The sequence below is a fragment of the Cupressus sempervirens genome, chromosome 5 (genome assembly GCF_028749045.1).
Source record: "Cupressus sempervirens isolate cs-2001-9-10 chromosome 5, ASM2874904v1, whole genome shotgun sequence".
NCBI classification, from domain to species: domain Eukaryota; kingdom Viridiplantae; phylum Streptophyta; class Pinopsida; order Cupressales; family Cupressaceae; genus Cupressus; species Cupressus sempervirens.
This window is the reverse complement of record NC_143122.1, coordinates 29,652,747-29,796,925: the sequence shown is the minus strand read 5'-3', so window position 1 is coordinate 29,796,925 and position 144,179 is coordinate 29,652,747. Positions and strand designations below refer to the sequence as shown.

General features: G+C 35.7%; 1 protein-coding gene and 1 pseudogene across 1 annotated transcript; both read left to right on the top strand.

Moving 5' to 3' along the window:
* Positions 1 to 26,132: 26,132 nt before the first annotated feature.
* Positions 26,133 to 92,755, top strand: LOC149554435 (neutral ceramidase 2-like). The gene is made up of 9 exons (XM_089828488.1): positions 26,133 to 26,696; positions 54,707 to 54,915; positions 88,643 to 89,005; positions 89,126 to 89,390; positions 89,494 to 89,767; positions 89,865 to 89,990; positions 91,043 to 91,106; positions 91,756 to 91,925; positions 92,012 to 92,755. Exons 1-9 carry the CDS (start codon positions 26,368 to 26,370, stop codon positions 92,558 to 92,560), a joined length of 2,349 nt encoding a protein of 782 aa, XP_089684614.1. The 5' UTR covers positions 26,133 to 26,367; the 3' UTR covers positions 92,561 to 92,755.
* Positions 92,756 to 134,184: 41,429 nt separating this feature from the next.
* The window catches only part of LOC149554434 (CBL-interacting protein kinase 2-like), an 18,016-nt pseudogene continuing 8,021 nt past the window's right edge, over positions 134,185 to 144,179 (top strand).

The window sequence follows — 144,179 nt, the reverse complement described above, 5'->3', positions numbered from 1 at the left end:
CTACCACCATCCACAATCACCTTGCAAACTTTACCACCAGACTTACAACAAGTCTTGAACAAACTAGTTCTCTGACAAGAATCCAATGTCCTCTCATCAATTAGTACTCGCTGAGCCAACAAACTTTCTCCTTGCTTAGGCTGACTATCCTGGACTACAACCTCATTCACAATAGCATTTTTCCTCCCAATCGGACATTCAAAAGATCTATGCCCTTCTTGACCACACTTGAAACAATTACCTCTAAACCCACCTCCATTTGTCCTTTTTTGTTCAATAGGTTTTGGTTCACCTTTTGCTTTTGGTTTAGCTTGTGCTGAACTATCTTGCTTCTCCTTCCTTCGGGAACTACCTTGATCCTTCCTCTTTAGCTTCTCCTTTGCTCTCAAAGCATACTAATAAGCATCCTCAGCTGAAGAAATATTCAGCATACCAACCTCATCTTGAATATTGAATCTCAAACCATTAATATATCGAGCTACCTTGTCTTTTAACAATTCTCTATGCCCAAACCGAATAGTCAAGTTGTAGAACTCCTCTTTATAATCTTTCACAGTCATATCCTTCTGCTTCAGATTCTGCAACCTTTTAAACAACTCAAGTTCATAATCAACAAGAATGAACTTAGCCTTAAACTTAGTCACCATCAATTTCCATCTAGAAATTTTCATTTCACCTTCCTCTTCTCTATCTCTTTGTAGTTCTTTCCACCAAAGAGTAGCATGTCCCTTCAATTTAGTTTGTGTCAACCTTACTCTGAGTAGATCCTCAATATCCTCAAGCTCAAAGCATTCTTCCAATTCACCAATCCAATCAATCAGATCTTCAGGATTCAAAGTACTTGAAAAATTAGAAACCTCAATCTTATGCTTCAGCTTCAACTACAATCCAAGCCTAGCAAACTGACTAGCCCTAGTTCCAATAGGTCTCTCCACACGATCATTTATGTCCTCACTACTAGATCTAGTAGCTTCAAAGTCTTTAGCAACTTCCTCATAACTTCCCTTTGTACCCACATGTCTAGGTACACCACCTAAAGCACTTACAATTTTAGCAATCATGTCACTCTTCATCAATGCAATCTCAAATCTGAATTCTGCTCTCATCTTCTCTAAGATTCATTCTTCTACAGCATCACTAAGATCACTAATTTCACTAGGGTCCAATCTTCTTGGAGACATCTTCCAAAATTTTAGCAAACCCTAAGCAACAAATCCACCAACAAATCAAGATCAACTCAAATCTACTTCTTCAACCCAAATCCTAGTGCAAACTGCCTCAACTTTGGTGATTTGTCTACACACTCAAGAACAGCCTTCGCCCTGATACCACCTGATGCAGTGCAAGATAGGAGAATACTCAAAGGAGATGCTATACAACCACATAGTGGAAACACAACACCAAGAAACAACAGTGTAAGATCTAATACCAAATTACAATTCTTGATTCATAGATATATAACAGATTACATGCAATATGCCCGGCTGTAAGGCCTTCCGGGTTAGGGCCAAATACAAATAGAAATTACAAAATACAATTAGTTCTACCAGATCCAACAAGATCCAACTTATAACTAATCTCAGCTAGTCTAGATACTCAACTGGATAAGAACACCAAGAAGAATCCAAACTTGTACCTGTAGGCCCACCAAGAGATCCTTTAGTTCCTAAGCTACATCTCTAGCTCCTCAAATTTGCATCTATCCTTCATTCCATCTCAACTCAATAATGAATAAAAGACTCCAAAAGACCCCTAATTATACCAATCTAAGCCACAAGTCATCCCATAACACAAATTAAATACAAATACATATATTAAATGCCACAATCAACTTGCAACAATAATTAAATGTCTAGAAATCGATATCCGAGTAAAATCACAATATCTCCTGGTTCTGATTGAATTAGAACTCATGATTCAAACCATAGGTAGAAATATAGGTCCTCTAAAACCCATTAAATGAAAAAAGGTTTATTCCCCAAGGAAAAGTGTGCATCCATCGTAAAAGTCACATATAACAGACTGTCGTGCAAAACTACTAGAAATCGATACTTTGGGAGAATTGTCATATCTTCCAACCTATAATGAATTAGGAATTGCGCTCTTGATAGAAGGAATTATTATAGGCCCTCTTCAATCCCTAAAGTGTGCAGCCTCTCATTCATTAAGAAAAATTAGTTATAAAGCTTGCAACAAGAACCTAGAAACCAAAAAAAACATAGCTTTAGCAACAAGGTTCAAACAACTCAAACTTCAACTTAATCCATCCAATCTCTATGAAATCAAGAGGAAAGGTTCCCTAATGTATCTCCAACACATTCCTAACCATGCAAACATAACTCCACCAAATCCAAGCTCAATGCTCCTCAACACTTGACCAAAATCCCTCCAAACATGTAGGATTGCAGGAAAGCCTAGGATGCTTCTACATCAAGAATGGTGTACTAGGTATAAGTTCTTTCTAAATTATTATTTCTGATTGTTTAATTATTATTTTTGTTAAGTAATTATATATATATATATATATATATATATATATATATATATATATATATATATATATATATATATATATATATATATATATATATATATATATATATATAGATATATATGATTACAAAGTAAAAGGCCTCATTAGAAAACTATTTAGGCCACACAATTTACGCCTAAAAACATTGCAAACTACTTTTATACAAAAGCCCATCACATATCATCCTCAAATTTACAAAATATAATTTGCAACTTCTTCAATACACTTCATTCGATCACCATAGCATAAACCTTCATCCTTCTGCAACAAAATTTTACCAAAAACTACCATGTGCTTTCATAGAGACTTTGACTTCCCAGCATTTTCTTCCACTTTCTTTCTACTCTGCCTCTAGCTTGTCATTCATTATCTATGCTCTTTTTATCCTTAACCATTTATTGTTTGTTTTTCAATGCCAAAAATTATCCATTTTATCCTCATCTCAAACCCATTTGCATTAGGGATTCCAAAACTTCCTTTTTACTCCAAAAACTTCTCGCAAAACATAGATTTCCAACATCATTCACACCCCCGGAGAAAATTCCACCCTCACAACCATTTGATGACATCAGTTTCATCTAGAGCGACGATGATGACATGATGTTATAGTACACCCCGTCACTCTTCTTCCCTACCTTTCTTGGAATGACTAAATCTCCTACACCAACTTCTTCCATTCACCCATAATTTTTTCCCTATAGGGTGCTATATCCACTCTAGTAGGCCACCATAAAAACCCAAACTTTCCAATCTCCTCTCCTTCAACTTCATCTTCAAAGCATTCACTATAATCAAAACCATGCCTTGGCCAAGCCCATTCTAGAAGCAAATCCAAATCCACAGTAAAGTCCTTTAAAAATAGAGATTCCATAACCCACTTTACCTCTTCTTCAGTTGAATTAAACTCTAGCCCCTAGGTCATTATCATCGAGCTACAATATCCACATTGATCTTCTAGTGATGATTGGCATTTTGAGAAACTCTCCTAGGGTTCTTTTAACTGCCTGTATCACCTTTGACATTAGGCATTGAAGCAACAACCTAAGGCACTAATCCTACACCAGGCCAAAGAGAGCCTTTTGTTGCCTTTTTGTTCTAAAAGTGAAGGTAGCCTCCATCTCTTCCTCTTTTATCTTACACTTTACCAGTCTTTCCTAATTTGCTTGCTTTTATTATGTTTATCAATCAACTACATTCATATTAAAGACTTCATTCACACTTACCATCATGAGATCACACACTCGACATTACTTCATCACCTTACAAAATCCTATCATGTGTTTTTTAATGCATCACCTTTTCTACTATCAAAAAACATATTTGCACTTTACCCACTCCATCCCATCATTACCCCCACCATCCTTTCCATTTCATCATAAACCTGCCACCTCATTTCTTACTTTTAAAAAAAAAGCTTGAAAGTTTCCATATTAAAATAAAAAAATCTTCCCTCCAATGGTTACACATTTCAAATTTTCACTTCCCTTCCTCTTGAAATTTCGTAGCCCATTCAAAGAGCATATATGCCTCCCCACTCCCTTCCCTGAATACATGACTTATTTTAAAGTTTTTCAAGTCCTCCAATTCCTTCCTAATTGTTATTACATAATTTTGCAAATGTCAGGTTGGGATCTTATTTCTCTTTATTGCCTCTATCACTAAAAGAGAGTCGCCTTCCAATGCACTTTTCCACCACCCACTCTCTTTGCACATTGAATTGCCAAAATGGCTACTTGAAACTCGACTTCAATATTTGGCCCAACTGATAACCACTTTCTACATAATCCATAGTATCCCCCTTCTAATTTATAACAATAAACCCTACCCTTAACTTCCTAGGATTACCTTCTACTGTTCCATCAAAATTTCCCTTTACCCATCATCCTTCATTTGGAGCTTTCCATTGAGTTTTTCTTTTTTCCTCTGCATGTGTTTTATCCTTTGCTAAACATCCAAATTTTCTAATCTTAATCCCTAGCCACAACTTTTGAATAGCTTTATCATCTTTTATGAATACACACAACTTTACCTCTTTCCTAAAAATTGTTGCACTTATAACTTCCTCTATAGTGTGATCAATTCTCCATATTAACCTCTGTAAAGATTCAACTTTCTCCTAAAATATTCTCCTATTTCTCTCTTTTCATATCTCCCAAATTACTATTGATGGGCTAACAATCCAAACATAAGCCAACATATTCCTTATCCTCATCTTAGGCCAAGAAACAAAAAAATCCTTTAAAGTATGTACCCATGGCCCTTGCCACCCCAATTTCTTCTACAATTTTCTCTAGCAAGTAGAGGCCATCTTATAGTTCAGCAATAGGTGATCCACTGATTCTTCCTCCTTGTTACATATCACACACTTTGAGGGTCCCTGAAACCCCAACCTTTTCTTTCTCTCTTATGCAAGAATTCTTCCATGCACTATCAGTCACATAAATGACACCGCTTTCAATAAAACATCCTTATGCCAGCATAAAAACCCTATCTCAAATGTAGTTTCATCTCTTTGGGCCAATAAGGCATAGCCTAACTTCACTAAGTACTCTCCCAATGTAGAAGCACACCATCTAACTTTATCCTCTTCTTTAGTTACAACAACTTTCCTAGCATAAAATACAGCTTTCAGAGCAAGTTTATGTTGATGGGATAAACCCTCCACTCTCCAATCCTTCCAAATCCATTCTTTTCCCAATGTTCCATGAGATTCTTGCATATAATCTTTGACCTTTGAGCTCCATTTTTCACACAAAACCCTCTTTATCTCTCCATCATGACATTCCTCATTCAAAACCTTATACCCATTCCAAGAATCATCCAAAAAGTTAGTCATTCTTCCATCTCCAATCCTCCAAGAAACATGATCTAAAATCATTTTCCTACAAGAGACAATAAAATTCCATATTGTGTTATGAATTGTTGAAATTCTCTCCTAGTTGTTTTGAATCCAAATATTTTGCCCTTACAATCTTTATCCATAACTACTCCAAGTTATTATAAATTTTCCACACTAACTTTGTAGCTAAAGCAATGTTCGTAATATTCCAATCCCTTAAATCCACTCCCCAAAACTTTTTAGGAAGATAAATTTTTTCCTAGCCTAGCAAAGGGATTTTGTCATTATCCCCAAACCCACTCTAGAAAAACTTCTCCATTTGTTACTCAATAATTTTTATTACCTTCTTTGGGATATTTAAACACATCATTGAAAAATAGGGATAGAAGACAAAACAAACTTTAACATCAAAATTCTTCCTACATTAGTTAACCACATTCCATTCCACCCTTCCATCTTCTTCATACACTTGTCTACTAAGTCTTTCCATACATCCACCTTATTTTTCTCTTGAACTAGAGGAATCCCTAGAAACCTACTTGGAAAAGTCCCCTGTTTAATATTTAGGATCCTACAAATTGCTCTTTGTTTACTAGAGGGAGTACTAAAGAAGAAAATTTTAGATTTACTCCAATTTATCTTTTGTCCTCACACCTTTCCATAAACATCCAAAGTCTTTCTCATAACTCATGCCTCCCTTTTTGAGGCTTCCCCAGCCAAAATGGTGTCATCGAAAAACTGTAGATGTGACACTACATCAACCCCATTAGTAACTTTAACCCCTTTCCATTGCCCCTCCCTTCTTCTCTCTCTAATCATTCTACCTAATGCCTCTGCCAGGATAATTAAGATAAAAGGAGAAAGGGGATCTCCCTTTCTTAAACCTTTCTCCAACTCAAAAAAACCTTGGGGGCTCCCATTCACTAATATTGAGAAACATGCTAAAGAGATGCATCCCTACACCCATTTTATCCATTTTGACTCAAATCCAAATTTTCCCAAGAATTTCAACAAAAACTCCCTATCCACTTCATCATAAGCCCTCTTAATATCCAATTTCACCATCATTTTATTCATCTTTTTCAACCTTATAAAGTATATCATTTCATGAGCACTAATGACACCTTCATAAATAGATCTTCCCAGGGAAAAGCAACTTTGTTCTATAGAGATCACCGAATTTAAAGCCCTCTTCAATCTATTTGCAATAAATTTTGAAATGATCTTATATATCGTATTACATAAAGATATAGGCCTAAAATCCTTGAAATTTTTACAAGCCACCTTTTTTGGCACTAACACAATAAAGGTGTTAATATAAATCTTACAAAACAAACCGACCTTTCCTTGACTCTTCCACTACCTCCCAAATCCCATTTTCTAGAAAATCCCAAAAGGATCTTAAAAACTTGGTTGGAAAACCATCTAGCCCTGAACTTTTATCCCTACCCAGTCCTTTAATTGCTTGAAGCACTTCCTCTTTTGACACCTCTGCATAAAGCATATTATTATGTTCATCTATGACACATTTTAGGATGTAAGTTGAAACCGAAGTCAGGTCAACTACTTCACTTCAATCTACCAAACTTTTCCTTTGAAAAAAGGATATTGTTGCCTCATTAATCTACCCCATATATTTCAATAAAACTCCCTCACTATTTTCAATAGAGAATATTTTATTATGAGCTCGTCTCACTTTGATAGAATTGTGAATTTTTTTTGTATTTCTATCCCCCTCATTTAACTAGGTTCCCCTTGATTTTTGGCACCAAAACACCTCTTCTCTAGCCAAAACTTCATCATATTCTCTACTTAACTGCTTCTCCTCTCTAAAGTCATCTTCCATCATCCCCTGTTGTATAAATTTATCATTTAGCTTTTTAAAAGATTTGTCTAAGTCTAATTTCTTCTTTAAAATGTTCTAAAAAGACTCTCTATTCCAAATTTTCATCTGCTCTTTTAGGAATTGCAATTTTTTAAAGAACACAAAGGCTTTATTTCCTTTAAAACATTTACATCTTTCCACCATTGCTCCACCAAATCCATAAAACCATCATCCCTAAGCCATATTGACTCAAATTTAAAGGGACATCTGTTCGAAGAGGATTCCTCTTGAAGCCAAAGCCCAATTGGGAAGTGATTTGACCCATAAATAGGTAAGATTTCAGCTTCGACCATCCCATTTACACTAGACTAGTCCCCCCCCCTTCCCCCCCCGCCCAAATCAAAATTCTATTCAATTTCTGTACAATATTAACAAAACTTGGTCTCTTGTTTGTCGAAGTAAACTCTCCTTTTTAAAAAGGAATGTCCATAAGGCCATTTTAAATTACAAAGGAAGAGAAGTCTTCCTGATTAATAGATCTCCATCCTCTCCCCCCTCTTTTTCCTTTAGGATAAAGAATAATATTAAAGTCTCCCCCTAACACAACCATTTCATCTTGGATAACCTCCATCACTTCTGTTAAAGTTTGCCACAACAATTTCTTTCCCCTAATTTTTGTCAATCCATAAACTTTTATTACATTGAATTCTACCTCCAATTGCTTTGATCTTACTTTTAACCATTATCAATTTCCCCCTTTTTGCATAACCACAACTGCCACTAACTCCTCCTTCCACATCACCCCAAGCCCCCTAGACACTCCTATTGCCTCAACCCATTCACTCTTCCATCTACCGAACCTTCTTTAACACTTCCTAAATCCTATATTTTGATCTTTGTTTCCCGAAACAATACAAAATTTGGTCTCACTTGATCAATACCTCGCTTGATCAAGAAAAAATTGTCAATGGCATTGTAGCCCCTAACATTCCCCGAAAGGAACCTCATCTTCTTTGGGAAGATGCACACCCTCTTCCCGATTTTAGCTTATTTTGGCCCTCCTACTATCTAGATCAAAGCATTTATAGTCCTTCTTCCTCTCTTTTGGCTTTCCCCCACCTTTATGATTTTTTTTCCCTTTCTAACTGAGATAGAGTTATCTTTTCCTTCAAGACAATATTATCAAACAAGCCAAAAAAATCCTCCTCATCCTTTGCGAATCCATCCTTTTCACTTTCCTCCTCCTCAGTATCCTCCCTAGAGCTACCTTCTTCATTAAAGGATCCTTCTAAGTTCCTAATAGGGGATATCTCTATATCCTTTATTCTTTTATCATTCATCTCACAAGTAGTTTCTTCTTGAACCAAGTTAGGGCTTAATTCCTCTTAACAGGACCAAGCACCCAAATCTAGTTTCTCCATTATGTCCTTCAGACACATCTCCTTACCCTACTCTATTGTTGATGCTTTTTCCTTTTGAGGAGAACCTTTCATCATAGAGGCTTCTGCTCCAAAACTTTCAGGATCCCCTATATATTTTTTTGGGCATCCTCTTCCCTTTCATTCCTTTGAAAGATTTTAGGGTTACCCATGCCCTCATTTTTTCTAAATTGATCCCCAAGCAACAAAGTACTCAAAGCTCACATCCCTTCCACTATTTCCTATCACTACTTTTTCATTACAATCCTCATTTGCCTCTTGGATATTGTTCATCCTTGCACTTGGGAACAATTCTTTTTCTTTTTCAACTGACATAACTGATTTCTCCTCCCCACTTTTTCCCTGCTGGGAAGAAGTGAAATCTAACAACTCAATAGCCCTATTTAACAACCTTTCATCTTCCTTTTCCTTCAAGCATCCCTACATCAAATATTCCTTTGAATCACGGTCTTCACTTAGATAAGATTCACAAATCAATAGCTCTTCTTCTACGTCAAACAAAGCTTGTCTCCAAACTCCTTCATTGAAGTATAACTCAATCATCTCTAGAAGCAAGTGACAATCATTCCATATTATGCAAATTTGGTGAAATATTTGAAATGTTACCTTATCAACCATTTCTATAGCTTTAACAAACATTCCAAGCTTATTTCCTATCATCTGATAACACTCAACCGTCCAATATTCCCGGGGAAGATTTCTCAATCCTATCCATATAGGAAAAGCTTTTATAACCTCCTTTGTTGGGTCAAAGTTTGGGACTCATGGCTTCATATAGAAACCTATCTTCTCCATAAAATAAGGCCTCCCATTCAATATCCAATCCCTATCATGGGCATTATCCACCGTTATCATACAAAAACCATTTTCTAAAGTTTTGAGATCTTTTAGTTGACCTCATTTTTTATCACACCGCCTCTTAAGCTTCCCAATAGATGTCCAAGAACCCCTACCCCCATTTAAAAAAAGAAAGTATTTCCTTTTAAGAAACTTATCGACTCCTTCTAGGAGTTCAACTCAACCCTTACTTTTTCCACGGTGCACCTTTCCATCTCTGGATACTCAATCCTTTACTTCTCTTGATTTTCTACCACCTTAGGTCTCCTCAGTCTTTGAGCTATAGAGCTAAAATCCGCATTGCCTCTTAAATTTGTTGAAATAAACCTTTGTACTGGATGGGGTGAACTGGGATAGTTTTTGATCCTCCCATTCCCAGTTTGGATCCTCTTCAGTTTCATAGGACTTGACACATTCCCCTCCTTCAGATTTCTTTCTATTGTCCTTTTGGTCCTCCATTCCTCCTAGCAAAAGGGCAATGTTTTTATCTACTGAGTTGTGTAAGTAAAATCCTCATGCCTTCAAAACCGTTCATTTCTTCTCTGTTGCAAACCCCATCGTCCCTTAGCTCTGAACTAGTTGTCATTTCCTATGTAAAACCATAAGCCCTTACACTCCATGACCGTTAAGTTCAACAATTATTTAAAAATATTGTAAACCACTAAAAATAATGGATTTTTTTTGTAAATTTTATTTCATGGTTGATAAGATGTATTTTACCTATCGATACGATGTCATCTCAAACTAAAGGTTCAATATCACAACTATCCTCTTCATGTAAAAATGATACGTGTAACTTGATGTGAATCATTATAAATATAAAATTTTAGGTTGAACATGTTATAATTTTCAATGTACACAAACTTAATTCAGTGAGTTTTACCTTTTTTTCTCATTTGATTTTATCTCAAATTAAATGGTCAATGTCACTACCATCCTCTTTTCAAGAAAGAAGTTTGTCCACTTTTAAGAGTGTGTGTGTGTGTGCGCGCATGCGCATTTAAATAATGAATTGAATGTATGATAATTTATGTATAGGAAGAAATAAGAGGCATGACATTGATAGTATGTGATAGGCTCATGGATAATAATATTAGAGGACAATGGAGTGATATATAGGATATCTTGTAAGAGGAGAAATGACAAAGAAGGTGCTCAATTAATGAGTGTCATATGAGTAGTATGATGTCTTAAATAATAATATTCCTTAATAGTAGAGAATCATATAAAGTGGTACCTTCAAAGAAATGGATTTAAATAGGATGTGGTCCTTGTAAACAAATGCTCAAAATCCAAAGGTAGGTCATCAATACAAACTTTTATAAATTAACCTTAAAAGTAAATGTCTTGGAAGAATTATTATCAAGTGGAGAAAAATATCTTCCTTGATAACTAGTCAACTTTCTTTATTATCAATATACAAAATTGGTATAGATGATGATGCAATGCTAATGAGACAAGTATTGTCATATAATATTAAGTGACAGTGTAAATATGTCTTTCTTAATGACTAAATATGACCATTAACAATCAAAATTATCCTTAAATCTAAAAAAAATTCATAATTCAAAACTAAAGATCATAAACAATGATAGAAATAGATTTTAATTCAGAAAATCATAAACCAAACCTATCTTAAAGATAAATATAAACTTTAAAGAAAAATGCATTCTAAATATTTAAAATCTCATAACAATAATAAATCACAGAAAACAATAAAAACATTATATTTTACACTAAAACTACAAACCAGTTTTTCCAAATTTGAATCCATAATACAGCTCACACCGATCCATATGCAGCTTTCCCATTTTTGACAATTTCAAATGGATGTTTGTGCAAGACACATATATACACACAATTCTGAAAAGTTGTTGACGATGATGAGATTTTATGTACAAAAATGGAAAATATATCTTCCAGCCATTTTATATATGTTGAACAATAGAGTATGGGTAGCAGCTAACCCAAAAATAGAGATTATAAAACATCTCTGCGTACAAGAAACAAAACAATCCAATCCGCAGATGCAGGAAACAAGCTAAGCTTTGACGTCCCTTTTAAAATAAGCAGCTTTATATAAACCAAGGGCCCAATTCTTTTTTAGAAGTCCTAAAACATCATTTTTTTTCCTTATTTACTTGGTTACAATGGCTGCCTTACATAGAACACCTCCTTCTGTTCTTCTCTGGTTTTCTCTTAACTTTGTGTTCATGCTGATAATAATTAATGGGTCTCTAGCAGAGTCCAGCACCTTTATAATAGGCACAGGGTCACATGACATCACGGGACCGGCCGCGGACGTGAACATGATGGGCTACTCCAACCTGGACCAGGATGCCTCTGGCATTCACTTCAGACTGCGGGCTCGAGCCTTCATTGTTGGGGAACCCAATGGGAAAAGATTTGTCTTCGTTAACCTGGATGCATGTATGGCCTCTCAGATTGTTACCATCAAGGTCCTCGAGCGTCTCAAGTTCAGGTAGGTCCCCAAACTGCACGTTCGTTATGCCTAAATTTATTATTAGTTGTGGCCTCTAATCAACAGTCACAGTGTTGAATTAGCTAGTTAACAATCTTTCAGAAAACTATTGGCCAACTTTGGTCTATAAGTAGTATGGATATTCCATTGCAAACAATTTTTTTTTTTTTCATCTATATCTAAAGAGTGTTAAGGATGTAGTGTTATCTTGTGCATTTAAAAAGTTAAAAAATCAATTTTCCTTTTAAAATGATCTTTTAATAAAAATCTGAAATTAAAATGTTTAGGAAAATGGCAAAAATAAATTTTACGTTGGTGGGACAATTTCTATAATCATGTAGCAAAATAAAAATTTGTTCATAAAACCACCCTCTTCCTTGAAAATAGAGCTTAAGCCCCCTCATGAGATCTTGAGTGTTTCATTATTCTTATGAAATATAGTTTTTGAAATAGGGGTCAATGAGTTCAACCCACAAATTACAAAGTTAAATTCTAATAGGAAGATCACTAATTGACTTGCTATGGAAAATATATCTACTCAAGAATTGATGAGCTAAAGGATCTCTATAATGAACAATTCCTAAGACACAAAACTTGGTAAAGGTTTTGCAAATGGAATAGCAAACTAAGTGGGTTAACCTTGATGTTTGAGTTGGAGCAATATAAGGATAGGCAATCTTTATAAAATGAGTGATGCTTCACCCTTGTAAACATGACCTAGATGTAATGAAAAATGGATTTTTATGAACCACGGAAACATAGATCAACAAATTTGATCCTAAAATTACATGACTAAATTCTGTTTTTATTTATTTTAATTACTTAAAATAAACACATTTAGTATCCTGTGTTGAATTGTTCTTCAAGGATTGAATGTAAAAGAAATTGAATGAACATGAACAAGAGTTAAATTAGTGTTTCTCTAAGTTTTAGATACAATGGGGCAAAGGTGATGGGGTTGGGATGACCTTAATTTTTTTTTTTCAGATTTTGGTGATAAAGTGTGAGGATGACTATTAATATGGTATACAAAAATACTAATATTTCAATAAAATTGTTTAAAAATAGCCTGACCAAATCAGAGGATAAGGAGATCAACACATGAAATAATGATAGGAAGAGTTGTACAAAAGAAAGGATATAATGGATACCCTAGAAACAGCTTTGATACCACTATAATAGACACCCAGGAATGCCCAAAAGTTGAACCAAGGCTGAAATTATATTAATGCTAAGAATGTTGCAATCAATTACAAAGAGATGTATTCCAAACGCCAAACCCTAAGGGAATGACGTCTAGAATGTTACAACAGAGAATGAACGTCCTCTATTGCCAAAAGAAGGGAGTGTGATTCACACATCCAAGCTCTTGTCAAATGCAAGTTATAATCATCCGATAATCAGCAATGAGACTTTCAGCTCTATTTATCCTTTTCTTCATCCTTCTGGAAGGAACTAAAACATTAATTAATTGCAAGAGCTAGAAGCTTTTCCAATAATTAATGCATACCCCATAAATTTCTCCCTGGCAATAATTAATTAAATCATGAGAGGCTTCTGTCCTTCCAATAATTAATGCATACCCTAGAAGCTATTCCCTTGTAATTAATAATTTAATTAATTAAATACAAAGTCACCTTTTAATCTTTAATTGAATAACTTTATAAGAAATTAATTTAATTTCTTCTTATCCTCTACTTAGACTTTGGAGAACGTGAGAGCTAAAAGATGGGATCATTACAAATTTGCCCTCCTTGAAATTGCTTGTCCTCAAGCAATTAAGTAACATAATGAACTCCAACCTCCACCTCGATCCCAATTGAAGTAATATGTGATATCCATATGGACATTAAACAAACTGCAAATGAACATCATTAAGACCAACCACATGTCTTGCTAGTTAGCTCCCAAAACTTGTGCTGATGAAGTATAAGTTTGGATGTCACCAGAAGGCGGCTCCATAGAAGATCTATGAAACCTCTTCCTCCCAATTGCTGCGACACAAAACCGAATCTTTGTAGATGGTGAAAACTGAGCCCAACTCCACTCAGGCGAATGATTAGCCTCAAACATCAGATTGTCATAAGACAATGTTGTATCCATGTTGAACATAGTACTATCCCAAGAGTGAACATTAACACTTTGTTGATTGATAGTATAATATGACTCTATCACTATATTGCTCACCTCATTAGCAATAACAAGTGTACTATCATTAGAGCACACATCTACAACCGCATGCTTACTGCCAAACTCCTCGTTGGATGGTTCAACTGACATAGAAGTGGTTGTTGATATTTCTCCTAATTCCACTATTGCTACATCATCATCCCCTAACAAGGCTTCATATGTGGTCTCTTGACTTTGCACACATGTCTCTACTGACTCTGCCAAAATGCCCACATCACCAACATCATAGCTGGCTGGCTCTATACGTGTCTTGATCCCACTTGAGGAATCAACTACCTTATGCTCTAGAGCAACATACAAATCGTCAATGTTGATGCCCATCTGTCTAGCCATAAGCTGCAACATCATATCCATTCGCCTATTCTGCTCCTGTTGCATACGTTGCCCCTTCTCTAATGTACCCAATAACTGTCTGAACATCACATTTTGATTTGGACTAATATACATTTTTTCAAACACTTTTCCCTTTATCCGGCTATCTATATGATCTCCACAGGATGGCAAGACTTATAGCTTTGATACCACTGTAATGGATACCCTAGAAACAGCTTTGATACCACTGTAATAGACACCTAGGAATGCCCAAAAGCTAAACCAAGGCTGAAATTATATTAATGCTAAGAATGTTGCAATCAATTACAAAGAGATGTATTCCAAAGGCCAAACCCTAAGGGAATGACGTCTAGAATGTTACAACAGAGAATGAACGTCCTCTATTGCCAAAAGAAGGGAGTGTGATTCACACATCCAAGCTCTTGTCAAATGCAAGTTATAATTATTCGATGATCAACAATGAGACTTTCAGCCCTATTTATCCTTTTCTTCATCCTTCTAGAAGGAACTAAAACATTAATTAATTGCAAGAGCTAGAAATTCCTCCCTGGCAATAATTAATTAAATCACGAGAGGCTTTTGTCCTTCCAATAATTAATACATACCCTAAAAGCTACTCCCTTGTAATTAATAATTAAATTAATTAAATACAAAGTCACCTTTTAATTTTAATTGAATGACTTTATAAGAAATTAATTTAATTTCTTCTTATCCTCCACTTAGACTTTGGAGAACGTGAGAGCTAAAAGATGGGATCATTACAAAGGAGGAGGTGTGTAGAAGGTAAGAACAAGTTTTTGGAAGATGTGCAAAGCACCCGTGCGTAAAATTTTCAACATAGATCTAGTTAGGAATTGAAACAAAACTTGCAGGAAAAAATACTAAAGAAACAAGAGATCCCAATTTGACCTCTTTCTATATTTGCTAGTTTTCACTAGATGCCAATTTTTGGAATAAGATTGGGACTTTTTTGGGGCTCCATGATTTGGATGTAGTTGCTTGCCTTGCTAGCAACTACCTCAATGGTTTTGTTTTATTGTCCTATCAAACATCTCTGCTAGATTCATGTGGGTCCAATTATGTTGCACTTTCACTCATGTCATAAACATCTACTTTGGGGTTTTTTACACATTCCTTTGCATCCCCCCCCCCTATCTTACCCATAGTGGCCTTGATGGGGACCCCTTCTTTGACCTTTATGACAATATCACCAAGTCCTATGTGATTGGGGAAGTTCTCTTCCTTGGGGATTTCAACGTGAGGACTTAGATTATGCAAACTTTCATTCAAAATAGTGTTGTTGACTCCCTATGCATTAAGGATTTAGATTGGACTCCTATAGAGGTCTACGAGTTTTTTGAGGATGTAGATGGTACTCTAGCCAAATATGGAAGACCTCTCCTATTTAACTTAGTGGATCTTTGCTTCTAGTGGTACTTGATTAGTTGTATTTCTTTCTTGGATCATGCACTTATTCACATGTGAGACTCGTGTTGTGGTGCTTTCACCAAGCACTTCTCCATTTCACCCTCGCTCTAGTTGACCATTCTCTACTTTGTTTCTTTGTCACTCATATCCCTTTACTCCTGTTACTCCCTTCCATGGCCCTCTCCCCACACCACTTTTCACTTTGAAATAGAAATCATGACACCTTTACCCATCATCTTAGACAATTTATCCCTCTTGATCTTCTTCTTTCCACTTAGGGTTACATCCCACAAAGTTCTCCCATCCATCCATGACCATTTGAGAAGTCAACATGTCTTCCTTCCCTCATTTTTCTAGTGTTCATCTCTGTTAGGATAAACCACAGACAAATAAAAAACTACATGCAAATATAACCAATAACTAAAAAAAATAATAGATCACACAGAAATGAAGACAAGGCACCAAGATTTAACGTGGTTCACCCAATCCCTCGGCTACGTCCACCAAACAACAAGTCCGATCTTATTACAATCCAGTGATTACAACCTGATTACAATCCGTAATCCCTTACAGCTCAATACCACCGCAAGAACCAATTTCGCATCACAACATAATGAAAAATACCCAACCCTAAGCCCTTTTATACAAGTATCAAACCGCTTTAGGGTTATAACATGTCGGCCATATGTCGGCTACCATGTCGGCCACGACCCAAAAATTTTTTTTAGGTACAATACTTTCCTGATCAGTCACCACAATCTAACAATCTCCCCTCATCTAAACCCAAGAATGCATGCCCTATGAACAAATTCTATGAGGATTGTAAGGCCTCTTCATATGAAATGTCTTTACATTCTCTAGTATGGATGTGCCCTCCATGGTCCCCTGCAAGTCCTTTTTGCATACCATCCCCATTCCACCCCCCACCACCCCATGATACCCACCTCCCCTCTAAGCTTGACCATAATTTACTAGTTTTCCATACCTCTTCCCTCTATGAAGTTCCTAATTGACACTCTTTCTAAGTCACATCCCCCTTCATTGTCACCTTTTCTCTACACTATCATCAAGAATATAGACAAAATTATTGACTGTAAAAGGGTGGTTAATGAGGGGGGTGTTTAGGCCAAGTTCTTTAAACACAACATGATGATTCTAGGGTCCTATTTAGTCGATCTCTTTAACCAGAGCAAGTTGTTTGCATAGGTTTCCCCCCCTTCTTGATCGCACCACATCATCCATCTAATCCATGAGGCGAGTCTTTCCCTAGGCCCCAATAATAATAGAACCATCATGGTTGGGAATGTCTTCTCCAAATTGAATGCCACGAGTCTTCGTCTATCAAGGGAGTTAGATCACCATCACTTTTGAGCCAAGGGGAGAGCCATTTTCAGACTAGATTATTAGACTATGGATCACATCTTGACTCATTGGAGCATAATTAAGGGAGCACACCATCACTCCTTAAAGGTATACTATTTCTTTACGGACTTCTGCAAATTCATTGACTTTGTCCCTAGGATGACCCTTTTTTAGAGGTTTCAACATATTTACATTTCTAAAACTCTTTTGGAAGATATTGGGAGACTCTATGAGAGAGTTCTGGAGCATCTCAAAATTCCTTCTAGATTTTTAGACTACTAAGAGCACTATTGGGGTTAAATAGGGGTACCCCTTATCACCTACTCTTTTCGGTATCTCCATTGCCAAGATGAAAATGTATCTTTGCAACCATACTCTTCTTGGAGACAATTGCCTCCTTCAACAAGTTCTAATCTCTATTATGCCTCTTTGTGGATAATGTGATTCTTTTGACTTCCTCTCTAGAGGGTTGGAAGAGATAGTTGACAACCTATTGCCAAATGTGATTCGAAACATTGATGGGAAAAATCTCTACACAATCTAATCCATAAACTAAGTATCATAACCTATTGTCCTTTGGCAATTTACGACATTTGACAATTTATTTGGGGAAAATTAAGGCAATGGTCTTCAATGCACTTAAGAATTCTCACATATATTTATTCTTTGGAGATTTGGAGGTGGATATCTCTTCTTCGTATACATACTTGATGACCATGTTCTTGAATCCCCACTTTACCATGAGACCAACTCCTCAGCTACAAATAAATAAGGGTATGGCTCATTGGCCCTCCTCAAGCAATAGTATTTCCAACACCACTTCTAGGACAATTGGTCCACTATGACACATATGGTAACATTTACTAGATCTATTGTTCTTTATGGTTAAGTGGTGTGGTGTCCTTCACTCCTAGATTCTAATTGGGCTTCTCTTAAATGGGTTTAGATTCCCCTCTAGCGCACCATCTTGTGTAAGCAATCCATCCTACATAATATTATTCTTGTAGAGTTTGGGACTCATCCCTTAAGTATTGAGGCCATCTTTGATCTAGTTTGGCACCTTCACCACCTTTGAAGCTTTTTCAATTATGGTGATGGGTATCACAAATACATATATCTTTCCTACTATTCTTTGGAGTCTGTCACTATTTCTGTGGTCTCCTCTGGTTGGGTTCACAGTTGGTTTGTTGAGACTTTAACCCTACTTTGGTCTATTGTGACTGTGATGGATCACTTCCCACTCTTTCAATGTTCTCTTAATGCCCCCATCTTATTCCTCCCTTCCAGGGGCATAAAAGATGAAGTTTAGAGGCAACTCATTTACATTATTTGGGTTAACACCCTTGGGGGTCTTTGTAGCCTTAAGATGACATTTTATGGAGAGAAAATTCTAGAACTAAAGGACAAACTCATTATCCACTATTCCTAGTTATTACACGATTGACCTCATTCCCTTAGGATCCCCCTTGGTTATTTTAGATAAAGTTTACATTAGTTGTAGTTGGAGACAAACAATTATATTGATAGAGCAGACATGTTTTATCACCTTTGTAGTATTTGGGAGGTTGATTTGAAGAAGTGTTTCATCTTTTGTTTCCCTTTATATTAAGAGAATAGAGTGAGGTTCTACTACCTCTTTAGGGAAGTACAGTCGATGTCCACCTTCTTCATATATACATGGACCAAAGGTACTTCTCTCTTTATACTTAGGAATCTATTAGGATGCAAGACTACGTGCTCCAACATCAACTTCTGGTGATGCTTTCACAATGTCGTCTCATTACTTCCTTCTTTATAGGGTTGCATTCAACATATGACAATAAGTGTCGGGTTAGACACACCCCTCACTCTATATTTGTGAAACCTAAGTTGGGTTCTTATCAACAACAACCTTCTTGATCTAGGATCACTTCAAAGTGACCTAAGGCTCTAACTAGTTCTATTTCTTATCCTTTAGTTTAGAGGTTCTTCATGGTTGTTCAGAACCCTTTATGAGGTTCAAGATGGTTCTTTTCTTTCGAACTCTCTCTTTGTCCTTGTTTTATTTGTTGTTTCTTTCTTCCTTTTCGCACAATTTGGTGTTCCTACTATATTTTGGCCCCTTTTTGTTGTTCTTGGTAGTCCCTTTGACCCATTTCGGTCTCTTGTTGGACATTAATAATTTTTTTAAAAATCTTATCGTTATCATTATCTCTACCTTTATCTTCATCTCCTCCATCTATCTTTGGACATGTTTCTCTCTCTATCCATTCATCTCTCGCTCTCCCTCTCCCTCTATTAGAAATAGATAATACTGAGAGTTGGGGGGGGGGGGGGGGGGGTTGAATCAATATTCTACAAAAAAATGCCCACAATTGAATATTGTTAATTACTTTATGACTTGCATATGAAAGTAAACCAATAATACTGAACAATAAATATAACCATACACATAGAGAACTCATTCCACCATTATTTGTTAACTAGTGAAACCTTGGCCAAGGGAAAACCCCAGTAGGGATGATACCAACTAGATGATTCACTAAACAATAGGATCCGGTTAAGGATATTGACCTTGTTAGGAGTCTATGAAGTACATATAGTGTCTCAAGTCCTTATTAGAGGACTAGGCCTTGTTAGAAGCCTCAACCTTGTTAGGAGTTGGTAGAACAAATACAATTTATGTAAGAAGAGCCCACTACCCTAACATGCAATTATCCAATTCAATTCCTTCACAAAATAGATATACATACAATACTTGCTGTTGTAACTAGCACTTGCTCTAATCTAACATCAATTTTCACATCACATAAGGCTCGCAAATGATTCTCACAATAGTTCACATGTCACATCTAATCATGCAACTTCCATAATATCTGTGCATCACATACATTCATTGTGCAACATAAGATCTTTACTTATATCTTGCACATTCACAAATTGTTGCTCAGTTGGCTCCCATGTCTTCACAGACTTGACATAATATAAAATAATATCCACATAGTCGGCTTAAGATGACTTAGTAATTATTTTGAAACTAAAATAATTCCTAAATTCGTACAACTCTATTTTCTGCTATGCTCTGTTTTGCATTATTAAATACCAACACAGTTAAACTTATTGTAACTTGCACCGTACTAATCATACATGTCACAAACCTTTCCTCAACTGCGCATAAGCTAACTCTTTGTGCATCATCCATACTATTAAGATATGCTCATTGTATTGTTGCAAACTATCTAATACTTAGACAATTTATGTCTCTGAATGCATAAATGAAATGCTAAGTATATGTTGCCATAAATGCCAACCATCAAGACATCTATCTGACCATATTTCCAACACCCTCTCCCTTTTGTTAGACCTCTATATCTATATCTATTTTCCTCTCTATATTTTCATTAGACTAACTTCCAATGTCTCCCTTTGAGATTTGTGACATGGCTTAACCATCTCTAATGTTCTATAAGTCTAGTGGTTGTATTGGACATTGACAAGTAAATATTTTGGTGTAACGACAACTTTATCTTGTAAGAAGTAGTATTAGAGCTTGGTCACAAATTTGAATCTCCTCAGGTAACACTAAGGGGGGATTATTGGACTGATTGCTAGTGTTCCCCTTTAAGATCCATTGCATGGCTTAACTGCCTCTGGTGCTCTATAAGTCTAGTGGTTGTGTTTGACATTGATAGGTTGATCTTTTGGTGCAATGAAAACCTTAGCTTGTAACAATTTCCTCTCTCTCTATATGTGTGTGTGTGTGTGTGTGTGTGTGTGTGTGTGTGTGTGTGTGTGTGTGTGTGTGTGTGTGTGTGTGTGTGTGTGTCTACCACTATATTGCACCTCTCTATATATCAGTTCATATCTCTACCTTTATATTTCTATCTCTCCCTCTCTATCCACCCTCCCCTCTCCATCTTTATCTCTTCTTCATATGCATCTCCACCTCCATCTCCATCTTTTTGCAAAGGAGTTCATGCACAAATTTTGAAGGGAAGATTGTGATCACTCTATTACAAATCGGTGGTTAAATTTGCAGCAAATTTAAGTGATGGGGGTGGCAGTCTTTTATTTGAGAGGGGGTGTGGGGATTTATATTAGAAAAAGGGATGCGAGGGGTATTAGGTGGGTATTGAAGGGGGTGAGAAATAAGGATTTTGGACAATATTTTTTAAAATAGGGGTATTCTTTAGTATTTAGGATCATTAAGTGAAGCTCCCATGCTTCTTCATTGAGACCTTTGTTAAGGATGCATCATATTCTAAATGGCCTACCAATTGGCCTTATGTACTACACAAATTCTAAATTTTGAATATGAAAGCATCATATTCAAGTTCTAAATAAGAAGTTTGGGTAATTTTTATTTGAAAATAGGGATATTCTTTAGCATTTAGGCTCACAAGTGTAACCCCCATGTACCTTTGTTGTGAAAGCTTCATATTCTAAATGGCCTACCAATTGACCTTATGGACTACACAAATTCAATCAAAACATAAACTATTTTTTTCCTTGATTTACTTTGAACACCTCTTTGGTATACCCATTGCATCCAATGTGTGATTTCTAGTGTATTTATGATTGAGGACATGGTCAAATAGTTGAACATTGGTTCTTACCTTGAGAGTAAAATTCAAATCTCCCTAAAAGAATCTTATGTGGTATGTTTCTATTCTTGAATGATTTAGAGAATCTTTAACTTATCAACAATGCCAAAGACAAAATATGTTGAAGACCAAATTCTAAATCTCCCAAAGGTAGTCATTCAACTAGAGTGACATGTTTGAAGACAAATTCTATTTAAATTGTGTAAACTCATAGGTGACACTGAAGGACACAATGATGGAGTGTAAGGTTGATAAAATGACGTTCTTAGATTGATTACATTTCAATTGTGTAGGCCCATATGTGACATCAAAGGACATAACAATAAAGTGATAAGGAGAATAATGTTCTATTGGAAGAACTAAGAGGCACACTGTTAAGAGTATTCTCATAAGAGATGTGTAACAATAAGGAGGATGACTTATAAGAGTGACAAGGAAAATGTTCAAGTTGTAGGCGCATCATATGAGGAGTAAGATATAATTCTAATAACATCGCTTGTTATGTATTAGAGAATTATTTAAAGTGGCATCCTAATAGAAATAAATTATTTATGTGACATTATGGATCATATGAACAAACTCTCACAAATCAAGGATGGTTGATTAATAGAAACCCCCACTAATCTCTCCAGATAGCTAGCCAATCCCTTTTGTAAAGATAAAAAATTGGAAGATACACCAGACTAGTATGAAAAAGTTATTGGCATAACTAACTAAGTGTCTAAGGACAAGCTAGTGGAGTTACTTATGCACTCAGTTATGACCTAGTTGCCATTGATGTTAAGGTAAAGAAGGAACGTCGACTGATATGAAGCTAGGACCAATGAGGCAAGTTGAGCACATATGTGCAACTCTAGTTCACAAGGGTGGCTGAAGAAAGGAGAAGGACACGCCCAACTGAGGTGATGATAAAGGAAAACCACTTAATTAGAGTAATGCTAAGTGAGTAAGCACATGAAGAATAATGTCAAGTATATAGGCAAGGTGGTGTGATCGATAACCATATAGTATGGTTAAGCCAACTGAACAAGTAGCAAGATACCTGTGACTGCCACATCAAAAAGTAGGTAGAATGCATTCATCATCACATTTAATAATGATGGTAGTCTCGCATCGAGGAAAAATGAAAGAATTCAAATTTGAATTCTTTCCAACAGAGCAAGACATTGTAGTCACAAAACATCTGTGACTTTTTTTCGTATACACTACATTTGACAAGAAAGTGTAACGCCCCGCCAAGGGATCCAAAAGAATTAACCTAAAGTTTTACTAAGTTTAGAAAACTTAGTAAAACTTTAGGTTAATTCTTTTGGATCAGTAAAAATTTAGGTTAATTCTTTTGGATCCCTTGGCAGGGAGTTACAGAAAGGCACCTGACAATAACATGAGAACAAGCTAGGTATAGGCTTGAGAATTTAAAATTTGAATTTGCAGATAAGGGTTTCAAAGCAGAGCACATAAAGACTATATGATAGAACATTTCTTCAAGGAAAAAGGTTAGATTGCAAAGTGCACAACAAGAGAGCCACAAAGATGAGTTAAGTGTAATCATAGAGTGAGAAGTATGACATTGAGAAGTCATAGGCATAGTGTTGAGGAGAAGCCAGTGAGCTTGATCAACACAATAGATGAAGCATGCAGTAGCCAGGAGTGACAAACACCTAAGCAACCATGTCTGAGTTATAGATTAAGGAAGACCATAACAAAGTTGCAGACAGGTCCAAAGAGCATCAAAGTCATCTATATTCAAGCTAAGTGAAGTAGTTATTTTGTTTAGATCATCCCCTCTATTGTTTTCTAATCACTAGAACAACGAATGTTGTTGAGGGTGGACTTTAACAAGATCTTTGTATTAAATCCCTTAATAGGGTGGCACATTAGTTTGTGTTATGAAGTCCTTTAACTAGGCCGCTCTTAACCAGACAAGACTTTCGCAGGTCTTACCCAAATTCTTTAATTGGATGGCATCTAACAATGTCCTTATAATCTTTTAACAAAGATAAGCGCTTGACCAGGTGCACTTTATAAGAGTGCAAGCTTTGTGAGGTTCAACTCACATACTGTGGTTTTTACCCTAGCTAGGTTTCCACGAGATAAATATGTGTGTTATGTGATGCTATTGTTTGTCTTCAATATTTTTGCTTAATATTGACCAGTTAAGTTATAACTAGCATTAACCTATAGACTGGTGTAAAGATAGATAGGTAAGAAAAGTTGAAGTTATCTACGACATACTGATTTTCTCCTCCCTCACCGCCTCTTCCCCTTCTTCCCTTTTAGATTCCCCTGTGTGTGGACCAACAAAATGCCTAGATGTTGATGTAATGTGGTATCATGCATCCTCTACCATGCCACATAAAGTGATGCAAATATATTTCTCTAATTATTAAATGATAATTACCTCTGTTGTTATCTTGAAATCTAAATAATGATTATTGTAATCTTCTAAGATGCAAACTAATGGACAATGCTCAAATCTTACAAAAGATTGAATCCAAAATCTAAAAAATAAATTTAAATTATAAAGACTCAATAAAAAATGCGATCTTGTTTGTAGATGAGAATTCATGATCTAATCTACAATAAATAAAAACTTAATAAAAATTATTCCAAACTTCTGTAATTTAAAAATAAATAAAATAAATATCTAAATTAAAATAAATCAAACATAAAATATATATTTAAACATTAAAATATTACATTTCCAACAAAACAACAAAACAACAAATTAGATATTTTTATTTATTATTATACAATCATTTCTTAAATTAAGATACACAACAACAAAATAGATATTTTTATTTATTATTATAAAATCCTTTCTTAAACTAGGATACTTGTAGTCTAAGAAACTTATGTAAAAGGAGGAGAGATACCAAAACAAAAAGTAAAATCAAGCTAAAACCAAACTAAACAACAAATATAAAATTGAACCTCACTCCAACAATATATTTTTATTAATTGTACAAGCCCTTCTCTATTGTAAAATAATAAGTGCCACTTAGTGCTAAATAACAATAGTTGAAATAGTAATTATTATGATAAATATTCAAAATATTAATAATTTTATTATAATAATACTTTGATTATTGCATTTCAACTATTCTAGTAAAATTAAATATTTATTTAATATATTTAATTTTAAATTATTATATTTTGTAATAATTAAAATAATATTTGTGAAAAAATTAAAATTTATTATATCTTGTGAACATAAATATTTTTAATGTAAAATTAAAATATAATAGAATTAAAAAATAAATAACTTAGAAATATGAACATAAATAAATTTATAATACTATTATATTATATATAATATATTTTTAGTTTTATTAAATATTATTTTATTAAATAAGAATAATGAAATGATGTATGTTTTGAAATTCATCATATAAGTTCAAAGCTTACTTAGCCTATCCATAAGTAATAATAATCATTTAATAAATTTTCTATTTCAAATATCTTTTCAATAAGCTTATCCAAATTTTAAAGTTATCTAAACAAGACATTGTAATCCATAAAAATTGTTCAGTGATAATGAATTTTGCATACCTGGTGATCCATCATAAAGATAAAAGAGAGAATAGAATGAGAAAATGTTTCCACCAGAGAAAATGTTTCTATGATGGAGCTCACAATTGTGAAAACTTACTAACTATTAATTAAACTAGCTTATATATATTTTTATATATATAAAAAAGTCGAGAGTTATCCTTTTCGAGGCACCTATTTTCATAAATTACCTCAGTCGAAAAGGATAACTCTTGGCTTATATATATATATATATATATATATATATATATATATATATATATATATATATATATATATATATATATATATATATATATATATATATAAGCTAGTCTAATAAAAAAATATAAACATTTACATCCTATTTTAATTTTAATATTTGGTTGACTACTTTTTTATTTGTTTTCAAGGAGATGTTATTCATATTTTTACACAATTTACAAGTTTTTATTATAATATTTTCTTAATTTCTAGCTCTCCACACATTTTGTGTCTATTCCCATTCAATGTGTAAAAGATAAGTATTAAATATAAATTTTGTGTAGCTACCTGTCAATTTTTTTCAAAATTGCTGAAAAGTTTATAACTATGGATGCTTTCATTGTAGAAGCCTCTTGACTTAAAAATAATTTCATCATTGAATCCAATTTTGTGTCTGTCCAAAATAGAGGAATAATTTTTTAATAAAAATTATATAAAACTTTCACAATCTTTATCTATATATAGTTAAAAAAACGTTTTCCCTGTACCTACCATTCATGTTGAACAATAGAATAGCAGTCACAGCTAACCCAAGAGTAGGGTTTTTAAAATATCTCAGCGTACAACACAATGAGCAGAAGCGGCATTGTGTCGGAAACAAGCAAAGCTCTGGCATTTCTTTTAAATTAAGCAGCTTGCAGCTCCATATAATCAAGGGCCCAGTTCTTTTTACAAGAGTAATGAAGATTTAAAACAGCTTTTCCCTCTTTACTCTGTCTCAATGGCGGCCTTACAGAGATTGCCGACCGTTCTTCTTTGTGTGTTTGTTCCCTTTGTGTTATTGCTGCTAATGATCCATGGCGCCCTAGCAGACTCCAACACCTTTCTAATAGGCACAGGGTCATATGACATCACGGGACCGGCCGCAGACGTGAACATGATGGGCTACGCTAACATGGACCAGTTGGTCTCTGGCCTTCACTTCAGGCTGCGAGCTCGAACCTTCATCGTAGGCGAGCCCAATGGGAAAAGAATTGTGTTCGTTAACCTGGACGCATGTATGGCCTCACAGATTGTTACAATCAAAGTCCTCGAGCGTCTCAAGTCCAGGTAGGTGTCCAAATTGCACGTTGATTATGATTACTTGTGGCCTTAAATTATCAATTCAGTGTTGCTCGCCCGCTTTCTTTTTCTAGTGATGGAAGGATTATCTATACTTAAACATTGTACACATCGGTCTGCAACACTTCATCTATCATACAAAATTTCAAATTAAATTTGCCAATTACAAATTTATCACGAATTATACTCCTTCAGCTGCAAATAAATTTATTCTCACGTTTGTTAAGGCATTTGTTGATCTAGGTGATGAGGATGTTTATTAACCCCTATAAATCTTTATCATTCAGTTATACAATGTAACAAGTCTTTTGACTTAGTTTGTACCATATACCATTGGATTTGCTCGCATTATTATTCGTTTTTCTCCAATCATCGATGCCTCGTAACTCTTCATAAGTAGAGGTGTCATCCTTGTCATTGTTCTAGATATTATCATTCTTTTCCTTCTCCTTGTTACTCTGTGCTATCCTTTGTGTCCAGAATATCCTACAATCGGTCGATTGAGCTAACATGCTTTCTCTTCTAACGTTGGTGTAGTGGTTTGCTATGTTGACACACTTGACCTGTTGTTCTCTTAATTTGTCATGGCCATGTTTTTTTATTATGATTGTAACCTACTTTATGTTAATTACTGTGTCTTGTGGATAGTTGCTAGTAATCTGTGGTAAATGGCTGCTGATGATTATGCTCTCATGGTCAAAGGTCGGTCACTTTATAAATGCTTCTCATACTCAAGGAAGGTCTCTGATATACATGGTTCCCTTGAAATGTCCCTACCGATTCTGATCCAATTTTCTGACTTGTCAATGTACTCCCCTTAACAACACAGCACACACAACAAAATATAGAAATAAACAACAAATTGGAAGAATCGAACAATTGCAAGATCATGAAATTTGTTTTTTATTATTTGGAATGAAATGACATTACAACATTCAGAAATATCAAATATGACATACTACAACCTTAGTTACTGGGTTCGTGTCCTAGAGGTCGGATCTGGATTCAGATCCGGATCCATGGCTGGTTTTGTCCGGATTCTTCCAGATTATTTTTTATTCAGTAACTTTGTTGATGCAAATAAAACCAATTGGTGCCACTACAAAAAGTTGGATGCATGCATACTGTGATCTCCATGGATCCATCGATAAAATTCCTCATTTGGTTGAGCACTAGACTCAGTATGCAAATTCTTGTTCTTGGTTACTCAAATCCTCTACATTATGAATAATTGCACTGCTGTTCTAAATAAATTGGACTTGGAATTTTATTTCAGTCCTTATAGAGATCGACGTCGTACAGACAGAGGTTTGGTGTTCAGGTCAAGCGTGGTTAAGGACGTGCTCTACACTGTGTCTTGATGACGAGGTTAAGTGCGCATGAAGTAAGTCGAAGTCATACAGAAGATATGCTTGATTTATAGAGAGCAGTATACAAACAAAGTTCTTTAGAAGCAGTTTCTTATGGTTGGATTATATTCCTAACAGAGATAGAATCTTGATATGCGAAGTTACACAGTGACAGTAGACAGTCTAATGGTGACATCAGCGAGTGTGCAAGGTCTAGAGTTGCATGTATGATAAATTGTATAAAATGCGAGCCGACAATGTTGTGTAATTGCGAAATAATTAATTATCTTAATGTGGTCCTATTATAATTAATTGGGAAAGCCTCAAGGCCGACCCAAGGAATTGTTTTGAGGACAGGGTATAAAGGAAAGTATTTTCCTTGACTGAGAAGTGTGAATTGCGATTGAGAAGTGCGAACAAGAGTAGAGTATTTGGTAAATGCAAGTAAGTGATCCAAGGGGTTATTGGATGTGTCGTTGGTGATCTAGTATCGAGATTAGAAGGAGTTGATAGGATAGAGTTAGAGGAAGCAAAAGTATAGTTCATTTCTATATTTTGCAAGGAATAATACAGAGATCATTTGGACAGTGGGTTCATTGGTCTTGCCCTTGAAGCTATTTGGACAGTGGGTCCATATGTCTTCTACAACTCCTAATAGGGTTGACACAACTCCTCACAGGGTTGGAATCTCCTAACAGGGATTCAAAGTCTCCTAATAGGGATTGATATGTACTGAATGTTTTTATTGACTCTTAACAGGGTCCATCCTCTAACAAGGAATATTTATATTAGAACATCATTTTGTGGGTACCATCCCCACCAGGGTTTTCCCTCAGATCAAGGGTTTCCATAGTTAACATCTCTGGTGTTATTGTGTATGAGTATCTTATTATGGTTGTTAATTATATTGCTCTTATGGTTAAGGATTTATAAGGTTGATAAATGTTATAATAGTTGGATAACTGATTCACCCCCCCGCCTCCCCTCATTTATATTGGCAGACTTACATTCTAATAGTTGGTATCAGAGCATTAGGTCCTTGAAGAGAAAGCTTACTAGCTTTGGGAGATCAATGGCGAGTCACTTAAGAAAAGAAAGTCTTAAGTTTGATGGAGTAAACTATGACAGCTAGAAAGAAAAGATGAAGACTAATTTTCTATGTATGGATGCAAGATATTGGCCTTTGTCAAAGAGTAACAAGAAGATTTTGGAAACAATAATCAACAAGTCATTCTCAGTTTCTTTCAAATATAAGTTAGCATTTATCGTACCTTTAGCAAATTCAAGTTTTGCCAAATACTTATCCAATCTTTCATGCCAGGATCTAGGTGCTTGCTTTAGACCATATAGTGCTTTCTTCAATCTACATACCATGTCTTTTTTTTTTGCCAGAGGAAATCCTTCAGGATGCTTAATGTAAACTTCTTCTTCAAGTTCTCCATTCAAAAAGGCTGACTTGACATCCATCTGATACAGTTTGAACTTCTTACATTCTACAAAAGCCAAAAACATTTTCATTGCTTCCATTCTGGCTGCAAGAGCATATGTATCTTCATCATCTATTCTCTCTTGCTATGAATAACATTTACATACCAGTCTAGCTTTGTTCCTCACAACTTCATCTTGTTTCTGAATACACATTTAGTTCTTATAACATTCTCATGTTTCATTCTTCACAAATTGATCAAGTTCTTCCTTCATTGCCTGAATCCAATAATCATCTTTGCATGCCTCATTTGCACTCTTAGGTTTCACTTGAGAAATCAAACATAATTCCTCATTCTCTTTGTTTCTTGTCATTACTCCTTTGTCTTTGCTTCCAATAATCTGCTCTGTGGGGCGATTCTTTGCCAAGTTCCTGTTAGGTGTAGGAGTTTCTATCTCAACTCTTATTTTCTTCTCTTGGTTCAGATCTCTATTCTCCTCTTTACTCAATGATTTGTACATCATTTTGCAAGTCATTGTTAGTCTCAAAGAAAACTTCTACATTTTCAGTAACAATTTTGGGATTTTCTTCTTCCTCATCGGAGTTATAATCCATCATCCTCTATTAATAATCCATCATCCTTTCTTTAACTCCAAACTTTTCATCTACTTTCACATTTGCACACTCAATAATTGTCTTTGTTCTATGATTAAAACATTTGTAAACTTTGCTTTTCAATTAATAACCAAGGAACATACCTTCATCACTTCTTGAATCAAACTTACCAATATCATCATCTCTCTTTATGTAACACTTACTTCCAAAAAAATTGAATTACTTCTCTGAAAGTGTATGACCAAACCATAATTCTTAAGGAGTCTTGTTTGTACCTTTTCTGATCTACACTCTGTTCATGGTGTACATTGTTGTATTAACTACTCTCCAAAATGTCTTAGATACATCATTCACAAACATCATTGCTCTTGCTGCCTCTGATACTGATTTATTTCTTCTTTCTGCTATCACATTTTGTTCAGGGGTCTTGGGTGATGATAATTGTCTCTTAATTCCATTTTTTTCACAAAACATGTTAAACTCTTGAGAAGTAAATTCTCCACCTCTATTTGATCTCAAACATATAATCTTTACCCCAAATTCATTTTCAACTCTATTCTTAAATATCTTGAACTTCTCAAATGCTTCAGACTTTTTCTTAAGAAATGCTACCCACATCATTCTAGTGAAATCATCGACAAAAATCATAAAGCACCTTTCTCCATAGAACTCTCTTGTTCTAGTAGGGTCACTTAGATCTGTATGAATGATCTCCAATTTCTTTGTAGTAGTAAATTTCTTTGTTGGGAAATGATACCTTCTTCTGTTTAACCATGATACATTCTTTGCAAACAACATTAGCAGGCTTCATGATTCTAGGCAAATCTCTGACTGCAAACATACTACTCACCTTCACAATGTTATCAAAATTTATATGACAGAACCTTCTATGCCATAACCAATTGTTATCCACTTTTGCAACCAAACATGTCATCTCAGTAGGATTCAATTGAAATGCATTATCTCTAGATCTTGTACCTGTTCCAATTAGCTTACCATCCTTATCTCTGATAATGCAAGTCTTCTCTGTAAACTGCAACTGATAACCTTTATCCACCAGCTGTCCAACAGTCAACAAGTTATGCTTTAAACCATCAACAAAGTAAACATCATCAGTGTTAGTCTTTCCATCAAGAGTAATAGATCCTATCCTTGTAATGTAACAGGCCGCATTGTTACCAACTCTAACAATACCTCCATCATGTTTTCTGAATTTAACAAACTTGTTCATATCACCAGTCATATGATGTGAACAACCATTGTCTATAATCCAATTAGATTTCTTTTCAACTTGAGAAAATAGAGCCTTTTCTTCTCTAATTACAATTTCAAAACTTTCTTCTTTTATAGCCACGAATCCTAATTCATCATCACTTTCACTATGAACTTTTTCCTTAGATTCATCATCTTCATTTGCATACAAACAATCTTTAAGTCTTCTAGTCTTAAAATTTCTCTTCTACTTTTTCTCTCTGTTAGGACATTTAAATGCATAATGACCAAATTCATTACAAGTCCAACATTTGAAGATTTTCTTACCATCTGGTTCTCTTCTCACAAGCAAGGCTATACCTTCTTCAATCTTTATGTCCTCTTTAGATTTGGATCTGCTGCTGCTAGCATAATCTCCATGGGTGCTCGCACTTTTGGATAAGCAAGGACGAACATTTAAGGCATTGAAAGCTATCTCCACTCTTGTCATTTCTCTAGACTATTGCAAACTTGATTCTGTTGCTTCCAATCTTCCAAGCAAAGTCTCCTTGGTGAACTTCTTAGTGCAAGGTATTAAAAGCTTAGTCATTTGTGCTACTTGCTTGAATGGTGGTATCAAAGTTTTCAAAATCTTCCACACAATCTCATCTTCCTTCTTGGATCCATTACAAGATTTGATTCCTACAACAATCTCAGATATCCTACCAATATAGCTTCTCACAAATTCATCTTCCAACATTTCAGCATCTTGAAACAAACGTATCCAATTTTGTAATCTCATTCTTTTAGTATGTTGATTTCCTTCAAAAGTAGATTCTAAAGCTTTCCAAATCTTATGAGATCTTTCTAGTGATTTTACTTGACTGTATACATTTTCAGGAAGCGCTGCCAGTAAGGCTTCTCTGGCTCTCATATTAGACATAAACATATCTCTTTCTTCTTCACTGCATTCATCAAGCTTGTTTTTAATCTTTGGAGGTAATGATGATGCAAGTGATAAGTTTGCTAAAGAGATGAAGAATGAATTTGAGATGAGCATGATTGGTGAGATGAAGTTTTTCTTAGGTTTACAGATTATGCAAAACAATGATGGTATTTCACTTCACAAGCTAAGTATTTGAAAGCTTTGTTGAAAAGATTTGGCTTGGAAAGTTGTAAGCCTGTTGGTACACCAATTGTAACTGGTCACAAGTTATCTAACAAAGATGAGATGCCTACAATTAAGTAGAAGAAGTATAGATCAATGATTGGAGGTTTGCAATAACTGACTCACACAAGACAAGATATAGCAAATGTAGTTGGGATTGTAGCTAGATTTCAAGCTGATCCTAAGGAGTATCATTATGCAGCAGTAAAAAAGATATTCAAATATTTGAAGGGTACACCTCATGATTATGGATTATGGTATGATAGATCAAGTGAGTTCACTTTATGTGCTTATATTGATGCGGATTGGGCAGATAGTATGAATGACAAGAAAAAAGAACTAGTGGTGGAGCATTTTTTTTGGAGGAAGATTGGTTTCTTGGCTGAGTAAGAAACAAGATTATATTTCATAGAGTATAATTGAAGCAAACTATGTAGTAGCAACAGACAATTGTAATCAGATCATGTGGATGAAGCAGATGCTGAAGGATATTGGTATAGAATTTTCAGATCTTGTTATCATACATTGTGATAACACAAGTGCAACGAGTATGTCTAAGAATCCTATATTGCATTCTAAGATTAAGCATATATTTATTAAGTATCATGTTTTGAGAGAAAAAGTTGCAGAGAAAGAAATCAGATTGGAGCATGTCAGCACATAAGATCAGATTGTAGATATTTTTATGAAGCCTTTGCCTAAAGAGACATTTGAGTACTTGAGAGGTATGCTTGGGGTTATGCCCCTACCTACTTCTGAGTAGATGATGCAGAGATTGCATCAGTCCAGTGGTATAAAGCACTATTGTTTGACTGGACTGAATGCAGATGGTTCTTGTATGGGGGAGTATCTAAGATGAGCAGAGTCATCGAGGACTCTTGATAGATGGTCTAGAATAGTGTCTTTGGACACTCGAGCTGTTTGAAGACTTAGAGTAGATAATCGATATAATGAAGCCTTTGTCATTGATGTCAATGGGGAAGAAGTGTGCATAAAAAACATCTCCTAAGCATGTATGGGGGAGAGGTTGAGATCTCCTATGTATAAGGTATCAATGAGAGATAAATTGAATGTGGGAGAAGTTGAGAGTTGTTTAGTGTGTGAACAACTGATGTCAATCCTAAAGAAAGAGATGCAAAACAAAGTAGTGTTCCATTTGATTGATGAAGAGGATTTGAAAAGATGAGAACAACAACAGTTGCAATAGAGTATCATTTTGGTATTCTTGGAAATTAGATGTTTTCCATCTATGTTGCCATCAATGCCAAAGGGGTAGATTGTGAGCATGAATGTTGATAGTATTCCTTTGAGGGAGTATCCTAAGTGTTGTCAGAGCATGTGGAGATTGGTAGCATGATTGAAATTTTGTATTCATGATTGTTTTTGTCATTGATGACAACATAGTATGGTTTCTGTGAAGACTGACAGAGTAGTGGACAGAGATTGAGGTCGTACTGATAGAGGTTTGATCTTCAGGTCAAGCGCGGTTAAGGACGTGTTCTACACTGTGTCTTGATGACGAGGTTAAGTGTGCATGAAGTAAGTCGAAGTCATACAGAAGATATGCTTGATTTATAGACAGCAGTATACAAACAAATTCTTTAGAAGCAGTTTCTAATGGTTGGATTATCTCTCGTAATAAAGATAGAATTTTGATATGCGAAGTTACACAGTGACAGTAGACAGTCTAATGATGAAGTCAGCGAGTGCGCAAGGTGTGGAGTCGCATGTGTGATAAGTTGCATAAAATGCAAGCCAATAGTGTTATGTAATTGCAAAATAATTAATTATCTTAATGTGGTCCTAATGGGAAAGCTTCAAGGCCGACTCAAGGAATTGTTTCAAGGACATGGTATAAAGGAAATTATTTTCCTTGATTAAGAAGTGTGAATTGCGATTGAGAAGTGCGAACAACAATAGAGCATTTGGTAAATGCGAGCAAGCGATCCAAGGGGTTATTAGATGCGTAGTTGGTGATTTGGTATCGAGATCCGAAGGAACAAAAGTCCGGTTGACAAGATAGAGGAAGAGGAAGCAAAAGTACAGTTCATTTCTATTATTCTACAAGCAATAAAACAAAGATCATTTGGACAATGGGTTCATTGGTCTTGCCCCTGAAGCTGTTTGGATAGTGGGTCCATCTATCTTCTGCAACTCCTAACAGGGTTGACACAACTCCTCATAGGGTTGGAATCTCCTAACATGGACTGATATGTACTCAATGTTTTTATTGACTCCTAACAGAGTCCATTCTCTAACAAGGAATATTTATATTAGTACATCATTTTGTGGGTACCATCCCCACTAGGGTTTTCCCTCTGATCAAGAGTTTCTGTAGTTAACATATCTGGTGTTATTGTGTATGAGTATCTTGTTATGGTTGTTGATTATATTGCTCTTATGGTTAAGGATTAATAAGGTTGATAAATGTTATAATAGTTGGATAATTGATTCATCCCCCCCCCCTCTCAGTTATATTGGTGGACTTTACATTCTAACACATAAATAGTCAAATTAGAAAATAGTTAACATTGAGGCGTCCTTCCATCCTCGGCGGAGGTGGTGGAATCTAGTGGTGTCGTTGGGGACGGGGGAATGGAGTCCCCAAGTCCTCGGTGCGTGGGGCAAAAAAGGGGGGACGCATCCTCATGTTACTATGATATTCAATTATTTATAGTAACATCTTTCTGTCTCCATATTTCATAAAAGAAAGAAAGAAAGATTATGATTTCTGTGTGGCCAGATTTATTTTTGGCCATGGACAATCCCCCATAAACCTTAGGGATATCTACTTTTAATGTTACTATATTTTGGAAGTATATGTGGCATGTTCAATTAAGTCTTCTTGACACATAAATAAGTTTCAAAAAACATAACGTAATAGAGGCAATAAAAAACCTATGAGGGCTCTTGGCATGACTGGTAAAATAGTTCAAATGCGGCTCAAATGTTCTTTTCATACCGCAAGCAATGATCTGACTAAACCTTCTTTGTGCATGCTATGATTGATAATCTATTAACTGTTATTGTGACAATAAAATATGCAAAAAGGAATTACGACCTGAATAAGGAGCTTTTGATTTGTAGTTCACTTGCTCTTCTAGCTCGACTTAGTTGATGATCAATGAACTTTTTAAATTGGATTCATAGTTTTCTACGATGCTAGTTGAGTATAAATGAGATAACACGATTCACAATTATAGATACGGCTGATAAATGAGTGAGTTGCATGACCAAAGATCGGCTGCGACTAATAATTATAAAGGAGAATTATTCCCCCTTTTCCTTAGGCTGACATGGAAAAAGAATGAGCAAAATGGAGTTACAATTTGCATGAAAGACCAAGGTGGCAAAGACATGCATTTATTTGTTGCAATCTTAGCCAATGGAACACGCAATATTGAAAGAAAAATGGAAGGCCTTAATAATAAAATATTTCTAGGAGGCTGATGGACTTTTCGTGAGTTAAAATTAAATTGATATGGGAATTAAATTTTCACCCATACTATTATATAAACAATACTTGTACTATTCACATATACTTGTATGTATTATTTTTGTCTATATATATATATACACGTTATATTAGAAATATAAGTATATATGTATATATATATATATTTAATACATACAAATATACAAATACTATGGGTATTACTTATATAATATAATACATTTGACATCAAACAATGGAGAGCATTCAAATCCCAATTTAAAGGTAATAATTTATTTCATTTATTATTTTTATAAATATATATACTTTTAAATTTTTTTGATGACCTAGTCAGCTAAGAGTGGAAACTTGGTATTATTTAGTCTACCCTAGTTTGCTTTTCCTTGACAATAGTGGTTTGGACGAATTCTCGACAAACTCGGTGGCAAGTTGGTCTTCATGCCCTAATTCCTCTTTGTCAATGCTTTTGCCCTCTCATTGTACACCTGCAAAGAAAATATTGCAGTGAAAGTACATATCCAATAAATTCCAATCAAATAATTTAATCATAACAAATAACCAGCTTAACCAACCATTTCCAATTCGCATGAAATCATAACGAATAACCAATTTAACCAACCATTTCCAATTCATATGAAATCTCAATGGTTATAAGCTATATTTAGAACGTTTTAAATTAAATTAAAGTATGGGATATAATTGGTTCATTTCCAGTTTGTGTATTCAAATTTGAACACCTTTGGCAATTCATTTCCAGCTCCATGCTGAAATTCTAACTTGAAAAAGTATGATGTCTTGAAGTAAAAATGGCTAAGTCAAGTTCAAAGATGAAAAAAGCATTGAGAGTGGTGGATTTTGGTCCAAGGTTGAAGGAGTTTTGAAGATCAAATATTGAGAAGTGAAGTGGTAAAATCAAATGTCATTTCCAGCTCCTTGCTTAAACTTGGACCTAGGAAGATGATCTTTTTTGATCACTTGATGATGAGGTGAGAATTCCGATATCAATAAGGATGTTATATAAGATAAATTATTACTGTCCAACAAGAGACTACAAACAAGCCTAAGAGACTAAAGATACAAACAGAGGCCAGAAGGCAACAAAAACACCAAACAATGTTCGAGAGAGAGCAAGAAGTAAAAAAAAGAGAGAAACAACACCACACAAGAGAGACTACGAAACTGCGAAACAACTAGCAATTCGTAGTCGTCGAAAAGTAGCTCAAAACCGAAGGATAACTATCTGTGTGTGAGAAATCCAAGCTTGTTGCAGGAGAGAGGAGGGTCGCTATCACTAATGGTGTATGTACATATGACCTCTGCACGGGCTCACCAATCTGGTGTGAGTAACAATGAATGGGTCCCAACTCACTTGGTTCCTCTAGTGGAGGTAACTAGAGAAGAAGGAAGTGATACGTTGGTGAAGGTGCACAGACCCAAAGGGAGATAACTCCTGCCAAGTTAGATCCTGAAGGCAGAAGGCATTATGGAGATAGAGAGCAAGGCATCGCTGATCATTATACTCGAAGGAGAAGGACCTGCACTCCTTGAATAAGTAGTGGAACCTCCCTCGAATCTTGTAGTAGATCAGACAATAGAATAGGAAATGGATCTCAGTGTGAGTCACACCCATGTTACAACATTGACAAATCCGCTCATCTCTACTGGTCTGGTGATCTATCTGGATATGTAGTCGTTAAGACCAGACTCTGAAAGAGCCTAATTGGATATGTAAGGTATGGGGCCAACTTTGGGAAGAGTAGTACAATTGAACAATGATGCCTTCTTGAATGTGAATATGGTGATCCGCATAGAAGGCCATACGAGGGCGGATGCCCCCTACGGTTTGACCCAAGTCACGTGAATAACCTTCTGTAGATGTTCATCCTAGTAATCTCATTCAACTTCTCACAAGGGGGGAGGAGATGAGCGACGTCTAGCAAGTACTAAAAGGGAGGATGGCAGTCAATATCGATACCCATGGAGTTGAGATGATTGGAGGCTTGAGCATACCAACACTGAGCATGAGCAATGGGGTAAAAGGCTGCAATCAAAGCCGAGGAATAGTAGGCCAAGTAGGAATAACAGTATTTGCCATCAATGGAGTTCGCAAAGCCCTTGAGCTTGTGAAGTAACCAAAGAAAATCAAAGATTGTGCAAAGTCTAAAGGAATGAGCACCGAACTTGGCCAAGATAATACTAGTAGGAGTGGTCGGCTGACAATGGATAAAGTGCCAAAGAAGAAGAGCCCTCTCCATCGAAGCATAGTCAATAGTCAATAGGGAGGGCCCCTAGATGGTTGAGCCATAAAGAACAGTAGGTCTAACCAAGGAGTCTAAGATAGACGTGGTATCTTGGAATTGGTGTCTGAAGCATTGTCTCTCAAGAAAAGCAAGTGAACCCAACCCTTTATTGACCCTTGACGTCATGGCCAGTCTTAGACTGAAATGTGGCCCAAAAAACTTGATGCCCAAAGAGGTGTAGTTGGAGGTCATCTCGATCTTGGTTCCTCTGAAGAAGAAGTGGAGATGTGAGGTTTTCAAGCAGTTGAAAACCATAACCCAAGTCTTGCCTAGGTTAATCACTGGCTGTTGAGAATCACAAAAGGAGGCCAAATCGTCCAAAAGATGTTGTAACCTATATGGGGTGGAGGATAGCAGCACCACGTCGTGAGCAAAGAGAAGGATGGATATTAGGACCTTATGAAGGTAACACTCATCCTTGAGAAGCGAGAAGTTCCTCAGATAAGTTTCAAGCTCATCATTGTATATACCATATAGCGTAAAGGAGTCTTGAGATGACCAACGACCCTCTCATAAAGTCTTATAATGGCCATGAGCAGAACCTCAGAAGCCCCAGTAGCTCTGAGTCGCTGAAATAACGCCGAGCGAGGAACATAATCAAAGGCCTTGCAAAAGTCCACAAAGAAATAGTAGACATTCGCCGAGTGGTGCCAAGCCTCATCAATAATGGCCTTGAGGGTGAGAATATGATCTGTAGTCTGAAAATCTATTGTAAAGCCAGCTTTGCCTCTGGCCCTATAACCCAATTTGTCCAGCTATCTCGTGAGAGTAATGTGCAAAACTGTGGCATAGAGTTTGGCAAAGGTGTGCCCAATCATAATGGTCCTGAAGTTACTCAGGTCAGAGGCTAGCCCAACCTTGTGGATTGGGTGAATAATATGGTGAGATCAAGACAATGGAAAGTTAGTACACACCACTTTGTTAAAGAGAGCAACAAAAGATGATCCAAGAATAGAAATCCCCAACTTGAAGAGCTCTGCCTAGAATCCTTCCTCATTAGTATCCTTGCTACAACTCATGGCTCTAACGGCCTTTGAAATGGTGGATATGGTAAAGAGGTGGCAATGGGGGGGAGTGGTGATGCAAAGGGAAGGATGGCCAAGACTGTCGTAGAGGGTGATGATGTGGGAGACAAGGGAGTTGAAATCCAGGTCAGTAGGGAAAGCGAGGTGGAGGGGGAAAAACGTGCACCAAAAGTGCTTTGGGAAAACTCGAAGGGAAGAGTTGAGGGACCTGTATAGCTCAAGGTAGAAGAGATGCTTCTTCCAGCAAAGGAAGCTACGATAGGAGAGCCTAACCCGAGGGAAGGAGGGATCTTGAATTGATGAAGGTGGAGCGAACAAGGCAGTGACAGGACTTGCAATTGTCATCTAACCAACAATTCCGAGGACAAGAGTTGAGGTGGGAGGGACATGCAGTGAAAGGGGCGAAGAAATGCAGGAAAGAGAGGACGAAGGACACCTGGATCGTTGTGAAGATGAGGTCAAACATGGTGGAAGCACATGATAAGTTTGAAAAGGGAGCGACACAGAGAGAGCGTTTGAGGTGGGTAATGAAGAGGTCACGATCGGTGTCAACAAAAGGAAAGGTGGTACGGGTGGGTGAGAGGGCAACATAGAGGGGTAGGGCAGTGATGCAGGAGCATCCTGGGTGTAAGAGCAATCTTGCATCATCCAAAAATATTTCGTTGTTGTTTCTTGAATAAGGGTTGTCTTAGTGTAGAGTTGTTGTCTATGAAGGCTTGTTGCTTAGCAAGTCAGTCATATGAGCTCAAAATGTCCTAATTTCAGAGGTGGATGTTCATCTTGGATATATCAGCCTACTAGTTGAGGCTCAGTGCCATATCATGAGTATTCATGGATTAATTGCGGATTTTTGGTGTGTTTGGTATAAAAACTTTAGGTTCATCGTTTAAGACCTTAGAGGCCTCGGATGGGCTTCGAAATGGGGTTGACTCGAGCTTGTGCAAGTTAGGCCTTGTAGATTAGAATCCTCAGCTTCTAATCTATAAGGCCTAATATGCGTAAGCTCTGGTTGACCCCATTTCAGATCCCCATATGGGGCCTCTAAGGTCTTCAATGGTGAGCTTGAAGTTTTTATACCAAAATTGCACACCAAAAATCTGCAATAAATCCACGAATACTCATGATATGGCATTGAGCCTCAATTGGTAGGCTGATATATCCAAGATGAACTTTCACCTTTGAAATTAGGACATTCTGAGCTTGTATGACTGACTTGCTAAGCAACAAGCCTTAATAGAAAACAACTCTGCATTGAGACAACCCTTATTCAAGAAACAAAAAGAAAATATTTTTCGGTGATGCAAGTTGGCTCTTACACCTAGGATGCTTCTGCATCAGGGAGGGGGCAAACAGGGATGGGAGGGGGGGTGGGGAGAGGGGCTTGGAAGGTGAGACTAAGGAAGGAATGGTTAGCCAACGGAAGGCGGGAAATGAAGAAGTGACTAATGAAGGGAATGAAGGACGTGCAGGCAAGGGAGTAGTCAATGACACTAGCACCACAACAATGGGGCCGACAAGTAAACAACCTAGAGTTGGGGAAGCAGGGGAGCCCGTTAAGAACCACAAGAGTAGAAGAATCACAAAGAGGGGCTTGGAAGGTGAGACTAAGGAAGGAATGGTCAGCCAACGAAAGGCGAGAAACGAAGAAGTGACTGATGAAGGGAATGAAGGAGGTGCAGGCAAGGGAGTAGTCAATGACACTAGCACCACAACAATGGGGCTGACAAGTAAACAACCTAGAGTTGGGGAAGTAGGGTAGCTCGTTAAGAACTACAAGAGCAAAAGACTCACAAAGATGAAGGAGGTGCTTGCCATACCGAGTTAAGGGGTCATCAATGTCATCAAAGGAACATTGTAAACCAATCGAATCACTGTTAGACTCATAAGTACATAAGGAGTCTGTCCGCCAATCATGAAAAGGGGCTTGACGATCATTGGTATGGGCTTTGAAACCCCCTAAAATAACCAAGTTCCCCAAAGTAGAGAATTTGTCAATCAAGTCGCTAAGGTCACTGAATGGGTCACCCTTTGGACTGTGAACCACATATGAAGAAGTAGTCGATGGAAAATAACAAACAACAATGGAGAGATCTCTATCCAATCTGCCCTTGATACAAACCGACCTGAATCTAGCCAGGCTATCAAAGTGCATAATAGTCATCATGTTGACAAGGCGATCGCGGATGAGGCAGGTGACCCCATCCGAACCCTTGACTCCCCCAGTGAACCTGACCTCATCACAATGAACCGAAAGCCACTGATATCCAGGAATATCAGGAAGAGAATGGGTAGGACTCTTATGTGTCTCAGTAACAAGTATAACATCTGCAATACCAATGACATCTAGAAAAAAGACCAGGCAAAGACCATAGAGTGTCATTACCGTTCTAGTAGTGAACAATCAAGGAGTCATTTGACCTCCCTGACCCAAGAAAGTTAGATGAAATTTTAAATATCAACTCCAAGAAATTTGTGCAAAAGAAGAGAACATCCTAATTAGGGTTACTTTGAATTATTTGAATCATTGGTCTTTAATCAATTTGAGCCGTTGGTTTTAATTGAAGCCTGATTTAAAGGCTTGCTCATTTCATTTGTAAGATACGCTTTTGTGAAATTGTTACCAAAATAATTGCAAACTCATTAAAGCTTGAAGACTTGTGTTATTTTGGGTGTTAACTTGGTTTCCTAAATCCCACTTAGAATTTGTTTACGTTAAGTAGTTGAATGAAATAAATTGTTGTTGATCTATGGTGAAAGCTCTTATGTTCATACCTTTTGTTACTTTTTGATTGCAAGTTGTAGTGTAAGACTAGGCTGAACTAATTTCAAGGCGTAACTACAATAGCTTTATGCTCATTGATTTGCATGTGTTATGGTTTTAATGTATGGAAGTGATTTGAAAATCATTTGCAGGTCCTTAGAAGATTTGCATCAGCTTTGCATAGTTTTTCTAGTTGGCAAAGCAAAGTTTAGTTTGATTTCCCTTAATCATCAATAGTCTCTTGCATTGGTAGAAGTAGAATAGATTTTTAAGCTCTATCCTATTTGCATTTTATTTCAAAGCCACTGTTAGGATTAGTTGAGTACATTGCAAAATCATTTGCCATTTGAAAGTTGATAGATGTCCATGAAAATAGCATAAGTCCCCTTGTGATTACCAGAAAATTACATCATTTAACTGACTTGTGTCCAACATAGAGTGACATGTAGGCACTGTAAACTTTGGAGCTGCTTCACTTGAGCACACATTTATCCCTTTGTTTAGCATTTGGAGTTTCCTTGTTCAAGAGAGTGTAGAATTAACTTGGTATTTTATTGTGCACATTGCACTAGTCACAAAATTCACATCAACAGTATTGAAAAGCTTAAAAAAAAGCTCATCTAGAGGTCTTGGTGGCAAGTTCTCTACATGGAAGTGATACACTAAATAGATGGATGAGTCTAGAACTGATTTCTTGATTGAATTTTACAATGTATTGACACCTCAGGTGGCAAGAAGACATGTAAAAATGGTTTATTGAAATGATAAAAATCAGAATGGGATAGGAAGTGGATGTTCAAGAGAAGATGTTTGAAACACAAAAATGTAATAGAAGTAGCTAGATTATGCAACACATATGGAGCAGGCAATGACATGTAGATGCAAAGGGTGCAGCTGAGGTAGTTCTGCACCATCTATTGTGCTGTTTTTATGCTTCTTGTGACTAATATATGAAGTGCTGTGTAAATAGGGATTTAGGAAAATAAAGGAACAACAAAAGGTACCCTCTTTTTCCTTTAGAAACTAAAACAAAAGGATAGAGGAGGAGATCTGTACTACCTAGGTCCCTTCTTACACAACGTTGAATGCTAATTTTGAATAATATTTCTATCTTTACCCAGGTTTTTCACTTTCCTTGCAAAGAAATCCAGAAAGCGAACAAGAACACCCCAAAAAAACAAAACAAAGGAGAGAGAAATAAAAATTTTCAACCTAGAATGATTAGCTAATCAGGATGGAACTTAAGAGAGATTGCCATTTGCTTGAGGAAGAATTGGCCTGCTGTTTAACTGGTAAATTCTAATTCTCCATTCAAGGAGCACCATGATGTTGAAGTATGATTGTAGAATCTTAAATTGAAAGAAGATTTGATGGCTGATGCCACTTAGAAAGGATTGCTGTAATTGGGGAATATCAGGGGAGCTATATGGCTGAGTAGGATTCTAAGATTGCAAACTGTAGGTGAAAGGATGATTGCTTAGTTACTGAATTTGTTCCCTAGAGGCCGGATCCGGATTTGGGTCCGATCTGGATCCAGATTCGTGCCTGGATTCGTGCAGATCCGGGTAGGATCCTTGTTTTACACAGTGGATTCGTCCGGATTCGTGGCCGAATCTTAAATTGTAACAAGATTTGATGGCTGATGCCACTCAGAAAGGATTGCTGTAATTGGGGAATATCAGGGGAGCTATATGGCTGAGTAGGATTCTAAGATTGCAAACTGTAGGTGAAAGGATGATTGCTTAGTTACTGGATTTGTTCCCTAGAGGCTGGATCCGGATTCGGGTCCGATCCGGATCTAGATTCGTGTAGATTCGGGTAGGATCCTTGTTTTACACAGTGGATTCGTGGCCCACAAATCCGAACGAATACACTGTGTAAAACAAGAATCTTGCCTGGATCTACACGAATCCTCAAGGATCCAGTGTGAATCCTCAAGGATCGACGGGTTTAAATGAGTCTAAGTTATTTAATATGACTTTTTAAAATATATATATTTTCTTTCTAGTGCTAAAATGACCCTTTTATGCATTATATATACTAAAAACTAAGAGAAATACACATTATATATATATATATATATATATACCGAATCCTACACGAGTCCTAATTGGGAAAAACAAATCGCGAATCCACGGATCCGATTCATGTGCCCGAATCGGATTCGTATCCCGAATCGGTAACTTAGGATGATTGTGTTACAAGTGTGGTTGGTGTTGCCCCAAAAGATCAACATGTAAATGCCTTATACAACCACTAGACTTACAAAATCCACAAGAGGCGGTTAAATCGGGTCATGAAGCCTGTGAGGGACGTAGGCACACTGCCAACAAACCTTCCCTCCCCCAGCATCACTTGCCATAGGCCTGCGTCCTTCATGGAGGAGTTCCAAACCTCTGACCAAGCTTTGATACAACTTGTTACTAGTGTGGTTGTTGTTGCATCAAAAGATCAACCTGTCAAGACCGATACAACTTCTAGACTTATAGAATCCATAAGAGGCAGTTAAACCATTTCATGAATACTGCAAGGGATAGTAGTGCAGATTGAATAGTGACTGACCAAAGCCAGAAGATTGCAAACTGGAAAATAGACTAGTAGAATCTCACCCAGGATTTGTGAAAGCAACAGGTTGAAAATTTCCTTTTTAGATCTTATAAAGAAGGAGAGCAGAAAGTGATCCAAAGGCAAGATTTTCACCTATAGGCTATATTTAGATAGAGTGATATTAAGTGGAACAAAATCCTTAAAAAAGGATAGATAGTTCTTGGCATGTATAAATGGATTTTTGACACATCTTTAGACTTAAGAAAAATATATGTGGATACTTGCAATACAGATGAATGGACTGAAATTTTCCAAAATTCTTTAACTGTCAGTTAAAAGAGAGAATTTTGATAAACAGTGGCTAGATAACTGGTGCACTAAGATAGAATGCGAAAAATTATAAATGGACTGAAAATTTGAAGCATTTGATTATGGCCAAACTGTGGACAGATAATAATTGTATCAAAGGAGGAAAAGGACTGATTTTTCTAAATTTTGAAATTTGCAGGTTAAAGGAGGAAATTTTATTAAACAGTTGCCAGATAACATAATGATAGGACAAGGTAACTGTGTGCCAAATTTAGGGTACGTAGAGGAAATGCGGATGAGGCAAATATGACTAATGCGTCGAGGGGAAGATGCATGGACAAGACAAAGATGAGAGTTAAGGAACTAATACATCAAGACTCAAATATATGTTCTTGCTATTTTGTTAAGAAAATAATAAGCCATTATGAATGGCAAGGCACATCCATACACTCAGAGTACCCATATGAGACAGTCTTTGTGATTTTGAGATAATGTCTTGAGGTAAAAGGAGTCTACAAGGATCTTCATTTACTTATATCAATATCCCCGAAGGCTTCTGGTCTATGCAATCAATCAACAGTTAATTGCCGACTGTTATGATGCAGGCAAGGGATGAATAACTAGGGCCAAAGGCACACCCAGCTATCCAAACCACCCTGCAAGAGTTAACACAACGGAAGCAAACACGAGGAACAATGCCAAGGAAAGAGAGAACAAGGATATATTTATTGATTCATCAAATATTCAGCATACATGCCCAGCTGTAAGGCCTTCTGGGTTACGGCCAATTACAAATGTACAACTTCCAGATCTCCAAATCAGCTTTTTAAATCCACATATCTCTTTTCTTTTGAACTCTCCCCAAAAAAAATCTGCCCTAACCATAAACCTAAACACCCTACTTATACTTGCCAAAATGGCTAACGGATAATTCTAGAACATAGAGAAACCACAAGTCGGCCCTCATCAAATATAATTAACTATACCAAAATTAAATGTGAGCAAAGTCGGCCCAATTGGAACTAGGCAGAATGAACTAGTGTGCAGGATTACAAAGAAACCCAGGATGCTCCTGCATCAGACAACCAAGGTTGGGAAAAAGAAATGATTCTCCTGAATCATGCAAGTGTCACACCCTGAGCTGAATCCAACTCAAACTGAGAAATCCATGTAGCATCTTCAACTGGTCTATTCTTCCACTTCACCAAATATTCATAGTAATCTTTTCCTCCTGTGCTCTTACCAACTCTTTGATCCAATATCTGTTCAACCTCTTCGATTTGCTTCTTAGGATAATCATCAGGTACAACAATTTCATCCTCTGACTCATGATACTTATACAAATCAGCAATATTGAATATAGGAGATATATCCATGTCATTAGGTAACTCAATTTCATAAGCATTACCACTATCAAACTTCTTCAAGATCTTACAAGGTCCAAATTTCTTCATCTTCAGCTTACTGTATGTTCTAGCTGGGAATCTTCCTTTCTTTAGATGAACCATCATCTCATCACCAGCCTGAAAATCATGGTGTCTTCTAGAGTGATCAGCATTCTCTTTATACTTTTGATTACTTTGTTCCAATCTCAACTTCACTTCCTTATGCAAAGACTCCATAAAATCAGCAAATTTTTCTCTTGCAGCGCTTCTCTTTTCTTCACCAACAACATCTCTCAAATCTGATATGCCTCTAGGATGCATTCCAGTAACAATCTCAAAAGGTGTCTTCCCTGTACTCCTATTCACAGAATTGTTATATGCAAATTCAGCTTGTGCCAATACCATCTCCCAATTACTTGGCTTATTTCCAACCAAACATCTTAGCAAATTACCCAAGCTTCTATTCACAACCTCTGTCTGTCCATTTGTTTGTGGATGGAATGTAGAACTAAACTTCAACTCAGTACCCATCTTCTTCCACAAAGTCTTTCAAAAATATCCAACAAACTTACTGTCTTTGTCAGAAATAATACTTCTTGGTAATCCATGCAATCTCACAATCTCTTTAAAAAAAGGTACAACAACATGCTCAACATCTGATGTCTTCTTACATGGTATAAAATGAGCTATCTTAGAAAATCTGTCCACTACCACAAATATGGAATCATACCCTTTCATTGTCTTAGGCAATCCAAGAACAAAATCCATACTAATGTCAGCCCAAGGTTTCTCAGGAACAGTAATAGGTGTATACAAACCAGTATTTTGACTCACTCCTTTTGCAACTTGACAAACTCCACAACTCTTTACAAATTTTTGAACATCCTTATATATTTGTGGCCAATAATATTTTTCTTTCAGCAAACCCAATGTCTTATCAATTCCAAAATGTCCAGCTAATCCACCACAATGCTTTTCCTTAATTAGATTCAACCTCATAGAACTTCTAGGAATACACAACTGAATGCCTTTGAACAACATACCTTCTTGAATGAAATACTCATCATACTTACTTATGTGATCTGTCAGATTTGGTGCTCTGCACTCTCTCCATGCCTCGGAAAAATCAGGATCAGCATCGTATAACTCTTTCATTTCATCAAAACCAAGAACTTCAACCTTCATTTCAGTCAACAAAAAACGTCTTCTACTCAATGCATCGGCAACTTTGTTAGTAACTCCACTCTTATGCTTAATCACAAATGTAAAACTCTGCAAATATTCAACCCACTTCATATATCTTTGATTCAATTTATGTTGACTTCCCAAGTATTGTAAAGCTTTATGATCAGTATACAACACAAACTCCTTAGGCATCAAATAATGTCTCCACTTCTTCAATGCTTGAACAATAGCATAAAACTCTTGATCATACACAAAATATTTCCTTCTAGCATCATTCAACTTTTCATTAAAGAAAGCAACAAGCTTACCTTCTTGACTTAATACAGCTCCTATTGCATTATCACTTGCATCACATTCAACTTGAAATACTTTGTTTAAATCAGGCAAAGCCAATACCGGTAATTCTGCAACCTTTTGTTTCACAGTCTCAAAACTCTTATCAGCTCCATGTGTCCACTTGAATTCCTTTTTATCTCCCCTCATTGTCTCAGTCATAGCATTGCAAACAGTAGTGAAATTCTTTATAAACTTTCTATAAAAACTAGCTAAACCATGAAATGATCTTACCTCACTCACATTCTCAGGTGTAGGCCATTCCAAAATTGCTTTAACCTTCTCAGGATCCATCTTCAAACCATCAGCTGAAATCACAAATTCCAGATACACAATCTCCTATTGCATAAAAGAACACTTTTTCAGATTAATCAGCAACTTTTCCTCTTTCAACCTTTGCAATACTTGTCTAATATGCTCAAGATGTTCTTCCTTAGTCTTACTGAATATCAGAATATCATCCAAATAAACAATCACAAACTTACCCAAAAATCTTTTCAGAACTTCATTCATTAACCTCATGAAAGTACTAAGTGCATTAGTCAAACCAAAAGGCATAACCAACCATTCATACAAACCATCTTTTGTCTTAAAAGCAGTCTTCCATTCATCACCTTCTCTAATTCTGATCTGATGATAGCCACTCTTCAAATCAATCTTGGTAAAATATTTTGCTCCACTTAAATAATCCATTATGTCATCCATCCTTAGCATAGGAAACCTATATTTCACTGTTATCTTTTTAATGGCTCTAGAATCAGTACACATTCTTCATTCTCCATTTTTTTAGGTGCTAATACAACAGATACAGCACATGGACTCAAGCTTTCTCTGATCAAACCTTTCTGCAACAACTCATGCACTTGTCTGTTAAGTTCTTCATTCTCTGTAAGCGTCAATCTATATGGTGCTTTGTTTGGCAAACTTGCTCCAGGAATCAAATCCATACAATGACTTATACTTCTTACTCGAGGTAATCCATCAGCAAGATCATCAGCAATAATGTCTTTATATTCATTGAGCAATTCTGAAATTTCTTTTGGCACTTGGTCAATACTACCATCTGTCACTCGGTCACCACTATCTGGCACTCAGTTAGCATTATTCTCTTGCACTTGGCCTTCATTGACAAAACTTGGTTTTCTTGAAATTATGGCAAAACAAACCTGATTCTTCTTCACTTCCTTTTCAAATTGTTTCCCATTAACCATACAAATCTTTACAGTAGTACAATTAACCTCATCTGAAACTTCAATCAAAGGTAACAATGTTTGTTTCTTCCTATTCACCCAAAGAGTATATTGATTCAATCTTCCATCATGTACAACATGTCTATCATATTGCCAAGGTCTACCCAACAAAATATGACAACAATCCATGGGCATAATATCACACAAAACTTCATCAACATAATGTCCAATTTTAAATTTCACAAGGCATTGCTCACTTACCAATATCTTATGCTCATCTTTGATCCATGAAACATGATAAGGTTTGGGATGTTTCAGCCTCTCTAACTGCAACTTGGTAATCAGCTCTTTTGATGCCAGATTTGTAAAACTCCCATTGTCAATGATCACTTTGCAGCATTTTCCAGCCATCTTACATCTTGTCTTGAAAAGACTTCTCCTTAAAACAGGTTCCTCATCACTTCTTTTATTGCATAAGGTTCTTCTCACCATCAGATTTTCTCCAACCTCAGGTCCACTTGGTGAACTTTCAATATCTTCTTGAATCACAACATTTCTATTATTCTATCCACTTTCAGAGGATCTATATTCAAAAGATCTATGCCCTTTTTTGCCACATCTAAAACAATTACCATGAAATCCACTTCTAGAATAGGAATTACTTCTTCCCTGGTAAGAATTAGTGCCTCCTTGGTAAGAATTACCACCTTTCCATTCGGTCTTGCCTTTATCATCACTCTTCCATTCAGATTTGCCTTTATCTTGCATAGAATTGTCAGATCTACTACTTTCTCCATAAGATCTACCTCTACCTCTTTGGAATCTACCACCTCTACCTCTTTGTCTTTGTTCATGCTTCTTTGTCAAGATCTCCTTAGCCTTCAAGGCATACTGGTATGCTTCTTCCACACTTTCCAACTTCACAAAACTTATCTCATCTTGAATTCCAGATCTCAATCCATTAATGTACCTTGTAATTTTCTCAACATCATCATCCACATGTCCAGATCTAATGTCCAATCTATAGAATTCCTCGGTATATTCTTTCACAGTCATTTCCCTTTGTTTCAAATTTTGCATCTTTCTCAATAAGCTAACTTGGTAATCAGTAGGAAGGAATTTGTTCTTTACCTTGTTCACCATCTTTGGTCAAGTTCTTATCTTCTCCTTTCCTCTCCTTTGTCTATCAGTTTGCAATTGCTCCCACCATAATGATGCATGACCTTTCAGCCTAGTGATTGCAATCTTCACCTTTCTGTTATTAGGAGTGTTTTCATACTCAAAGAACTTCTCCATATCAGAGATCCAATCCAACACAGTATTTGTATCCAATTTTCCATCATAAGGGACAATTTCTACAGTAGGCTTTGAATTTGCCCTAGACAATAGTCGCAACAATCTTTCCTCATCTCGATCTTCTTCAAGTTCTGGATTATGGTTTGGTGCTGCTGCTTCATCATCACTTACATCTTCAAGATGCGCTCGTCTCCTCTGGGCTATCTCCACAGCATCTAATCTGGCTGCAATTTGTCTTAACTAATCCAATATAGCGTTATCGACATTATTTCCTCTACCACGAACCATTTTTACAAATCAGTTTCCTGCAAGATCGTAACCCTCTGCAAGTTATAGGTCAAATCCACATATCTGCCACCCTACAACCAGATCCAAATCAGGGTTCTACACGATCCAATCTCCACAAGGATGAACTTCGGGCTCTGATACCAACTGATGCAGGCAAGGGATGAATAACTAGGGCTAAAGACACACGCAACTATCCAAACCACCCAGCAAGAGTTAACACAACGGAAGCAAACACGAGGAACAACGCCAAGGAAAAAGAGAACAAGGATATATTTATTGATTCATCAAATATTCAACATACATGCCCAGCCGTAAGGCCTTCTGGGTTACGGCCAATTACAAATGTACAACTTCCAGATCTCCAAATCAGCTTTTTAAATCCACATATCTCTTTTCTTTTGAACTCTCCCCAAAAAAAATCTGCCCTAACCCTAAACCTAAACACCCTACTTATACTTGCCAAAATGGCTTATGGATAATTTTAGAACATAGAGAAACCACAAATCGGCCCTCATCAAATATAATTAACTATACCAAAATTAAATGTGAGCAAAGTTGGCCCAATTGGAACTAGGCAGAATGAACTAATGTGCAGGATTACAAAGAAACCCAGGATGCTCCTGCATCATGTTAGCTCCAAACTGTCATCAGCCAGTCAGAATTCCATATTTCCTGATTTTGAAGTTTTTGTAAAGCAAGGCCTGCTGTAGTGTCTTGTGTTGTATTCAAGTAGAACCTTATTTTCCAGGGTAATGATTCATTGGTATTCTTGTGGTCATTAGTCAATATATGTCACTATCCTGGTCTTTAATTTATAATGTTTAACATCATCATCACCTATGTCACTCTAATAATCTTTTCCTTTTTTTCCTCATCAACATTGCCACAATGCATATCATCACATGGGACACAATTAGAACATTGCTCTTTTCCTGATCACTGACTTCCATTCCTTTATTGTGATACCCAATCTGTAACTATTAGCACAAATTCCCATAATAGGCACAAATGATATTGATTCTCTTAATATGCTGTTTTATGTAATGCTTTAAATTGGTAGCCACTACCTCTTCCTCATTATTCTCAATTTCTAGTGGAGCTCTTTTTGACTCTTATTTTTCACATCTTTCCGACTTTCTTTTATTTTTGGATTTGGTTATGAGCTCATCTATAAACCTGCCATAACTTCTAAAATTCCTCTGGTCTGGTAAAATTGAAATTTGGACTTCTATTTTTTGCATCTTTAAAGACTGTGAACATGAAAGATTTGTGAAAAATGTAATTTATTCTAAAGAGTTCTCGTATTGCTGAAACAACAAATAAACGTGTTTGTGATATCACTAACAATATACCAGGCACTACAGGGGAGAGGAAACAATCTTCTTGAGAAGAAATAGTACCAGTTTGGGCCAAATGTGTTACCAGGAACAATATGTTTGTTGCACTTTACCCAGACAAGCCTGATAGATGTGCATGGATACTGACATTTAAACATGAAAATGCTTCTTAAGGCCTTGGGGTTTATTTACAGCTACTTTCCCTTTTGGACTTTATCTCATTTTGCATGTGGGATGTTTCAATCACATAAACAAAGAAGTACAACCATGTGATAAAATTTTGTTCATCTTGTTTTGCATGGGAGTTGCTTACTTATACATAAACAGAAAGGTACAACCAACTGATAAAACTCTTATAACTAGTTAAAAAGTACAATTGACTTCCGTAAAGTTCCAGTAAGCAATGAAAACCAATAAAAGGGTTCTAAAAAATACAATGAGCCCTAAAATATCACAACTAACAAAGTGGACATCTTTTGATAGTTTTACATGTTTCTTTAATTTTAGTCCGATTCAACTTCTTGATATTAAGCAATCATGAATGCATTGGGCTATGTTACCAAATGTAGTAATCTAGGACATATAGCCTACACGTACATATGCCAAATAACAAGAATCTGGTGCACGCACACACATTTACAAACAAGTCTTGATTTACTGGTAACTTACCAAGACCAAGGGTTTTGTTTAATTTGGATTTGGTGTTAAACCTCAACCAATGGACTCAAGCAATTAGAAACAAATTAGGATGAATGATGCATAAACTATTGCGATCTGTATAAAGTAAATTGGTTCATTCTATAAGAAATTTATCCCATAAGTATAATTCATAGATATGAGTTTGTTGGCCCATATCTGCGGTGACTAAGATGTGCTCACTTGTTTGAACTTTGAAGTCTCGGGCTCAATCGCCAGCAGTTTTGCCCATGAGCTCCATTGAGGTAAGGTGGTCTGGCCTAGGAGACTATGTAGGACAGCGTTCAAGATTTTCAAGTCATTGGTACCTTTAGCAAAAAAGTGACTTAAAATTCATAAATTTAGAAATTGTGATTTCTGTTTTCAGACCATTTCCTTGCTAAATTGTGTTGAATCTAGAAATAAAAATTCCTTTAAATTCTTTTAAAATATGATAGTTGATGTTTCATAGTAAAGAGTAGTTAATAACTTAATATTATATATACCTTGATAAGTTGATATTGTTGATGTTATTGTAGCTATGGTTGGATTCCTTCCGGCCAACGTATTAAACATAAAGGTTTTGACAATATAATTATTGCATTGAAAATAATTATATTATATATTATATATTATATTAAATTGAGAATATAATCATTATATTTATAATAATTATATTATATAATAATATAATAATATAATAATAATTATATTAGATTATATCAATATTAATTATTTTATATAGTTATTATATTATATAACAATATAATAATTATTTTTATTATATTATATTAATGGTGTCCCTTGGTGAAAAGAGAACTCTTGCATATATATAATGAGATATGCGATCTCATTCTGAAACATATAAAATTAGAATTAAAATGCAGAGAACTTTAACAGATTATAATCATACTATACTATTCTAATTTTTAAGTATATTATGAACTCTCTTCGTCTTCCGTGTCTCCTTATTCTCCGTGCCCTTTCCATCTCTCCTTCCTCTTTTTATCCCCACTCCTAGATCTGCATTCCATATTTTTGCTCTCATTGACTCTTTGGCATCCTGATGATGGATCATATAGTATGATCCGAAACGTTGATGAAAAAACTCTTACACAATCTTCCCCAGAAATTAATACAATATATTATGAAAGTTAATAAACTAGTGTGACACTGCAATGGTCTTCATATGTTAATCTGTGTGTACATTGGTGGGTATGTTCATCTTGGTTTAAATGAGTTGGTTTTGCAGACAATACAGACAGTAGAAAACATGCAGAGAATGGTGTGTGGGCTTGGCATAAAAGTCACTGGCTCAGGCTGTTGCACAAGCCAAATAATGCAGATTGTAATGGGCAGGCTTTCACAAAAAATGTTGGAAAAAAAAGAGAGAAATGACTGCAAATATGCGAACTGGAACCCTCCAGAATGTCCACAAAGAAATGCCGGTTGAAAGCTGCGATTCTGCAATGAGGACCACATGTGACCAGATGAAAAAACTTATGAAAAAACCTCGATTTAAAAACTTTAAAACCCCACTGAACCACTCTGAGTTGGAAAAGAAAAACAAGAGAAATGACTGCAAATATGCGAACTGGAACCCTCCAGAATGTCCACAAAGAAATGCAGGTTGAAAGCCTGCGATTCTGCAATGAGAACCACGTGTGACCAGATGAAAAATCTTTCGAAAAAACCTCAATTTAAAAACTTTAATACCCTACTGAACCATTCTGATACTGTGTTATATAAATTGATATATACAATAGAGGTGAAATGCTCTATTAATAAGAGATTACATGACAATGTTTCTAAAAGAAACAATCGTGATCTAAAGCTAGGAAAGTATACTTACAAAACTACTTAGATGACGGTTAAAGAAACATTACATTATTTAATAGGTTTCTATTCCTCTTGTCTTCATTCATAGCTGTTGCTTGGGCTTGGTACAACTAGAATGTGACTATGACTATTCAACACAATGATTTGTGACTACCTATACCTGTTATAATAAATAGATTATATCACATGGTTTACCCAACATATACCATTTGCTTGTATCATATTTCTCTTTCATCTCTTCACTTGTTCTTTTATACATTTGTTTACTATGTTATTTGCTTAAGCAATATTCAAGGTTTACTTAATCGCTTGTTTCCATGGGCAGGTATGGAGACTTGTACACTAAGGAGAATGTGGCCATAAGTGGCATTCACACACACTCCGGTCCTGGGGGCTATCTGCAATATGTTGTGTACATAGTTACATCTCTTGGTTTTGTTCGACAATCATTTGATGTTATTGTGGATGGTATTGAGAAAAGTATTGTACAGGCACATGAGAACTTACGGCCTGGGTCAGTATTTTTAAATAAAGGTAAGCAACTTAAGAGACCATTTGTTGTATTCTGTATTATTGAGTTTGGATTCGTATCTGTCATGGGACTTTAAAAGTTGCTTATTGAAGACCCGGGTTATCACTTGAAAATGCCTTTATTAAAAATTAATTTTGGTGCAAACATCTTTTTACATTTAGTAAATAATTTATATCAACTAAGGTACAATCTGCGATGCAAATGTTGGCAAAACTAATTTTCCAATTTTAATTGGACTTTGTTTTTGCAACTTGTATTTTTTGTTGCTCTTTCTATGCATTCCTTTACCAATAGGAATGATGCTCCAATGATATTATTAAAACAGCAATATTTGTCACATGCTACAGCTTGCAATATTTGTCAGATGCCACATCTTGCAATATACATATTTTTATTAAGTAGAGAGCTTTGTATTGGGTCTGTCACCTGCAAATATTTGCAATACTTCGTATTGTTATTTGCAATAGTAGAAGATAAAATACTCATATAATCATTCTTTCAAAATGCTAACAGATAATGACAGTAATAGCTTGAGAGCCCCTTAACAGTTTTTACAAAAATGGCAAATTTACACAGGATTCCTATAGCCAAATTGTCTAAAGATTAAAAATATAATATTTCATTACAGTTTTCACATATTCCCTTTTTGACACCACACTGCCCCATGCCTCTAGTTGCAGATTCTCCCCAACTCTCCTATTCATGAAGAGGAACCTCCATGTTCTGCACTCAAACCATCCTACTGTCCTCAAACCATCCTGCATTTAAGAACTATGCATACTTAGAGATGGAAATTTGACTTCTTTGAGAGCTTCTTAACGATTTAATAGGCTTTTCCCCTTGTGTAAGCCATGGCATGGTAACTACACTATACACCTTCAGAAGGCTGTTGTAACTATTAAGGTGAATCTATGTTGTTGTAGTTGTATTAAACAAAGGAGATGAAAGCTCCTTATATAGATTTACAAAGACGATGTTTCTACAAGAAACAATTGAGAACTAAAAACAAAAATAGAAACTATCTAATAAACTAAAGAGTAACTAAGACCACCATTAAAGAAACACTGTAACATTCTAATACCCTCCCTTAATGGTCATCACTTAACTAATGTCTTTTGGTCACAAATTCTTTAAAACATTTTGCTGCTGCTGAGACCCTCCTTGGATCTGCAAAATGTAAATGACCAAGAAGCCAAATTTCGACCATAAAAGAACAGAGAAGGGTGTCCCCTTCTTTAGAATGCTTTGCAACAAGAGACAAGAGCCTGCCACTGACTCTCTCACCGAGATAGGCCTGCCACTAACTGATTTTTAAAATGTAAAGAATCGGAAGAAATCCTTAAGAGATTTAAAGAATTCAAAACCTTAACTGAAAACCTATCAGGATACAAAATTAAAACTCTTAGGACTGATAATGAAGGGGAATATACTTCGGAATTTGTTTAAAGATTTTTGTAAAGAAGCAAGAATTAAGAGGGAGTATACTGTTTCTTAGAACCCACAACAAAATGGGGTAGCAGAAAGGAAGAATAGAACAATTATAGAAGCAGCAAGAGCTATGATATTTTATCAAAATTTAGAATATTATCTTTGAGCAGAAGCCTCATGTACTGCTGTCTATATTCAAAACGTAAGTCCTCACTCCTAACTTAGAGATAAAACTGTTGAAGAAGTCTTTTCTAAGGTTAAACCAAATATAGGCCATCTTAGGATATTTGGGTGCCCAGTACACATACATGTTCCAAAAGAAAAGAGCACTAAGTTAGAATCCTTCGGGAGGAAAGGTATTTTTGTCGGGTATAGTGAAACATCTAAGGCATATAGAGTTTTCATACTTGGTCAGAAAAACATTGAACTTAGTAAGGATTTAATATTTGAAGAAGATTTAGCTTTCAAAAGAGCCCTTAGTTCTGAAGATCCTACACATATACCTAGTTTTGAAGAAAATCATGAATCTGAGTTTCAGAGGGAGAATATTGAAGAATTGAAGATGAAATACGAAATCTTAATCTTGAGGAAACTCAAAATCCTAAGATAAGACCACTTTGGGCTATTAAGACTGTAGCGAAGCACAAGACTTTGCTATTTGGAACCTTCAGAGCAAGCAAAAGACTCAAAAGATTTTCTAGTTATGTAACAAACATGAGTGATTCATCTAAATCAAAACCAACCAATGTTTCAGATGCTATTAAACATACAACTTGGAAGGATGCTATGACAGGAGTATACCAATCCATTATTAAGAATGATATTTGGGAAATTATTCCAAGGCCTGAAGGAAACTATGTTGTTTCTTCTAAGTGGATATTTAAAATCAACCATGTTGTTGACGGTAGCATTGAAAAATATAAAGCTAGATTCGTAGCTAGAGGATTCTCTCAGAAGAAGGGAATTGATTATGAAGAAACCTTTGCTCTAGTTGCCAGCTACACTCTGTAAGAGCAGTCCTAGCTATTGCAGCATCGAAGGGATGGATGTGCAAACAACATTTCTGAATGGAAAGATTACAAAAGAGGTATATTTGGAACAACCTAAAGGATTTGAAACTCATAACCCTAAAGTCTTTGTTTGTAGGCTCAAGAAAGCTCTCTATGGGCTTAAACAAGCTCCAAGGGCATGGTATGAAAGAATTGATAAGTATCTCTCCAGTTTAGGATTCTCCAAGAATAAAGCTGATCCAAATCTCTATTATAAAAAGGATAAAGATGATATGATAATTTTGATACTATGTTGATGATTTACTAATAACAGGTGATGATCATCTTATAGATCAATGCAAGAAAGATCTAATCAGAGAATTTGAAATGAAAGATTTAGGACTCCTTCATTACTTCTTAGGACTGGAAGTATGGCAGAACTCTAAGAACATCATACTTAATCAAGAAAAGTATACATTAGACATCTTGAAGAGATTTGGAATGGGGAATTGCAAACCTATGTCTTCTCCTATGGAGACTAATCTACACAAACCTAAGGAAGCACCAACAGAATCACGATAGATAGATGATTGGGTCTATTATGTACTTGATAAATACAAGACTTGATATTTGCTATGTTGTTAATGCTTTAAGTCAGTTTATGTGTGAGCCAAAGGAAATTCACCTAGTCGTAGTCAAACACATTATGAGATACTTACAAGACAATCTTAACTTGGGCTCAAGTAAGAAAATTGACTTGGACTTACATGGGTACACAAACTCAGATTGGGCTAGAAGTGCTACTGATAGGAAAAGCACTTCAAGATGTTGTTTCAGTTTAGGTTCAGTGATGATATCATGGATATGCAGAAAGCAGACATTAGTAGCACAAAGTTTCACAAAAGCTGAATACATTGCAGCAACAATGGCCTCTCGGGAAGCATTGTGGCTTAGAAAGTTACTTGTGGGATTATTTGCTCAACTTATGAATCCTACTATTATTCATTGTGATAATCAGAGTTGCATCAAGCTTTCTGTGAATTTAATGTTTCATGACAGGTCCAAGCATATTGAAATTCCTTACCATTATGTAAGAGATATGGTAGAGAGGAAAATTGTCAAGTTAGAATACATTTACACTGTAGATCAGATAATAGATATTCTTACCAAATCTCTCTCTCTCTCTCTCTCTCTCTCTCGTGAAGATAGATCATTTTAGAAAAAGACTTGGTATGGTTGAATTATAATACACTTATATTCTTTAATTATTAATAAAATAATTTTGTGTTAAAATTATTATTGTCAGACTTTGGACTGTTATGGGCTTCACCATTTGTATTCATTATCTAAGAGGTGACGATCTCTGAGATAATGAACACTTGTATAAAAGACATTATGAGAGATGATGATCTCTAAGCTAATGTACTGAATAGTAAAGAACTGCTGTCAAATCTAGATGAGTTGAAGATCACATTATGATGTAGACATTTCTATGCCTATGAGTCACAATTTGGATAAAGGAAGAATTTTATCATTCTCCAGATTTTATCCTGTGTATTGGTAGATCTTAACTTAGGATCATATTGTGATATAGACTTGCCAATACCTATGAGTCACAATTTGGATAAAGGAAGAATTTTATCATTCTCTAGATTTTATCCTTTGTATCGCATTACATGTAATACTGTTATCACAAGTGTTAGTGATAATCCATATTACAAGTTTAGTAATATAACAAAGTATCATGTGTACCATGATACTACATCCATGGAAGAATCAGATAGATATAGAGTACTATTCTATGCTTAAACAACATGTTGCTAGATATGTTTCTCTCATAAGTTAAGAGGGAGTGTTAAATCGTAATAACTTGATTATATCAATGTTATGATATTCCCAATTAGACAGATTTGATATGCATATAAATTCCCTTATATTGCCTCATGATAAATACTTCTCATTATAATGATCAATGTTTTACCAGGTATACTTATATGCCTCTTCAATAACTAATGTAGTTGATTACTAATTAACTATTAGTTATTTGATAAAGGCCACCGATTTGTTATGGAAAAGTATTGTTTCATGGAGGGCCGACCTAGAAGGGGTTTGTCTTATGGAAAGACAAGACCCTTGCTTAATGTATAAAATAGGAACAGGATTGTGGATAGAAGACATACAATATTATCAAAGTCTGCTCTTCTAGCAATCTGCTCCTTGACGATTTAGATCAGAGATAAAATATAATTTCCAGAATTCATTTCAGTCTTTCTGAACAATAACATTCAGCCTAGATTTGAAGTAGATCGATTTTCAGCAAGACCAAAATCATTATTTCAGTATTGGTTGATCAGAATTTGTAGGAACTTTACAACACGGATAATATAATACAAAACTTCCTTTTGAGGAAAAATGGTAAAACCTAACAAATAATTTTTGAGGAAAAAATTATATACCCACCAAGGAATCACACTCAACTTTGTGAATTACAGAATCATAAATTTTTAAGGGAAAAATTATAGAAACCCATAAGAAATTTTTGAAGGGAAAAATTATGAAAACCCATTAGAAATTTTTTTAAGGGAAAAACCCATCAAAAATTTTTCTTAGGGAAAAATTTATAAAAACCCATTAGAAATTTAGAAAGGGCAGCAAAACACGAGACTTTATATGGTAAACTAGCACATGCAAGCATATGCAAGTACATGCAAGTACATGCAACCTTTTAAAAATAGAGACTTTTGCTGCAACCAAGAAATTGCGGGATCCAAACCCTTAACCAGGCTTACGATATCCAGCAAAACTCTTCGAAGACTAACCACAAAAGTTCCATAAAATACCTCTAACAATTATTATTTCTAAAAGTAAAATCGAAAAAACAAATTTCTGGAAAAAGTTCCAGATTAGAAGAGGCTCGAATTTTCCTTAAAACGTCTACCAAATTTTATGAAATCCCATTGACTTGCTCTGATACCATGGTAAGGCAAATTGATGTTGCTGTGGTTGTATTAAACAATGGAGATGAAACTCCTTATATAGATTTATAAAGACGATGTTTCTAAAAGAAACAATGATGAACAAAAGACAAAAATAGAAACTACCTAATAAACTAAAGACTAACTAAGGTGACCATTAAAGAAACATTATAACATTCTAATAGTAGCAGTAGGTTTTTTACAACATGGTCTACATATCTGCAAAAGGCTTTGACCTCCTAAAGTTCATGGTAAACCACTATATTCTTTTTCTGTGCGAGGCAGACATCTGCCATTGTTTTTGTAGCAGTGATTGGTAGTGCTTTCCCAGTCTTGTGCCAGCCGTGGATTTATACTATTGCTGTTGTGTATACCATAGCCATAACCTGTTGTTCGGAATTGTCATTGACAACTTCACTATAAGTATCAAGTCTTCCCATATGTAAGCCTTCAACCTAGGAGGTTTGTCTTCACCCTATCCTATCATGGCTGCAGGTTCTTTGTATTTGAAAAAGGCATCGGGTACCTTTTTATAACCCTGCCACCGTGGCACGGTTTCTTTGTTGAAAATTTAGGTTGACAATCCATTTCATGTGCTGTGAAGATGAGTTCCAACATGCCACCCACCCAGAGTAGTAGACAAAAGTCTTGTCAAGGAAAAGCACATTTAATTTAAAACAAAATAAAATCCATGAACTATGCCAACAGCTAAATATTCCCTTAAATCTCATTTGCATAGAGCTAGGCATGATGCCAACACATAAGAAATTAAAACAAGGTCAAACCATATTTAAGATCATCAATCTCAAAGGTATGAGGGATACAGTGCCAAATTTGCCAATCATTCAATGTTAGTGATGTGATGCCAACTAGGAGCAATGCCAATTATCAGAAATTATGACATTGTGATAGGGGTGGTAGTGGATTTCAAGGGCTGTAAAATTTAGAGGATTTTAAAGGAAGTTAGGCTTGATAAACCTGACCATGAATGTGGCTTTGGTTCCAAAATTAACAGATTGGAATATCCTATGATATTGCCTTAATGCTTGAATCCTCCAAAGGATTTGGCCATCTATCAAGAATGATCGATTATGATCCTCTTCACCTGCTCTTTAGGCTCTGCAGAACCAAGGTGGGTGGGCCTTTACTTGAACACTATTTTGGTTAAAACTTTTGGTAGCAGATGTATAATTGTATTTTCAAACTTTGGTGATCTCTCAAGATGACAATGAATTCTTGACTGAGATCAAGTTGTATGCTATACAATTTATAACATTATCTTTCAGTTACTGAATTTTGTGTTTAAAATAAGAGTATTGAATTATTTTGAGTTTTGATTGCTTGGTTTAAAATAAATATTAACGACTGCTTCTCAGATTGTAATTCTTTTGACAGACTTTAATTGTAAAACATAGACCAGTGCCTCCTTCTATTGGGCAATAGAGACAATTCTCTTTTAATCCTAGGTATAACTTTAGTGAGACAGAGAACACAATTTAAATGTTCCTATCAACTACTTATCTTCAATGTTTTCTATTATATCAATGATCCACAACCAGTCCTACGGAAATCAACTTCAACTCAATAAGACCAATATGATAGACTAAATAGTGCCTACTAACTCCAATGTTCAGATTGCAAGATAATTAAGATAATTTTCAAAGATAAAAAACTGAAAGCAATTTTTTCTTCTTGAGGCAAAATCACCAAGGACTGATCAAATTTGAATCAATCAAATCCCCAACTCCAAATAGGGAGAGAATACGGATTTACATTAAAGCTTGAATAAGTATGCTGTCCATCATATGTAAAACACAGAAGATGCAGTGGCAGAAATAAGTCTTTTTGTTATGATAATCGCTAGTATAAAAATGTTCTTCTTTATATACTAGATCTCAAAACAACCGAAAGGTCATGTCTCTTCATCTTAAACAGTTACAACTTTCTGTTTGAAAAAACTAACAAACTAAAAAAACTAATCAATTATAAAAACAAATGATTGAAACTAGACATCTCCCAGCAAAGCTTCGGCATCTTTGATGTGATCTCTGTATTCTTTGGCCGCATATGTGTCTGTATGATGGATCACATACCAAAACTCGTACTCTAGATTGATTATCTACTCCATTTGTGTAGTGGATATCTCCAATTCTGGTCCATCTATTTGAGCAACGTCCAATGCATTTGCCAGGATTATATCACACTTGGTCATCGACAGATCCTTATCCTTCAGGTGGCCATCTTTATCTGCCAATTTAGGGAGTCCCTTCTTGATCACACCATTGAACTTTTCATAATCTGTTTCCAGGCTTTCAAAATACTCAGCATGCTTTGTGGTAGCATCATTAATTCTTGAAATTGTCTGAGTTCCTGCTCCTTTCAAGTTCATATCATGCAATTTGGTATTAAGCCTGTTTTTCATCCTATTGTGTGCTATCAAATTTTCCAAATTATATCCGTAAATATACCTGAACTTTTCAAGAACAATTTTGATTTTACTGAATCTATGATGTAACATGGTGGAAATGGTGTTTGGCCTAATATCTCTCATGCTGTCCACAAGAATAGTAGGTATATTATAAATAAGGCCTGAACAATTTGACATTAAAACGGGGACCATCTCCATCTATTAAAGGGCCAGTTTTTCCTTTTGTCTTCTCCCTGTGAATAGCTAGTTTCCACCCTTTGTAAGTTATGTCCAATCTGTTAGATTCATCCTCTAGTTCCTCAAACGACAGAGGCAAATCATATGTCTGGTCAAGGGGAAAACACCTCTGCCAGTGCATTAGCCGATATAAACACAAAGGGTTTCTTCTTTGGGTCCAATATAACCCTTTTCCATGAATAATAGTTTGTCACAAGGACCTTTAGTAATTCTATAATCACAAATACATTTGGAACAATGAGCCTACGCAAATTCATTTTCCATGGATAACAGATCGACAGAGGATTGTTCCTTCTTAAGTAATCGAATAGGAACAATTCGTAACCCCTTATGTTTGTCCAGAGATTTCCCACCTTTTCGAACCTATCTTCAAGCTGGTGTGTCTCAGACCAATGCTATTTTGCTCTCCTCGTGTTAGGGCCTGGGTCCTGCATTTGTCCTATCATATCCTAGTTCAACCTTTTGGTCAGGGTTTTTCCTCTGTCGTTGACATTTTTGCCTGTGTCTTCACTTCTATTGCCCGCCTCTTCTTTTCTGATGTATTGGAGGCCTCCATGTTAACAATTCTGCCTTCTGTATTTTCAGCTTTTGTGAATCCCTCTTTGATTATTTCCCCCAGATCTTGGAAATTCAATACAAATGCTTACAATTCCTCTGCGAGCATCTAATAAAATTGCTTCGTGTGCATCTTTTAAGTTTCCCAACTTGCGTATTTAATGGTGTCCTCTAAATCTTTTTTTGAAATCCAAAGCCACTGATATGACAACAGTTATTGTTGTCATGTGCTATGCTGATCAAATCTTTCATTACACGCCATCGAGTGTTACTCCAATGGAATCTCCAATGCCTATTTATCAATGTGAATCCTGCTGTGTCTTTTATTGGCCATCAACATAGCTTCAGATGTGTTACTCTGTAGTAGGCACTAATTAAACCATTTTTATGTCTTTCACTGGTCTACCCTTTCTCCATCATTAACATAAGTTCAATCGATATGTCCTGTGTTTCCTCTATTGGCATAACTCAACCTGATGCTCCCTTTGTCATTTTTTTATCACCATAACTTCTCCCGATAGTCCACATAGATCATATACAAACTTTACCTTATCCACATATTTACCCCGATAAACCTAATCAGGCATCGGTATAATACCTCAATGATTCCTCCGATAGTTATCAGCTACGCTGATGCCAGTTGATCGTCGAGACCTTCCCCAATGGCTTTATTCCACCTTGTCATGTTGGCATAAGTATTTCTGTTGGCCTTATTGGTTTGATGACCCTAGGAATTGCTGTAGTTTTGCCGACTTTATCATCAATATGACTTTTCCTGATCAAATATTCTCTTTTTGATGAAAGAATTACTTTTGTTCACCCATTGACATTAGTCTTGCCAATGCCTTTTGTTATCTTTCTGCTTAAAATGTTATCACCTCATCAGTGTGACCTTTGCTGACTTGTCTATCGTGTCATCCTTTAGAATCATTTGCCTACTTCTATTGCATGTCAACCATCCTTTTTTGGCCTTATTAGCATTGGGGTAACTCTCCAAGGGTTTTGCCGATAGTTAATGTTTATGGTATCGGTATACAAATGAAGTGAGTTATACTGATGACTTTGGCATTCAAAGATTTTTTTTTTATATGACATCCCCTAATTGCAATTTCTATGATTAGAGAAAATATGTCACAAAAATCACAACTCAAGCTAGGGTTAAAATCCTGGTTATGAAAATTTCGGTAGAAAACCTCAGTAGCTCTAATGTTTGTGGGAGAAGATGAAATACAAAAGCTTGGCGATAACTTGTTTACTGGCTATATTTAACAATTTGAGATGTTTGCAGTATGAGGGCAACAGTTGAGGTGCTCATTAGGATCATGAATGGTGCTACAAAATTTGTGAATCTTGGAGTGCTAACATGTGGTAAGGAGCTAAATATGTTTTGGTGAGGATCTCTATCAATGCCACAGTAGGCTAAAGGGTCAGCTGCAAAGTTGGCTTTTCTATAGTATTGTGAGGAAACAATCTCATCAAGGGTCTTACTTATTTGCATAGTATCCTCCAAAAATATTCCTTTATGAAAGCCATTAATCACTTGAGTGTAATGTCCCTTTTTGGCAGCAATAGTAAATTAAATAACTAATCAGTTAATTATTACGTTGTTTTAAATTATTTAAGACAACTAGTTTCAATTAATAATTATTTATAGTATAAGCGATTTATTGGAGGAAAATAAATTGAAAGTATTAATAAGTCACTTTATGACTCAAACATTAAATGAAAGGGAAATGATTGCCAAAAAATATTATTAAAAGGGGCTTTGGAGTGCAAAAGGAAATCATTCAAAAGGTTTACTACGGACTTATTGGAGAGCCTTGGCTTTCCAGAGTGGAGGATGGAAACCCTTAAACTTGTAGGGTTGGACAAAAACCCAGCCTTATACTGGTGGTGGCTTTGTGATTGAGTCCACATCTAGGCTTCAATTGTGAAATCCATAAAGTCTTATTCGAAGACAAATTTCAGAGATTTATAAACAAGATATTACATATTCAGGATGAGGACTAGTGTTCAATTTCCAGTATTTGAAATAAGGTATTGTCTGTGGTATTTAATAATTTTTTAAGAATAAAGGTGCATTTCCAGGAATATATTATTACAAGGTAATTGGTAAATACTTGCTTATTAATAACAGAGACCGAAAGGTCAATTTATACAAAAGGAAGAGATGATGTTTCCTTAGGAAACGATCGTAAAGAATAGAAACATTCTATTCCAGAGAAAGCAAAAAACGAAAGCAACCTAAAGCTAAAGATATTTACAAGATAACCATTAACTAATAATAGACGTCTTATCTATTATTGTAATACCCTCCCTTAATGGTTAATCTATCTAACACACCAAGCTGTCCTCTGAATTTGACAAACTTATCAGAACCAAGAGGCTTGGTGAGAATGTCTGCAGTCTGATCTGAGGTAGGAACATACTGCAGATCTATAGTCCCGTCTTCAACCAGCTGTCGTATGTAATGACAATGAACATCCACATGCTTGGTTCGTTCATGGAAGACTGGATTCCGTGCTAACTTGATAACGCCTTCGTTATCAACAAACAGAGTAGTCGGTCCTGCTGGTGACATCTGCATATCCCCAAGCATCCGACGAAGCCAGACAACTTCACATCCTGCCTTAACAGTCCCTCTATATTCAGCCTCTGTAGAAGAGAGAGAAACTGCCTGCTGCTTCTTGCTGGTCCATGTGACTGCACCGGATCCCAAACTGAACACATATCCAGATGTTGACTTTTTATCGTCAATAGAGCCTGCCCAATCTGAATCTGTGAACCCACTGAGTTTAGGATTAGAACTCCGAGAATACAGAAGTCCATAATCAGAAGTGCCTTTCACATAACGAAGCACACGCTTTGCTGCCATCCAATGATCAGCCTTAGGAGCTGTCATAAAGCGTGAAATATAGCTGACTGCGAAGCTGATATCAGGCCTAGTAGTAGATAGGTAGATGAGGCTGCCTACTAGTTGCCTATACGTAGTATCATCAACGGAAGGAGAATCAGACTTGGCTGATAACTTGAGACCTTTCTCCATAGGTGTAGATGCAGGTTTGCAATCCTGCATTCGGAATTTGTCTAACAAGGCTCTAGCATATTTGGACTGAGAGATGAATATACCAGAACACTGTTGCCAAACTTCAACACCTAAGCAATAATGCATGAGCCCAAGGTCAGTCATATCAAAAGACTGGCATAAGTGTTGTTTGATTCCCTGAATCAAAGATGCCGAACTGCCAGTGATGATCAGATCATCCACATAGATAATCAGAAGGATGATGTCACTGTCAGTAGTCTTGATGTACAGATTTGAGTCTGAAGAACTCCTCTTGAAGCCTTGATCACTGAGGTACGTATCAATCTTGATGTACCATGCCTGAGGGGCCTGCTTCAAACCATAGAGAGCTTTTACCAATCTGAGAACCTGATGGTCTTTACCAGCAACCTTGAAACCAGGAGGCTGCGTCATGTAGACCTCTTCATGGAGATCACCATTCAGGAAAGCACTCTTTACGTCCATCTGATGGACCTTCCAGCCAAACTGTGCTGCCATGGCTAGGACTAATCTGATGGTGCTCATCTTTGCAGTAGGAGCAAAGGTCTCCTCATAATCAATGCCCTGACGCTGAGAAAAGCCCTTTGCCACTAAACGAGCTTTGTACTTATCCAAAGTACCATCTGATTTGTATTTGATTTTGTAGACCCATTTGCAGCTAATGGGTTTCTTCCCTGGGGGAAGATCAGAAAGGACCCAAGTGTTGTTCTTCAGCAGGCTCTGGTGTTCAGATTGCATGGCTTGTTCCCACTCTGGAATTCCTTTAGCCTCGGAATATGTTTGAGGTTCAAACACACTGTGAATGTTGGCCATAAGAGCAAAGTTAACAGAATCTATAGTTTTGCTTTTTTTTCGAGTAGTTCTCCCATCAATGAGCTCATCATCATGAAGATCAGCAAGTGTCTTAGCCCACCACTTAGGCCGGAGAGGAGAATGACCAACAGTAGTACTAGGAGATGCTTGATCAGCAGGATCCTGATCAGAAGAATTTGGATCAAACTCAGGTGAAGCATCTTCAAAACAAGGTGATCCTGCAGGAGAAGCCGGAGGTGGCTGTACAGGTATCACTGGCAGGACTGGAGCTGTAGGAGCTACTGGAGCCCTCCCATCAGGTGGACCTAATGGAAGCCGAACTCCCAAATCATGAACCTGCATAGGCTGGTCTGCTGGATCAGGAACAGGAGAAACAGGCATGAATGGTCCTCGCTGCTTATCAAAGACTACATCGCGGCTGTATATGAGACGAGATGTCTCAACATCAATAAGGCGGTAGGCTTTGTGAAGACTGCTATATCCAGCAAGCATCAGTTTCTGACTCTTGGCATCCAACTTGGTGCGTGAAGCATCAGGGATCCAAACAAAAGCAAGAGAGCCAAAAACCTTCAGGTGACTGATTCTGGGCTTGCGACCTGACCAGGCCTCTTCCGGAGTTTTACCTTTGACCGCCACTGTGGGTGACCGGTTCAACAGATAAACTGCAGTGTTAACTGCTTCTGCCCAAAAACGCTTCGGAACATGTCTGTGTTCGAGCATGGAACGAGCCATCTCGGTGATTGTCCTGTTCCGACGTTCAACTACACTGTTATGTTGTGGCGTGTGGGGTGTGGTGAACTGGCGTTGGATGCCATGTGTATCCAAGAAGCTGGAGAAAACATTAGAACAAAATTCCCCCCCATTGTCTGATCTAAGAGTAATAATAGATTTCCCAGACTCTTTTTCAACTAAGGGTTTAAACTTCTGAAATACAATAAATGCATCAGATTTCTTTTTAAGGAAATACACCCACATTTTTCTACTGAAATCATCTACAAACAACAAAAAATACTTGTACCCAAGAACAGAAGGAGTGGCCATAGGGCCGCAAATATCAGCATGAACAAGATGAAGTACTTGAGAAGCTCGCCAAGAATCGCCACTGGGGAAAGGTGTGCGATGTTGCTTCCCAGCCTGACATGCGTCACAAACTCCAAGGTGTTGGGTTTGAATCTCTGGCAAACCAAGAACAAGCTCATACCGAGCAAGTTGTGAGAGATAATGCACATTTAAGTGCCCATATCACTGATGCCAAAGTGAGCTGATGGAAGATCGCCGAGCAGCCATAGCTAAGTCCTGAGAATCACCAGAATCAGTAAGTCTGAAAAGACCATGATCCTCAAGACCAACTGCAATAGTAGACTTAGTCGCCCGATCAGTGATGGTGCACTGATGTGAACTGAAGGTGACTGCCAAGTGTGGAGAATGTCGCAGCAACTGACTGACTGAGAGTAGATTTAGTTCCATCCCTGGAACGTAGTACACATCAAGGAATATGAGCTTCCTCCCAACAGACTGAATTTGAATGTTGCCTTTACCAACAACCGTGTACTCTTCTCCACCACCAAAGATAACAGAATCTGAATAAGGCTGGTAGTCAGTAAACCAGTCTCTGCGATGAGTGAAATGTCGAGAGGCACCTGAATCAATGTACCAGGCAGATGACTGTACATGATCTGCAGGTCTTTTAGCCATGAAGGCATAAAAGGCAGATTCCACCTGCTCAGTGTGCTCTGCATTGTTCGCTTTGGGTTGCGAACCTGATTGCTTAGACTGGGCAGCTAAGCGTTTCCGACATGCAACCTTCATGTGACCATACTTGTGGCAATAGTTGCATTGAATGTTCTTCTTTTTGGTACCATCGGATGCTGGAGCAGAAGACTTCTGCTGAGATGGTTGCTGAAACTTGCCCTTATCCTTCTGAAAGGATTTCGCAGCAAAGGCTTGCTCAGTGGAGGTGGAACTGGAGCTGCTACCGAACTGTTGTTTCCACCGATCTTGTTGAAGTAGCAGGGTGCAGAGATCAGTGAACTTTAGATCAACACCAGTAGATGTGATGTTGAGAGTCTCGATAAAATGCTCATAGGAATTTGGTAAACTCCGAAGAGTGATTACCACAATATCCTCTTCCTCCATCTTGCGACCGATGGCAAGTAACTGATCACGGATTTCCTGAATCCGATTCAGGTGTGCCTGGAGCGAGGTGCGCTCATCCATGACAATAGAAAACAGAGTGTTTTTCAGAAAGAAGGCTCTGCTCTTGTCGGAAGTCTCATGAAGACCTTTTAGATGTGTCCAGATTTCGGCCGCTGTCTTGCCGGATGGAATCTGAGAAAGCTGGTCATCAGCTACGGAGAGTTTGAGAAGCATTACTGCCTTTCGTTTGTTCAGATCCCATGTATCTTGATCAGGACCTGGAGAAGTCGGACGCTGCTTAACACCCAAAACAAGTTGATCGGTGTTTCGATATTCAAAGATTGCGATGATGCGCTGCTTCCAGGTTCCATAATTGCGACCATTGAATTTGGAATTATGCTCGATCAGAATATTTGTCAGAGATGCCATGGCACGTTTTTCAATGAAAAACTGTGAAAATCTGTGAAGGCACGTTCTTCGAGGCAAAAATACGGAAGACCCAGAAAAATCAGAGAATGACCCAAAAGAGAGCTTGAAAAACCCAGAAGGAATCTGCTGTCGTTTTCTGAATCCGCTGGCTCGAAAATCGAGGCACAAAAATCGAGGCACCCAGAAAAAACGGACGACAACCCAGTTGAGCTCTCGAAAAACCCACCAAGAATCTGCAAACAAAAAATTTTTCGAACCCAAAAATTAGGGTTTCGAAAAAAAACGGCCCTAGCTGAAAAAAGCTTGAAAAAACTTCAAATTTCTTGATGAAAAATGGTCGAATCTGCTTCCCAGAGCACGATGACAGACTGAGACGGCTAAGAGCATGAAGATTTGATATAGAAACATGCAGATTTTCACCCCAAAAATGCGAGTCTCCAAAAAATGGCCACGATTTCCACGCGATTTGCAAACCCGTAATTCGGGAATTTCTCCAAGCAGAAAAACCCTAGGTGGGTTTTGGAGAAATTAGCTGAAATAATTTTGGAAAAATTTAAACAAATAATTTCAAGAAGAAATTATAAATTTTTCCGAAAAAATTTAAGTATTTAGCTCTGATACCATATTACAAGGTAATTGGTAAATACTTGCTTATTAATAACAGAGACCGAAAGGTCAATTTATACAAAAGGAAGAGATGATGTTTCCTTAGGAAACGATCGTAAAGAATAGAAACATTCTATTCCAGAGAAAGCAAAAAACGAAAGCAAACTAAAGCTAAAGATATTTACAAGATAACCATTAACTAATAATAGACGTCTTATCTATTATTGTAATATATATACTTTATTATTTCATAGTTTTCAGTGCTAGAAGAGTCAAATAAACATCACAGGAGACTTCTTTTGCTACAGTGCAATAAAAGAGTCTAAAGAATATTTTGGGGGTCTATATAACTTTGAAGAGTTCAATGATAGGCAATTATTGGATGTTTTAGTGTTTAAGTTTTGGAACCAAATCCTGAATTGGGAATAGTATATTCCATAGAACGTAAGAGTTAGAAGGGAATTAATGCTTGGTCTTAGCATGACATTCCGGATTGTGTGTTGGAGTTTACACCAAGTGCGAACTCCTTTCTCTCACTACAGAATTATCCTTAGTGAGGAGGCTATTTAGTGATTATGATTCCTTTCATTCTTGTGGAAGAATGACTGACATTGGGATGTTTTGTGTTTGGTTCTTGTTCCTCCATGAAGTAACAATTTTTTTTGGATTCCCAATATCTGGAGGATCTGATGGTGGGAGAGAAACAAGAGAATTTTCAGAAATATTAATTTTTCGTTGCAGACAGTCTTGGCAGGTATAGAATCTTCCATAGCAGAATTGGTTTGTTGCCATGTTAAAATCATAAAAGATCAAATTGATTTCACTTCATGGGACATTATGATTGCCTGTGAAAGGGACAATATATTCCTGACCATGTTTAAACCCATAGGAAGCATTAAGCATGCCATTGACAGATCAAAGATTGAATGGACACCACCTGAAGCAGGATTCATAAAACTGAACTTTGATGGATCATCCAGAGGTGATCCTAGTGATTCAGGTATTGGAGTATGTGTTGGAAATCATATGGGTGCTATTTTGGCTTTTAAAGCTATGTCTATCCCTTTAGGTACAAATTATTGGGCAGAAGCACATGCTATTTTTTGTGGCCTCGAGCTGGTTAAAAAACTTAAATCCTCCAAAGTTCATATAGAAGGGGACTCAATGGTAAATTGTTGATGCTTGCATAAGCAGACAGATTGTTAATTGTCGAATCTCCTATATCTTTCAGCATTGTTGGATTATTTTGGACTCATTTCTACAATATACCATAGTTCAGACATACCATAGTTCAGACCCTCAGAGAGGGTAACAAAACTGTAGATCTTCTTGCTAATATGGGGTGCAATAAATTGGATATTGATTCTACACGGGATAAACATAATTAGAGGAGTTTCCTTTGCTAGCCCAAGCTGTCAAGGATGTAATGATGTGGGAAAGAGAAAGGCACTAACATCTTTAGTTAGTCATTCAAGTTGTTATATATTTTTTGAGCCCTCGGTTCTTTATGGAGTAACTGCTATATGATATTATCCCAATATTATCCTTGTTGTCTTATTGTGGTTAAATAGATGTCATTTTTGTTCATGTACATATGACTTCATTATGACAATTACATCCTTTGAAAGTTGCGTCTTCGGGGAGCTTAATTATTAATTGCTTATGACAGTGGACAAACAATGTTCATCATGATATAGCTATGAAGCGTTCAATCACATGTGTGAAGCTTCAAAACTTTGCTAGAAGTCTATTATGGTATCTCAACCCAGAGATTTGGTGGTACTTTGTTATTTGTGCTACTAGATTATATTACAATCATGGCTATTAGTGAATTAATTCCATTTATGGGTAGACGATTTTCTTGCAAAGCACAATCTGCAATTTGGTTGCCTCTAGTTTACCTTCAAACTCCTTCAATTGAGTACGTCTTGAAGAATTTCAGGTTTTATCTTGAAGTAGCTATTGTCTGCCAGATATGCTAGAGCCTTGTGCTAGGTATGGAAGTAATAAGGTGCTAGATATGGAGAGGTTTCAATGCCAAGTATGGAATTGTATACAAAGCCTAACTACCAATGCTAGCACAATACTTGTACTAATAATTAAAACATACACGACACATAAATGGAAAAATATCACTTTATTGATTGTACAAAAGAGTTACATTACCAATACTTGAGGGGTGATAATGCAAACTGTGTGTGTTGCTCCCTTAGTAGTCTTCAAATCCACCACTTTGGTATTTGGGATTCTTCTCGCCAGAACTAAATGAGCCATGGATAAAATTTGAGAGGGTGTAAAATTTATTCTTTTCGATCGCTAGTTGTGGATTTCCCTATGCCATCTGTATGATCTTCTTGGCTTATGTCCATACAACCTTCCCCACTGCTTGTACAACCTTCTCTGCTAGTTCGTGTACATCCTTCCTTGTTATGTGTACAACTTTCCATGCTACTTATATGTGTGCGTTTAGGTTCAGTACGGGGGCCTATTGTGGTTGCTTCTATACTTGTTGTATGTATGGCTTCTCTGCCTGTTTCCACCTCTGCATGTGTCACACACCCTTGATGGATTTTGGTTTTCTGTACCTGGACACGGTCCTTCCACCACTGTGCCCAATTATAGACCCTACCACTATGTAGACCATTTACTTGTAACAACATAGAAAAGGCAATGTCTGAAGTTCAACTCCCTCTTGTTAATTTGCTTTTGATCAAGTCCACAATGCATCTCCACTCTGCATTAACAATGAAAGTTGTCTTGATTTTTCTGTTCTTGTTCCAAATGCTATCCCATTGCTTTTCTATAAAGTCTTGTTTGCACACCAGTTCCATTAATTTTTTCTTCTATATAGTCATTTTTGGAGGTTTGGCTGCTTGATACCCTCTATATAGAACTCCAAATACTTTTGTGAAATCTTTTGGTGGGAACGAGACTACCACATTTTGCTACAAGTACTTAATGGTATACTTGGCTCTTTTTATCATAACAATGTACCAAGTTTCTAAGTAGAGGTTCAAATTCCTTAATCAAAGATTGGCATGAACACAATTTTATCTACCTCAGCTTTCCTTAGGGCTTCCTTCAATTGGTGCTAGTTATTTGTCCCTTGCCACCAATTCCTGCATTCCATCCCTGCAATTCCTTCAAAAGTAATGTCGGCGGCGAAAATCTCTTTTGCCCTCCCCTTCATTTTCTTGCTTTTGCTTGTCGTGGCCATTTTCCCTTTTGCTCTTGCTTTCTTCCCCACTCCTGTATTTTTTTAACCTACTTCAAATGCTTCGTTGCTAGGGTTGCTGAGACTACCTTTTACCATCTTATATAACTTATGGATTCCTTTACACCAATTTTTTAATATGATATGTATTTGTGGCATAACTTGTATGTGCCCCTTCTTTGTCTTGTGCGTGAGTCGCTTCTAGCCATACGTCCATACTAGTCTCCCTCCGGCCTCCTTGCATATTCGTACGTCGTACACCCTTCCTCCCACTTGCTTGTATGTCCGTACAGATTCCCCTTGTTAGTACAACCTTTCTCTAGCTAGTACGTATGTTCGTACAATTTCCTCTTGTTTGTACACCTTTTCTCGTACATTGCTGTATTTCCATACATATTCCCCTATTCCTACAACTTTCTTCCAATTTGTTTGTACATTTTTATGGTGAATCCTCTTCACCTTTTCTCGTACTGCCATATGATATTCCCTCCTTTCTTGCTTGGTAACGCTTCTCTCTATCTGAAAGCTATTATGTTCTTAATCTTGCTTCGTCACTAATTTATTACTTGTCCACTATAGGGTTAGGTTTCTTTTAGTGTTCTTTCTTTGGCCACTTTTCTCTCCGTTCCTTTTTTTCACTTGTCCATAAATCAACTTCTTTAATGAGATTTGTATCCTGAGTTTTAATTTTCTAATTGTTGTACCTCATTTTTCTTTATGCTCATCATTTCTATCCTTAATTTCTTCCCAAGTCCTTCCTCCTGAATATGCTTTCATTTCTCCCCCTCTCTTTTCTATGTCTCTCACTTTTACCTCAGAAGCATATTGCCATATACAAGTACCCGAACATGTCTAATAACATTTATTTCACAACATGTTCTTAGGTACTTGAGATCAAAGATTTTATCCACCAATGGGGTAGGTCCCATGCCTTTGCAACTACCATCTATATATTGTCCCCCGTACTTTTGATACCATATGGCCTCTTCTTCTTTACTGTTGGTGGTCATGTCGGGTTAGGAATATTTTGGCATAATGCATTTGGTCTTTTTTTATAGGGTGCTTCCTCTCCCACTCTTTGGGCATTTTTCAATTACTTCATTCATGTAGCCATCCCCTTCGTAGATAAATAAGTCATTTGCTTTAACTACTGCCTTGAGGGGTGGTCCTAGTGTCACACCATACTCTTCAGGTCAATTTCTTTTGCATTTTCCTCAGTTACATCCTTTTTTGGTGGTTGTTGCTTCTTTTGTTACTCTTCCGTTTCTTTATTGAAGTCATAAGCTACGAATCCTTCCCTTCTCCCTTCATAAGGTGCTTTTAGTTTCCAATAGCCATTAATCCTTACCCAGAGTGCCAGTGGCCCAAACAAGGGTTTTGTGAATTCTCGAAATCGCTATTCCTTGTACCCTTTTCTTACTAGTCATTCTTCTAGATCTATCATGGGCTTATTCTAGTCATTGTCAGGTCTGTATGACTTTTCAATGATTATGGGATCCTCTTCTAGTTCTTTATTGTGGTGAATAGTTTAGTCACATTTAGTAGCATACCCCAACATGTTTATTCCTATTGTATCACTTGTTCTTCCTTGATAGACTTTTAGTTTGGATCCATTTACTGGTTCTTTGATAGTTTTATCTTCAAGTGTTGCTAATTTCACTGCCCTAGTGTTGCAAACTTCCCTGATTTTATAAGGGCCAAGCTAATGAACTTTGAACTTCCTTGGCTTGATTTCGTTGTGACCATTGTATTTTAGAACTAACCGTCTAGGTCAAAAATTCATTTTCCAAAGGTGTTTATCATGCTAAAATTTTCTTCGGTGTGCTACTTTTGTTGCGTACTGAGCTATTATTCATCTCTCTTCTAGTTTTACCAAGTTATTCAGTTGTTCCTTCATGTTGTCTTGCTCTCCCTGTCTATTTTCTATTGCCACTGAAAGGTTTGGCACTATGTACTCTGCTGGGACTACTACCTCTTGCCTGTACATCATCTGGAAGGGAGTATATCCTGTAGTTTGTTTGTGCATAGTCCAACATGCCCATAGTATTATGGGTAGCCTTTCTTCCCAGTCACCTTAGTCAGCTCCACAAGTTTTATATAATACTAATACTAATATTTCATTGGTGGCTTCCGCTTGCCCATTGGCATGCGGGTAGTATAGGATCAACAAATTGTGAAACACACCATTCGTCAATTCTCGTATCACTTGATTTATAAAGTGTACCCCCCTATCACTGGTAATGTAAATTGGGATCTGAAATCTGGTAACAATCTGTTCATTCAGGAATCATGCCGTACTCACTGTTGTGTTGTCTGGAAGTGCCCTTGCTTCCGCCCACTTAGTAAGGGTATTTTGTCTTGCTATGTTTACCATACTTGCCTTTAGAGGACCCACAAAATATATTCCCCACCTCTCAAATAGTTCTTAGGGTTATGAGGGAAATAAGGGCATGAAATCCCTTTTCAGGGGTTTCCACATTCTTTGGCATGTATCGCACCTCATTGTCCCCTCCTTTGCATCTACATGTAGTGTTGGCCATTGTAACCCTACGAAGAGCATCTTTCGGGCTGTGGCGTCAAGTTTCATGTGTCCTCCTGCCAAGCCTTTGTGGGTCTTCTATAGCCGCTAGTTGTAGACACCAAAATTTGTTCGATTCAACACAATTTCCCTTATCCTAGCCGATTAAATAGATATTTATTATTTATTTGATATTTAACCTTAGTCGACCTTTAATTAAATAAATTCATATTTAATAAATTATAATCCTGTTTGCCCCCTATCCTTGATTTAAATAAATTTACATTTATTTAATGTACTATTCCCTTCATCCCACTTGCATCCTAATCCTTACCTTTAATTAAGTAAATTATCTTATTTTACTTAATTAATCCAGTTTACCCCACTTGGAATTTAATATTATATTCAATTCAATTTGAGCACATGGCTCCTAACTTTAGCCCTCACCTAACCTATCCTTCTAACCTAGGTCAACTCACTTACCCACTAATTAATCCTAACCTCCCACCTAATTCCTACCCTAATCATTTGGACAATCCTAATCAAAGGATTAGCAAACCCTAGTCACATGTGACTTTTACACCTTCCACCCTTGTCCCCTTCACATATGACTCCTACATAAACCTTACACACACTTACACATTTGTCCCCCTTTACTCGTGAACTGAAGTTGCCACATGTGTGAGAAATTTTGGAGAGACTTTGGTCTTCCAACCCTCTTACACACCTCATGGACACCTTACGGACACGTCATTGATCCCAATGAATCCTAGCCCTTTGTCTCATTTAAAAACTCGACCGTCCTTTTCCTTCCATTTCCTATAAAAGAAGAGCCCTCTCCCCTTTTCTATAAACAATATCTAGTCCATTTTTATGCTGTAAGAATGTGAGCAACCGCATCCCTCTAAAACAACACTGTCAAACATTTCATTTTGGGGAGGTTTGCATTTACGTTGAATAGTTTCAAGTATTAGTTTTGCATATTTGTTCATCACATTTGCATGCTTTTCATGTCATTCATAATTTGAAGTGTATGTAATAATGTAGAAGTACTGTAGTTGCGTATGCTTCTTTGTAGCATTTTACATATTACACTAGGGATCTCCTTCTCCATTACGCACTTGCGGAGTAACTTGGTCCAGTCCCATCCTATAGAGTAATCCTTGGATGAGTTGGAATGTTTTTCTTTTAGAGCCAGCTTCCTTTGCTCACTAGTTGCCATGTTTGGTGCAAAATGATGTTGCAAAAAAATATTCCTCAAGCTGTTCATACCATGCTAGCAAAACTGTAATTTGAAAGAGTTGGTTATCTAGAAAATCTTCATTCACTCTTCTCATCGGTTCCCCAAGCTTTATTCTTGACAAATGGTCCGCCATGACATGTCTCTTGCTAGGTCGAACGATGATGTTGAATGTGAATTCTTGTAACAGTAGGAACCACCTATTGACCCTTGTATAATCGGTTTGCTTATGAGGTACAACAATGCTTGATGATCCTCCTAAAAGGTGTATGGTGTAGCAAGGAGGTAGTTCCAAAACATTTGTACTACTTACACCATACCTAAGGCTTCTCTCTCTGTCATACTATAGTTTCTTTTGGCTTTTGAGAGCAATTGACTCGTAAAATATATATGTATGATCCAGTCCCTCTGTACCTGCCTGCGCTAAAGTCGCTCCAATGGCAAAGTTAGACGCACCCACATGGACGTGGAACTGCTTGTTCCAGTCAAGATAGACGAAAATTGGTGCTCTCACCAGTCTTTCTTTTAGTTCCTTCAGTGCAGTAGCCTACTTCATTCCCCATACAAATGGTTCTCCTTTCCTTGTGAGCTTTTCGAGTGGCAATGATATCTCCACAGACCCTTTGATGAACCACTGGTAATAGCCCACATGGTTGAGGAATGACTTACCCTCGTTACATCTTTTGGGTCTTTGATTTCAGTAATCACTCTCATTTTACTTGGGTTGAGTTTTAACCCTTGCACACAATGTGTTCCAACAATTTTCCTTGAGGTACCATGAATCGACAATTTTTTGGATTCAATGCCAGGCGTGCTCTCCGATCTCACTCTATACATCCTCACAATATTGGCAAGCGGGTCTCCTTTCTGCTAAAAAAGGATCAATCATCTTGAAACGCCTTGAAATTGCTTGTTCCCATTTTGTCAAATATGTGGAGTATGATCCTCTAGAATATGGCAAGAGCGTTGCACAATCCAAATTGCATCCTATTGTATGCTTATTCTCCATCTACTACAAAGGCAATTTTATCTTAGCAATACTGATTTGGTTATGACCTGAGAATTCGTCCATGATTGAGTACATCTCATGCCTTGCCACTTCCTCCAATATAATGTGTGTAAATAGTATTCGAAAGGGGTCTTTGATAGTCTCTGTGTTTAAGCACCAAAAATATACGTAGATTCTAATCTGGTTTGCTTCCTTCTTTAGTGAAATAACAATTTGGGACACTCACTAATTTGTACTTTGAAAATAATCCTTGCTTCCAACATTTTCTCAATGTCTTCCTGTACTTTGGCTGCATAGTTTTTGTTCATGTAGTCCAGTCTTTTTTCATATGGGTCTAGCATTGGGTATTAAAGGTACCTTATGTATGCATAGTTTTGGTGGAACCCCTTTTAAATCCTTGTATGTCCATGCAAACACATCTTTTACCCTAGTAATATTTTGTGTGCAACTCCCTTGAGAACCGGGTCGCAATCCTCTACTACTATTAGTTTGGGTTCCTTCTGATCACCCAAGTTAATTTATATTTGGTTCCTCGTATTTTTACCTCTTTGTCTTCTTTGAATTGGTGGGCCAGTGTGTTGTCTATCCTTAGCGTCCCCTCCTTATACTCCTTGTATTCTCTCGAGTTTGTGTCCTTATTGTCTTCCATTTTGGCAATTTTGAGCATGCTACAACTTGGTTGAAACATTTCGTACTCTTCCATCTGCCAATGGACCAATTGTTTAAGAGAAGTGGTCTCATCCTCCAACTAGCTACCTTCCTCATTTGGCTCCATTTCTCCATTCCCACCATACTCACCTCCTTCAGATTCCGAGTCAGATGCCAACTCTTGGCTCGCTATTCGGTTTCGTAAGTCAATAGTGTACATTGTTTCCTACGCTTTCAATTGACAAAGTGTTCTTTTTCCAATTATGGTTGGCTTTGGCTATCACTAGCCATTCTCTGCCAAGCAAGGTGCCATACCCTTCTCCAAAGTAATGACCACAAAGTCTAGGAAGAGTTGTGTCCCCACAATCACCTTTCCCATGAGTGTACCAAGTGGTTTTATGTTGTGCTGGTTTTCCCCCACTAGATGGAATGTAGGTGGCCACAATGTGGGTTATCCTAGGGCTCTCCATGTCTCCTCAGGAAGTACATTGACTCCAGATCCTTCATCCACATTGGTATTTGTAAGTTTGTGACCCATAATTTCTATTTCCGCTATGGCGAGAGTCCTCCCTTTCCCACCATGAATAATGTTAGTTCTAGCGTCGTTGTTCCTTTTGCAGAACATTTTTATTGCCATCTTCCTCCCATGGCTCGTTTCCTCCATGGCTAGTGGTATTTCCTTCTGCCCTTGAAATTGCTACCCTTAGTTAGGGTAGTGTATCCAGTAAGTTGGCTACCCTTATTGGTACAATAACTTGCAGCATCTATTTTATTATGCTGATTTCAGATGCTGATTGTAGCGAGGAGCTTGTTGCCTCTTGCTTGCATTTTTTGTTCCTCCTCCCATGCTATCTGTGCCTCATTCAATCTTTCTTTTTCAGTTTGGGTGTGTGGGGTATGGAGCCTTTTTCACTTGGAGTTGGCTAACCACCATTACTTGTTGTTCAGGCTTTGTCACTTCCAACATGTTTACTGCCTTCCCCTTTGGACAATTGGCATCTTCGTGGTTCCCCAACCCACACCACCGACACAACTTATTTCTGCCATTTTGCTGATTTTGGCATCCACGCACAAAGTGTCCCCATTTGTTGCACCATTTGCATTGTATCATTGGGTGGCCCTTTGCATCGTACTAAATACGACTTTGTGGCGTATTGTTATAGCTGTTGTTGCCTCCACATCTATTAATCTGGTAGCCTCTTAGGGAGGTATCAGAGTTTGTATTTCTTGGTGGCATGTCTTGTTCTGTGGTTAGAAGTACTTCCGTACTTCTTACCTTTAAGTTGTATGGGCACTCTCTGAGTGAATGTCTCACCCCCTGATAGATGTCCCAGAGTGAATTTTTTGGACAATTACTCTTTGTATGCCCTTCATTTCGATACTCAGTACACTATAGCTCTCTGCCTTCTTTGGCTTCTTTTTCTCCTTTCATTTTCTTCATCATTCGCATAATATCTTTACAGAGTGCTTGAATTGTCTTCGACTCTCCTTCACTTCATTTTCTTCATCATTCGCATAATATCTTTACAGAGTGCTTGAATTGTCTTCGACTCTCCTTCACTTTCTTCATCACTGCTGCCATCACCCAACCTTTTTTTATTCCTTGTGGTTTTGTTTTCACTCTCAATGTCTATGGCTCGATTGCATGCCTCCTTATATGTGGATGAAGTTACTACCTTCATTTTTTTCCAGATGGAGGGGTTTAGTCCTTCTATAACCATCTTTTCTTTACCTCATTTGCTGGTTTGTTCTCCAACCTCCCTATTAATTCTTTCAACCTCCTGTAATAGACTCAAACACTTTCATTCTTTCCTTGATGTGTGTTGAATATTTCTACCACAACGTTGTCATCTCTTAATAACTTGAATTCCACCTCAAAGTTCTTCCTCAAGTTGGCGCATGTTGCCTTTTATGCCACTAGGAGATCTGTATACCAGCCGATTGTTATGCCTTGTAAGGTGGAAGAAAAAGATTTCAGCTAGTAGTCCTCATCCTCCTACCCTGTAACCTCCCAGAAGGTTACGCATGTTTTAGAATGTTGCGTAAGGTCTGCAATTCCTTCTCTTGTAAACTTTGGGAGTTTTTGTTTGTTTGGTGTGCTTGTCATCCTTCTTCCTATGTTTGGAAGGTTTGCTCCTCCTTGCCCTCCAAACACACCTTTGGTGGTATTATTGGGCTATAAGACTTCTCCTCTACCAGCTTTTGCTATATTTTGGTGGTACCAATATTCTCACCTTCCTGGGGTCTTCGACTCTATTTGCCCCATGGTTCTCTCCTCGGAAATGGCTAATCCTTGTATTATACTTGCTGTCCCTCTAGACTTCTTTTTTCATTCTTGCTATCAGAGTCCCTAGAGTGCTCTGTCTCTTTCGATTCACTTTCCCAACTATCGGTGTCCTCACCATTTCCTATTGTGTGCATTGTTAGTTCCTCCTCAGTGGTGCCTCTGGCTGGTGGCCCTTCCTGGTGGTACTTGTTGCCGGTTATGAAAATGTTGTTGCCCAGTTGAGCTTGTTGGGCAAGACTTGACAATCTTTTCCGCCTTTCTAGTTGTCGTATCAGAAGAGATCTCCTTACCTCCTCACTATCCTCCAGATATGTTTCCTTCTGGCATCTCTTGTATTTATGAGGAAGGAGGGGCAATAATTGTTGGGCTGGGGGTTTGTTCTTGATTCCTCCATCGAGGTTTCGTTCTGCGGTTGCTTGTGTTTAGGATCCTCTTCTCTGCGGGTGCTTTTGTAAAATCGTTGTAATGCTTGCTGCTACGTCCCACGCATGAATGAGATCTTGTGTTAGTTGATCTTCCCTCATAACTTCCTCTTCCTCAATGTCACTATCAGTTATCATTGTTTGCTAGTCAAAAGGTCGACACATTATGCTTCCATCTTCCTCGTCCACTTAGACCTTAGGTTTGTATTCAACAATGACGCCAGAAATGTTGTCTGCAAGCTATGGCGGATCCTTGTGCTAGGTATGGAAGTAACTAGGTGCCAGATATGGAGAGGTTTCTATGTCAAGTATGGAACTGTATATAGAGCCTAATTAGCAATGCTAGCACAATACTCGTACCAATAATCAGAACATACACATTACACAAAAATGGAAAAATATCACTTTATTGATTGTACCAAAGCGTTACATTACCGATACCAGAGTTTGCCAATATTTCCATACCCTCCCGATGCCCAATGATTTCTAGTGCTCCTATTGGTTACAAGAACCAACCAACATATGTTTTCCTTACTATATTAATTACCTGAATGACTTTATTGCAGCCTACGGTAGCTGCTGCAGAGCGGCTGTTTGAAGATCACATAATTGACTTTCAGCTGGGTTAAGTGTATAAAACTGGCTGCCCTCATTGCAAGTGCAGTATTAAGAGAGTGCTTGGTAATGAAATTTTATTTCCCAAGGAAAAACAGTATCTTTCCTTCACAGTTGGACTCCATATTTCTTTCCAATACAATGGACCTACTGCAGTCAGTAAGCATTTTGGAACATAGAGCAGGCAAAATCATATTGGATGAGTTTCTAGTGGGTGACAAGCTTATGGAATCCATTCAAAATGATGACTTGTGGAATGGGCTGGCTCCAGTTGGGGGATTATGTAATGGGCACCCTAGAAATGCCCAAAAACTGAACCAATTGCGGAAATATATATTTTTTAATGCAAACTGGAGATGGAACCGATGCTGAAATTATATTAATTCTCAAAATGATGAAATCAAGTACAAGCAATGTATTCCAAAGGCCAAACCCCAAGGGAATGACGTCTAGAATTTTACAAGAGAGGATGAACGTCCTCTATTGCCAAGAAAGATATGTGATTCACACATCCAAGCTCTTATCAAATGTCATTCACAAAAATCCCATGCTCAACAATGAGACTTTCACCCCTATTTATCCTTTTCGTTCACCCTTCTAGAAGGAACTAAAACATTAATTAATTGCAAGTGCTAGAAGCTTCCCCCTTCCAATAATTAATGCAGTCTCTAGAAACTCCTCCCTTGCAATACAATAATTAAATGTGCCTCTAGAAAATTAAATTACTAGAGGCTTCCGCCTTTCCAATAATTAATACACACTCTAGAAGCTTCTCCCTTGTAATACAATAATTAATTAAATATAAAGTCACCTTTTAATTTAATTTATTTAATGACTTTATAAGAAATTAATATAATTTCCTCTTATGCAACACTTGGACTTTGAAGAACGTGAAGGTTAAAAGATGGGGTCATTACAGATTATTTCCTAGGTTTTTTCTGCAAAATGGTGAAGAAATGGCAACAATCCTTGACAACATAAAGAAGCCTTCGCTTATACAGGGTATCTGGCCATTTCAACAGGTGGCTAGGACTATGAGCAGGGTTTTAAGGTTCGAAATGAAGAGTAAGATATTTTCAAAGGTGCACGCATTGCTCTCAATTATTGGGCATGAGAATGAAAATGTTACACCAACTTTGTGGATGCTTCAGAATAATCTAGTGTGGGCATCAACATCTAGTCTACCTTTATTACTTCCATTATCAATGCATTTTCAAGACTTACCATCCGCAAAAATGAGGCTTCTTGTTCATAGGAGGATAGTAGTATGGGCTTCGAGCAAATGGAGGAATAATCACATTGAGCCTTTTGGAAATTTTCAGAGGAAGGTATATATTTCTTTGGTTATCCTCTAGGCATTTTTTGCTCGTCAATTTTTTCAACCCATCTGCTGTACCGTGGTGGAGATGTTCTCCCGATGAAAAATATTCATGATTTTCAGTACCCAGTTTTTCCCACAATATTTAAGTCTCGCTCCCATGGAATTTTGATGGTGGCGACATGAGCCTTTATCCGATTCTCTGATTTATAGACCCTTTATGAAGGATTGTATTAACAAATTTAGGGTCTTTGTGAGAGACTATATTCAAAATGGTGCTTGGAAAGATGTAGCAGTGGTTCACAGGGATCTTTTGAGCCCATGCTAAATTCAATCTATATTGTGCAGCAGGACTCCTTAGACAAGATGGTGGGGGCAGCCTCCCCGTCTGGTTGTTATTCGGTTGCCTCAGCTGTCTTTTTTGTATCCTACTGTTCCTCCACTTTTTTGGGCTATAGTTTGGAACTTAAAGTTGATTCCCAAGATTAATTATTTTTGGGGGTTTTTCTTCAAAACAAGGTCCTCACTTTGGATTATTTGTGTAAAAGGGTGTTTTCCTATGTTGTAGGGTTTGCATCCTGCAAGCTTGCGCTGGGTGCAGGTGCTTGCTGGGTGCGTGCCCAACCTTGTGGCTTATATGGCTTATTTGGATATTTTTGAACTATCAATTGGCATTTGGCATTGATCAATGGTCAAGTATTATACTATGAAATTATTTAGTTTTAAAATTCTGTATATTTGTCTTTTCTTTTGTATGTATAATACATATAAACACATATATATACACACACCCAAACACACGCAAACCTCTAATTTTTTTGCATGCATCCATGTACTGGATTCATGTACCCACACTCATACCAGCAATATAGGGTTTTCCTCTTCTAAATAGGTGCTTCCTTTGTTTTGAAAATTGTGTAGTGCCCTGCATCTTCTTTTGAATTGCCCTTTTGTGTGTGATGTTTGGTCTTATATTCTGGGTCTTTGAAGTATGGATTGGGTCTTCTTCTTCTCCTTCTTGGCTGATCTCTTACGTCAATGGGTGTCTCCCTCTAATTCTTCCCTCTTTCCTCTGGTTCTTTGTTATTCCTTACTTGGCCTGGGGTGTTTGGAAAGAACAGAATAACTGGGTGTTTAGAGACTCCCCTCTTGGTGGTGATTTGGTGTCTTCCAAAATTTGTAGAGCCATCAAGAAAACTTTTCTTTTTGAGATCTCTTATACCCAACCTAGGGATAAAGTTTCTCTAACTGATTATGATTTGCAGGTGGCTTGAAGATGGCAGCTCTAAGTTGATATTTCAATTCCTATCAAGAAAGCTAAAGCTCCCAGAGATAATATTGTGGCAGATCCCTCTTGGTTGGGTTCACTTTGATGGGGGCGGCAAACGAAATCATGGGCTGGCTAGTTGTGGGAGAGTGTTCAGAGATGAAGCTGTTGTTGCCTACCATGGGTTATTTCTTGCCTACAAATCGAATTGTAAACAAGTGTGGATTGAAGGAGACTGATATCATTATAAAATGTGTTAAAAATTGCAAAGGCCTGGTTGGACTATCAAGAATTGGATAGAGGACTCTACAACTATCATAAACACTTTTGATGAAGTCTATAATTCTCATATATTTAGAGAAGCTTTTGGTGTTGTCGATCCCTTGTAAATATTGGTGTGCATAGCTATAGTTAAACTGGAGAGGCAGAGGGGTGATATAATGTCAACTCAAACCAAGGATTTAATTGGCTATGATAAGCATTGAGCAACATGCTTAGGCAATGCACCTTACTTTTCATGATTATGTATAATCTTTTACTGATTTCTCTTTTCATTATTACTTGACACTTTGTGGGTAATTTGAAAACCTTTCTTGTGGAGATGAGCACAACATCGTGTCTCAATAGATTTAGGACTTTTAGTGGGGCAGGACACTTTGTAAAGGCAAGGAATTTCGTCATGGGAGGCGGCAAGAACAAATTAGAACCAGTCACTTATGAAAAGTCATGAAAATTAGCAATTTTGTACAAAGGCAGGGTTTCACCCTATATGGAATGGTCCCATGGTTTTGATCACAATTTATCAAAAATATTTGTTCATGGTTGGAAAGATTTGCAAGTCACGAGTATGACCCAAAAGTTTGACATAACAGAGGAGCTTTGTGAATGTGATTGGGCTTTCCATGGAAGGCAAGAGTTTTTTCAATGACTGGAAGTCCTCTGATGTGGACGTTCAAAATTTACGAAAGGGAAAGAGGCCAAGCAATCGGTGAAGCAATCCAATGAAGGATACAAGATGAAATCCCTCAAAACCATGTTGGTGGCAGTTCTCAAGGTACTTATTCAGTAGTTGTTATACTGTTATATTGTAAGGGCATTATTTTGCTCTTCTTAACTATTTTGGACATAAAGATACGATTTCCTTTCTGTTTTCCTTTCTTTTCTGAGAATGGGTATTCGAGACCATAGAAAGAGCCCTAAGAACCGTATCCTGCATGATGGGTCAATCCTATTGGTTATGGATCATTTTATGTTGACTAAGGGGAAATCAAAGATTCCTCTACTTTAGAAAATTCTACAAATTACAACTTTGAGTAAGAGGATGAGGACTCGGATAGCCTTTATTTTGATGACGATGGATGGAAAACAGAGGATGAAGATGATCATGGTGAGAAAATAGAGAAGTCAAGAAAGAAGAAAGAGGTCAAAAAGTGGAAAAACTCCCCTGTTTGCTTTTTCTAGAGGCAGCAAACACAATTGCCAAAGGTGTTTAAGAGACTCCCCTCTAGCTATTGATAGAGAACGAATAACCTTTCGACTTGGAGAAATATCATGTACTCCTAAACTCTGATAAAGAAATCCCTAATTATCTTTTGGGAGTTGCCGGAAAGTGGTGGTGGATACCTTAAGAATGCATAGGTATTATTTCCATGAACTGAATGATATGATTATTAAAATTCAATCTCTACAAAGCAATTTTGAGAAAAAAAATCTCAGGGTGATTTGTGGATTGAAAAGGAAGAAATGCAGTTGCCTCACTTTAGAAGATGGTCAAGAATGTTGAGCTTATGAAAGAGGACTATGAGGGTAGAATTACCAGACTAGAGACCAATTACAGTAAAATTAATGACAATTACCCGACTGGACAAATTACAAGAAAATTAATGACAATCTCATTACCTTGGTGAATTTCAGCCACAAAGTTATTAAGTGGAGTGCAGACAATATGAAGGTAATGACTGAGAAATTTAAAAAAATGCATGAAGCCAAGATGCTATTTGCAGATTTTGAGGCTTTGGATAAGGCTAAACAGATTCTCCCCGAGGAAGACAAAGGACCCAGTACTCGCATGAGGGCTCACCTCAAAAGAGCCGCTGAGTAGTCAAACCAAGATCTGAGGGACATGAAAAATCTCTCTATGAATGTCTCTCAACTTGAAATTGAAACTGCAAAGGCTTTAAAAAGTCTGAATTAGTTCTTGTTTAGCTGTTTGCTTTGTTTCTTTTTTTCTTTGGGTTGGCTGCCTTTTTCCTGTTTGTTTTCTGATGGCAGCTTTTTGAAATTAGGGTTTTGGGTCCCATCAAAACCTCTTTGACTCCTAATAACAAACAATTTAATTCTATAGAAAATCAGTATAAGAAGTAGACATAGAATATGAAGTAGACACAGTGAGCTAAAATTTACCTCAGAATATAGACCATTCAAGTATCATAATAGTAAAATACTCTCTTTGGATGAAACCTTCACCAAAATAAAATAGATTCAACATTTTTTGTGTTGTTAACTTGTTACTTTAATCTAAAATATCCCTGCGATATGCAAGTTTAATTTTTTATTTAACATTCAACTTGGATAAGTGGAGTCAAGATTAAACCACGTGTGACAATGTATTGACAGTATTGATAGAAATCCTGGCACCTGAATATAGATAAAATGAAATCATGATAAAGTAGACATAAAATACGAAGAATGAACAATGAGAGAAGATATAAACTCAAAATATAGACCATTCACTTGTCATATCATATAAATACTCTCTTTGGATGGATGCCCAACCAAAATAAGATAGATTTTAACTCTTTTAATCTTTTTATTTTAAATTGAAATATCTTTGTGATGCACACATTGAAAATTTTATTTACATTTTATTCATTATTCAATTTATTTGTACCATTGGTTGAATTTTATGTAAATATTATTTATATGCTTTGAAGTTATAGAATGTATTTTTGGTCATGTTACAACAAGAATGCCTTCCCATCGACTAAAACACACAGCTGCTCGGCTCCCTGTAAATTCACCACTAGTTGTGCTTTCTATGCATGTCCCAATGAGCTCCCATTTATATTTGTGCCCTAAAAATATTTACAACCATGTTATTCATAAAATATTTGGCAACTTAATTGATTCTGAGGGTTTCACAAGTTGGGAGGTTGATTAAGATTTTAGATGCAATTTGAATGCAAAAATAATTGTTGAAAATCAGCAAACAAATTTTAAAGAAGACAGGATCTTTTGGGAGAAAAAAGTTCTGTTGTAAGATTCGCAAAAAATTGGGTATAATTGAGATTTTTAAGAAATTTTTCTCGGAACATTGGTACAATGCCTTAAGGAACAAGGAGTGTATCTAGATGTCTATTTTCCTTATTGCTACAAGTTGAAGCTTGTTCAAATGTTTGAGTTGATATCCATTTCTTGCCCAAGAATTCTAATACTTGGAGGTGTAGAAACCTGAATGCATAATTTGTTTAGTTTGTTTTTTCCAGTTACCTTTTTTGAGGTCTGAAGAATTTATTTTTGTGTTACTGTCAGGGGAGCTCTTAGATGCAGGAATAAATCGGAGCCCCAGTGCTTATTTAAATAATCCTTCAAATGAAAGAGCTCGATACAAACATAACATCGATACAGATATGACATTACTTAAGTTTGTGGATAATGAGTGGGGTCCAGTAGGAAGTTTTAACTGGCATGCCACACATGGAACTTCAATGGGGCGCACAAACACACTAATCAGTGGTGACAACAAAGGAGGTGCAGCACGCTTTATGGAGGATTGGTATGAAAAGAAGAGTGGTGATTCTGCTTTTGTGGGGACTGAAAGGAATGGTTTTGGTTATTACACAAGTTCATTGAGAAAACTTTATAGAAGAATTTCAAATATAATTCCACATCCAGGTGTGCAAATTCCTTACATTTATACATTTTTGATACTTTGATTTTAATTCAGTCAACTTCCAGCTGTTCTTAGAGACAACAATTTTTCCATTTTTATAAAATATTATTTTGTATTTGCAGATGAAGATATTTACACAACTGCAGCATCACTCAATAGCACAGGTGGCCAGCCAACTACAAAGATGTCTAGTATTGCCCATCGGGTTCGAAGTCCAATGAGAAATAGTGAAAGACCTCAGTTTGTTGCTGCATTTTGTCAGTCCAATGTTGGTGATGTGAGCCCAAATGTATTGGGTACATTTTGTATAGACACTGATTTGCCATGTGATTTTAATCACAGTACTTGCCATGGGAAAAATGAGCTATGCTATGGTCGTGGCCCAGGGTAATTCTCAATAGTTACTTTAAAGAGTAATCAAAGATCCTTTGTAGCTTTTTATTTTGAATGACTACCAAAAGGTGTACTAATGAAATAATTTTCCTTTCAGATACCCAGATGAATTTGCAAGTACTCGTATCATAGGGGAGAGACAATTCAAGAAAGCCACTGAATTATTCAATCATGCCACTAAGCAGTTATCAGGTAAAATAGATTATCGTCATGTCTATCTTAACTTTTCTAATATTGAGGTAAAAATTCAAGAGAGGCATGGGGGGGAGGAAACTATTGTTCAAACATGCCCGGCTGCCATGGGATTCAGTTTTGCTGCTGGAACAACTGATGGCCCGGGTGCATTTGATTTTCAGCAAGGGGATGACAAGGTGAGGATTTTGTTTTGTTTTGTATTAATGTTCTTAGTTTTTAGTATTACTCGTTTCAATATTTTTAAATAGTTTTTTGGCTATGTTTTCATTGCAGGGAAATCTGTTTTGGAGGCTTGTGAGAAATTTATTGAGGACTCCAACAGCAGAACAAGTTGAATGCCAGAAACCAAAGCCAATTTTGCTTGATACAGGAGAAATGTCTCAACCTTATGCATGGGCGGTAAGGATTTGATCCCAGGAAACCATGTAAACATGATAAAGTAAATATAAAGTGCCTATTCAAACTGCAGTATGAGTGGATCTCAATCCAACAACATTTCTGAGGATTTTCTTATTGCAGAAGATTTCAATCTCTGAATACTGTGTCCATTGAATTTGAAATGGTTTTCTGATGGTTGGACTGTCTTTAAGTTAGAGACCTCTGAATGCATATATTTTGTCTTTTTCTCCATGCTCAAGTTTTCTAATATGCTAAACATTTGTTGTGTTTGGGTGAAAAATAAATTTTTCCTTTCACATAAATGTTGAAGTAGTGACTACAAATTCGGAGGAAAAATTAAGAAAATGTAAGTATGCCGGTTTGACATTGAGCAATAATACTTACATAGTTGGATTAAATTGAAGTCATAACACAATGTTCGGCAATAAAAGTGAATGTTGTAACAAAATTCTCAGACCTTTTGATTGTTTCCAACAATGTCACGCTGTTCCAGAAAGCAACGCTTTTATTATGCCCTATAGAGTTCTCTTGAAATGGACACAGTCAAAGGGTACTTAAATTCCCTTTGATTAGTTTATAGAAATTTTAAGCAAATAATACTGTTGTTTGTCTGTGGCTAGTGCATATCATGTTTTTAGAGTTTTGCAGTTTTTAAGTCCTTTCTGTTATTAGTGATTTTCTTGCAGTAAAAGACTTCATCTTTTGACCATTCACTATAATATTTGTTTTAGCATGCCTATATAGTTGTTTCAAATATTGATTTAAGGTGAACATATAAAGCAATTCAAACATAGGTATGCTTATGCAAAGATAAATATTGATTCAAGCAATTTATCAATTCAAGGTAAATATTGATTCAAGTGATTTATCAATTCAGATAGAATGCTTATGCAAAGACCGAGGAAGTTCCATAATTTTGAGAGGCTTCATATAGAGTTCTAACTAGACTAACATCTGCAGTCATATATTTTGTTAAAAATTCTCTTAGTTTATAGATTTGTTTTCAAACCTATTTGAAAGCTCTTTAATATATGCATTTTATTTCTTTGCAGCCAGCTATTCTTCCAATTCAGATCCTAAGGATTGGCAAGTTTGTCATCCTCTGTGTACCTGGAGGTGAGTGGCATGATCAGGGTTGAGCTGCTCCAACTTTTGTGATATTTTAAATGCCTTTGGAGATACTAGTATATTGAAGTCTTTTTAGTTGTCGTGACTGGTACATTTATAATTTTGTTCCAGTGGCAGAGAGTCTTTACATAAGTAAGCTGAACAAACTTTTGAGATTCTTGAATTGTCTAGAAGAACTAGGCAGAAACCATTTAAGTTCCCACGAATGAGCTTTATGACTGTTGAGATTGTATCTTGAGATGAACATTCAAGAAGAGTTATGGGGAAACTATTGCACTTTACGTCAGACCCCTCTCCGATTAGTTCAAGTCCAGAGGCTCAGGAATATGTTTATTGGCCAGGTAGTTGACTATCCAATATTGTGAAGAAATAAACTTATATGTCAGGATAGAGACTCTTGAAAGTATTTGTCAAGCATTAAAATTTAATTCTTTAATTATAGTTGTACCCAATAAGAGATTGCGGCCAATTGCCACAGCTTACTCAGAGAGCTGTCTGCATATTGTGTTGGCTATTTGTTAAAATAAGTTGTAGACAAGAAGTTAGATGTATTAGTTTCTTTGAAACAATGTCTTTGTAATGCATTTTTCATGGCCATACCTGTTTTTCACAATAGCATAATTCTGTTGTTTCACAGAATTCACAACAATGGCTGGAAGGCGTCTCCGAGAAGCTGTGAAAGAGGTGCTGACCACTTACGGGAAGGATGAGTTTGACAACAGCACTAATGTAGTAATAGCAGGTCTAACCAATACCTATTCTCAGTACATCACAACATTTGAGGAGTACCAAGTACAAAGATATGAGGTATTCTCATGTAACGAGCTTCTCCCTTGGAATATCTAGTGTTCATTATGTTTTGTAATTTTCTCTTATATTTTTTGTTCTTGTAGGGAGGATCTACTTTGTATGGACCACATACATTGAGTGCATATATTCAAGAGTTCAGAAAATTAGCCAAATCGATGATAGATGGAGAGAAGGTTGATTCAGGTCTATCACCTCCTGATCTTTTGAATAAACAAATTAGTTTTCTTCCTCCAGTTGTTGTTGATTTGACTCCAAGTGGAGTTAAGTTCGGTGATATTAAACAAGACATTTCCAAAAAGGGACCTCACATTAAAGGAGATGTTGTAGAGGTGACATTCTGGTCTGCTTGTCCACGGAATGATTTGATGACTGAGGGGACTTTTGCTTTAGTGGAAATGTCAAGTGCTGATGGAAAATGGACTCCAATGTATGATGATGATGATTTTTGCCTGCGCTTCAAGTGGTCACGTCCTTCTTCCAAAAGCGCTTATAGTTATGCAACCATACAATGGGAGATTCCAGAGGAAGTCAAGCCTGGGATATACAGAATTCGCCATTTTGGTGCATCAAAACACTTATTTGGTACCATTGATCATTTCACAGGAGCATCGAGTGCCTTTGTTGTATCATAGCAATCTTTTAGGAGTTATAGCATCCGTGGACATACATTGATGTATGCTTTAACTGTTTTAAAAGACACACTTTATCAAATTATAGAGTAGGGCTGCATAAATGTTTTTTTTCCAAGTTGCATAACATTTTACTCGTTCATTTTATATTATTAACAATCTAATATGGAGAATGCAGATATTCCATGTTCCGAACAATATTGTGTTTCCTGCCACAATGAAAGCTAACTAAAAGTCTAATTAGAGTACACCATTCATCTGATATATCTAGAAGAGGTTTGGCATCTCATTGATTGGAAATTATTTAATACATTAGAAGCTCAGGCATACTGCATTTTCTTGTTTGATTGAAATAGCCGATGTAGGTTGTCAGGTAATTGAGTTTATACTTGTACTGATACGTGGTGTGATTTGTGGTAAGTGATCGATGTATTTTTTTTTTATTTGATATTGTTGGTACTCGTTAAATCGTACCAAACCTAGTGTTTTTGGCTTGGCTACTGAGCTCTTTAGGTAAATAATTGTTTGTGATGTATGTTAATACAAAACAAATTGCGGGGTTTGCAGGGTCTATACTGATGAATATTTATGAAAATATAAAATAGTAGGCCTATGACAGTAATTTTTACCAGTGGCAGTTGAGAACAATCATTTTTTTGGAATATAAAATATTTATAGAGAGAATTAGTTTAACAGCTAAACAGAAAATTGTGCAAACAACTTACAATTGTGTCACCAGTCATGCCATCTGTTGAAGGGAACACTGATTAAAAATAATAACTAGCGATTGCACCCTAGTAAGGTGCAATAGTCACGCCAATAGAAAGATATACATGAGTAATATATTGAAGGGCAAAGGAAATTGTCAACTAGATTAATGCTGGTTATATATGATACATTTGTTCATGTTGCTGGTCTTAAAAATCTAAAGAGCGATTACAAAATAATGTCTTCACATTGTTGGGTTGAGCACAAGTGCCATTGTTATTTAAAGGGAGCATATTTGTGCAAAATGAATATTTTAACAAGGAATTAATGCTTCAGGAACTATTAAGTTGTGAGGTTGTAATAACAGAGAGTTGCACCTTGATTTATTAGAGAAATTGTAATCAAGTTCCCTACCTTTCCCATATTAGTGTGTTTGGATTGTTTTATATTTTGGAGTGTAGATAGAAGGAAAACAATGGATAATGAGTAGTTTTACTATGGTCAACAATAATGAAAGGTACATAATAGTTAAAGAATGTGTGCATACCAAAACAATTAAATACGAAAAATCTAAATGAAATATATGGATACATATCAAATTTGAAAATATTTAATATGGATAAATAATAATAAAGATGCATTTCATAATAATAGTATGGATACATTTGTCCTTAAGTTCTTAGATTATGCTTTCATCTTGATGATAGATCACAAAGTGAGATTCGAAATGGTGATGCTAGAAAATTTCAGAAGATCAAATTTATAAGAGCTTGCAACTAATAATTAGGAGTCAGATTCACATGATTCAAAAAATATATAAAAGAAATTCAAATAAATTTGAAAGTGTAATGTGCAACACAATTGATTAAAATTCAAAAAAGGTTTGAAATTATTAATGAAATATTAATCACTAGAACGTTGAAAATTAAACTTTTTTTTTTGTCAAATACACAACATATCCAACCAACCATTTGTTGTCTACCTCCATATTTTGGATGATATCTGTCAGGCCAGCTGCAAAAACTCTCAATCATCCTTTTACTAAGCTTTAGACATGACAAAATCCCCCTGTCCTTTTACCCTTTGATTGATTGGATATGACAAGGATGCAGGCAATGGCTGCAGAGTCTAGCTTAAGAAGGATGATATCGTTTGGTTGAAAGTTTCTAAGGCATTAAAAAAAATCCTATTTTGTGCATATCATGCAACCATAGCATTGCATGAGACCACATTGCATTGGTGCAACCTGTCAAACGGTTCAGATGCATTGTCTCTTCCTCTACATTTTGCATATATGTCTATGAGGGCATTTGCATATGTAATATCTCCCAAAATCCTTGGTGGATGTTCACACTTTGTTCCAAAATTGTCATTTGGGGATAGGTAGGAAGGATGGTGAAACAAATTGGGGTCAACAGCCAGTTTCATTTGACCAGAAGTTCCTAAATAATTTGCATCAGATGCATATGTGCATTCAACGAGACTACATTTATCTAATGCATCTTTTCAACCAATTTAGGTGTATTGCATATGCTTCTACATCTTGCATGCGTGATGTCCATACCATGTTCCAAAGCTCCCATTTTGATAAAGTCAAAAGTACAATTGAAATAGATTCAAGATTTTAACATGTATTTGCCTTTTTTCCCCCATTGGGTGTTCTTCTCATAGCCATATTCGATGAGCCCTTTTGGCTCATGCAATCACTTGGAGCTACTTTTTCCATGCTTAAAATTGATGAGCTAATCGGCCCTTTGATGAAGTTTAAAGAGCTCTGTTATGGCTCATTTCCATATAGTATATTCTTGCGAAGAATGCATCTGGTACCCACCTATGACACACCTTGAATTCCATCCATAACTTGAAAAAGAACCTATTGATTGCATATGTTGTAGGGCACCAGTTGAATTATAAATACTCATGTAAAAATGCTTTCCGAGTTAATTGACATAAAGATCATTTTTAAAGCTTGGTGCCTTCAATTCCTTCGATGACCATGGGATTGTTGGGGTTCTTAGGGGAATCTCTGTGATTCGCCTTTGCTATTTGGGATCTGCTCTAATTCAAATTTCGCATGGCATATTATCTCAACTTTGAAGCTTCAAATTGCTATCAATGGCATCATTGGAATGTTGTGCTTGGATGGAAGAACTATCATAAAACTGTTGTGTTGACCAAATAAAACCGTGTAGACAATGAAAATTGCGAAAAATCGGTGGTTCGGGTGTGAGATAGTGGTATGGGTGTGAGACAAAACCAATGTGTGAGACATTTAATACATATACGACAAAGCGTGCACTCCATAGGAGAAGCCTATCACCTTAAATATAATGGTTGACTTCTTCCACAACAGCTCAACCAAATGTAGTGATTTCTCGTAGCCTTAAATGACTGTTTGTAAATGGCAGGGGAATGCGATGGTGAGGGGAAATGTGCTGACATAAATAGACACATTCTAATTTTTGCATGAGACAATTGATTATGTGTGAGACAATAAATGCATTTATTTTGGAGCGTTTGCTCTATAGGAGAAGCCTATCGACTTAATTACTAGAAATATCATGTCCAAATTAAATTGCTCACAAACATCTTTCAAATTGTCAAGGGGTGTTTAATTAATACGTTAAAATATAAATATTAATGTTTTTTGTAGAGGTCTTTATATATTGCCATGAACATGGTTTATGTTGATATAGCTTACATCTAATATAAATTAGGTTGTTCAAGTAGTAGGTAACTCTTATAGTGGATGTTCATAGGAAGTTTATCTTAAATTGAGTGAATTTTGTAAAATTTATCATCGAAGAAGAAAATTCAAATTTATTCTAGTCTTAATTCAAGGTCTAATATTTCTTGGAGAATAAATATTGTTAATCAGGAGAACAAATCTTCTTTGTGTTTGCCATCTCTGAGATGGCTTATTGATAGATGTTTGTAGTATCTCCCTCTATTATTGAAATTCAATATAAAGTTATAATCGAAGTGAACTAAATAAGTGATTACTATTAAAATAATGCTGACTCCTTAGTATTCCATCCACTAACATATAAAATATAAATAAGTTCAAGCATTTGCATTCATATAAAACATTGACAACCATGTGAGAAGATGGGTAAAAAAAGACTATGTCAAATTGCAATTATAGAAAGGGCAAATTACTAAATAGAAACATGAGGATGTCAGTCAAGCATGCTAAAGTGAAAAATCCAAAATAATAGGAGGGATTGATGCCATCTTAATAAGAATTGTGGGCCATATATATACTGGGAAATAGTTATCATCCTTAGAGGTATAAATGGTAAAGTATTTTGTTCTTATCTATGATACTTTATAATGCCATTATAATATGACTAATACTTCAACAAATAGAGATAGTTAAGTACCCATGACATATTATTGAAATTATAAATATGGCAATAACAATTATGTTTGTAATACACAATATGTATATGTTTTAGAATTCTAAATCATAAGGAAATTAAAATAATTTTTGTTTAAACATAAAAATTCCATCTCTTATTGCATACTTGGGTATTTTAAGACAAGGAGTTTGTGGAAGGGAAAGGCAAAGTAATTTTGGGCACATGGCATATTATCCTAGTACTATGGTTAGGCCTCGAGAGACGTTGTATGTAGTCCGTTTCACACAACCTTCACACATTAAATCTACCATCTAAGAATAACCTTAGTAATTAGAAGTGATGAGATTTTTGCATAAGAAGTTAAATTCAAATGGACTATAATATAAAATCAATAATATTTTTAATGATCTCATAATATAAATAACCCTAATTGGCAAGTTGATGAAGGGTGCTCCGCTTATAGCCATAAACTCATAACAAAAACAAAGAAACAACAACAAATGTGAGAACAAAATATGGACTTGTTTGCATCGCAAATGCATAATTATAGAATTCACAAGTACAGTATGCTAACCCACATGGGTGCCTTCATTACATTAATTTGCAAGACTAAGCTGCCAACTACCACCCCGAGTTGTCCTAAACAATGTTCGAGCCTTTCTTAAATAGACAATTTTATGCCGCCTGGGAAGGTTTTAGATGCTCAAACTTAATACCTAGGGCCGATAGACCCTAACAATACATATAGAGTTGGCTAAATACATTTTTGACAAATTATTTTAGATATTTTGGCAACCCAACTTTAGAAGGCCATAACTCTCAAACTGTTGCTTCGATTGGCTATTATAACCACTTTTCGAAAATGCCAGCTCATGATCTACATGCTCAAAATAATGCAAGCACCCTTCTATCAAGTTTTTGGACCTCATCCGGGCACTCTAAGGCCTCCAACGGTGAGCCTTAAGATTGTTTTGCAAATTTTTCCACTGAAAAATCCACAATAACTTCTCTGATACTTAAGGTGGAGCAATGAGCTTTTTATGGTAGGCTTCTAATTCCAAAATGAACCTTCATGTAGAAAATGAGAACATTTCGAGCTCATATGAGAAACTTACTAAAAATAGCAAGTTTCCATAAATAGTAACCACCTTGTCTACTAGTCCTTATTAAAATAGAAAAGATTGAAAATACAATATTTTTGGTTGATTCAAGATTGCTCTTACACCCAGGATGCTCCTACATCAGACACCCGAGGTAATTTGAGAAGTGACCCCATCACGTCTCAGGTGTTTAAAGGAAAACTAAGATAGTTAACCTCCTCCCTTGCTAGCCATGATGAATCCTCTACTGGCCTCCCTTTCCATTTGACCAAATATTCCTCATAAGTTTTGTTCCTTGTACTTTTGCCAACACGATTGTCGAGTATCTCCTCAATCTCCTTTGTAAATCAACTAGCTGTTGGAATACTCCACTGTGCTTCTGCAACTTCATCTCCATCACCTCTTTCATAACACTCTGTCAAATCTAAAATGTTAAATAATGGTGAAATATTCAATTCAACAAGAAACTCCACTTCATAAGCATTTCCAAAATCATGCCTTTTCACTATCTTGCACGATCCAAACTTCATCTTTAGCTTATTATATGTACCCACTGGAAAACACTCCTTTCTCAAATGAACCATGACTTCATCTCCAATTTGAAATTCCTTAAACCTCCTTTTCACATCTGCCTTAGCCTTGTACAATGTATTCATCTTTTTAATGTGCTTCCTCACCTCCTCATGGATGTTCTTCAAATGTTCAACAATTTTTTTTGCTTTAGCACTACTTATCTCTCCTTTATCTAATTGCCTCAATTCAAAAGCATTTCTGGGACGACTGCCATATACAATCTAGAATGGTGACTTACCAATACTTCTGTTGACAGAATTATTATATGCAAATTTTGTCTATGGTAAAATCATATCCCATCCTTTTGGTTTATCTCAAACCAAACATCTCAGCAAATTTTCCAAATTGCAATTTACAATGTCTATTTGTCCATTAGTCTGTGGATGATATGATGAACTTTATTTCAAATCTGTCTTCATCTTCTTCCACAATGTATGCAAAAAATACCCAACAAATTTGGTATCTCGATCTGGAACTATACTCTTTGGCAAACCATGTAGTCTCATCACTTCTTCGAAAAATAATTCTGCTACATGAACAACATCACTAGTCTTGTTGCAAGGAATAAAATGTACCATCTTTGAAAACCTGTCAACCACCACAAAAATAGAATCATGCCCACGCAGTGTCCTCAGTAATCCAAGAACAAAATCCATATTGACATCCTTGTACTTCTCTGATATAGGTAATGGTTGATACAACCCTGTATTTTGCTTCACTCCTTTCACCATCTGACATACTCTGCAACTCTATACAAATTTTTTCACATTGTGCTACAACTATGGCTAGTAATAATTCTCAGCAACCAAAGCAATGGTCTTATCTCTGCCAAGATGTCTAACCAATCCTCCACTATGCTTCTCCTTGATGAGATTCTCTCTCATTGAACTTCTTGGAATGCACAACTGGTTTCCTTTGAACAACATACTATCTTGGATCATTAAATCCAACCACTTTTTCCTGAAAAGTGTAACAGGTTTTGTACAAGCCTTCCATGCTTAAGCAAAATCAGGATCATCTGGATACAAAGTACCGAGTTCGTTGAACCCAACCACCTCTATTTGCATTTCTATAAGAAAAAATTGTCTTCTACTAAGACCATCTACAACTTTGTTAGACTTCCTACTCCTATGTTTCAAAAAAAACGTATAACTTTGAAAAAACTAAACCCACTTCAAATGCCTTTGGTTCAATTTTCCTTGACTATTTAAATATTACAAAGCTTGATAATTAGTATACAAAACAAACTCCTTAGGAAGAAGATAGTGTCTTCCCTTCTTCAATGCTTGAACTATAGCATAAAATTCCTGATCATAAACATATTATTTTCTTTTAGCATTATTCAACTTCTCACTAAAGTAAGCAATAGGTCTACCTTCTTGGCTCATTAAAACTCCTATTGCAGTACCACTAGCATCACAATCTACTTGGAACACCTTGTTAAAATCAGGAAATGCTAAAACAGGCTGCTTAGTAACTTTTTGTTTCAATAGATTAAATCTCTTATTTGCTCCTACAGTCCACTTTTATTCTTTCCTATCCCCTCTCATTGTTTCAGTCAAGGGTCCACAAATACTCTTAAAACCTCTTATGAACTTTTTGTAAAAACTAACTAGTCCATGAAAAGATCTTACCTCTGTCGCACTCCTTGGAGTAGGCCATTCAAGGATAGCCTTCACTTTCTCTGGGTCTATTTTTAGACCTTTTGCTGAGACTACAAATCCTAGGTACACCAAATCCTTTACAAAACTAAACTTCTTCAGGTTTATTAACAACTTTTCTTCCCTCAACTTATCAAAGACCTCGCAAATATGGATCAAATGCTCCTCCAATGTCTTACTAAAGATCAAAATATCAGCTAGGTAAATAATAACAAACTTACCCAAAAACTCCTTCAGTACCTCATTCATGAGCCACATAAAAGTGCTTGGTGCATTGGTTAGCCCAAAAGGCATGACTAACCACACATACAATCCTTCTTTTGTCATGAAATCATTCTTCCACTCATCACCTTCTTTGATATGAATTTGATGGTACCCACTCTTCAGATCTATCTTTGTAAAATACTTAGCTCTACTCAAACAGTCCATAATCTCATCCATCCTTGGCAATGGAAATCTGCACTTGATTGTGATCTTATTGGTAGAAAAAGAATTTGTGCACATCCTCCATTCTCCATTCTTCTTTGGCGATAATACTACTGGTACAACACATGGACTTAAACTCTCTCGAATCAACCCCTTCTGCAACAACTCATGAACATGCCTGTTCAACTCGTCACTTTCTGCTGGTGTCATTCTGTGCACTGCATTGTTTGGAAAATTGGCTCTCAAAACCAAATCCATTTGGTGACTGATCTTCCTCATTTGGAGCAATCCATCAAGTACATTATCTGATACAATATCAAAAAATTCTTCCAACGTATCTGCAACTTCTGCAGGTACCTCCTCTATTTCTTCTTTACTATCTTTTGGAATTGTAGAAAAACATAGATGCTCACACTTCATACCTTTGAGAATCTCTTTTCCATCAAAAAAACATATTCTGGCAGCACTACATACCTTTTCTTCTTTATCCTTTAACGGTTTCAACTTATGTTTCACTCCATCCTTGATTAGAGTACAACATGCTTGTCAAACTGCCATGACCTTCCCAAAAACATATGACATATGTCCATAGGTATGATATCACATAGTACCTCATCCTTGTAGCTTCCAATCTTGGACTTCATTGAGCACTGCTCATTGACCATGACCTTGTGGTCATCTTGCACCTAAGTAATACGGTATGGGTGTGGGTGTTTCTATTTCTTCATCTTTCACTTGGTGACCATCATTTTTAACACTAGATTGTCAGTACTTCGACCATCAATGATCACATCACAACACTTATCTTCACATTTGCACCTTGTATGAAAAAAGTTCCTTCTTTGATCAGGTTCATTCTCACCACTCATCAGGACTCTTTTGTTAACTAGGATTTCTCCTCTTTCGGTATCTTTAGAATGTGAGGATCTAACATCTTCATCAACATGTGCAACTCTGGCCTGGCCTTCGATTCTTTGATTTGTCCTTCCTTGATGTTGGGTACATTCAAATGCTCTATGCCCTTCTTCTCTGCAGTGAAAACATTTCCCACGGAAGCCTCCTCTTCCAAATTATTGTCCTTTGCCTCTTCCTCTCTAATCTCTATTTTTCTAATCATGGAAACGACTGGAATTGTTTCCCCTTTGGTTCTAATTTCTACTTCCAGCCTCATCCTTGTTCTTCTGATAATCATTACAACCTTTATAAGATCGTTTGCCAGATCTTCCATCGTGACCTCTTCCACTATTCTTGTTATCAAACTTATTGCTCAGTTTCTCCTCAACTTTTAGGGAAAATTGGTATTGCTTCTCAATATTATTCATTCAAAGTAGACTCAACTTGTCTTGAATGCTTGGCCTTAACCCATAAAGATAACAAGCTACTTTCTCCTTATCAGCTTCTTTATGGCCGGTTCTAATGAAAACTTGGTAGAACTCTTCAGTATACTCTTGAACAGATTTTCCTACTTGCTTCAACTCTTGCATTTTATTCAACAGATCAAGCTCATAATCCATGGGAATGAATTGTTTCTTTATTTTAGCCACCATTTGTTCCCATCTGGTGAATTTTTCCTTTCCCTTTCTATTTCACTCCAACTAAACCTCCTGTCACCAGATCTTCGCATGTCCCTTCAGTTTTGCCTTAGCAAACTTAACCCTATTAGGATCGTCAATATCTTCATACTCAAAGTACTCCTCTAATCGATCAACTCCTCTGGATTAAGATTTTTTTAAAAATGTGGGAATTTCAAACTTAGGTCTTTTTCCAATCTTGGAGATGGCCCTAAAAAGCCTCTCTTCCTCTAGGTTTAGAACTGCCTCTGCTCTGACATTTTCTTCTACTTTGTCCTCATCCTTGCTTTCATCTCTTAAAGGAAGATTTATTCCTCTATGCTCCAATGCCTGCATTTGTCTTTGGAGGGCTAGGAAACCCTCAAGTGTAACACCTATAGCTCTTTCGCCACACTCTCTTCATGGAGGCATTTTTGTGCTTCCATTGAAACCCTAGTGCAAATTGCCTCACAATTGGTAATCTGTCTACACACTCAGACCAAACCATGGTCCTAGTGCGAACTACCTCACAGTCAGCGATCTGTCCACACACTCAAGAATCTTTCTCTAATACCACTTGATGAAGGGTGCTCACCTTAAAACCATAAACTCATAACACAAACAAAGAGACAAAAACAAATGTGAGAAAAAATTATGGACTTCTTATTTGCGCCGCAAATGCAAAATTACAGAATTCATAAGTACAATATGCTAACCCACATGGGTGCCTTCATTACAATAATCTGCAAGACTAAGTTGCTAACTACCACCCCGAACTGTCCTAGACAATGTTCGAACCTTTCTTAAATAGGCAATTTTATGCTGCCCGAGATGATTTTAGATGCTCAAACCTTATACCTAGGGCCAACAAACCCTAACAATACATATAGAGTCGGCTAAATACAATTTTGACAAATTATTTTAGATATTTTGGCAATCCAACTTCGGAAGGCCATAACTCTCAAATCGTTGCTCCAATTGGCTATTATAACCACTTTTCAAAAATGCAAGCTTTTGATCTATAGGATCGAAATGTTGAATGTGCCCTTCCATTGAATTTTCAGACCTCATCTGGGCACTCTAAGGCCTCCAACGGTGAGCGTGAAGATTTTTTTGCAAATTTTTCCATTGAAAATCTACAATAACTTCTCTGATACTTAAGCTAGAGCAATGAGATTTTTATGGTAGGCTTATAATTCCAAAATGAACCTTCATGTAGAAAAACAAAACATTCCAAGATCGTATGAGAAACTTACTAAAAATAGCAAGTTCCCATAAATAATAACCACCCTGTCTACTAGTCCTTATTAAAGTAGAAAAGACTGAAAATAAAATATTTTTGGGTGATGCAAGATTGCTCTTACACCTAGGATGCTCCTACATCACAATTATTATGACCTATAAAAAGGGATCATTACAATCAGTATCAGAGCTATGATCTTGCCATCCTCTAGGGTTAGCACAATTATAAACATTTCAATCAATATAAAGATTAGATCTATTGAATAAGGCAATAATGAAGCCTAAAAACATGATTACATAAACAATGAATATAAGTTCATGAGCACAAGTAATTTATCGTCATGCGAGAAGTATAGTAAAATTGCTTGAGATAGGTAGATCCCAAAATGAGTAAGGACATGGTTTCCAATGCCTTGAGGAAAGATTCCAAGATGGGTGAGGACATGGTTTCAAATACCTTAGGCAAAGAGTCCAAGATGGGTAATAATATGATTCCAAAATACTTTAGGAAAGAGTTCAAGATGGGTATGAACATGTAGTCCTAATGCCTCGAGGGAGCCTACTCATAGATAGGTGTCAAGCACCCTGTGACATTGAGATTTTCATCATCTTAAGGAGGTAATGTACGAAAAAAAGAAGGACTTGAGCTCAATATGCTAACCTATTCAATCTATTTCATTAAATGAATAATCAAACAAAATATATTGAAGCTCTAAAGATTGATCATACTATATCTTGATCCATTACACATTCACCCTTAATAATTAAGTTATAAATAAAATTATGCTTTGGGCAATCGATTAGCCTAAATATTATGAAATCCATTTAATGACCCACAATATGTCATTCTATATGATACAATCACTAAATCCTATAATCCCTCTAATTTGAATTACTCATATCATTTGATATATACACTTATCAATTTACCTTTAACTTAGATATATATTGTTGAAATTGGACTTGGAAATTGAAAAGGGAGTTAACAAGAATATAAGGATTGGTTGGAGATCCAACATATTAAATTAAAATTGTAATTGCTTGAGGACAAGCAATTTCGGGAGGGTAGGATTGTAATATCCCCCTCTATTGATGAAATTCAATATAAATCATAATTGAATTGAAATGAATAAGTGATTACTATTAAAAATATAAAGAATAGTAAAAAATATAAATATTTATAATAAATAATATCTATCAATATAAATAAGTAATTACATTTACCAATATAATCAAAATACTAATAAATACAAAATTATAATATCTTAAATATAGTGATAATTGCTCAATACATGAGATTTAGATATTAGACTAAATATATACTTTAATATCAAAATAAAATGATAATAATATGACATATTTATTTAATTATAAAACAGATCCAAAATAATCATTATTATAATTACATAATGTTGGTGTAAATAAGTATTCACTATTTACACTTTACTTAAGTTTACTTAGGTCAATGCATTATTTTATTATTTCTTAGTTTGACATCTAGGAGTTCACGTACTCTTATGAGTTGTCATGTTGACAACACTAGAGTAAGAAACTCTAATTTAGCACATGGTGTCTACAACCCTCGAGTTTGCATAATTAACTAAATTGTCATGTAGACAACATAGTTATTCACACTCCTATTTTAGCACATGGTGTCTACAACATAATTTTGCATGCTACACCTTTCTAGGCTTATCCTCTTATCATCACACTTACTCCTCTACTTAATGAAAGATAATCCACACTTGGTGGACATGTGCCTGGTTGTAAGACTTATTAGTGTGCTGACTCCTAGGCATTCTAGAAGCATTCTAGAGGCCTTTATATACAGACACTCCTAGTGTACATGACATGATAGAAAATTGAATGACAATAGATCAATTTTGGATATTGTTATTTTGATCATACCTTGTTGGTCTACTGTTGTGCTTGTGCTTGAGTTCCTTGATCTTGGGTGATTTTTCCATAAGGAAAATTCTTACATGATATTAGAACTTGGAGAATTTCTCTTCACATAGCCATTCGAGACCATCCTGTTGCTTCACCGCTATGAGGACACCTTGACCCAGATTTGGAGTATCACAATCATTGGGAGAGTCTAGAGCCAAAGTGGACCTCACCATTGCATCTAGAGCATCGATTTAGTCAAAATTGATGTAACAGAAATAACATAAATTTTTGGCCATTTGGCTAGTATGAAAGATTTTTTTGTAGGTGAAGATTGGAGCTTGCTGGTGCCAAATAGATATTGGCATCATATTCAGAAGGTCAAAAAACCCCCATATCGACTTTTGTTTTACCAAAATTGGACATCTGAGGTGAAATTTAGAGTCAACTGATTTTTGGAGGTGCGACGACAGAGATTTAGGAAAAATAATTACAGAGGTGATTTTCAAACAATGATATCTCCCTCATATGAAATCCTTGTTTCGAGAAATTATTTTTTGTTTTGGGGTAGAATTTCGTGATCTACACATTGGTGCAAGATGTTTGATATCTCTATTTCTAAATTTTTCTACAAATCACAAATCTCAATTTTTGTAACTTCAAATGCTTAGTTCAATTTTTTCATTTTGTAGGGTACATTGATTGGTACATCATGGATGAGGAAGATTTAATTACCTTGAAAACGAAAAACTATAACCAATGGAGTCAATTGGTTCTCACTTGTCTTAGTCAACATAATGCATTGCCATATGTGAAAGGACTTTCATACAATGGTGACATTGGTTCCATCATTTCTCGTGCCCTCTTTCTACATATGGATATGGAGGTTATGGATTCACTTGATGACGTGAAGTCAACTAATTTATATGATATTTGGATCTATTTTTGGGAGATGTATGTAGATCCACACATTCCTCCATTTCTAAAAGATCTTTTACCTCTAGCTATAGCTGCATCCTTTCCAGATGAGTTCACATCTCCTGATGCTCCTATTGCTACTATTGATCTAGTTCTAGCCACAGATGCTTCTGGTTCAGTGTAGCAAGAACCTCCATGTCTTCCTACTTCAGCTTCATGGGATGACTTCCTTCCAGATATTGTAGCTCTGTTCGTGGAGTCTCACATTGAAGATGTGGGAGACATCATTGATGCTATTCGCCTTCTCTTTGTTGAGGCGAATACTTCATCCATTGCCTCAATTATATGTCCAACACAGTAGGGTACAACTTGTCTTCTAGCTTCAGCATTAGGGGATGACTTCTTGACAGATACTTCAATTTTGTTTGTGGAGTCACACACATTCAATTTGGGAGACATCTTTGATGATCTACATCTTCTCTTTGATGATGTAGAATCTTCTTCAGTTGTTACAAGGGCTCACTTTGACCCTCTTGTCCATTCTCTACATGATTAGTCTTCATAGGTTGATGTGATTATGGATCCTTATGTACAATAGTTTTAGGAGGTCTCTTTATCCTTTAAGGAGATAGTTTGTTCTTTGAGACATGTTCTACATCCATCCTTGCTAGATCTACACTTCTTCTTTTCAGTAGTGTTGGAAGGGGCAACCATCAATATTGACACAGTGACAGTTGAGCAGGTTTTAGAGACACCATTCATCATCAGGATTCTTTCTACACATAGGGAAGGCATCTCACCTGTACCTCTGCCATTGTTTCTTCCAAAGGGGAGGAACATTATTCAACAGTCATGGATCAACTTCTACATTGGAGTAGCTATAATTGATTGGCACTGTATATTTAGGGGGGGACTACCTTGTCTCCTTCTTCTTCTCTTTTATTGGGGGGACTTTTTCCTCTTATGGGGTTTTGTCCTTTTACTTCTCTTTTGTATATACTTGATGTATGTTGTAATGGGGGGGTCTTGATTAATCCATCCATCCATGCATCTTGATTTTTCATCTATTTTTGAGGGATGGTTTTTTCCATGAGGTTTTGCCTCTTTCTCCACTTTATGAGAGATTTCATTGCATTTGTACATGGGTACCTAACATGGCCTAGTAGTCGGGACCCATTATGCATATTCATCCTAGCTTTCGGAAGCTTAAGTGCATTCCCTTAAGTTGCACTTAAAGTGGGGTGTTGGTGTAAATAAGTATTCACTATTTACATTTTACTTAAGTTTACTTAGGTCAATGCATTATTTTATTATTTCTTAGTTTGACACCTAGGAGTTTGCATACTCTTATGAGTTGTCATGTTGACAACATTGGAGTAAGCAACACTAATTCAGCACATGGTGTCTACAACACTGGAGTTTGCATAATTAACTGAGTTGTCATGTAGACAACATAGTTATTTTCTCTCCTATTTTAGCACATGGTGTCTACAACATAATTTTGCATGCTACACCTTTCTAGGCCTATCCTCTCATCATCACACTTACTCCTCTACTTAATGAAGGATAATCCACACTTGGTGGACTTGTGCGTAGTTGTAAGACTTATCAGTGTGCTGATTCCTAGGCATTCTAGAAACATTCCAAAGAACTTTATATATAGGAACTCCTAGTGTACATGACATGACAATAAATCAATTTTGGATATTGTTATTTTGATCATACTTTGTTGGTCTGCTGTTGTGCTTGGGCTTCAGTTCCTTGATCTTGGGTGATTTTTCACTAAGGAAAATTATTATATGGTTTTAGAGCTATACCAAATTCTTACACATAACATGACTAATTTATAATCAATTATTAAGTGATAACATCAACCATTTTATAAATAGAAAAATAAAAATAATTATTATTGAACATACAATATCATCAAGTAGTCAAAGAACATGTCATTTGACAATGTCATCACCACATATAAATGTGGACAATACAGGTTGACAAAAACATGTAAAGATCAGGGAAAGAAAACACAAATAAAGGGAGAACTAGTGAAAAAATATAGAGTGATGTGGGTGAATATGTATTAGAATGTGACATTCCATAAAAATACAAGAAAGAAATATATTTAATGGTGACTCCTTAGTATTTCATCCACTAACATATAAAATAGAAACAAGTTCAAGCATTTGCGCTGATATAAAATGTTGACAACCATGTGAGAAGATGGGTAAACAAAGAATAAGTCAAATTCCATTTACAGACAGGGAAAATTACTAAATAGAAATGTGAGGATGTCAATCAAGAATGTTAAAGTGAAAAATCTGAAATAATAGGTGGGATTAACGCCATCTTAATATAAATTGTGGCTATATATAAAGTGGGAAATATAAATCATCCTTAGAGGTATAAATGCTAAAGTATTTTGTTCTTGTCTATTATACTTTATAATGCCATTATAATATGCCCAATCCTTAAACACATAGAGATAGCTAAGTAATGAATCCCATGATATATTATTGAAACTATAAATATGACAATAACAATTATATTTTTAATACATTATATGTATATGTTTTGATATTCTAAATTATAATGGAATTAAATTTATATTTGTTTAAACACTAAAATTCCATCTCTTACTTCATACTAGGGTATTTTAAGATAGGGAGTTTGTGGAAGGGAAAGGTGGAGTAATTTTGGGCACATGGCAGCTTATCCCAATACTAGTGTTAGGTCTTGAGGGATGTTGCATGTAGTTTGTTTCATGCAAACTTTGCACAATAAATATACCATCTAAGAATGACCTTAGTAATTAGAGGAAGTGATGATATTTTTGCATAAGAGGTTAAATTCAAATTGACTATAATTCAAAATTGATAATATTTTTAATGATCTCATAATACAAATAGCCCTAATTGGTAATTATTATACCCTATAAAAGGGATCATTACAATATTTCATAGCTACTAAATTTGGGAGTGTGTGTAGGATTTCATTGTTTCATGCATATCTAATTCATTCATGTGTATCAATATCCTCTTTAGCCAGTAATAATTATAGTTGTAAATAATGATGATTATTGAGATTAGAAGTGAAGCACATGTGGGAAGTGGTTGATTTGCAACTTCTAGAAGTAAAACAGAAGAGAGAGAAAGAGAGAGAGAGAGATCAATTTTGATATTACACTTGTAGGATTCACCTATGACATGGAGACAATATTATCTAGGCAGGGAAAAAATGTTAAGACGTGAGGAAGAAGAGGGTGGGGAAAAAAGTGTCAAATACATATTATTACGAATCAGTAGGAGTCATTAAGTGTGAGGCTTTAACAATAGGGGAAAATTATAATATATGAAAAATCAACTCAATTTTATACATCAATACACAATTTATTCATGTATATTTATATGTCATTTTATCTATATAAACTTGAAATATCACCCACAACAAGTGCTAACCCATCCAACTATCTATGTATCTAAAGATATACCAAGTGAATCTCACATTATCAACATATCCAATTTGTAACTTGCAATAATAAGACTAAAGAGCAATACCCACCACATATACACCAAGAAGATCCCATTGCAAAAGATAATATCAAATTTGTAACCAATCCACTCACAACATCTCATAGAAGTGAATTCTTCTAGTATGATGGACATCCACAATACATAAACCAATAACTTGTAGGAACAACTCTCATAACAAGTTTCCAACACTTTCCCAAGTTCTCCACAACCGACAAAGGAAAGAGATAAGGAACAACTATGTCATCTCTCACATGACATACATGGACACAAACCAATGATTGCAAGCTCCAACCATCCCATTTCCAATGGAAGTGAAACTAAACATCTAAGAAGATAACCAATACTAATGAGAAACCATGCAAATCATAACCTGTATCATGTCCTACACACACCTCTAGATGTAAATTGTGCCAAGTATGGTCTCCTCCATAAATATCCAACCAAGATGCCACAACAACACCCAAACCATACCATATAATCAATCATAGATGTAGACCTCTTACAAGAAGATCAAACTAATAAACCATTCCTAAATCAAGCAATAATCACTCATAATCCAAGGAATATGTCCAATATAAAATCATCTTCGAAACTCAACCATCATAACAACAACATATGCACAAGGAGATAACTGAAGGATTTGAGAAATATGCAATAGAAATCCATGAAGCCCTCAAATAGCTGCATGTAGAAAATCTATCACAGAGGAAAAAAATACAAGAGGAGGCAAGGGTTTCTCTGAAAAATATGCAAATGCATTCTTAGATAAAGAAAAGATACAAGATACTTACAAACGATCAATCCTTATAGGGAGATCGAAACCTAAAAAGGGTAACCTAAAAGGTACAAAGGGTAACCTAAAAGATAAATGCCATTTAATAATTACTAAATAATTATTAAATGTGAAATACAAAAGTGCATAAAGCAAAATCTTAAGAAGGCAGTAAATGCTAATTTAATTAATTAAATTAAATCAACCTTTTTCTCTAACACCCCCTTAAGATCAGCAACAATGTAGTTACAAACAATGTAGAAAGAGCAAGGAAACTACAATGCAATGCTAAAAGTAAACTTGGGTCCTGACAACAAGACTTGATAAGGTACCCAATCACAAAAAAATCTTTATGAAACATAGAAATAGAGAAAACCTAGTGGGAAAAACTCTACTCCAAAAAGAGGTAGCTAAAAACCTAGTGAAGGATTGTAGAAACTTCCAACTAGTGGATTGTTCCAGAAAATAGGAACAAAGAGCGATCACAAAGAAACATTAGTGAAGCATGCAGAAGTTAAAAACTTTGTCAAAAAGAAACTACTGATCTATAGAACCTCACTAGGTAGAGAAGACTGTAATCTACATCAAATTAGGAGGCAAACAAAGGCAAACAATTGAACTCCAAGATACAGATGCATGAAACACAAAAGTTTGAAGAGATGATCAATCAAATCAAGGAAGCATGAGAAAAAAAAAAAGAACCCCCCCAATGTAGACAAGGGTGAGGTGATAGGAAATTGAGAAAGTGGGCCAATATCTCCTGCAAAACAGAAAGAACCAAGAACATCAAGAGCGAGGAAGAGGTACAGACACCTATGAAGGCATGTGTCATCAACATATTATGGGGTTAATGTCATGGAAGGGACACTCACTTGAAAAAGGAAGATGACACTAATAGGAAAACAACTACCCCCCCCATAACACTTTATAATGTAGTGCAAGTACAATAAGTCACAATGATGATAAAGATCCCAAAAATTTAAGGAGTGACACTTTATCTCAGTATGTTTACATAAATATGCTTACAAATGATACCAACAATGATCATAAAGGAAAGAGAGATGTTACAACAGATATTACAACCCCAAAAAAAATTCCATGCCACGAAAATGATCCCCAAACCTGAAACACCAAAGGTATCCACCATAGTGCAATAAAGAAAAAACCATAATAGAAAGAGCTTAGAGCAGAATCTAGAAGACAAACTAGCATTTCTAGAAAGAGTACTAAACAACATTTCCAAAAATATAATGTTTTTAAAAAATGAAGATGGGATGCTCAAGATATGCCCTCCAGAGTGAAAAAAAAATCCATCCTTGACTAGCCATATAGGAAACCAAATTGCATCAAAAATAGAAAATTCTTATGCCATTGTCTCCATCTTGGAACTAGCTTTTCGACGCTTTTTTTGGATCGAAAAAAATGTCTGTATACTCAAGATACGACCAAAAAGTGATAGGGCCCTCAAGAATGCATCAAAAAGGATTTTTTTTTATAAAATAAATAAATTAAAAATCCACCACCCCGAGTAGAGTGGCAGTAGCTACTTGGTGGTGGGAGGGCGACATTTTGAAGGAGTGGACGGGGACAACACATGGAGGAGTCATTTCTAGTGGAGTGAGGTTACGATAGTGGGTGGGAGGCACTGCTAGCAGGAGCCGCTTGCGAGAGGCGGTAGAGGAGCTGTAGCAGTTTATGGGACCACTAGCAGTCACCACTGGTAGTTACCACAATTACTAGCAGTTTCAGTGACCGCCAACACATTTTTCTAATTGTAGTGGCCCAAAACCACTAAAAATGTGATTTAAAAAAAAATTTATTTCATTGGATTATGTGCAGATGTCGTACAACCCTTCTGTGCAAAAATGTTTTGCCTCTTGAATTAACATTATCCAAAATGGACAAAATTCATATGGAAATAGGGGTTTTGATAACTTTTGAATCCAACTATGAGGTCAGTTTGGCCTCAAAGTCCTTTGAATTTTAGAGAGCCCCTTGTTTTCACAAAAAATACCTGAAAAACTCTAGATTTGATCTATCATACCCTCATTCTCCTTTTTCTTCAAATACTAAACAAGCTACAACAAATCTAGCTCTAATATCATGAAGGATTTGAGAAATACACAATAAAAATCCATGAAGCTCTCAAATACCTACATGTAGAAAACCTGTTATAGAGAAGAAAAAGACAAGAGGAGGCAAGGGTTTGCTTTGAAAAATATGCAAATGTATTCTCAGATAAAGAAAAGATACAAGGTACTTACAAATAATCTATCTTTATAAAGAGATCAAAACCCGAAAAGGGTAACCTAAAAGGTAAATGCCATTTAATAATTACTAAATAATTATTAAATGTGAAATGCAAAAGTGCATAAAGAAAAATCTTAAGAAGGGATAGAGAGGTAATTTAACTAATGAAATTAAATTAATCTTTTTCTCTAACAATAACCAATGCTAGAACATCTCTCAAATGAACCCTCAAGAACTAACTCATGTACCATAGCTTAGGATCCATATCAATGAAAGCCAATCATAGATATAATGCATATGAGAGAAATAATGGGCTATACCTCTTAAGTAGTAAACCAATGAGTAGATGATGAAGGTTGCTCCCCTTGATACCATAAATACATAACAGAAATAAAGAAACAACAAAAAATGCGAGAACAAAATATGGACTTCTTATTTGCACTACAAATGTAGAATTACAAAATTCACAAGTACTATATGCTAACCCACATGGGCGCCTTCATTATAGTAATCTACAAGACTAAGCTACAAACTATCATCCAGAGCTGTCCTAGATAATGTTTAGACCTTTTTTAAATAGTCAATTTTATGTCACTTGGGAAGGTTCTAAACATTCAAACTTAATACTTAGGGCTGACAGATCCTAACAAAACTTATAGAGTCGACCAAACACATATTTGACAATTATTTTAGAAAATTTGGGTAGCCCAATTTCAGAAGGCCATAACTCTTGAATCATTGCTCCAATTGGCTATTATAACCACTTTTCAAAAATGCCAGCTCTTAATCTATAGAATCAGAACAATAGTAGCACCCTCCAACAGTGAGTGTGAAGATTTTTTTACAAATATTTCCACCAAAGATCTACAATAACTTCTCCAATGCTTAAGCTTGAGAAATGAGATTTTTATAGTAGGCTTATAAGTCTAAAATGAAACTTCTTATAGAAAATGAGAACATTATGAGCTCGTATGAAAAACTTACTAAAAATAGCAAGTTCCCAAAAATAGAAACCCCTTGTCTTCTAGTCCTTATTAAAATAGAAAATATTAAAAAGAAAATATTTTTGGGTGATGCAAGATTGCTCTTACACCTAGGATAATCCTACATTAGTAGACCAAGAGTGGGAAATGAGAATGTTTACAAAGATATCCAAGTGTTGAACCAAGACTAATCTAAGAGTAATATCCTCTCAATTTCATATCATGTGAATGCCTCTAATGCATTTTCTGAAACCAACAACCGTCCCAACTAATACATCTCTAATCCACAAAAAATCAACATCACCACCATCTTTAAGTATCTATGAGCACCTATAACTAATTAATCCATGCCAACTAAAAATGCAACATAGAAATATCATGAAGTATCCAACAAATGATCAATGTACTCAATGCCAAGAATAATGTCAAAGTTCCAACCATGGCCTTAGGAACATAAATTTATGATAACATGATCAAACCATCTCAACCAAAGAGATAACATGCTCCGTATGAACATACCATAACATGTCAAAACTCCAAATGTGTATCAAGAGTATACTATGACATAACAATGAAACAATATTAATACCAAGGATAACATGTCAAATGAAAGCGTAAACAACACCTCTATCAAGAACCCCATGATTTATCAATATGAAACCATCTTCACACACCATGAAGATAACCACCACTAACATGTGCACCATGAAAATGTCAAAGTTTCTTTTGCAACAACAATATCTGAGACATCCTCCAACATATGCAAACACTCAATATATATATCAATGCCAACAACTCCCACTCAATCATGGTACCAAGTTACCCATGAAATCATAAAAACCATCTCCTACATGAATATTTTCTAGGTCTATGAAAACACAAGCAAAGTGTTAGTACCAAGTGAAACCAAGATCTCCCTTTAAAAAAGATACAAACCAAACTAAAAATCAATTCTATACTACCACATCATCACTATTAGAAGATCATAGTAAATTGTGTATACAAGCTATCCATGAAACCATGATGAAAAAACCATCCTCTAACCATGAGAATCAACTAAGGAATACAAATATCAAAGAATTCAAAGTGCACATCATGAGCTCCTGAAAAGAAACCAAATAACCATGATCCTCAAACAAAAAGACACACTACCATAACCAAATCAAGAATCAAAATTAACAAACACTAATGAAGTACTTGTATTTTCAAATCGTGTCGTGCCAAAGTTCATAGCACCATGGTTACATCCATGAATCAATCATCTAATTCTCAAAGTGTTCATCCTATCAACACAAAATAGTCAAGCACAATCTTCCACCATGACTGAATTAGGTAAAAACATCTCATCCTATCTACATGAAAACAAATAAAAAAATTATGTGACTAAGGGCATAAGAAACCCAAATACAATCCACCAATTTCAATATGTATCAATAATGAAAGATAAATGAGAAAAGACAACCCGTATCTAGGCCAAAAATAAAACTTGTAAGTATAGATCACTTACAACATTGCACAATTTGTAGACTCAACAAGTCATCATACATATCCAAATCATACATTGATAACCATGTCAACATGAGACCAAATTGGTATATAAAATGAGTACACAATGACATCAAATCTCAAATCTTCAAAGCATACACCATGCCATAAACTCACAATGACACCATAGTCAATATAAACCATAAACTGATTAGATCAAAATATCACCAAATAAATTGTACCAAACATATGCCAAATCTGAATCACTACTTATTGTTGACAATTGGCTAATGAAGATATGTAATTATTGTCATTTATTGGCAACACATGATGTACATGCTTATAGGAAACCTCATAAATAAAGATACTTAGCTTTTGGTACTCTAAAAATTGTCTAAATATGAATTTGGTTTATAGCAGTGTATTTTTTTGTATGTAACTTGTTACTGACGTCATATTATGGCTAGAGAAGTTATATGGAGATAGTATACATGTTGATGATGACTTGTATAACCTCAAAATTCAGTATAGACTGTATGAAAAAGAGATATTCATGTTTTACCAGTGAAATAGGATACCAAAATTAAAGGAAAGGAATTATTTTGTTTACAAAACAATTACTTGAGCAACTAGGGCTGCCATCCTAGATGTTTACTCTAAATTGGAAAAGTATTTTATGGTCTTAGCTAACCTAGCAAAAATTTGTGTAAAGGCATGGTATTTATGTAGAGGACATCTTGCTAATTAAAAGGTGGAAGAAGTTGTGATATGTTGTGTTGAGAAATTGTATGTGAACTTTTGTGAAAGTGATATATGCGAAGTTTTGTAAAGCTATTTTTGTGATCCAAGATCATACTAAAGATTAGAGATTGGTCAAGGAAGAAGTTACAGAACCTATATTCTAGAAGTCCGATTACTTGTTTGGTCAGTGAGATCTTCTTGTAATTGGAAGTGCATGTTTGGGCAATGGGGTCATCTTGCATCTACTATATTACAACTCATAATAGGGTTGACACAACTTCTAATAGGGTTGGAATATCCTAAGAGGATTCAAAGTCTTCGAACAGGGACTCTCTATACTAAATTTTCTCATTGACTCCTATTTGGGTCCATCGTCTAACAAGGAACTTATATAGCAGTATATTATATAGTGGGTATCATCCTCACTAGGGTTTTCCCTTCAGGGTTTCCCTAGATAACAAAATATGGTGTTATGAGTTATCTTTGTGCATGGTTACTGTTACTATTTAGCATTACTTTATTACTTTGTTATTTATGGTTCAAAGTAATTAATAATATCCAATTGGAAACTAAAGTTTGTAGATTACTGATTCACCCCCCCAGTAATTCCTATTTCTAACAATTGGTATCAGAGCCCAGTTACTTAGAAGAGGATTAATAGCTTGAGTAAGATCCCTATGGATATGGAATTGTTGATGAAGAACCTTGAAGAGGCACTTAAACAAATTGATCTCCTTACTAAAGAAAGATATAAGTTGAAGGATAGATATGAAAACTCCAAAGCATATATTGGACAAATGAAGGATAAGAATGAACATCTCAAATCCAAGCCCGAATCTACTGAATCTAAAACTAGTGATGATGATTATTCAAAGTTGAAGACAAAGTACAAGATCTTGAAGCATGAATTGAAGATTATGAATCTAAAGTTGACTTTAAGGAGTGATCCTAGAAAAGTTGAATCTATTTTGAAGAATGAGAATATAGATCTTAGAGAAAGTCTAGCAAAGAAGACATTTGAGTTTGGAACATTGAAAGAAGATCATGAAGAACTTCATAAGTACAATGCTATTGTGAAAGGTGAATTAACTCAGTGCAAGCAACAACTTGAGAAGCTTTATTTTAGTAGGGAAAAGATTGATGATCCAATGTCAATATAGAGACCTACTTATGATAAGACTAGTCTTGGTTATCTATTTAACATGTCTACAAATAAATCTAAGATTAGATTAGATCTAGAAGAAAAAGATAAATTTGATGATAAGATTGAATCCAGATAATCTTCTGATAAAACCAAAGAAGTTGGACAAGACAAGAAAGTTGAGATATTGGATGAACCAAAAGAAGTGGGATCTCTTAAGGAAACCAAGTATAATTTAGAGGTATGTGCTTTTCATGTAATGAAATAGGTCACATGAATAGAAATTGTACAAATAAGTCATTTAATCATGTTAAGGACTTTTATTATCATAATTGTCATGGTATGGGTCATAACGCAATTGATTGTAGGAAAGCTAAATATGATAATGATAGAAGGAATAATAGAATGTCTAGAAATGTTAACCTTGCAGATAGAAGAACTAATTAAATGACATCGAGAGAAGGAAGACCTTACGAAGAAAGAAGACAAATTGTGTGTTATAAGTGTAACAAATTTGGACATAGCTCAGAATTTTCATGCACCTAATGACCAACATAAACCCTAGAAGTAGAACTCCATTATTTTAGTTATGCAACAACTTCAGACATACAAAAAAGTATTGTAGAATGGACAAAAACTTCAGAGATAGAAGGAACAATGGAAGAAACTTTGGAAATAGAAGGAACAATGGAAGAAATGTCAAAAATGACAGAAGAAACTATGAAAGGAACTTTGAAACTAAAAAAGACAACGAGGAACAAATATATGTAGTCAGTGAACTTTGAGAAGAACTCAATGAGACATTTGTAAAAAGATTAGACATCTCAAAAGAAAAGTTAGAAGCTGAACAATTGAGTTTGATTCAATTAACAAAGCTAGAATTTGAAAACTTCATCTAGAGATTGAACTAGAGGTAGCAAAGTTGGGAAAAGGTGTATCAAGATAATTTTAGACAGTATGTAAGCTGACTTGTAATTTTGAGTTTATCTAAACTAGTTATGGAGGAATTAAGAGTTACTATTATTACAAAGAAAATTATTTTAGTAGTAGAAGATGAAAACTATGTTTTTACAGAGAATTTTGTGAAGTTATGTGGAGCATTTCCATGATGGAAGGAAGCTATGGTAAACCTTGGGTAGCATTTGAAGATCAGATAGAAGATCTTGAGTAGATATTTTATTTCAAATGAAATTGACAACTTTTTCATGTTTGCAAAGTATGCAATTAATGCAAGTTTGAGTTGAAGTAAAAAAATGGAGTTCAAACTTGATTACCACTTCATTGTGATTACATCAAAAGCATAGAGAACTCATAAGCAACTTGACAAGGCAATTTCAAAGTAAACCCTATTTAAATTTTTATTTTATTTTATCATTTATTTGCATAATTTATTTGATTAAAGTTTATATTTGCTAGAATCATGGATATGCTAGTAGTACATAAGGAGAGACCAAAATTGAAGGTTTTTTCCATGAAACCCATAGAAGGAAACCCTAATTCAACATTATCCATTACTCCAAATAATTTAGTGTATTTGGAAGATGTAGGAAGTTATCTTAACAAGAAGTTTGAGTCTATTGGGAGTGCATATATGAACAAGGATATGGAACTATTCTTTAATCATGATATGAATGTGAAACTCAGATTTGAACATTTAAAGGAACTAGACCTATTCAAATATAATTTCTATCGAGAATTGGATACCAATGAGTGGACATAGATCATACTAAGTAGAATACATGATTGAAAACTATGGTAGGAAGACAGTGTAGTTGATATTTCATCTGACCTTATTCATTAGGTAACTGGTCTTAGCAAACAAGGTAGTGTACCTATAGGTGAGAAAATGGTTAAGAAGAAAGTTGAGAGCTACACAAAAGCAGTTTATTATGGAAAGGCCATGGTGATCAGTACCATTAAACAAGTTGATGTAAGATTCCTGAGTAGAATTATTGCGTACTCTATATGTGCATGTTCTAAGATTGATGAATTGTCAACTGGATTCATCTATGCAACCTACAAGATATGTGTTGAGAAGGAACAAGTTAACCTTAGTGAAATTTTAAGAATGCAACTTCTTGAGAACTTAGAGAAAGTCAAAAGGACTAAAAATGGTGTGTTTGAATTTCAGTGACTAATCAATCATTTATTTTTTCATGTACTTAAGAGATTTTTATATTTTTCATTCACAAAGATTATGAATAGTGAGAGATGTACAATGGAGAAAATAATAGATGTATGTAGAAGACACCCAACAGATAAAATCTTGGATAGTGGGAACTTGATAATGAAAACATTCTAGAATGAGATGAGACAAAGATTCATAATTGCACCTACAATCATAGACATATTTAAAGAGGATATTTGTGTTATGGTTGATATAGATTTTACATATATTCAAGTAGTACAACCTTGAGAAACATTTCTTGATCCCTTAGGTTATGAATTAAATGATGAAACAACAATTGGATACATTGATTTATTGTTGAAATCTGAGAAGGACCAAGCTAAGTATAGATTTGGAGCTTATCATGAGAATATCCAATTAGCTCATCATACATCCTTGGAAAAAGCATCCCACGAGAAGACATAAATAATAATTAAGAAAGCTTTATCAGAGGCTAGTATGACTGAGAGTGAGTCATAGGCAGTCAAGAAGACTATGAAACAAGGTATATTAAATGTGCAACCTTTATCAGTATGTATTGTAGAGACATCTTCAAAACAGAGAATTCCTTATGCAGCAATATCAGATGTACAACTAAGAGAGCCAAAGAGGAAATAAAAGAGCTTAGTGGAAGCTATGACCACCAAGACAAAAAGGGTCAAGCAACAAGCCACTGGACCAGGAAAGAGAGAAAAAACATTGTTGACAATTGTTGAGTCTAGTGAAGAAGAAGAACAAGAAGCTAAATAGGTAAAGAAGGTAACTACTTCTAAACAGTTAGTAGGAAAAGCTTGGCAACCCTGGAAGCCAAAGATAGAGAAGATATATTCAATCATTGCTAATGAAGGCAACTTTGTGCAGATGAAATTTTTTTATGACTTGTATGACAATTTTGAGAAAGATCAGATTGACATCTTTATTGTGAGATACATGATAGCCAACAATTTGAAACTTAAAGATATTAAAGGCACAATAATCTAGAAAGTCTATGATAGATTCATTGAAAAGAAGGCACCAGCTTAAGAAGAGGACATATAAATTTGAAAGTCTATGATAAGAACAATATGAAAGACTAATGATGAAGAAGAAGTCAAGAGATTATTGAACAATCTAGCACCTTACTTGAGAAACAAGGTGAGACCATTTATTTTTATGGTGGGTGAGAAGGACAAGATAAGAAGTGAAATTGTGGTAGCTATAAGTTAGATTTTGATAGAATCTAAGGCACCATCTTCACCAACACATAGAACCTTGGAAGTGTTAGTAAGTGGTGACACAATGTAGATAGATCAGACAAATGTTACTATTAACATTGATGATACTAACCATTTTGAGAATTTGGAGTAGACTGAACATCATGTCAAGGATATTGAAGGACAATTGAAGCAAATTGAAGAGGAAAAGAGGTTATTAAAGGAAGAGAAAAGGAAAATAGAAGAGACTAAGTAGAAATTACTTGAGGAAGAAAAGAAAAGATTAGTTGACGAAGAAAAGAAAAAGAAAAAGAGGAAGATAGAAGAAGAAAATGGAGGATGAAGAAAAGAGGAAACAATAAAGAGAAGAGAAAAAGAAAGAAGAAAGAAGAATCAAAGAGGTAGCTAAAAAGAAGCAAAGGGAAGATGACACTAAACCTTCTACTTCATCTACTCTACTTTCACTTGCTAGCCTAACAACTGATGATGATGATCAAAATGACTTGATCTCATCTTTGTCAAAACTTATTGAGAAGAACAAGATGGTGAAGAGCGAGTAGAGAACCTTGATGGAGGTTACTAACATATTACATACTACTTTGACAGTCCAGCATAAAGAGGCAAATCCTAGACAAAGAGCATAAGAAGTGCTAAAATCTTTTGATGAAGAATTTTTAAATCTGTTGAATGTTGTAGAATTTAAGGCACAAATTTCACATGATGCTAACTTGTTTAGCACTGTTTGTCAAAATATCAAGAACAATTTGATAAGTCTTGATACTTGTATCAGAGAACTTTAGAAATGTCAACAGGATAGCAAGATATTGTACATTAAGTTTACCCTATATTATAAGTAAACTAAGGATATTGATAGTTAGATTGAAGCTAAGATGAATGAGCTAGAGGCTCTATCTAGCTAGTTACAACATCCTTCTAGTAAAATTGATGATTTTGAAGGACAAGTGGCTAGTATTCATAACGATATTAGGAAACTGGAACTTTGAAAGGAACAAATTTGGAAGAGTATTGGATTTCAGAGAGTCTATTGCTATGAAAATATCTATTGTTGAGAGATAGTTGGAGGAATGTGTCAAGGCCAAGGACACTTATTCTAACTTTTTATATTCTGATCTTAATGCAGTTGAGATTGCATTGTATGCCCTATATTCTCACCTCTGGTGAATCAACCAAGGATACATGGAAAAAAGTTATGAATAGTCTTAAGGAAATTTTTGATGATTGCACGAAGATACTATCAGTTTAAGGCAGAAGAACAAAGATTTTGACAACAATTTTTGATAGTTTTTGACATTTTAACCTTTTTCATTGATGTCAAAGGGGGAGAAAATGCATAAGAAATTGTAAATCAGGTAAAGGAGAAGATAATATTGTAAAGTATGAATCATATTGTAAGGGGGAGCATATGTAAGATGGACAAGTTGTAATAGTTAATTAATATTATTTTTGACAAGTTTTTGACACTTATCCAAATTTTCCTATTTTGTTGCCATCAATGCCAAAGGGGGAGATTGTTGAAAATTGGCTAATGAAGATATGCAATTGTTTCCATGTATGGAAACACATGATGTACATGCTTATAGGAAACCTCAAAAGTAAAGATACTTAGCTTTTAGAACTCAAAAAATTATCTAAGTATAAATTTGGTTTACAACAGTGTATTGTTTTGTATGTAACTTGTTACTGATGTCATATTATGACTAGAAAAGTTAGATAGAGATAGTATATATGTTGATGATGATGTGTATAACCTCAAAAGTTAGTATGAACTATACAAAAAATAGATATTCATGTTTTACTAGTGAAGTAGGATAACATAATTAAAGGAAAATAATTATTTTATTTACAAAATAATTACTTGACCAATTAGGGCCGACATCCTAGATATTTATTCTAAGTTGGAAAAATATATTATGGTCTTAGCCAACCTAGCAAAAAATTGTGTAAAGGCATGGTATTTATGCAAAGGACATCTTGCAAATTAAAAGGTGGAAGAAGTTGTGATATGATGTGTTGAGCAATTGTATGTGAACTTTTGTGAAAGCAATACATGTGAAGTTTTGTAAAGCTATTTCTGTGATTTGAGATCGTGCTGAAGATCAAAGATTAGTCAAGGAAGAATTTAAAAAACCTATATTCCAAAAGTCTAATTACTTGTTTGTGCAGTGAGCTTTTCTTGTAATTGGAAGTGCATGTTTAGGTAGTGGGCTCATCTTGCATCTACTATACTACAACTCCTAACAGGGATTCAAAGTCTCCTAATAGGGACTCTCTATATTGAATTTTCTCATTGACTCCTAATAGGGTCTCTCCTCTAACAAGGAACTGATATATCAGTATATTATCTAGTGGGTATCATCCCCACCGGGGTTTTCCCTTGGCCAAGTTTTCCCTAGTTAACAAAATATGTTGTTATGAGTTATCTTTGTGCATGGTTACTATTATTGTTCAACATTACTCTATTACTTTTTTATGTATGGTTCAAAATAATTAATAATATCTAGTTGGTGACTAAAGTTTTTAGATTACTGATTCACCCCCTTCTCAGTAATTCCTATTTCTAACATGTAGATCTCTCCAAGACCTTTTTGGTTGACTATTTGAAGCCCACAATCTAACTTCATATGCCCAAGTTATGCTCAAGATTGTGAAATAATTAGTATGAGACTTCTAGGCTCATAAATATGACAAAATATCAAAATCATAGAATCAAACCTTTAATAAATCATAGTGCTCTAAATTATCTTTTCAACAACTTTAAGAAGCCCAATATCTGACATCTTGAGTGAAAGTTATGATTATTTTAACAAGACAACCTATTTTCTTATATAAGCCATTTAATTTTAAATTTTAACGATAGAAATTCTAATGCAAATAAATTTGACAATTGTCATGACCTAGACCTAAATCAATTTTGTATTTTCTCCCAACAAGGCCAAACTAGGTTTATATATCAAAATTTGTGTAAATGCCAACCAAGACCCAATGATGATGTTTATTTTTGTCTAGGAGGTCATTTCTATAAGATACCTCCTTAAAACCCTCATTTAAATGAAACATCTAAAAAACCCTTTTGATCAATAATTTCACATGCCCAAAATATGCCAACAACCCATCATAATAGTAAACCCAAAACCCTCAAATCTACAGTATACCCTTAGATCTTTCCCTTTCTTTTATTCTATCATGCATTCTCATAGATTCAATCAGGGCTTACAACAATAAAACCATAGCTCTGATACCACTTGTAAAGAAACTTGCAAGAAATAATACTATAATTTCCACATAAACCATAATATATATGAATCAAATAAACACTTAGAATCCATATGTAAGAGAATCAACAACATACCCACAAAATGTGACACAAGATATACCTTTGGAAATCCTCATTGAAGGAAAAGCTCGGCCTGTAAAAGCATCCATCACCATGTATTATTCAACAAAATACCATTGTAATACAACCATGAGAGCCTTCAAAGCCATAGACACAACCAAAAAATCCACATGAACAAGCATGAATCCACACATCCTATGCCATGCTTCCAACCTTCACAAATGCTACCTTGGCTAACCCATCTCTCTTTAACAACTACCCTTGCAGTTTCTTTTGTAGAAGCAAGTTCCCACAAAACCACCAAGTGATATTACATAAACCATGTGCTATCAAACCACCATTGAACCACATTTAATATTGGTTATTTAATTATTTTAACCCAATATTAAATAAATACATCAAAAATCATCACAATGTTACAATACAACTCATTAAGAATATTCTATGAGAATATCTCCATATTACATGTCCATCTAGGTGCAACATTTACATAATAAAATAAAATAATAAAATATAAACAATATTATGTAATGCGTGCAATACCTATTATCCCAACAATATTAAATTAAGCAATTCAAAAACCATCTCCAATGGGACATAAGAAGCCAAGAAATATTCTGGTTTTTTCTTTTAATTTAGGAATCCCTCTTAATATAACAAACCACCATGACATATTTGCAACAATGTAAAAAATTACCTTATTTTATTGGTGAAGACCATATAACACCCATAGAAAATATTCAAGACAATGTATCTTTTTGTGGTCTCCACCAAGTTACTTAGTAGGATGTCACCCTAAAGCTTTGAGCCACATCCTTTAAAGGTAAATCTAAGATATGGTTTAGGAGTTTAGTAGTGAATTCCATTTCTAATTGGGATGAATTATGGATTAGGTTGAGCCATTAGTTTGAGGATAAATTTGTCACCTATCATTAGTTGAATAGTTATCATTATTGATTTTAATTTTTGGTTCCAAAAAATATGGGATAGGATTACAACTTCAATAAAGCCTTTAAAATATCATGCCTTTTTGTTTTGTCTAAAAGAATTTAATAGTGACATATCTATGCAAATTCAATAAATTGGGTGTCATTTCCTTCAACCTTCATATGATATTGAAATTGGGCCTGAAAATAGTCTCATACAGGTTGGTAAGATAGTCCCTAGGCTACCAATTCCATTATTTACATATATACAACCAGTTATACCTACACTCCGACACAATGTTGTTGTTGTCCTCACATTTCTATGCTATAAATCATGGATTTTAGTTAAAAAAAGCACTACATAACTTTCTCATTAGAGTTCAAATAAATAAAGGAGAAAAATGTGTAGATATGTTGATCTCATTTTGGTTTTGACTAATGAGTGTCTACACACTTATGTCATTTACTTAGTTCATGCAGAACAATTAGTACATGTTGAGCACAACATGTATATGATAGAATATGCTGAGTCTACAACTAGTGCCGAGCCACTCATGGTCACTCAAGTGCTGAGAAGACAGTGTATGTCGAGTGACATAGGAGCCGAGCAAGTAGTGCATGCTAAGTGATATAGATGTCGAGTCACAGTATAGAAATTAGTAAATGCCGAGCATCAGAGACTTTAGATGTCAAGTAAGATAGTTTTGTCATAGTTGTTTTTAGTGGCACAAACAACTATATAAACCATTTTTTAGCTGACTTGAAGATTCAATTACAATATTTTGGAGATAAGGAAAAATATTAAGTTGGAATCCCAATGCATTTTATTTATGCAACCAATTAGGTAAAGGGAAGGGTTAAGTATAAAAATGGATGAATCACAACCTTTGATTCTTACCTAACCATAAGTCACCTATGTCTTCTTAAGGAGGACAAACCCTTAACTTTCTAAAGTGTATGAAGGAGTGAAGAGAGAAGTTTGAATGTGCAAATAGAGCATTCATGGTGGCTATGGAGTTATGATCTAAGATTGTATTGTAGAATTAGTTAGAGAAGAATAGAGAAAATAAGATAGCATATAGCGAGGAGACATCTAATCAAGAAGGATTGAGAATACATTAATTTAGAGGTGATCTATCATCAAGCAACCAAGTTCTAACCCTAGGATCATTGCTAAATCATTCTAGTAGGTGAATTAGTCAAATCTCTTAACAGAGTAGTCCTAATAGGCTATATTGAAATCCTCTAACAAGGTCCTTACTTAATTGTGAGCTAAAGTCCTTTAGCAAAGCACACTTCTAATAAGGTGTTGAAATCCTTTAATAGGGTGAGACCTAACAATCTTTGCAAGCCTTTAATAGGGCTGGCCTTTCATAGGTAGATCATGGTTCATGATCAAAACATTGTAACCCTCATTGGATACACTTTATTACTGTAGTAGTGAATATTTGTGGGTGTCATCCCCACTCTAGTTTTACCTTCTCAAGGAAAATTTCAAAAATGAAATGAACAAGACATGGAAGAAAAGGGATGATTGCAACACATCAAATGGAGAAGGGATCACTTCACCCAATGGGTTAGGTGATCACACCTCATCAAACTAAGTAATCAAGAGGTATGTGGGACTGATGTTCAAAGATTATATCATACATTAGTTCCAAAAAGGATTTAGTACTAAAAATATTACATAAGCATGAAAAAAGATGCAATATGTTATTAGAAATTCAAGAAAAATCTTTAAGTTTTTCATGTTACTACTGAGCATGAAAAGTTTCCTATGGTTGCCAAGTGAAATGCTAGAAGATACTGAGCTGATAGACTAGCTAGTTGATGCAAAGCTTATAATGGATGCCAAGAAAATGAAATGTTAATAGATGTTGAGTGAGCATGAAATTGGTTGATGCCGAGCTTACAATTGTATAAGCCCTCAACATTTATTGCAAGGTTTCAAAAGGGTAATTGATCAATTTCAACTCATTCTACATCATTTCAAAATTGAGAATGAGCAAGGAGAGAAAGAGGCAATCAGGAAATCCATTAGAAGCAATTGTAGTAGATTTTTGCAATGATTCAACACCATTTTGTCAGATCTTGCAAGGTATTTGTCAAGTGTTGAGTTATGCTGTTTATATTTTCATAAACCCTAGTTTCACACAATGGCATCTACTTCAAATAATGTAGAGGGTAAGGAGGTTTTGAATTTTCAACTAATTATTAATGAGGTTAAGAAACCTATATTCAAATCCATTCTTGACATTTCTTACAAGTAAGACCCCTTTGTTGTGTTATCCATGATACCATCGAATGTTTTAATAGTTCAAGATGTTAGGAAATGTTATAAATTTAAAATTAGAAGCATTGGTGATATGGAGATTAGGCTATCATATGAAAGATTATGTGAGAATAGTGTAGGAAGGGAAGAATTTAAAATTGTAGAAAAGAAAGGCTTGACACAAGCCCTAGATTTCCTCAATGTGTTCAAAATAGGATGGATTAGGATAGTATTGAGCAGGATACATGATAGTTCACTATTGTTAGACAATGGACCTATCAAGAAAACCAAAAGGATAATCCATAGGGCTATAGGGCATCCAACCCTAGATCAGCCTAAGACTCTAAGGAGTGATTCAAAAGAGGTGATTGAAAAGAATATATGAATTGTGTGGAATAAAAGAGGAATGACTATTGACACCATTACTGATCCATTGATAGAGTTTGTTGTCAGGGTTATTTCACACAAGTTTTACCAATCTAGCAGATTAAATAATGTTCCCTATATTGCAATAGATGTGGGTTATAAAATTGTTAAGAAAGATCATACATATAATCTTGCAGAGCTACAATTACAACAACTGGTTGAGAACCTAGGAGCAATAAGACAAAGAGTGCACAATGTAAATTTAGTTCTATTTTGATATGCATATTCTTTTATTTTCAAAACATTTTCCCTACATTTGGCATAGTTCCATGGAAAACAAATGGGTTAGTGGTAGTACAAATCGGCGAGTACATTGAAAAATTGGGTGAGAACTTTGAATCAAGTATGACCAAATATTTTGAAGACTTTAAGCAGTCAATGAAGAAAATATTGAGAATTCTAGTATCTTTAGTGGAGAAGCATTATGATGATGTATGTTTCTTAGTAGATTTTGATTATATTTTTGTTCAAGAAGCAACCCCAAGGTTAAGATAGCTAAGGCCATTAGGATATGAAATCAATGTGGTTGAGGCCTTTGCAGCTATAACAACTTTACTTGCAAGAGAGGTTGACAAAGATGCTAAGGAATTTGGAAACTATGAAATGGAAAAAATCCAAAATCACAATGGAATTGAAGACTACCTCTGTTATAAGGAAATAGGAGAAGTTATTGAAGAAATTAAAAGCAAAATTTGGTGAAGGTTCTGAGTAGGAAGAAGATTAAGAAGAAGAGGGTGAAGAGGAAGAAGACATCTAGGCACAAGAACCACTTGCACTAACTCAAGGTCAAGGTGAAGATCAGCTAGAGGAGGAAATAGAAGTTGCTAAAGTTGTCAAGGAAGAAGAAGCCAAGGAAGCAACTACCCCCACAGATCAAAAGAAGAGGAAGGATAAAGTGCAACCAGTGACAAAGGCTAAGAAAATTGCTAAACCAAGCTAGCCCAAATAAACTGTACCTACTACAAGGGCTAGTGCACATGTCACTACACTAAAGGAAAAAGAGAAGTCCAAATCTATAGAGTAGGCAGGTGAAGTGCAAAAAAGAAAAAGAAGGAAATACATTTCACAAGTTGAATATGATGTGGAGAGAATAGAATCAGATGACAATAGCTAATTCAAAGTGGTGAGTCACAATCCTCTATAAAACTTAGAAAACCTTTGTGAAAATGTTAAGAATAGTGTAGATTTTTTAGGGTTTTCTCATGTTGATTTTTGTAAGAATTTGCCTTAGGGAAAAATTCACCCAAGAACTAAGAACTCAAACACAAGCACAACTTAGAATAACAATGTATTCAATTCAATATGCCTAAAAGTACACTAGGAGCTCCTGTATATAAAGGCCTCTGAGATGCATCTAGAATGTATAAGAATCAACATCATGATAAGTCATACAACTAGACACATGTTCACCAAATATGGGTTATCCTCCATTAAACATGAAAGTAAGTGTGATGATGAGAGGATAAGTCTACAAGGGTGTAACACACAAATTTATGCTATAGACAACATGTGCTAAAAAAGGAGTGCAAATAACTATGTTGTCAACATGACAACTTAGTGAATGATGCAAAATCCAGTGTTGTAGACACCATGTGCTGAAATAGAGTTGCATACTTTTGTGTTGTCAACATAACAACTCAAAAAGGTACACAAACTCCTAAGTGTCACAAAATAAATAATAAAATAATGCATTAACCTAAGAAAACTTAAGTAAGTGTAAATAGTAAATACGTATTTACACTAACAGCTCCCCTTAAGTGCAACTTAGGGGAATGCCCTTAAGCTTATGAAAACTAGGATGAAATGCAAGATGGGTCCTGACTACTAGGCCATGTTAGGTACTCATGTACATAATGAAATGCAATCTCTCATAAACTGAAGAAAGAGGGAAAACTTCACGGGAAAAACCCTCCCCCAAAAAGAGAGATGAAAATAATGAAGACCCCCCCCATTATGACATACATCTAGTATATACAAAAGTGAAGAAGGAGAGAGACAAAAACTCATAAGAGGAAAAAGTTCCCCCCCCCCCCCCCCCCCCATAAGAAAGAAGAGGAAGAGAGACAAGGTAGTCTTACCCCCCCCCCCCCCCCCCTGCCAAATGAAGAATGTCGACCAGTGAGTGTTGCTCCAAGGAAGAAGTTGGTCCAAGAATGCTAAATGATGTTCCTCCCCTTTGGAAGAAACAATGGAAAAGGTACAATCTTGAAGATGTATGGTGGCCCTAAAACCTACTCAAGTATCACTATGTCGATGCTAATGTTCGCCCCTTCCAACTGTGCTAAAAAGAACAAATGCAAGTTTGACAAGGATGTCTGTTGAACCTATTCCAATGAACCATCTATCTCCTCTTTTGATAAAGAGACCTCTAATAACTTCTGTTCATAAGTATCCACAATCATGCCAACCTAAAAAGATCAATCATGTAGAGAATGGACATGAGGATCAGAGTGAGCCCTTGAAAAAATTGTAGAAGGATCATCTTCATCAAAGAGAAGATGTAAATCAAGGCTATCTCCCAAGTTTTCTATGTGTGACTCCACAAAAAAACCTACAATGTCTGCCATGTAGTTATCTCCTGGTGTTGGAGTTGGAAGACTGGGTGTACCCTACTTTGCTGGACCTATCACTGTGGCAATATATGCATGTGGACTATACTAATGATGTGACCTCTTTCTACAACTATCGATAGAACCCCACGTATCTGAATCTATTGAAGCACTATCGTTGGTGTCACTATCAGTTTTCACTATGTATGAAGTGCAGAGAGGATTAGATGTTAAGCTGGGTGAACTTTCCTCAAAGTGAACATCCTTCTCCATAAAAATATCATGAGTCTCTGGATCCATAAGTCTATATGCCTTAGCACTGTCTTCATACCCAATGAAAGTACACGGCCTAGGTGTTGGTGCCTTGCATCCCCTGGAAGATAGGTTTGCCCATGCTAGACAATAGAAGACTCTAAAGTGATTCACAACTAGTTCTCTACAACACCATGCCTCAAAAGGAGTCTTCCCATCTAGGGCATTATGAGGAGCCCTATTAAGTATGTGAGTAGCACTACTAATGGCTTTGACTTCAAGTGTAGGATCAAGAGACTTCACTTTAATCATGCAAGTTGACATGGTCTTAAGAGTTCTAATCCTTAGTTCTGCAACATCTGTCTTGTGCTAATTGAATGCTAGTGGATTTTGAAGATCAATTCCCTCAAGTTTGAAAAAGTCCTTAAGTCTTCTATCCACACATCTGCTTTCGTTGTCCATCCATAGAACCTTGATGGCTTTCCTTGATTTTTGTTCAACATGAATCTTGAAAGCTTGAAGCTTATCCAACACTTCATTCTTATGATGAAGGAAGTAGAATCATGTGAATCATGAAAATTCATCAACAAAAGTAATGATGTAGCAGCCTTGGTTGACTAAAGTCACTGTAAAAGGACCTTCTAAAACCATGTGAACCAACTGGAGAACAACTAGTGCTCTCGAAGAATTTCCTTTATCATACTTCTCCTCAAGATGCATATCCACTGAGCATGATGAACACTCACCCTTAGAAAAGTTGATGTTAGATAGACCTTTGACCATGTGTTTGGAGAAAAGTTGATAAAGATAGTGAAAGGTAAGATGACCAAACCACTCATGCCATAGTTTGATTTGTGAATTGGATTGAGTTAACAAGGCTTGAGAAGGAGACTTAGGCACAAAGTGGGAGAAGGTATAAAGCCTCTTGTCATGATTGGATTTCCCCACTGCAACCAATGAATCATCTCTAAGACTACACACCATCATTGAATTTGGAAGGAACTCAAGTTTGTGGCCATCTCCAAGGTGAGTGATTTGGTAAATTGAGAGGAGATTGGAGCTAAGGTTTGGAACATAGAGAACATCTTTGAATTCCCCATTTTCCATTTCCACATGTCTTTTCCCTTAAACTTCCATTTTAGTATCATCTCCCATGAAGATGTGCGGTACCTATGACTGCTTCAATGAAGAAAAGTCTCCCTTTGAAGAATCCATATGATAGGAGACACTTGAGTCAAGTATCCATTCCGAAGAAGAACTTATTTTTGCCATAAGTGCTTGCCTTTTTCCCTTTGAAGTGGGTGGAGTTGAATCCTTGGAAGTACTTGGCACTTGAATTTTGTTCTTCTTGAATATGTTTTCCAACTCATCAATTCTTTTAGTTTTGCAATGATGCTCGTCATGATTTGGCTTTTTGCAATATAAACAAAAAAGTTTGTCCTTCTTTTTGTTACTTCCCTTCTTGTTCGATGAAGAATTTCCTTGCTGCGAGGAGGATTGTTGTATCTCAAATTGTGATTTTTGCTTCCACTGCTTCTTTTTGTTGTTGCTAGAACTTCTTCCTCCTTGACTTGATTGGTACTGATCACTAGCCACCAATGCTTTGGTATTTGATGTTGTGAGAAGTCCCAAATCTATCAAGTGAAATTGTTCAACAATCAACATCTCTACAAATGCATCAAATGTAGGATTCTGGTAAGAACTTCTCATGGTCAGCATGTGAGTATTATAACTCAAAACAAAGGAGGCATACTTTGAAGGTAGCCTCTTTAGGATGTGATGAATCAACTTGTCATCCTTCATGGGATTTCCACAATCTTTAAGTAGCTCCCTATACTCATTAGCTTTGTTGATGCAATCCTGAATTGTGTCAAAGTTCTTTGAATCCAAGAGAAGTAGATAGTCCTCAATCTGAAATCCCTTTTCCTCATCCACTTTACCATACAATGATTCAAGTTTTTCCCAAGCAGGTTTGGATTTTGTGAAATTGGAAATATGGAATAAGAGATCTCTATGTACACAACTTTTGATAATTCCTAAAGCCTAATTGTCTATAATTTTCCAATCAATGAGTTCTTTAGCATCAATAGGTTTTGGAATTGTACCATCAACATAAAGATTTAGACCTTTTACCATTAATCTACTCCATACAATAACTTTCAATGTAGAATAATTTCATGAAGTTAGAAGTGGAAATTTAGGTGAACCCATGATATAGAAATGAAAAAAGCACAAAAGAGAGACACAAAATAGTCCCCTTGGTGACGTGGCAAGGCCATATGCTAATGTGGCACTAGTATGGATGTATGTTCAATTATTGATGTGTCTTGATAAGGTGTCTTCACATGTGTCTAAGTGTGGTTAGTACATGTGGCTGTGCATGGCTTACTGAGGTGGCATCCTGTGAGAGGGCGACGTGTTTGCAAGGGAAACCATAGATCTATGTGCATGGCAGATTTCAAAAAAGTCATGTGGATGATTGTGAAGAAGCCGTGTGTCTATTGTAGTAGGTCACCAAAAAATAAACAAACTCATCGAATTATATAAAAGCTAGGCCAGCGAGGATTTGCTTGACTAGAAACTATAGTGACACTAGAAATGTGTATGGCGAGGGCTAGAAATTTTTACTTCCCATCGAGTTTTTTAAACAATATCCCACATGCAGTGGGAATGTGAAACACCCAGAGTTTAAAAACAAAACCACGCAAAAGAAAATGCAAAGTGGAAGCTAAAGTATGAGACTCAGCTGGTCCAATGGAAATTAAGACTTGGCAGCTAGAATCGTAGTCCCTAGATATACTATACTCACCAGAATTTGGATTGAACCTTGCCAATAATGAAGGAATATTTTGCCAAATTATAGAGTCAAGGTGTCAGTGCCCAGTTCTGCAAAAAAATTTTCCCTGCTAGCCCAACTGGGCAATTTTTTTTGAAAATACCTATAAATCAAAAAATAATTGCAAAGATTAAATAATTTAGATTTGAACATTAAAATTACATATCTAAAAAATATACCCATGTTGCAAATTGGGGCATTCAGGTGCTGATTTGCAATTTTTTTGCCTCACGATCAACTTTGGCCTAGGGTAGCCAAATTTATAGTTGATTTGCACCGAATTGACATTTCAGTTACAATGGCAAGGTCCTTTTAGGCTCTAGATGCTCCCAATTTTTACGGTGCTTTGAATTTGGGTTGAGGTGCTGAAGCAACAATGGTCTCAAATGACTATGTGAAGAGAAATTCTCCAAGCTCTAATACCATGTAAGAATTTTCCTTAGGGAAAAATTCACCCAAGAACTAAGAACTGAAAAACAAGCACAACTATAGACTAGAAAGAGTATGATTAGAATAACAATGCATTTGATTCAATATGCCTGAAAGTATACTAGGAGTGCCTGTATATAAAGGCCTCTGAGATGCATCTAGAATGCATAAGAATCAACATCATGATAAGTCATACAACCAGGCACATGTTCACCACATATGGGTTATCCTCCATTAAGCACAAAAGTAAGTGCGATGATGAGAGGATAAGCCTACAAGGGTGTAACATGCAAATTTATGTCATAGACAACATGTGCTAAAAAAGGAGTGTGAATAACTGTGTTGTCAACATGACAACTTAGTGAATGATGCAAACTCTAGTGTTGTAGACACCATGTGCTGAAATAGAGTTGCGTACTTCTATGTTGTCAACATGACAACTCAAAAAGGTACACAAACTCCTAAGTGTCTCACAAAATAAATAATAAAATAATGCAATATAATAAAATAATGCATTAACCTAAGTAAACTTAAGTAAGTGTAAATAGTAAATACGTATTTACACCAACAATTTTGATAACCTTGGTAAAGTTGAGAAGAATCAAGTGGAGGAGGCTATATATTTCATGATGGAAAAATTTAAGAATACCCCACTAGAAATATCTAACTCTATGCCTAAAAGTTTATATGAGAGAGTTAAGAAAAAATGACACTATTATTTGAACTTGGAAAGATAGATAAGAGAGACACCACTTGCACAAGTCATGCCTGAACTCAATAAGGCATAGATTTATAAGGCCATGAAGAAATATGCAGTTAGGTTTGTACCTAAATATAGAGCCTTCAACATATTGCAAAACAATATTGAGGATGTAGTTGAGAAGATCACACAAATGTGGAAACTCACATATGGGTTAACTACAATCAAGTTAGGTGAACAAGAGCCTATAGAGGTGAAGGATGATGAAGAAGATGCCCATGAAGACACTATTGAGGGAGGAATAGAAATGAACATAGCTGACAAGGCAAAAGCTAAGGCAGAGCAACAAGAAGAACAGAGTGTACAAGATACACAACTGGCTAATGTTAGCCTTTAACATGTAATAAGTATAAACACAAAAATAGTAATAGTTAAGGATGTTTCTAATGTCATAGCTTAAACAATCAATCCCCTTATAGAGGAAGCTCTCAAAAAGATACTTGATCAATCTACACTGTAGTAAAAATTATGTGCTGATCTTATATTGGTGAGTGTAGATGATTTACAGAAAAAAATGACCGGAACAACAAAGGAAGAGGTGAATACACAAGAACCACCTACTATGCCCCCTCAAGTCACTAATGTACAACCTTTGGACAAAATACCTAAAGATATTTTTGAAAAGGTTGATACAGTTGAAAAGGATACAGTGGAAACTCAAGCCACTACTGAATAATAGAGTCAAATTGGTCAGATAGAGTTATCTGCACCTACAACAGAAGATCAAGGTGAAAGTCACAATATTGTGGCAAAACAAGACAAGCCTAAAGAGACCGATTCAACACCTAAAATGAAGGAGAAAGTAGCTATCCAAGCCTTGGTAACCTTACCAGTATTTGGTACTCCTTCAAGTCATACTCTTCAGAAGCCAAGCATAGATTCAACACCATTGTAGATCTTAGTGTTGAGTCTGAGTTCATTAAAGGCAGGAGAAGTAATACAATTTGGAGATGTTAGCCTTGATGAAAAGATTGTGTTACTAAAGTATGATTATGACACAATGACCATAGAGTAGATGGGCATACTCCAAGAAGCCCTAGTAGGAAAGAAGCATTAGGAACTACTCAAAAGAGAGCACAGGTAGAAGCAAGCATTGCTGGATATCAAAGACATCTTTCTAGATGCATTTAGTCTACCAACTCTAGATGTAACCAAGCCACTCATTGAACAACTGAAAAATATAGTGGAGAAGGTTAGTGATGCAGACCTTGACACAAATGCAAAATTACTTGAATGGTTTGAAATTTTTTTTCAAAGCAAAGTAAATGAAAAAATATCAGGTGACATAGCACTCACACAAGTTACATTGGCAACTAAGGTTGAAAGTGTGAAGAAGGTACTTGAGAATATTTTCTTAGTGTACACTAAACTATGCAATCCAACACTCTTCACACAAGAGACAAGAAGTCACATTTTGAGTTTGGAAAGTCAAATTAATGCATTAGGTGTAAAACTGCCTATGACACCAACTCAAAGTGAAAAGCACTTTAGAACATTTCTATAAACATAGAGTTAGTTAGCAACATTGTCTATAGATGAGGCCAATACAAGGGCAAAACTTATTAAAATCCAAAAAATATTGACCCCACACATGGAAAATTTTCACAAGGAATTAGGCTATGCTGAAACCCTTATGATGAAAGATCTCAATCTTTCAACATTAGACTGCCTAGTCAACCTTGCTGCTGAGCAACCTATCCAAATTAAGTCTTTGGATGTAGCATGTGAAAATTGGGATGCAACTCTCAAAATTATCCTCGAGGTCCATAAATCCTTTTTGGACAAACACACTATAAATGTATAGCCCATTGACATAAGTATCAAAAAAGGGGAGATATATGATTTGGGGGGAGAAATAAAGATAAGAGAAAAGGGGGAGATAGAGAAATATAGAAAAAGACAAAACAAGCTAAGGGGGAGCAAGCAAGAATAACATGAAGTCATAGAGTATCAGTTGAGGCATATTTACTTAGTAGGAGTACATAATTTTTGGATAGAGAACAAAATTATCAACTCAAGGGGAGTTATCAAATTTTGAGGTATCTAAGTTGTTACAAAATTTTGAAGTTTTGGACATAAGCCGAATAAGTGATATGTTATGCTCGTAAGGATAAGGATATCAATGTATGACCAAGTGTTTTTGACACTCATGTCAAAGAGGGAGATTGTTGATCTCAGATTGGTTTTGACTAATGATTGTCTACACACTTATGTCATTTACTTAGTTAATGTCAAATAAGTAGTACATGCCAAGCACAACATGTATATGATAGAACATGCCAAGTCCACAGTGAATGTTGAGTCACTCATGTGCCAAGAAGATGGTGTATGCCGAGTGACATAGGATCCAAGAAAGCAATGCATGTTGTGTGGTATAGATGTCGAGTCACAGTATAGAAATTAGTATATGCTGAGCATCAAAGACTTTAGATGTCAAGTAAGACAATTTTTTCATAGTTGTTTGTAATGGCACAAACAACTATGTTAACCATTTTTGAGCCTACTTGAAGATTGAGATATGATATTTTGGAGATAAGGACAAATCTTAAGTTGGAATCTTGATGCATTACATGTAGCCAATTAGGTATAAGGAAGGATTAAGCAAAAAAATGGATGAATCACAGCCGTTGATTCATACCTAACCCTAAGTCACATATATCTTCTTAAGGAGAACAAACCCTGAACCTTCTAAGGTGTATGAAGGAACAAAGAGAGAATTTTGCATGTGCAAACAAAGCATTCATGGTGGCTAAGGAGTTATGATCTAAGATTGCATTGCATAATTAGTTAGAGCAGAACAGAGAAAATAAGACATCATACAACAAGGAGACAATTGATCAAGAAGGATTGAAAATACATTAGTTGAGAGGTGATTTATCATCAAGCAATCAAGTGCTAACTGTAGGATCATTGCTGAACCATTCTAGTAGGTGAATCAATCAAATCTCTTAACAAAGTAGTCCTAATAGGCTATATTGAAATCCTCTAACAAGGTGCTTACTTAATTGTGAGTTAAAGTCCTTTAGCAAGGCACACTTCTAATAGGGTGTTGAAATCCTTTAACAAGGTGAGACCTAATAGTCTTTGTAAGCCCCTATCAGGGTAGACCTTTCATAGGGTAGATCATGGTTCATGATCAAAACATTGTAACCTTCATTGGATACACTTTATTACTATAGTAGTGAAGATTTGTGGGTATCATCCCCACCCTAGTTTTACCTTCTCAATGGAGGTAATCATATATGGTGTTATATATGTGTGAATGTTTACTTGATTACATGTTTAAGATGTACATGCTTCACATGGTATTTCAATTTACTTAGTGAATGCATGAGATGGATGTGTTGTGAATATTTTTATGGGTCTAAGTTTAAACTATTAATTCACCCCATCCTCTTAGAAGTTTACCTTTCTTATTGTAATTCCAATAAATATTGAAGATATTGCAAACATTATGCAATGAAGTGGTCAATCTTAAACAATAAAGTCAATAGAATTATAGACCTTTTCAACCCACTTACACTCAAAATAGACCATCTGTTTAGAATGACTCCTAGAGAAGGAACAAGATTATAAAACTAATCATTCTTATAATCCAAATCCTAATAGTTTTTAAAAGGAATTAGTAGAAGTATAGAATAATACATATCAAGAGTATGATTATTGTTATGCCTAAAATGAGAAAAATAAGTAGATCACATGTCAAAAATAATTATTGAATGAGTCTCTTCTAGTATAGAATAACACTTTAATACAACAAGATGTTCCTCAAGGCATAGTTGATCAACTATGTTCTCATAAAGAGAAAATTTCATGATGTGACATTGATAAATTGACAAGAAGATGAAATATCTTTGGTGAAAAATTAGGAGTGGGTGCTGGTTTCAACCAACACAAGGTCTAAAAAGTGTGTTTTTGAAATAGAACAACTATAAAAGGATCAACGAAAGGATGATAAAAGAAAATTTACAACAAGCTTCTCATACCAAAAAATATGATAGATCATCAAGTTCTCAAGATGCATGTATCTTGCCTAAAGTAAAACATGTTGTCGCTAAGGATAAGTTAAAGTTGATTGTTCAATCATTACAAATTCATAAGGACACTATTGTTACAAATGTTCAACTAAAGGTAAGCTTATAACACTTTAATATCTTAGAGAAAATAAAGAGAACCCACATTAGTGTGAGAATGTGGAATTATTTATCTTTTTTGGGTCAAAAAAATTTACTACATGAGGCTTTATCAAATTTATATGATAGGTTTAGCCAACAACTTGTAAGGATTTTTAGCTAATACACTAGTAAATATTGAAGGTCACTAATCTAATACAATCAGGCCACCTCCTTATTACTTAACTCTAATAATTGGCCAACACCTTGTATACAAATGCATTGTTGATTCATGGGCCAATATTTTTGTGATGCCCAAACAAATTATCAACAAAATGGAATTAAAGTATGAACCATTGGAAAGGCAGGGTAGTTCACCTTGATGGGGCTACTATAAAAACCATTGATGTGACTAAAAATATGAGCCTAATGCTACATGCTTGTCCAATTTTTTTTATACCTCAAGATGTTTATATCATTGGATTGACTCCATTTGTTGTATGTTTGTCTAGAGATTTTATAGCAAAAATAGGGGGTTACCTATCATCCGATTGGTCCTACATGATGTTTAGGACTAGATATGGGACAAAGGTCACTGTTTAGTCTGAGCCTATTTCTAAAGATCGCATAGAACCTTATAAACCAAGCGTTGATAATACCAAATCTACCATCAATTGTAATTTTGTAAACCAATCTAATATACCTCCAACCAAGGAAACAAGAACAAAAACTGAAGGAGCAGTAAATATTTTCCTTGACGAATGGGAAGTTGAAAATACAAGTAGCACACTGATTAAGCAATATGAGGAATCAAGTTTGGGAGATAATTTGACTCATGAATTTGATATCATTCCTAATTTGGTTAAAGATAAACAATATTTAGGGGCGTGCTTTAATGAAGTTTGGAAGCTATTTTTTGATGGAGCAAAAAATAGAAATGATGTTGGAGGTGGTTGTATGTTGGATTCCCCTTTAGATGTTAGGTATTGCTTAGCATTTAGGTTCACTTTTAACTATATGAACAAAATCATTGAGTATGAATCATTGATTCAAGATTTGCAATGGGCTAGAAAGTGAGGTATTTCATGTTTACAAGTTTTTGACTATTCTAAATTGATTTTAAACAAGTTAGGGGTATTCATATTGCTAAAAATGATTTATTGAAGTCTTATAAGCATAGAATTTGAGAGTTAATATAATATTTTCATGCTTTAATTTATTGTCTATGCCTATAAATAAGAATAAACATGTTAATAGGATGGAAATAATTACTGTTCAATATGACATTCCCACCAAGGTTAGTAATGTTAATCAACATTATTATGTGAAAGTCATTGTCAGGCTCTTAGTGCCTACTAATCATGGACATTGGCAATTTTCTGATAGTGACCAATAAATAGTCAATTTTCTAAGGGAGAAAGAAAAGTTTGTATATAAAAACAAGAAAAAGCTTGACCAACAATATGAAGATCAGATTATGTAGGTCAAAAAAAAACTTCCAAAGGGTTTAGTGATCTTGGAGTTTATTTTGAATGCTAGTGATCAGATTAAGAAGGAGGAAGCTAGTCTACAGATTAAGAAGGATTACTACTAGGATGTAGAAATTTTTAGGGGTAAGTCATTAAAGCTTGGAAAGGTATGTACTATTGATGATTTTTTTCTCCCTTTGTTAAGAATTCAAAGATATTTTTGCATGGGAATATTCAAACCTCAATGGTTTTGAACCCAATATTTCTCAACATACCATTAAGTTAGAGGTTAATGCTAAAACTGTGAGATAATAGTAGTGACCCTTAATATTAATTTAGAACCATTGATGGTTAAAGAGTTGAAAAAGCTAATTGAAAGAAATATTATTTTTCCCATCAAGCATACTTCTAAGGTATCCAATCTTGTCCTTGTTAGGAAAATGAATAGTGACATTAGGCCATGCATATGGATTTTAGAGATATGAATAGAGCTTCCCTTAAGGAGAGATACCATTTTCCTTGAATGAAGAAAATTTTATAGGTAGTGTCTGGATTAGAAAGATTTCCTCTATTAGATGGTTTTTTAAGATATAACCAAATCTTGGTCAAATTAGAGGACCAATTCAAAACTATATTTTCTACTAGGTGGAGAATAATGACATATAAAAATATGCCATTTGGGTTGTCCAATGATGGCATAAAATTTTAGAAGGCCATGGACACAATGTTTGAGGGTTTAAGGTATAAAATTGTGTTTAGATGACATCAATATATTTTTAACAAATTCACGTGAACACTTCACACATCTTAGGCATGTTTTTGAACAATGTAGGGGTGAGTGCACCAAGATGGTGTAGAAAAAGGGGGGTATAAGTGGATACTTGTTTTCTAAAATTAGGTAAACCCAAACTTGGATGAGACATTTGAGGGTCATTGACTAAAAATGACAAGATGTGTAAAACATATAAATTGTAGTACTTTGAATCTACTTTCTAAACTATGATAGTTTTTACAAAATGGATAAGATTAGGTGGGTCAAATCCTACAAACACGAAAAATAGTTCCTAATTTTCTTAGAAAATATAACATAGCTATTTTCATGTGCAACACAAAAGATAGTTATAATTAGTATTTTGCATATCAATTTGGTAGGATGATTGTTAAGAGTCATATCTAGAAGTTGTGTATTTTTTTTTGTAATTTTATCATGAGTATTTTTTTTTAATGAATTATTGAACAAACTACATCCTAAATTATTTCTACTTGTTCATGTACTGAGCATAAATTCCATAAAAATAATTGAAAAATGGAAATCTTTAAAAAAATGTGTATATAAATTAGTGTAGAACAATAATATGTAATTTATTGTGAATTTGGTTAAATATATCAAAAGTTATTAAAAAATGGTAGACATATGTCTCTAAGGAATGTTGAGGCATTGGTAAAAGTAATTAAAGTTTACAATATTAATGTTGTCCAAAAATTGAAAAAATCATATGGTTAGAAAGCTAAGAAGATGTGTAAGATTATGGTGGTGATTTTAGAGATACCCACTTCACTATTAGCGTACTTGATGAAGACAAAGATGAGAATTCATGTTATAAGATGGAAAATATTCTAAAGGAGAAAAAATGGAGGGAAAACATTCTCCCAAGCCTTTCGGTCATTTCCCTAGGCTATCACCAAGCCATAACCCGACTGGGTTATGAAAATAAAGAATGCATTCAGAACTCGACTGGGTTGAGGGAGGGAGTGAGGGAGAGAGAGAGATTAGGTTATGTATTATACTACACAAGTGTCTATCATATCCCCTAATCCTTCTCTCCATCCCATCCTCTCTCTCTCTCTCTCACACACACACATTCTATCTCTTTATCCTATCCTGCTCTCTCTTTCTCCTATCCTCTTCTCTCTCTCTCACTCTTTATATCATATCCCCTAATCTCTCTCTCTCTCTCTCTCACACACACACACACACACACACACACACACACACACACACACACACACACACACACACACACACACACACACACATTATCTCTCTTTATCCTACCCCACTCTCTTTCTCCTATCCCCTTCTCTCTCTCTCTCTCTCTCTCTCTATCATATCCCCTAATCCTTCTCTCCATCCCATCATCTCTCTCTCTCTCTATCATATCACATACTCTCTCTTTGATGTAAGACTAGGTAGTTAGATTCTTTAGTCCTATTCTCCTCACTATTACATTTGGTCCTAAATTGTGATGACAGACCATTGCAATTGTGATGACCACTCGTCACCCAAGCGATAGAACCACAAATTGGCTCCTGTTGAATGAGCATTAAACTTTTGTTGTGAAAAATTGTAATGACAAGGCATCTGTCATAATTGCAATGGATAAAATTATCATAACTTGGAAGAAGGAAGGGAAAATAGTTTATGTTGATGACATTGTTATTGTGAATTATGATGTCTTAGCTTCTAGTCTATCATCATGATTGCATTGTCCATGTGATAGTTGTGCTATGGAAGTGATGTTGATCCATTAGGACTAGCCATTGTAAGTACAATGGTTTTGTGATAGATGTGTTGTGCAAGTGATGGCTAGCTATTAGAACATGCTGTGAAAATTGTAATGGCTAGCCGAATTATTAAAAAAAATGTTGCTTGTAACACCTAATTTTTCATTTTATTGTTTAATGTTTAATTTTGCCAAATAATTTATTTTTTCTGTTAGTTTAGATATGAGTTTGGAGGAGGCAAAGTTTGTGCCCAAGTTAGTTCTCAAGAAGAGGAAAAGAAATGAAGAATGGGATAATGACAAGAAGTGATAGTTGGAAGTTGCAAAAGTAAAAATACTACAAACTGCAAATTGATATTTAAGAAGGCCGAGGGATATTCAAGGGAGTATATAAAGAAGGTAATAAATTGCTTTATTTGTGAGTGATGTGTCACCATTCCATCTAGTGTTAAGTGTGTACCTTAGTTTCTTTTGGCAAGTTTTATATCAATTTATGAGTCACCAAGGAGTATGTGGATCCTTTAATAAATTGTTGGGTTTTTTTATTGATGTGTCATCATGCCATCTAGGGTTGAGGAATGTACCTTAGTAAGTTTAGTAAGTTTCTTGTGTACTTTGTGACAAAAATACGAAATGAGGGTTTATCAGATTGAAGAGAGAGGGAAAAATGAAAGAAAACTTTTATGTTGAGCCAGAAGATAAGCTATTGTTCATTATTCATATATGTGGGTAAGTAGCTAGTCTGTAGTATTTATATACCTTTTACTTTCTTGGTCTCTATATAGTGATAGATTTGGTAGACTATTAATTCTCTAGTCTATTTTTCATAAAAAAGAGAAAACATTTTTTTTCCAAATTTTATTATAATATATTTACATCTCTTCTATTTTAAATAAAGAGAAACAAAAAATTATTAGTCTTCCCCAAATTCTAATATAAGTTTTTAAGTAGTGTTTTTTTGTTTATTGAGCTTCTTATTTTTCTTATTTAGTATCAATAATATGCATCCAAAGATAAGAACAATTTTGTGACTTTGCATTTGAGGCAAGTTGGTCCTTTTTTAGCTTGATCTATCCCTTATGCACTTTTTGTTTCTAAAATAGTGGTTAGTGATTTCTTTTGGATGTATATACAATATATCAGTGATATTGACTTGCTATGGCTCTTCATTTCAGATCTTTGATGGTGTGTTTCTAAAAGTGAACAAAGAAACAATGAACATGTTGCATCGAGTTCAGCCATATGTGACATTTGGGTACATTCTGTTAGAATTATGATATATTTTTCATTAGTTCAAACACTTATTCAATTTTGAATGCTTATCTAGCTCATCACTTAGTCTACACTGTATACCGAGCATTCAATGGTTACCTTATAAGTTTAGTAGGTAAACAGTTCTCACCGAGCATTCTGGAGGATACCGAGTGAATAAGAAGTGTTTACCAAGTGAAAAAGGTAAACAAAGGACTCAATGTTTATTGAGTGAAAAAGATAAACAAATGACTCAATGTTTATCGAGTGAAGAAGGTAAACAAAGGACTTAGTGTTTACTGAGTAAAAAGGGTAAATGAAGGACTCAGTGTTCACCAAGTAAAGCAAGGTAAACGAAGAAGTTAGTTTCTACCGAGTGACACTATATCTACCAAGTCACCAATGGTTACCGAGTTTCAAGCAATATTGTGTGGCTAGTATGAATTGAGCCTCTACTCCTATCGAGTGCATGATGATGTTGAGTAATGTAGTGGATGTCGAGTATCAGAAGGTCACCGAGTTAGTTTAGTGAACACAAGTTATTTACTATTGAGCTGACTCAGTAATGTTTTGTTCACTTGTGTTTCGGCCGACCTTGCAATTGTAAATTTTGGAATGGTATATATGTAATGTATGATATAATTTTCAGTATGGTGGACATGAAAAAAAGGAAGTGATGTTAGCATGTGAAGAAGGTATTGCTATATTTTGAGAAAAGTAAAAGCAAATCAGCAACAGAGTAAAAGGAATACAACAAGGTCAACATAGGAGCATAAAAGTTATATATATCAC

Bases quoted from the DNA above. Each gene is read 5' to 3' on its own strand.
- LOC149554435 (XM_089828488.1), top strand. From the start codon at position 26,368: ATGGCGGCCTTACAGAGATTGCCGACCGTTCTTCTTTGTGTGTTTGTT. The intron at 89,006-89,125 runs GTGTGCAAATTC...TTGTATTTGCAG, and splicing joins AAATATAATTCCACATCCAG to ATGAAGATATTTACACAACT. The intron at 89,768-89,864 runs GTGAGGATTTTG...TTTTCATTGCAG, and splicing joins TTCAGCAAGGGGATGACAAG to GGAAATCTGTTTTGGAGGCT.